This window comes from Anopheles marshallii, chromosome 3 (genome assembly GCF_943734725.1).
Source record: "Anopheles marshallii chromosome 3, idAnoMarsDA_429_01, whole genome shotgun sequence".
NCBI lineage: Eukaryota > Metazoa > Arthropoda > Insecta > Diptera > Culicidae > Anopheles > Anopheles marshallii.
In genome coordinates this window covers 79415617-79546989 of record NC_071327.1, presented here as the reverse complement: position 1 = coordinate 79546989, position 131373 = coordinate 79415617, and the positions used below count along the sequence as shown (strand labels likewise).

Below are 131373 nucleotides of genomic sequence, written 5' to 3'. Positions count from 1 at the left end.
TATTTCTTTGATTTTGCGTTTTTGTTAAAAGATTTGTATTTATTTCATTATACAGTATTACATGTTTTATGATTTTTCCCTTGAAATGAAATTCTTAAAACTTCGTATAAGAATTTGTTATGTTTCGAATTTATGTTAAAACATATCATCGATTTAAAACATATTTGTAATGATTTTTCTACACCGTTAAGCAAACGCTTTTCTGCTATACGTATCATTTGTTATTAAGATTTTTTAAATATACTTTTTTCAAGTATTTATCTAATACCAACCACAATACTTTTCCACCGACCGAACGTGCCTAAGAATGGCAATGGGCAACATTTTCAAGGTATTCCGGTCTGCGGGCGCGTTGAAGTCTCCCGATCGAACGCAACAAACTTATTCGGTTCGTAGCTTCGTAGCGGTAAAGAGTAAGTCGTTCTGCGCACATTTTTTTTCCTGTTTCTCGCGCTTCTCGCGATCTCCGTACCTTCACCCAGTGCCCAATGCCCTGTGCCGCGGACACTGTGTGTGTGTTCTTGTTTCAACAATTTTCTTCCCATCGAGTGAACGAACGGGGGCAGCTAGGTTTACGTTTATTTCTGCACGAGCTTTTATTTTGGAAGATTTTCAAATTAAGTTTCATTCGCCTGTTTTGTTGACTGTTTTGCGACCGCCCGCAGTGTTCGTCCTTCCTGTTGTTAGTTTAAGCGTTTGCCAGTGTTGTTCATATATTTTAAAGTGGCTTGTCTTTCATCGTGTTTAAAAATTCATTCCTAATTTCGTCACCCGCTGACACAGAGCGATTTGAGGTAAAACACAACTTCCCCAACATCTGGCATCGTGCAGCCAGAATAAATGTATGGGAATTTCCGTGCACGGTACGCAACGTTCCTTCGCAAGGTGTAGTCGATTGGATTGCGCGTGTTTGTTTGCCTTCAACCGTCCGGCTCGCTGACAAAGATCGTGTTCGAGATATCGCCGTTCTGTTCCCCGTCGTTGTGGTGTGTCGTCGACAGTGCGTGTATCTGGTCTCCGTGTTCATGCTCATGTGTGCGAGCGTTCGGTAGTGGCGGGACTGGGGCGATAAATTCTTCACGTTAGGTTTTTTTTTTCGGGGTGGCAATAACCCATTTTTCATAATTTAATATTTATTTTCCTCTTTTTCGTTCCTTCGTTTTTGGTTGAAAGGAAAGCAAAAGAAAACGGAAATGCAAGTGTAAGGTGTAGAAATGTGCGTGCAGTGAGAGGTGTTCCCCACACTCCGTTATCCTGTGCATGAGTGTTGTCCGTGGTGCAGCAGTGGTGCGTCCAATGAATGGTGCAAACAGATAAGAAGCAATCAAGCAGCAGACGAGTGTGTGCGTGTGTAGTTGGGCGTGTGTTTGGAACGTAAAAGGAGCCGCCTTTTGAGCGCTGTGTGAAGCGATAGTGCGAGCAGTCAGTAACAGGGCTGGAGGACACCCCGAAACAGGATTTCTTCGACTGTCCTCGAGAAACGGCCCCTTCGGGTGATCGTGCTCATCAAAGGAAACCGGCCGACAGCAGCAGCAGCAGCAAAAAGAGCAAGCAAACGCAAGAAAAGCGCGACGGTTCGGTCCACCATCGATCACCCGTTTGGTTTGGTGCGCACGGAGCGAACAAGCGTTGCATAACCTCGACAAAGTGGAAAGTAAGTATCTTGTAAGTTGTCCACTTACAAAGCCGACCAGATGGTTTTACTGGTTATCGCAACACGAAAGCTGCTGCTATGCGGGTTGCGTGTTTTCCTTTCAAAATGTATTATTCGCTTGCTTAAAATCTGTTGTTTCCTTCTTATTCCAAGTAATCCCTGCCGAATGTCCTTCAGAATAAAGAAAAGTCTAACAAAAAAGTGGTTTCTTTGCATGCGCATGACCAATATAAAACATTGTTAGCACATGAAGGAGTTTAATTCAACTCAATTTGTGCCGAATAAAACTTTATTCGCACATTAAATCCATGTGAAGCTGTTTTAAAACTTTGTCTAGTAAGACAATTTCCTAGGTAGGATCTAAAGGTCATTATTGATTATGGGCTATTAAAAGAGATGCTTAGCAACCAATAAGCTGGATTACCTGTGGATAAAAACACACACCATATAATAAGCCCAGTCTAAAATTAACTCCAAAGAGGCATTAGATTACGGATAAACCTGATATTTTAACAGTTTACCTTGGTCGGTGCCAATGCCTCTGTAAAGTTCGGCGTCACGATTGTTAATAATTCCAAACGCTTCTCGAAGCTCTTCCCGGACCAATGTGGACAGGCAGAGATGTTAATGTTGTGTGTGTGTGTTTTTTTTGCATACACACCAATCACGCTGTTTGAACGAACGATCGTTCGGGATGAGCGGGATGATAATTTGAGGATGATCTCAGTGGATGACCCGTAGTTGGCGCAGTTTGGCACGACCTTAAACATGACTACCAGCATGTGCTACCGTGGCGGGAGGGTTTCATGTGGTTTCCAGTGTCTATCCTTACCGTGCCAACCGTTCCGGAAGTGATCATTTATGGGGATGATTCGGATCTTTTTGACACAAGTCACGATGAAACCGTACATTTAACCTGTGATGATTAGTATTTCGGAATCGTCTCTCGAACAGGATGTTATGCGAAGCGTTGATAGCCATCGGATAATGGAAACTCCCTCCAGGAATCGGTGCGCAACTGACGTTTCTGCTATCCGTTTGTTCGTTGTACCTTTCGGCGCCCGGTAACCATAACGGCAATAGTGACGTTAGGCTGTGGGAGTTTTCTCAGCTATCACCGCTTTAAACAAATCTAGATCGGCACCCGGCATCACTTTCCTCGCTCTACTTAACCTTTTCCCCGTTAGGCTCGTTCCACGGCGTGGTGCGATCGGGTGGAAAACAGACACAAGGGATAAAAAAGGCACCGACATGTACCGGCAATGCATGTGTGTTCCGTAGAATATTAAGCGTTGTATCAAAGGAAGCAAACAAAGCAGATAAGCGAAATAAGAAAAAACGAGGTTATGCAATGGGGTATATTAAGTATAACTGTGCATGCTGAACGATGGTGTGCCCGATGCACAACGCGTGAACCGACCTTCTTGTACTCTATTCATGTGTTTTTTTTGTAGTTGTTGTTGGGTTGTTTTCGTTCCCATGAACTTTTCCCCCCGCGAATGGCTGAAACGTTCTATTGCTGAGCAGTTCCCTTCGCGAGGTGATGGAACACTTACACTGCCCTCGAATGGGCAAGGTCGAGGGGCAATCGTATAAAAATTGGCCACCATAAAGCCAGCACCAGGTGCGCATGGTGAAATAGCAAAGTCGTGAAGATCGTCCGCGTTGGGGTGTCGGTGTGTGCTAAATTTGCGTGCATGATTTAGTAATAAAAAGTAGCAGTTAAAAAAAAGGTTAATAGAAACACACCTCACGAAGCTTCATGGCGTAATTCTTTTGTGTCTTGTCTTACATGAGTCATATGATCTGATCGATCGGTTCAGAGAATCTGATTTATTCTGGTACGCACACTCATTTCTCGACTCAAGATCATCTTCTTCCTTGTGTGGTGTGGGAGAGCAAAAAATAAATCGATAAAAGTCCCACACAAAATCCAATCGTACGCAACACATGCCCTCCCCAAACATATCGTACGCGAAAGACGGCTTACTTACCCAGCAACGATCCCAAGTAAACTACACATCAACGTGACACATTACGTTTGCGACGATTAACCTTCAACTCTCATGGACTTCTCGCTCCCCTTCACGACCGACCGTGTGGCATGATGTCATCGATCGTTCTACAACCTAATACCTGGGACTAGGTTTTACCGAAGCACTCCATCTACGCGACGCCGTTGTGGAGGCGTACGAAGCTCACGTGCACCCACGCTACCCAAGCCTCAGCTGACTTCCGTCACGATGAGGTGCTTTGAAATCGCGACGTGGCCGTGCTGACGTGCTGACTCCACCGTCCAGGTCTGGTCTGTGACCTCTCGCCTTCTTCGCACGCCACATGTGTGCTTTTACGTTTCGTGCGTTTTTTTTTCGTGTAATCGTTTGCTGTGCGAGTAGGAGTAAGCAAACCCGAACGAAACAGATCATTCTCAAGAATACGAATGCTGGCTTGGTAGACGCACTTCAATTACTTCATTTGCGCGCCACGCTAGCGCGGGACGGGCAGGAGATGGAGATGATGTGTTGATTGCGTTAATTTCATTACAGTCGGAAACAAATCCTCCCTCCACAACCGTACCGTTCTGACCTCCCGCATGTACGCTCTTCGATATGTGAGGTGAGTTGCCTAGCACATGTGCTGGAAGTGGAATAAATTGCGAATGCCGGTGGTGTTCATTATGGTGGGTTCAGATGCCAGCAGGTAATTCGCAACAACTTGCAACGAACGTTGCGCTCCAGCAATGGAGTGAATGGGTGATGATTTGGTACACACGAAGAAAAGGTTTCTACTATTCGGCACCATAGACATAATGCACCCACCGACATTAGTTTTTGGCAATGAGAGTTGTTGCAAGTGGAGAGGAGATGTGTTTAGTATGTAATTTCTTCACAGAAAGGTTATTAAAGGGTTAAGTGTTTGACTTCAACTCATAAATGCATTGTTGAAATGAGGGAACACATTAAATATTGCAAAGAAGATCATGTGTTTCAAGTTATTTCAATTAAATTGTTGGGTCTTAATTCGAACCATTTTCTTGCGATGCTTTAGAGTTTGAAAAGATTTAAATTTTCACAATGGATTGAAAATATATTTGCACGTTGTTACGGTCGAACAATACAATGGTTTAGATTGGGGTTCGTCGCCTACCTGCATTCAAGTCTAGTGTATGCAAATATCCCATCTGCTGATGTGTTCTTCTATTACTCTTAGTGCTTGATCCGAATTTTAAGCGAAGTAACCTCGAAAAGTGATCAAACGTCACGATAAAAAAGAAACCAGCACACCAGCGCTTGGTTGAACCTGAATTTCTCAATCCATCTGAACCACACTGGGCAGTGCACACTGCTGCACCGTCCCGGGGAAATGGTTCGACCCCAAAATAATAACATCGCTAGAAAAGCGATTCAGCGTAGTGCGGAATACGAAGGGGAGCACAGAAAACAACAAGCACCCATACACCGATGCGTACAGGCCAACCCCTTGGACACGGAGTCAAGAATCCGTTACATCGGCGTACACCGAGGTCATTGAAAGCAAACGTACTTTTCGTGTGCTTTTCGTTCGCAAGCACGGTACGCACTAGATTGACCACCGCGTGTTTGTGTGCGTTTCGTTTGCGTGAAGGTAGCTTGAAAGGGTAGCCAGCACCGGATCGTCAGGGCAAATGGAAAATAAATTGAAATCCGATTTCCCAATCGAACGATGCTAGCAGCGTGCTGCGTAGTCAGTACCGCTAGGTTAGCATTGGAACGTCTCCCGCCTGCCACGGCTCACGTGAATGATTGGGAATGAAAGCTTTCACCCGCAGATGTGCGTATTAGACGGCGGTGGGTGAAAACATTCTTTCCAAACACCGAGAGACCTTGGGAATGCATCGTGCTAGAGCGATGCGTAGCATAAGGTGAGATAATACCGATTAACAACGTATTATGCTGGTGGAAGTTTATTGCACTCTTGCGGTATTCTTCATTCATAGGAAAAGGTTTTAAGTATTCTCAATTAGTGTGATTTGTTAGTCCAAAAAAAAAAAATGAGAAGAGTTGCAGGATAAAGTGATATTTCCAATAAAACAAATCGGACACAGAGAAGTTTTGCCTCACGCCGTTCCGAGATTCGATTACGTGAAAGAGATCACCCAGACATCAAACGAGGACAGAGCAATTTTCGAATCAATTCGATGCATCCTTCTCTCCCGCTCCTGTCGACCGATACGATCGGTGACTTTCGGCTCCGGATGACGATCGATCGAGGCTACGCTTCTTCAATGGAGCTCACGTTTCGCGGTTAATTATTGCTTCCTCTTCAAATCACAACCTCTCCCGCGTCGCTCATCGCTTTTACACCATTGATCATCGATAAAAAAAAAATGTTTTCAATCTTAAGCGTACCTTAACTGATCGAATCGGTCGATCGATCGCTCGATCGAGTCTCCATTCGTCCAGGAAGGTCGAACTTTACTTTACCGAGTCTATCGCGCTTTTTCTCCGACTGCATGTTGTCTTGCGTGTTAAGGAGGATAAACTAAAAATAGGTCAGTTCAAATTAAAGATAAACGAGAGTTAGAGAAAGAAAACAGAATCAGAAAGAGAGAGCCTCATTGGGGTTGAGGCTTTTGTCTATCGGTTAGGTACGACCTACAGGGTCGCCGTACGGGCGTTCGGTCACGACTAATCGGCGATCATGCGAGTACGGCCGCAAATCAGAAGGGAAATCCCTATCGTACAGTCAATTATTAATGGTACAGCGTGTGCGTCGGTCGGCTTAGAAGGGCCCTCTTCTTAAATGGTGCCCGAACGCTCATTAGACTAACCAACGGTGGCCCAGTTACTGGCGAATGGTTTGCTCCCCATTCCCGAACCATACCCGACGAGAGTGTTGCGAATGTTGTAAATTTAACAAATTATAGTTTTGTATTGCGACTGTTTCTGCCCACCGTGCCTTGCACGAGCTGCTAGAAGACGCAAGCGTACGTCTATCCACCGTCCACTGGGAATTGAAACCAGTAATTTATACGCTCCGCGGTTAGATCAGCAGCACGATCTGCGCATCGCATACGATTTTCGGCGTTAGTGGTTCAATCCGGGATTGAAATTGTAAAAATGCTTCAAACCACCAACATCCGGCCCAGTGTCGGAACGTTAGATTTGTAGGGCGCCGTGCGCGAATTTTTGCGGGATCACAACAATTTGGCAAATATTTAAATTTTTAATGAATCGCTTCGGCGTCCGGCTTTCCTCGGGTGTGTTTCTTGATGGGTTCGAAATGAGAGCAAAGGAAGCCGTTGAAAGTCAAAACAAAAAATCAATTAGAATAAAGGCCAAAGCAAATGCAGGAGTAGGCGAGGAGCAACATAATTATGGAGTTCTAATCGTGGATTAAATATTTTCTCTCCGCTTTACGGGTTTTGTCAAACTCGTCGGGCCGTTTGTCCATCACTATCAATCGGCTCGTGCTCGAAGCATTGTGAAGAACGATCGTTTCCCTCTATCTACCTGAGGGTGACACATTTCTTATCGCAAACCGGCACTCACCGGAGTCTTCGATGGGTCTAACGGGTTGCATATCAATTAATGGCGGGTGCTGCACACATTTTCGTCAGAATTCCTGCCCTATCGAGGAAACGGTTGGTACTAGCATTAAACGAGAATTCTATGCAAATGTCTCTTCCCGGAACACGGCACTATTCCTATGATGGGCTTGTGTGCTTGGGACTTGCTTTATGTTGGGGTGCTTTGGATGGTTGTCCATAATGTAGCTTTTTCGTAACAGTAAGATGAAGTTGTCGGCCATCTTTGGATTACAGCTACGAGGTAGTGTGCATGCCGATCGGCTTATTTAAAGTAATATTTATGGTTGGCGAAGGTTTGGAAGTGAATAATTTTATTGCAGCTATTTGTAAGGATTAACGAATGAACTAAATTGTAGCCCCGATTATATTCTGCTTCAATACCTTATGCTTGCATTAGATAGTTCTTCCTAACGTTTGAGCAATATTTATTTTATCCTGTGCACTATATCATGAAGTTTCTTTGCTCATAATTAGTCGAGGTGTTGAAAATTGCTCATATTTCTTGTTAATCATTGGTTTTATGCTATTGATGTTTTCCCAGTATTTTACTAACGAAGATATCATAGTACTTTACAATAGTTTTTTACAGGAAAATACCTCCCTTTTTCCTGCAAAATTACTTCAAAATTTTACATTTCCTAACAGTATACCACATCACCGTCATAATCTAGTTCTTCTAACCGTATATTGTTCTTCTTTCACTGTCTCCATTGATCTAGTTTTGTGATCAATTTTACGCACAACGGTAGTTTCTTGCTCTGACTAACGTCATCGCACCACATGACGATGTATGTCTCGCCTTAGAACCATGCAACAACATCAACAATTATCATGCCCATTTAACATACCTTCCAATTTCATTGTACTAAAGCTTTCTTACCAGTTTAAGCCCAAGATACAGTTAGAAAAGAGTCTTCTATCGCTTGACTTCTCGATTGTCTTGCCTTCTGTTTTTATTTCTGTATGAAAGAACGCACGCCACTGGCACGCGTCTGATTGTGTGTCCTATTAAAGGACTGTAAAGAATCGCAAATGAAAATGGAATGTTCACAAAGCCGCGTTCTATTTCTCGGTACTTTCAGTCCTGTTTGTATAGATATTAGCTCACTCCATATCTTCCACCGTCTGTGGTTACCACATTGAAATTGGCCGAACTTAACCCCTTCTCGTCGATCAAAGGGATTTTCCAATTCGTTACACTGTCTGTGTAGCCAAGCAGCCCGATCACAAGTAATGGTAATATGGTTTGGGGCTGGCTTGTTTTTTTTTACGTCTCTCCCGCACATTGCTGCTTTGTATCTGCAATTAACATACAATCACCGGATCAGTCCGCTGTGCCAGGAGGCTGTATCGTCTGTAGCCGATCGTCGGATTTTGTATATGTGTAGCGAGCAGTTTCGCTTCGCTAGCTGAGCAAGTTCTGTGGTTGGTGTGATATACAGCACAAAAGATTGCGGTAAGCGACAGTAACTTCTTTCTAAAGGTGGAAACCAAAGGAGTACTTCTTTCGAGTACTTGGGCGTAGTTATTTCTGAAGAGTCACCATCGAAACGGGAGAAGATTAGCTTAAAGGTTTAATAATCCTCTTTCTTCTTTTGCCTTGTTCAAATAACTGTCCGCATGTATACAAAAGCAACGTAACGGAATTAATTAGACCAAATTCTCACCATTATGAGACACGAGGCCGAGGAAGGCCTGATCTAGTGCTGCAATCTAGCCAAATTAGGTTGATTTTTTTAAAGTAAGATCTCTAGATCAGATCACTCGAAAGAAGAGAAGAAAAAGAGAAAAAGATTTCGTATATTTGATAACGGCACAACCTTTAATCACTGTTGAAGAAACTACGTCACAGGAAAAAGGTCACAGCGAATAGGTTTTCATTGCACTGTCTGTTGGTTTTTCTTTTATTGCTGCAAACCATACGGAGTACGCAGCTAGGGGTGGACACATTTCAGTTTTGTAAAGTCATCAAAACGGCGACCCACTTTTGGCGAGCACGATTCCGTTTCATTTTGACACCTCACCTTTCGGGCCGATTTGGGGAAGGGAACCGGCTGATCTGTTTCGAACAGGTTGGCGAGGTCATCTTGAAATCGCTGTACGTGGAAGGGACTCCAAAAACGAACCAAAAAAAAAAAAAAACCCCGACCCGGTCGTTTTTAACCTTATCCATTGTGAGGGTGTGTCAGTTGGGGTCTGTAATACTGGAGCTTACATGGTTCACGGTATCATTAAACGGGCTCCAGTTTTGGAAACTGCTTTCGATCCACACATTGTGTATTGCTCCATTACGCAACTAAAAAGGTGTCACGCGTTGAGTAAAGCCGCGCAAGAAAACGGTTTGCAAAGGAAAGGCAAATAAATGTCTGCAATCCGACAATCGGTGTTTGATCTGTGTTTGATGAAATCCTTTTTCGGGAGCAATTACAGGTGAGCAAATAATCGACAAACGCGTGCACATATGTATGAGAACACATGGCCGGCATCGGTTAAATTCGTTCGAAATTGAAGCAATTGAGCCGCTAGTAAAGTAATGGATCACCATCATAATCAACAAATCAGCATTTTGCTAAAATTTGCCCATTGAAAGTGATCAACATGATTAATGTATTGTGGGTTTGCGAACAGAATGAATGAGCTTCGCACCCTGTTCGATTGTCCGATGAGATCAGCAATTATGTCATCATTATCGTTATGCCAAAATACCTTCCTTCCGTACAATACGCTACCCAAATGGAAGCTGTTCACCTGGCAGGGTATGCACCAAAGCGTTAAGGTGTTTATATGTATCTTTTTTCCTCTTTCTATTGTTATTGCCAATCAGTGCTCACCTCATCGCAAGATTAGCACGCTGAAACCGGACGAACGGGACGTCACACACTTCATGGGGGATGAAATCATCTTTGCGACTGCTTTATGCGACGCATCCTATAGTGGCACAATTTAGTGGCGTCACTGGCAAAACGTGAATTGGTAATAAATAAAGCCAAGCGAAAAAAGCTATCATTATTTCCCTGCTTTGCGGACAGGGAGTTGGAGTTGGTGCTGAGGTAAGGAAAGAATGCTAATTGTAGAACACGTTGCCGGCAGCCGCTTTAGGCCATTGTACATTAATCAACTATTGCTGGTTGCGGCCTACCGATCGATTAATCCGGGAACGGGAAGAAGCAAAAAAAAACCACAACGGTCGCAAGTACTGTTAGTTGCTGCGACGATAGTTTCCGGAACAAGGGCTGCTTATGCATCGAACGGGTTGTAATTATGCAGTCGAGTGACTCTTGGCAACACCCGGCAAACCTGGGCCGACGGTTCGATGGTGATCAATCCATCAGCGTCAACGGTGCGACGGTGATGTCATAAATCTTGACACGAAAGGGGAGGAACGCACACACAAAAAACGAAGACATGCAGGGCCCTCCGGGGGTCTTCCCGGCGTTTGAAAAGCATTCGTCCGAATCTCATCAAAGACTCGGTTCTCGGATGGGTGGATTTGTTTGTCACGACTTCCTGGTTCTTTGTGTGTTTGATATTGTAGGCTTTAAAAAAACGATCTTGGAATTGCAAAACGGTATGATTATCGTTATTTGTTATTCAATTAATCATTTCATTTTTCTTTTATTCCCTTGAATCAGTTTGTTTCTTTTAAAATTCTTCAAAGCTTTGACTTAATTTTAATAAAAACGAGGCTTATCAGAACTTAATGACAGTTAATCCAATTAAGGAGATCCTCTCCCACCTGAAAGCGTAATGCATAGTGCCAACCCAAACAGAAGGCAAAACATTAAACATGTTGTGCGTGATATGGAGCGTCTTCTGTTCATTACTCCGACAAACTCCATAATCTTCAACCAGTGTAAAGGCCATCCAGCGAAGAGCAAACACAATGATCGCCTTAAGAAATAGTCTGTCTGTCGGTCGTCTTTCTTTGTCTCAGAAAAGCTGCACAGCACCAGTAAAACAACTCCAAAGCCACACGAAAGGCCACACACTCCCCAATCGTCCAAGTCAGGTTGACAGTGGCATTATTTTTAGCCACAACGCATGAGATCATGGCAGATGAAGATGAACACCTCTAGCCCTTCTCTCCCTCCTAATGGGTTTAGTGTGGTTGATCTTTAGTCTACAAAACTTTTGCACTTAAACGGGGCAATCTGTCCCGGGGCTCCGGGAAAACGGGGGTTCGTAGAGGTTTTTTTACCCCTTGCTTCCGAGCTCCGGCCTTCATGACAATTATAAAGCTTTAAAGCGTGCTCGGGTGTGCGCGCGCATACTTGGTGCCGATCCCGAAGCCAAATGCACCGCGATTATCTCATCTCGTGGCAAAATCACATCATAATTATGTTTAAAATTGACATTGAACGTAGCCGCTTTATAGGGCACGGGCAGTATTTCTGGCGGTGGCTCCCCGTCCGGCTGACGACGATGGATCAGAACCATTAAGCGCACTGGACGCCGTTGACTCTGGTCGCAGTTTCGCACGGCAATTTGGGAACGTGTTTGTGTTTAAGATAGGATTGTGCGCGGCTGTGCTTGTTTGGTGCGCTTCTATAAATAATGAACTTACTTTGCACTGTTCGCAGGGAGGGACAAATGTCAATAACGGACAATGGTCTACAGTAGCACAAGATAAAGTAAGATAGTTTTTGGTTGTTTTGAATAATGGCAAGAAAAAAAAAGTTGATCTTTGATTCGTTATTTGATGAAGTGTAAGCCGGTAAATGAGTTACGGTATTGCATATTGCGCTGTTGAATAACAGCTTAATTTACTTTTCGGTGTCTTCAAAGAGTTGAGATAACTGGAACCACTTTTACTAAAAATTTTAAGAATTGATGTCAACAAGTGTTGTGTTTTTCATAACTAACCTTCAAACAATCATCATGAGATGTAATGTTATTGTATTCTTCAAGAAACAACGATGTTAGGTCATATATTTAAACATCATCGTTGATTTATGTGTTTTGCCTCATTTTACAAACAAAGTTTAATCTTATTCATTTAAAAAAAAAATTATTCAAAGAAAACCATTTGAGGTGTGTTTAATTGTGTTGAGTAACGATTTCGAATCACCAAATCGGTTGATTAGCAGAAAAACCAATTCAATTAACGGAATTACAAGAAGTGGTTGATTTAATTTACGCTTCGGCAGATGAAAATAATACACAAAGCAAACAAGTTTGTCGCAATCGGAGAAAACAAGCTTCATTGCATAAGACATTCGACTCTGGAAAGAGAGAGAAACACAAAAATCAGTTAGTGGACATCATTCCCTCCCGCACGACGTACTTTCGTCTCCACAAATCTCATCCCCAATTGTGGTTCAAAATAGCAAAAAGTTGAGATGAAAAAAAGAAACAATAACGACCATCTACAGATAGTTTTCGATTTCCGAAAGGAAGCGGCGAAAATAGTCGGTGCCGTCATCCACGGATAGACAGGGTGTTTGAAACGAACCCGCCCGGAACCGCAAATAAAGCCCTCCCCGGCAACGTCGTCTAATCCAACGTTCCTTCCTCTCTCTGCCCCTCGCACCGTTCCAGTCATTAACTCCTTTCACTTTCACGCATTCGTAAATCTTTTGCACATCTCCTGGCAATGTGCGAGACACCACACCCATAAGCGATGCATTTAAAATGCAATTTCACAATGGGGTTTGTATGGTGGTGGTGCATTGAATCTGGTTGAAGACTTGCCGGTGTTTGGAACATGCCGTGGTGGAATTTACGAGCAAGAAAAACAGCGAGGTTTGAAAATTAATTTGTAAACGTACCATGACTAAGATGAACGCTCCCTTTCGAACCGAAGTCGCCCACACAGGGCTGCAAATATCCATTGCACAAACAACCTTTCACTCACAACTGCGACCACGGGGAGGTCATTCTTATTTATTAGGAATAAGCAGAAACCCAAAGCAGGCTAGTTAAAGGTGTGTCAAACGTATTTCTTCCGTTAATCACGACCACACCATCGATTACGCACACTTTAATCAATTCGTTACGAAAAGCAAAAATTATTAAGATGCATCATTACCAAAGGCGCATGTCATGAAGTCGCTTTGAAACAAAATCAAACCAGCTTAAACTCGCCTTGTTGTCGGATGGATATGGTATGGTTGCAAATCTTTCACACACCGTACCGAGCTCAGACTCGCTTAATCACCGGGTAAATGGTTGCTTGAGTAAAGTTTCCTTCATATGGGGCGAGGTCCGTACCGTCCATACCGAGCGTACCGAGGGCATGCACCCTAAGCTCACGGACCGTGGTGGAGCTCATTTTCATACAGCGCAGACACGCAATGGGAGCGCGAAAAAAGGAACAAAAACATGGAGGAAAAAAAGGAAAGACAAATCGTGCTTTATCCGTAGGTCCGTATGTGTGCAACTATTTCTGACCGCGATCATGTCCCACAGATCGTGCCCCACAGCATTTGGCCACAATCAAATGCGGCAACATAACACGACCTAGCGGAGTTTTGCGGACCGTTTAAGGTATAATATCGGCACGGTTTCGATAGGTTTGTTACGCTTATGTCTGTCCAGTTTGTTTAGTCCACGATCGTGTCCGATCGGGGTGGTATATCGTGGACTTTGTGTGCGCGAGGTCAAACTGAGCCTTAACCTGGAATGGAAAGATTGCGATGGTTGGGTGGACCATTTTATCAGATCGGAATGTTTTCCTTGCTGTCGGGTTGGTGGCTGTCGGGTGTTGGGGCCGCTTTGCACGTCAATGATTTATTGGGCGTATTAAGAACCGATGCAGGGATTGCTTTGTTCATACTTCATACGGATCATGATTTATGTCATGCCGTTCGTGGGTAATCTTTCCCTCCCTGCCGTTTGCTGTGCTGTTTGGCTTTTTTGTTGTTGTGCCGTTTGATGTTTTCAGCACAACCATAAATTGAGAAGAAATAATTTCATTCCATTTCATGCCCGCTGACTCGGGTGGCTTTCAAGCGCTTGTAGCGGCCAACAAGAATGAACATCCAGCGTATCTCCGGACTACCTTGAAGAAAGCTTATTATAAAGAGAACTTTTGCCGCGAACGGCAGAGAGAAAGCGGAAACACCTTGGACGAAGGAAAAACAGATTAAGTCACTTGGGTAATAAGTCTCCGAATGGAAAATGTGGTGCCGTTTTTCCCTGTGCCATCGTCACCTACATTCACTTCCTTCAAGCGCGTGCGCATAAATTGAACAGCTGTCTAATGGTACTTCCACGCGGATCGCAATGATCGAGTTGTTGTTTTGAGGGTGAAAGACGTAACCTTCTTTATTGCCTTTGTTTGTGTGCTTTGTTACGTCAACACGTGCCGGTGATTTTTCCACGTACACGCACGCAGATTCGCGATGGCGCGTTGGTGGAGATGAGTGCGCAAGCTGGGCGGATGGAAAACAAGGCAAAACCGAACACGACCAACCCGCTCACTGCGGTGAAAGCATAGTGGTGAAGGCTTCCTCCATTTGGTAGTGGGTGATGTGCTTTTGCATAAATTTCATCCGCGGGAGATGCTAGCGAAAAAGCAGAAAGGCAAGCAAATGTTGTTTACGAAATGTGGAAAAAAACGGAAACATAATGGAAAACAAACTGCGCTTCCACATGTTCCACACCTTATGGATGGAGCACCGTATGCCGATTATTCCTTTTCCTCATAGGTGGGCTCCGGGTACGGAGGCTGGGAAAATGGGCAACACCATCCAAAGTGGAAAGAAATGCGTTTCCTATTTCCTACTTCCGAATGTAGCACAAGCTGGCAGGGGTGCTGTTGACTGCCGGGTGCCGGTTCCGATTCCGAATCGAACCGGTTCCGTTCCGAATGTGCACCGGTTCGGTACGGGCGCAGCAAGAAAAACGTTATCCGCCTCTCGTCTTCGACGAAATCATTTCCGCCTCGTTGGTATGAACCGATGACAACACACATTTTCTTATGCGCGTTTTATCATGCGCAACACGAGTCGGCTTTCGCAATCATGACAACTTTGAATCGGTGAAATTTCCGATGATCTCATCGTGTGGCAAAGATGTCGTTTCGCAGCCACAAAACACACAGAGCGCAATGAAATGTGGCCACAAAAACCAGTTCCCGATGGATCGAAACGAATGAAATACGGCGATGGGATGATGTAGCAAAAGTTTCCCTCATTCCATCGCCATTTGTTGGTTTGTGCACCGAATTGATCGTTCTGCCTTAAAAAGCAATCAAATTTAGTCACATTCTGTAGCATCTGCTTAAAATCGAGATATTTTATATGCTTCTCACTTCGAAAACAGGTTCAAAAGGCAGATACCTTTTTTTCATTTGGTCGAGAAGGAAATTAAGAAGATCGATTCGAAAAACTTTCGATCGAGAGTCAAAAATTAAATGATTAACAAAAAAATGTTTAAGACGATTCCGCTGATGTTCCGTGCTGGAAATGTTTACATATTTATAAGGTTATTCCACATCTGAACACGATCGAAATTTGCTAGCTCTTGTTTAAAATAAGGAAATGATCGACTTTTTCTTTCCTTTCGGCAAATTTAATTCCATAGCACAATCCGGCTTTCTCTCGCTTCGCTTTCATTGCACTAACTTCATTTCCTATTAAATGCATTTCCTAAACACACTCACAGTTCAAACACTGTTTTTTGATTTATTTCTAATGTTGGATTCCTTGTTTTCTTTCCCTTTTTCTTCTTGCAGACACCTCAATGAAATCAACATGGAGAAACACTCGATAGTTAGCACGATACTATACATTTTGGTAAGTGAAAACTGGACCGATCGAATCGATTTGCTTCGAGGAAGCTGTTGCCGTTAAAGTGCCGTTGGCCCATATTTTGAAATTCATCAAACTTCACTCGTTGCATGCTGAGAGCAAGCGCTCATCTTTTATTACTCCCCTCAGTGACCATCTTTTGAGACGGAGTGTGTGTGTGTAATTTTAATTTCCTGTTGCGTGTCCAAACCGAATCGATCGTCTAGCTGGAACGTCAATTAAAGTCAAGCTCGACGGCCCTAGACGCCACCCATGGATGTCTCGGTAACAGTACACAACGGCGGTACAAAAGTTGTCCCGTTGCAAAGCGCGATCGAGATAAGCATCCGCAAAAGGGACGACTACGTACCGCAGCCAGTGGCTGGTCGCTTCCAATCACCCGGCCTGCAACGACCAGCCTTAACGCGAGCATTCGCATCGATGATAATGATCAATCCGTACGTCCACAGCCCGAGCCGGTTAATAGTTGGCAGTTGGGTACCCAATCAGGCGGCCGTTTGTCGGTAGCGGTGGTGATTGGGAACTCGTTTGCGACTCGGTGAAAGAGCAGTGGCACCCAACAGTGGCCGGTAAGGGTGGTCGTTTTGGCAAAACGAAGACCCCGCAGAAGCTGCACCGAACCCTCCTGCTATGTCTCAAGGCGATTCATCAAACCGTTGCATCACGAACGAAGCGAACCCAGAGCTGATCGTCACTTGTCAGAACTGTCGCAGGAGACTTCAATCTGGTTCGACTGGAATGCCGTTCAGCGAGGATGTTCCGGCACGCTTTCCAACGGTTCGTGGTGAATGTTGTTAGAATGCTGCTTCCTGCTTACTACGCAGAGCATGGTGACGTCTTGATATGTAAATAATACGGGCAAATATCCAACGCGTTCCAACGCGCAAGGGCAAGGCTACATCGCGTCGAGTTCAGTTTCTCGTAGGCGTCCCGCTACACATGAGCTCCCTCCATCCTCTGAGCACACAAATCGGCTGAGTCTGCCGCCCAAATGGTGATTACGTTGCAGAAACAGAATCCTACACCGTACAGTGCGGGAAGAATTCGGCAGTTCGAACGGGAGAACACACAAACACGCGTGGAGTAACCTGTTCGAAAGTAGGGCAACATGACGTTGTCATGGAGCGTGTGTTAATGGCCCCATGGGATGGATGTGATGGAAAGATTAAGCACTGCGCCGTGACGCGATGTCATGTGGTTGGTGGTTTTGGGCATCTTTCATTCCACGGACCGACACCGTTTGACAGAAGCATTTGACCGATGGTTTTGCAAAACAATCCGGAGCCCGCGATGTTTATCAACACGGCACGGAATGTTTGGTGAGTTTGGACGGGAGCTTGTCAGAAGATTGTGCTCAAGAATTCCAATCAGCTTGCCGGTGCCTTCTAGGGACCTGGAGTGTCTTAAAATTATCTCTTATCAGTATTCTGATTAGGGAACCAAGGTATTTATACTCCAAGCTATTAAGCTATCCGTTTCCACAAATTTATTCTGACAACCGGAATACCGGCGGAGAATCGGCCAACTTTAAATTGTGTTCTGTTTGCACCAACAAAGCTCAGGTTGCCAGCAAAAGATATCCTACTCAAAACTAAACCGAACTCAGTGCTGGCCTTCTTGATCGGAGTGCCGACAGTAATTGTATGCGCACGATGGGAAGTTTTCACCTGCCAGTCGAGCACGGCATGCGGTGTAATGAGTTCCCAGTGTTGCTCCCTTCCTCTCTCTCTGTCTTCTCGAGCGGAAGCGTTAGTGTCCGTCTGCATTAGCACTAGCACTTCATTTACTAGAATGAGTGCAGCAAACAGGGTGGTGATATCAAAGAGGCCATGGAATGGGGCGCCTCCCTGAAGGGACACTTTGTAGACGGGCGTGTGTGCAGGCAGATCAGGCCCGTTACCCACTCGGCGTGGTGGTAGCGTGGTGCGTGGCGTTGATGCAAATTGGCTACATTGTTACATTACGTAAGTGAACAGCTGGCCTTCGTCTGCCGCCTGTACATTGACGAGCAGGGTTGAGCTCATCGGGCTTGGCCCTATTGGGTGCTGCTTTTCATCATTTGCCCACGTGACTTCCCCAGTTGGCTATTGTTACTGTGCAGCAGAAGATGATCTTCAAGAATTGAGCGAAGCGAACATTTTCCTCCCATCTTTGACCACGGGTCTTCACCGCACACTAACACACACACACAACGCGAGCGTGCATATGCTTCTCCACCTCAATTGGCCATTGTCCAGCGAATGGGGGGAAGGTTGCAAAAATTTGATGAGTCATGTATGTGTTCATTATTCTAACTGTTCTCCGGCGTTGGAGCATTGCGTTCTTCGCAAGAGTAAGATTCGTCCAACAAGAGGCCGTGAGGATTCTCAACCGCCAACACGTCATATGCGTTGCAAGCACACCGGGAAGTGCAATTAGGAGATTGTCGTAATTTTTACCGTTTACGCCACAAACAATGATGGTGTTTGCAGGATGGCGCGGTCGAATGGACCTGTTGCAGGGCTTTTGAAACCGCCAAACCCCGTGTGACCTTTATCGGCGACGTCCGCGTGTGAAGAGGTCACTTATAATACGGTGCAAATGAAGATCGCGTGATCGCGTCTGGCTGTCGTGGGCTGTCGCTAGAACTCCAATTGGTGTATCGCTCCATACCAAAGAGCGTTCTCGGGTGCTGACGCATTCTGCACGAGACAATTGGGACCAGCGCTTCCAACAATTTATCTTTCCACAGTACCACTCCATCATTCTTGTTATTATTGTTATTATTTTAATTTACCTCATTCCCGAGCGAGAAGTCGTGATCGTTGCATTTGGGACGACGGTGCGTTCGATTTGGTCCGTACCGAGGAGTTGTACGTTGGTCCTGCAGAAAGACGGTGACCACGGCTCGGAACTCCACGCCCATCGATGGCTGACCCAGAACCTTGGGCGCATGTTGAGCGATGCGGGTGCAAAGAAGCGGTAGAAACCGTTAGCTGCAACCTTCTGTGGGTGGTGGGGACCTTTGCTTTGGTACTTTGACACATCGGAGTGAAAAACGCCACTCACATACGATAAGTTTCCCCCGATTGGTGCCTGTCGTCACGGCCTGCCTTTGTGTGGTTTTCTTTCCGAGCACATTTTGCTCAAAGTACACCCAACAAAGTTGAAGGCGCACAGCGATTACGTCCGGGTTTCGGTGCTATTTCTTGAGCACTGACTCACTTTGTGTCTATTTCTCGTCCACCCCGATAGGGGGAGGGATTGGAAACAGCGGTGTCCTGTTTCGCTGAAAACACGATGCCCTAGCACGGGCGTTAGCTGAACGACGTCGTGAACTTCAAGACCGATAAGTATCGCTTGTGTCTGGGTGCTCGTAGCACCCCCCAAAGGGGGAAGGGACCGTGCAGGCCTTAAGAACTCCGTAAAAGAGCACGACAAACCGCCCCGATGTTTGCCGTGTAGATTGCCGTGTGCACTGTCGGGCATGTCCAGAAAAGCTTACACTCCGGCGTCTTGTTGGACGATCGTCTGTTCGATCGGTTTTTTTGTTCGCTTGGTTGGTACCACGTTCACTTACGGTGGCGTGTGCCCTTTTCCTTCCAAGGCGTACGGCAAGACAAGAAGTTGTTTTTCTACTTTCGAAAACAAAAAAAAATGTATTACCACCCCACAACCAATAGAGCAGTAGCATTATTCTCGTTTAGTTGTTATGCTGGACGTTAGAGCGGTCTGCTCTGTTGGAGATGGACGACGAGCGTTAGCTGTGAGGTGTCTCATAATTTCCAAGACAACCTCCCAGCACAAATTAAATCTGTTGACAGCGAACTCCAACAAAAACTCAGGAAAAAACGCAAACGGCCCCTTCACCTCACGGGCGAACCATGCTGCGGACGGTAGGCAAATTTATAACCATATTCAAAATGGAAGAGGCTCGATCCCTGCCGTGCCGTTTCGGCGGGAGGCTTTCCCATCTTCCACGCTGAACGTGTCAAATGTGGAGAGAAAAATTTATGTCGCTGTACCCGCTGTCTTAACCAACGTTAGTATATCTTATCTTCACCTCGCACCTTAGCAACATTTGCTCGTGTCCGAGACCCCGGACCAGTTTGGGGGACGTTTCCACAGCACCCATTGTGGTGCGTGTTTTTTTTGCGCGCTCTTACGACAACATTTATCTATTTGCAATTTCTGCCACAATACACGTATCGTTTTGCTGCACTCCACTCTAACACAACCGTTTTACTTTCTTTCTCTCCACAGACAATAACAACTTTCACACATGGCGCGCAGATTCCATCCATGAAGCGTAAGTATGCTGTAATTGTTTGCAGAGGTCCGATTCGGAGAGGGTGATGAACATCAGCTGAAAGTTTGACTTTTAGTTTCTTGCTTCCTAAACAAAAAGTTTTTTTTAGTTTCTTGCTTCTGGGTTTGTAAAAGGAAGTCTGCCGAGTGTGCGTAGTACATGTGACAAATGCTTGTGATGTAATTGCATCCGAAGTGAACGAATCGGTGAAAATTGTCATCATTAAGTAACGTGTAAAGACGGGGACCAAACATTGAACTTTTTCTAAGAGCGTGTGGGTATGTGCATTTCACTGGACGGGAAGTAAATATTTTCCAACATACATACACAATCACTTAGCGTGAGAGCAGTTATCTGTGTTTTTTTATAGACGAAAATACCTTCTTTTTCTTTTGATGGTATGGAATGGAAACAGTTTGAAGGTGTTGCATCGTATAAGAACCGCCGCCCCATTAACAGCTGCAGAAATTGCAGTGTGGCTAAGCAGGCAAAAAAAAGGTGAGACTTTTCTCACTCTTTTCTCCACTTGACGGTGCCTATGAAAAGCATCCCAGCGCGCTGCACTACCGTTAGGAAACTCCCAAAACCGATTCCCGTTGCCGGTTCATCTCTGCGCAATTCACCTCAACCCACCTTTATAACATAAATCAATATTCTTTCCACTTTGGTGCTAAATGCTTTGCAGCGGCTTCATTCAAAATAGCTTCCACTTTTAACGATCCATTACACGAAGCCTTTGCCGGATCGGACTTCCCGGTTGGACCGGGAGTTGCCCTGTTAGCCGGATGCTAGAACTGAGGAAGAACTCGTGAAGAAGATTCTTCCTTTCCCCTCGGTGGCTTTGGGTGGGTACGAAGAATGGGCGGGCATTTCTTGTTGGGCAGTGGTTTGAGCCGCAATTGAGGTAATTTTTTCCGAAACCATAGACACTTTCCTAAGAGATGGGCCGGGATCGTTTAATGCGTACGCACAGCCAAACAGGGCTCAGGTGAAAGCGATTGCAAATTACTTACGGCGAGCATTTCCATTTAGCGTTCTAGGTAAGTGCGTGTCGTTACTGTGCGTCGGGGTGGATTTTCTTTTTTTTTGTTCGTGAGTGCATTTTCCACACAAAACATGGAGTGGATCATAATATACCTTGCTTTGCGGTCAATGGCAAAGGAAGATGCAGAGGCGCAAAAAAAAGCACAACAGAAACCACCGTTAGTCGCGCAGGTCGTAAAACGATCCGTGAGAAGTGAGGTTGTAAAACGGTTCAGTTTGAGGTGATTCTTGTAAAATATCGTAGCTTATCACATCATTGATTTATGCTTAACGAACGGAACTAAATCTTGTTCGTGAAGCTGTGGAGATACTTAGCCGTGGCATGTAAATTTATCCCTAGCGATGCGATTATGTCATGATTATCTCCATGCCGGAGATAATTCTTTTTTTTGCACATCCCCCCGTATGCAACCATACCTTCATATGCATACTCACTGACTACCTATGATCCTCCCGCAAGACCGCAATTATAGGCACCGGTGGAATGCAATCGTAATTGCAACAGAAACATTTTCACAAGATAGCACCATCCCGTAACGATGGGTCATTTCGTGTTTTTTTTTCTTCTTTTTTGCACAAAGCGCTAATTAAATGCGTAAATCTATCCAACTGGCAACCGTTGCGAAAGGTAAAAAAAACCAACAACACGACGAGAAATAATGATCAGATTCCGTTCTAGGCATGTGGAACTGCACTGTGCAGTGGGATCGTAAATCTGGCAGAAACCGACCTTTCTTACATGCTGGCAAATGCAGATACTTCTCCCTTTTTAGGTGTTATTCGTTCTAAAACAAACCTTGGCAAAATGGTCGTTTAATGAGGGAAGGAGTTCAGGAACAAGGAACTTCTATCGTGCCCAAGCCCAAGCTGCTCTGCTGGGTGAGCAACAGCACAGCCAAGTGTGAGATGAAAGTGAACAAACTGCTCACTTACACACACGTGCACGTGAGTGCCATTGGGTAAAGTAATTCAATATTCGTGTAGAACGTTCATTGAACTTTGCCCGAACCGGTCAACGACAGTGGCACAGTGGCGCGGACCCCGTGTGTGATATATCTCTCTTGTCTTTGGCCGTACAACCGTTTAAGGGGTGTATTATTAAACCCGGCTGCATGACGGCCAGCCGAGAATGTCCATGTGCAGAAGCTCACATACCATTCGGACCGTACGTTTTCTTCAATTCGTTCCACCATTGGGCTGTCCGTCCGTTTTGCGATCAAGACTTGTGGAGTGTTGGGGAACATAATCGCGTCGCCATCCTCCGATTGCTGGGGGATTTCGCTCGCACCATGAAAGAAGCTTTTCACCGGGCGTTCGATATTGAACGAACCCAGCCACCGTAGGGGTACAATAACAGCTTGGACATTAAAATAAATGGGAGCAATAAAGCCACAAACGATGCTCCGCTCATGGGACGCGCACGGCGAGAACAGGATAGCGAGAACCGAGCTGGTACGTTTGATGTGGCTGTGTTTGCTAGTGTTTTTTTTCGTAAGCGTGCCCGGAGAGAGCTCAGAATAATGAAATTCATCCGTGTCGCATTTCGAACTGACCAGTGCGAGCGTTGCGTTGTAAAAGACTTGCTTACAGGCGACGAACCCTTTGGTCGAAACGAAAGATTTGCTCGAAGCGACGAACCCCCCAATACACCATGTCGCCAATGTGGTCGATAGCTTCGGGCAAGATTAATGTCGTCACGAGCGCGTCATGAGCAGCTTACGTTCTCCGTGCTAATTCCCGCTTGGGGGCGGGAGGAATAACCGTGGGTTGACAGAAAGTTCAATGGCATGCCGGCGCACCCCAAAAGCAAACTGAGACCCATCTGTTTTTTCCCCATTCCAGGCTCGGCGACGATATTCACCAAGGAACCGACCGTGCGGATACAATGCCAATCGGGTTCGATGCTGATCACCATCAAGGATGCACCGGCCAACCTGAACGGACAGTTCAGCGGGATGGTGTATCCGAAGGGATTGGCAAAAAATTCGACCTGCCTTACCGAGTACCACGAGCAGGAAGGACCGCTACGATACAAGCTGCCACTGAAGAGCTGCAATACGATGCCGATCGAGACGGTAAGTGAAGAGAAGTGTGAAGAACCTTGCGGAACAAAAAGAACGAGTTCTTGTTCGGCTTCGGTGGGTGTAGATCATATTTGGAATAGAGTGTCTGCCTACACACGTTGACGGGTTGGAATAGGATTTTCGACGAGGCGTTGAGGTTCTAATCGAATGGAAAGAATGTACAGAAGGACCTTTCCCGCACCAGTCCGGACTTTTGCACTTTACCATACTAGCAGATTGACATCATAAGCCGATCTTGCTGACACGTCGTGTAGGTGGCTTGCGTCAAACAGTGGTCCCGGATATTAATGGCATTAGCGTCGATGGAGGTCACAGCAGGCGGTTTCGTTGTATGCGTGGTTAAATTTTATTCGCCAACCATGATAGATTGCACAACGCTTAGGGCTCGCATCCTATCGTCTCCAGCGGGACGTTTAAAGATGCGCGTGGTACGATGTCAATGCCAGTGTTGAATATGCAAATCGGCGCATCCATCACAGAATAAATGTGTCGCCGTGGAATGATAACAACACAGCCAGTCCACCCTTCGTGATGGAGATGATGATGATGATGATGCCCTTGAGTAGTATTTGGAATGGGATAAACGTGTCGTGGCCTGGTTGACTTATTGGAGGTGCGGTGTGGATAAAAAATACAAATAAACTTCCACACCATGACACGTTTTGCGGTTGTGGAGTGAAAATAGACACGGGAATACAGGCACAATGGAAACATGCGGCTATTCTTGGTTGACGATGGAACTGTATCAGGTTACAGACTGTACTGGGCACATTTTTCCCGATTGGCAAATGGTTTGATTTCTATTTTCTGCCCTTTTTAAATGGTGGAGGGAATGAAATGACAGCAGAACCGTGTTGTGGTAAGTGATCGGGAAACAAGTTTTACCACTGCATACCAGCACCATCATCGATTGCAGCTGGTTTTGATACTATTTCTTGTCGAGTATTGTGCTGAAGAATGTCACAGGTTTTAGGAAAAGATTTTTCTTCGTACTCACATACATATGTCGTCTAATGGAATGTTGTTGTGGCAAGCAACAAAAAGCACTCACAGCAAGCCTTTTAATGGTGTAAAGGTGTTATAATATTTCAGATGAATTTGATAGTCTTTACCACCATGCTGGGTTTGTGTTACACTAGAAAACAGTTCGTACAAATGCACTGAATCGTACGATAGCACTGTTTGCCTAATTCGTTATGAATCCATTCTAATGTGCTCGTGTTTTCATACATATGCGCATAGCTTCAAGTGGTAACAGGTGGTACATGCGGTACCGGTTTGCAATGCTCCACATAACCATCTATCCTCATCGGATGGGCCGTAGGTGTGTGCCTTACACACGGGTTACAGATCGTCTGCCATCCGTTTGTACTGTCGAAGCGGTGGATGCGTACGATTATACATGGAAAAGGCGGTTCCGAAGCGGTTAAAAATGGAAGTCAGCTGTTAGAACGGGATTTGCTTAAATCCGTGGCCCCGATATGCTTGCAACGGCATTAAAGTGACTGATTCAATCACAATACTCACAATAATAAATTCCAGTAAAGTGTGCTACTGCTTCGAGAACGTGGTGACATCAACAACATAGAACAGAGGTTCGTCGCTTGTTCTCCGTAGAGTCGTTTGAAGGCAGTACCCCAAAAAAAAAAATCATCCTACCAAAGTTCTTCCGCGTACGAGTGTGATCGAGTTTGAACCTACGTCAAAAAGGTACGTTTAAGGTATAATAGCACCTCGCGCGCTGGTTTTCATGTACACCGCCTCCATCGAAGCGTAGACGATCCGCGAGGTGCTTCACTTCCTGAGGAACGTAAACGAAAAAAAAAACAGAAACAACATTAATTGACAGTAGAAGGGAAAAAACGCACATCAAACACCCACTAGAGAAGACTTCCTGTTTCCTTAAAATAACCAGAGGGAATTCGATCCACACACACACACACATACCCCGTCCGCAAGTCATTGTGTTGTAAATCATCGATTGGTTTATTTTGGAGTTGTGAGTTGTGGGGCACCAAAATATTGGGGGGGAAAAAGAACCACACTTAGCGATCTTCGGTGGTGGCGATTTTTGGACGATCGTTAGAAGGATGTTTTAGTACGGTTTTATGGAATCTTTTTTTTATGAGGCAATTTAAACTACAAGGCCTGTTTTCTGCAACGAGACGATCGCTGATATATGACTCCATTTAGAGTGTTTGAAGCGAAATATGACTGAATGACGAAGTATTTCCTTATAAAGGTGCATTTTTTGTGCGCCATATCTTCTTTTATTTAACGATTTCTTTCTTTGGCACTATGTGTAATCGGTTTAAACGATCCAATGACGATCGCATCGGATGACATACGGTTAAGCATATGGCCACGAAGTACACGATCGCGTCATACGTACAAAAATACTGTGTACCTTGACGGAACCGCACTGTGTGTATTGCTCATTCTTGGGCCATTCGAGCTGCGTTGGTTGGTCCGATGATTTCCTTCATTAATTCTACGCGCGCACGCACCTTCACATCCTGATCGTCACTATCCAAGCTTACACTTCTGTTTCTTCTCTGCTACTGCGTTGGCATCGTTTTGGTGGTAGAGGCGTGTTGAAGTTTGAATCAATTTTGTTTAATTCATTTCTAAAAACTTAAAGCTGAGCCTCGATTTGTGGTGAGCTAGCAGGAAGCAAAGCAAAAGAAACAGAGAAGCAGGTCTGCACGCTACACGCTTTTTATATTCAATTCTACTGCATCTGTCAGAGATGATCTTTCGCTCATGGTATAGTCTTGTGTAATGATCTCAATGTCTTAGAACTTCCACGATAAAAACCTTAACACCTCATTTCCACCATAAAACAATGACGGAATACTACTTCGTACATTACAAAACACGCACCCCCACACCCTTACGTGGGGGTTCTTATTACATCTCAAGGAACGGACCGATCATCAGTTAACGATCGGCGGTTTGCAGCGTTGTTTGTGTAAACAGCTGGACCGTACCACCAGCAAGGTATGCATAATTCACGCACACCACACGCGAAAAGATGGTCAAAAATGCAAATGAGTCGCCGTTCAATGAGTGGATGGGCCGGTGCCATTTCCCGTTTCCCTTCATCCCGTGCCAAAACGTTGGATGCTGCCGTAGTTAAAATTAAAACGCTCTCGGTTGGTTTGTTGTGCGGTGCCAATGCCAATCGTCATCTTACCACCTTCTTACCCAGATGGTAATGAGTTTATCCTCGGAACGGTTCGCCGACCAGAAGATCTGATCAGCGCGAAGGGTGTTGTACGAGGCTTGGACGTTAAGCAAAACCCGTGTTGGTTGTTTCTTCTCTGTCCTTTCCTGTCGCTATTTTCCATTTGCTGTTCTCCGCCGTAACTTGCTCCACTCCAAAATAGGAAGCGAGTCGAGGTCCACAGCCGGATTTCATAACGCCTGTACAGCGGCGGCTACGCGAACGGGGTTGATCTGTGTGTTCGCTCCTAAAAGGCGCCACAGCGTAATCGTCCTCAAGGTTGTTCGGTTGGCGGCCGTTTCGAACGATTGTCGGTACGCACACATACGAAAGCACAAACGCGAACACAAAACCATGTGGGCCCGCGGCGCGTAAGGCCCAGATGACAATGGTGCACAAGGGTAGTTTTCGATTGTATGTACGCTCCCCATTTTCTGTTAAAAGAATAGCGAAAAAAAGTATGATAAAATAAGAATCTCAAGAAATGTTTTTTTAAGCCATGATTAATCCTCTCGATTCGACGAGCAAATGACCACCCGGACAACCTATTGAATGCCGTTCGCTCCACAGCAAGCTGTTTGTGACTGTATGTGCGACTATGGCCAGCCCCAGGTTGAACCTTTATTTAATCACCCGGTTGGTATTTTCGCATTTTGCGAACCAGTTTCACCCCGATGTTGCCATTTGGTGAGCGCGTCTTGGAGTGTGTATGCTTACCAGCAGCTGTCCAGACCTCATTGATTGAGGCTGACATTTCGAGCAGCGAACTCGATGCTCAAAAATGACATTCGTTCGAATTGGATCTCGGATTTCCTTCCTTCACTCTGCAGAAGTAGCGTAGCAACCAAAATGCTGCTGAATTAAATATGAACCACCACCCGAACATGGCACGACATGCCCGTTCGCTAGCCAAAAACAGCCCGGCGCACACGTAAATCATAAACTTGGTTGCGCAAGATGGATGTTCCGATTCGTTAACCGAGGCTGGAAAGTTTTGTTTTCCGATACGGCGCAAAATATGAATTGTTTATCGATTTCTTGAATCACCCGAAGGCATCTCACCGACCAGTTGGTACACCTTTCACCCCTTTCGGACATCCGGCGCTTTTTATATAAAGGGCGAAAACGAGGCGCGATTTTCGTTACGTCACCAAACCACCGATCGTGATGAGGATGAGATTGACGAACAATAAATCGATCGCGTTTATTAAATGTTTTCAAGAGGGTTGTTGCTTGCATTGTTTTGTGAAATTGAACCCGCTATGATATAAGCAATGGAAATAATTAGACGATCGAAAATGATCGTTGGTGAATTATTGGTACAAAGTTGGACTCGTTTCATTGGAAACCAAAGCTGCTAGAACTGGTTCCATTCTTCCCGTGGAGCTCTTCTGTTTTGGAATCATAAACAAAAGCTTTCAAAACCAAACATTCAACCTGCGAATGTACGAAATATTAGCATCATAGCGATCACAATATCGATGAAGATCAAATGAAATGCAAATTAAGATTGTTTCAATAAACGGTTCTTTAATTCTTCGATTAGTTCCACAGCAAAACTTATCATAATGCTCATAAAGTAAACGACCCATCGTCGTCCATTTCCAAATTTGTCCTCCGAAGAAAAAGGAACCCCAGAACAATACGTCCAAATTAATGCGAACTATTAACACATTCCCAAAAACTAACAAAATGGATAAAAGCAGCAAAACTAGAGCAACATTTTAACATAACTAACCAGTGCCAAAAGAAGTAGAGAGAGAGAAAAAGAAAGAAACTAAATCTAATTCTGCCTTTCATTTCGATCTCTCAATTCTTTGGCCGTGACAATCGCAACCTACATTGTTCTGGGTCGGTGTTTTTTTGGAAATGTGCTCGGGCACGAAATGAATGCATAATGCAATAATGTAATAACTTCAACTGTGAACCGCTGGGTGGGAAGCTTGTCGAGTGACTCAATTTAGAAGATATTTTCCTCCAAAACTCACCCTTGGAAGGTCTAGCCTAGACTGCGCCGTAGCTTATTCACAATTAATCACTCCATTCAGGGTTTCCTGCCGTTGGAACCCGTTGGAACGATTCATTCTATTTTGCGCGTTACGAGCACTTCAGCTGTGGGAATTTTCCTGTCATCGTTGATTATTTGTTGTTGCTGCTGTTGCTCTATAAAACGATGGGAGGAGAACGTTTGTTATTAACACCCATGATGTTTCCCAAAGCATACAAACCTTACAAGAATGGGATCACCGGCTGGGGTTTAATCTATTTTTTAGCGTTTTTGGCTAGCTGTCGCTAATAGTTCTACACCACATTTTTCACAACGGTTCGCGCGGTGCGGAGCAGTAGAAGAATGGAAGGTGATGCCAATTTTTTAAACCAAGATCTTTATCAAAAAACGAACGGTTCCAGGTCGGCTTGTGGCGAGGTTCGTCGCTTGCTACCGTTTGTTTTTTGTATTTTTTTTCTCTCGCTCTACTGCTTGATGGTTTCCCATCCGTCCCGATTCGCCTGGAATCGTTAAACGCTCGTAAGTGGGTCGGAAAATTGGTCTTATATGGCCGAGGATGGTTGTCGATTCCATTCTTCTCCTTTACCATTCCACAACCCCACCCTTCCCAACCCCGATCACCGTTAGATGGGCTTTAGTGTGGATCATTTTCCGCGATTTGGTTCGAAATTACTCCGGCTGAAGAAAATAAAGCAAGGAAGAAATGAATGGAAATGGGACACTATCCGCTCCCACTATTTTATCACGGTGTGGTTGATGTTAGTAAGGCCACAGCAGTAAAGAAATGGGGACATGGGTGCGCACCGTCGTTCCCGGGTCTTCCCGGGGAGATTTGCAATCGGATTCGTTACTTCCGCCTGTGTGAAACGAGGTTAGAAAAGAGGCCGAACATTAGCCCCCGAGGGGTGAACACAGGCTTTTGTGCCACAATGTTGCATGACAGTCGCGACTGGATACGGTACCGATTGTGGCAGTCAATGCGCACCGTACAGGGTTGGGATCGGAAAGCAAGATCGGGATAGATAATTGAAGAAAAATTACCATCCCCTGTTGGAGTAGGCGCATGGGCGGGAAATTTACTCGTGAAGTTAAGGCCGGTAACAGTAACAGCTGTTCCTTTTCGCGTTATGGCACGTCATAGGTCTCAAAGAATAAGATATAGTACACCCGGGACCGGCTTCTTACAATCGACCGAATGAAACTAAAAAAAGTCTGACCAAAAAATTCACACGAACGTTACATTTAATTCGCGTGTTTGTGAGCAGGAAATCGTTAACAGTGAATCCGCCGTTCGACTTGAACTAGAAGAAAAAAAACACACACTCAGATACAGGGAAGTTAAGCCGTTTATTCCCTCATCCCTTTGGAGCTCTCCGCAACGGGGCATGCAATCATTGGCCGGTGGCGGTACAACCCTGAGGGGGGCGAAGAAAGAAAGCTCGTTCTACGTAATGATTGGACGATCTTATTAATTTTTCAATTATCACTAGCATCAAAACAAACAATTTTATTATTATGTTCCGCTGTTGCGTTATGCGCTTATGCTACAACGACCTTTTGCCGCTCGTTCCGGCATTGCTCTGAGCTTGTGTAGAACGAGGGTAACGAGGGAAAGCAAATGAACGCAGCGATTAGATGCAGAAGAGGTATTTTTGTTGCTAGCTTAGTGTGTTTGGAAACAACTCAACATAACTGTAATGGTAATACAGGAAATATTGATCCCGAAATTGCGTAATTTATCATTGGGCCAAGGAATGTCTATGGAGCTGGGAGCTTATTTTCCTATTTCGCACGTTCCTCTCGAGAGCTTTATTGTGATTTGTAGAACGACGGTGATATTCTTGACATAAATCTCAAGAATTTCTTATCTTTACAACTTAAATATGAGCCTCATATAAATTGTAAGTCAGTTCTTCACCTTCAATGAACTCCAAGACAAAGGAAGAGCCCTTTTCTACATTGGGGTTCCTTTCGTACTGCTGTGGAACAGTCCGCATGTCACACGGAAATGACGGAAATGAAATGTTTAATGCTTTAGGGAATGGGCATAGCGTAAACAAGAAAAAGGGTCACACAACGGGAACGAGAAGTCGTCGTCGTTGTCTGAGCCGTCGTTTGGCCCATCGTCTTCCCGTTGCCCATTTTGGAAGCATTCGGGCCTACAGCGCACGTCACATCGCGGAAGTTCCGGTGAGCAGCAGCACGGTGAGGCTACACCAAGCGGATGGAAAGGCCGTAAACGGTCGGTAAAGATGGAACCGTGGGATGACGAGCGTGCTGTTGCGAGCCGCTGTCATGTTTTCGTCAATATTTATGAGCTCGAGGAACACGAATCTCTGAAGAGTGCGCTCTCTTAGGTCAGCCAAGTGGCTCGTGTATAGCCAGGCAATGTTCGAAGCTGGGAGTGAGTGCCCGGGGAAAATAATAAAAATCAACCCCGGCAACTAACGGTATCGGGACGGTGGTACGCCGCTGAGGAACTTGACCCAGTGCTAGGAGTGCAGGAAGCAGGAGGTTACGGTGTTGCAAAAAAAAAGAAGGAAAGAAATACAGACACCTCAGAGCTGGTCAGATATTGGAATGCGCACAAGATCACCGAAAACTTCCTGTGTTTGACTTACGCAACCGTGTAATTGTGATAATTGCGTGCTTTCGGCTTGGTCCCCGGACCCTCGTGACGACTCGCCCACTGTGAAGTGGGCATCCCGTTCCGATGTCTGAGAGCAGTCCTGCTTCACCACTGTGCCCTAGAAGTAAACCAACACACATTACCTTCTTAATGGGTTGCATAATTTGACTAAACGTTCCCATCGGCCCAGACAGCGGGACACTTCGCGGAGACCCAATCGTGCTCGATACAATCTGCTGTGTGAGCTCTTTGGGACAGGGTCGTCCGTCGGTGTGCCCCGATGTGAAGGACCTAAGGGCAAAAGAAATAACTGTAAACGGTAGGGGTTGTTGAAGATATGTGATACGTGTGTGCGCTTACTTGCTTTCTTGTCACCAAATGACCACCGGGGCACCGAAAAGCCGCAGCGGCTCAGCGGACAAACGACGGGAAGTCCAGGGAGGTATTTAACGGTGCAGTCGCCCCGTTTGGGGTTGGTTAAGTTTGGTGGAGATGGTGGTAGCAGTGGTGACCTCATTTTCTTAACAATGCATGTCCCACGAGTGCTCTGCTTCCAACGTTGCTCAACATAAGATTGTGCCGAGTTCTTGAATTCTCGTCAGACTCACACCCTAGTAACCCGGCAGCTATGGTAGATTGACTTCCGTCGTCATGAATACCTTTCACAGCCAGAGAGCAACATGGTTGCCATGGCACGATCAACGCGCCGATCGTTTCTAACAACCTCGTTTGCCGTCAGTAATCTGGAACAAATGGGGAACTTCCAGCGTAAAGTGGCACATATGCAGCCGCTCCCGGGACGGGAACACACACACACACACCAGCGCAATGTCAGCTCCGGGCTTTACACGGGAGTAGTGCATTCAAAGACGCTTTTCGATGTGGATCGATTTCGGGATATTGGAGCTGGGAAAATATTCTACAAATCGCACCGCTTAAACGAGGCCATGACCCAACAGCACGGAAAAGCGCCTCCGATATCGACCGAACTAACCTCAATTTTTCAACCATGCTCGGAGGCTTGCGGCAGTAGTTGTTAGAAGTTGATTCCCGGGAACGCTAGTGTACTTTCTACCAGCGGTTTGTCTTAGCTCGCGATCGTTCCACGGGTGTGCGTTTGAGTACGTTTAGTTTCTTTTGCTTTGCGTTGGCCTAGAAGGCTGTGTAAAGCCCTCCCGGTCGGTCGTCCCGAAAGAGGGTCAGCATGGTGTGTGTAACGGTTGTTTTTTCGCGCGGCTTTCTTCCCAGCCGAAGTAACCATGGTGACCACCACCAGGAGAAAGTAGCAATCCATTTCACACTGGCCAAAATCGTCGATGGTGACCTTGAATCACCAATTTCATCCATCAACGGCTCGTATACGTACCACTTCATATCGGACTAATCGGATATTCCGAGGTGCCTCGCATGTCCAATGCTGATAGATGATCTATCACTCGACCGAAAAGGAACGGAAGTGTTGAATCACCGCTCGTTTACGGATGGCTAGATCAATCGGATCGAAACCATTCGTTCGCTGTTTTTTTTTTTGGTGAATGGCTCCTGCACGCGGAGGAGTCGGCAGTTTTGCGCCTTTTGTGGATCATGCAAACTGGCATTGGACGCACGACCTAGCGTGTCGATTATCAAACATGGACTGGAGGGTTGGTGGAGGCAAACTTTCTCTGGTAATGGTTGGCTGAGTCCCCGGGGTCTAGCGATTGCGTTACGGGGAAGCCAAGATTGAATAATGTCCAAACCTGAATGCTTCCGAAACGGAAAGCACTGTAATCACGGAAAGTGCATGCATATTGATACCGCTGTTAAGGTGGATGCTTTCGTGATATTGGGTAACAATTTGCACCAAGATGCATGCCCGTGTAAAGTCGATTGTTGCTCTCATCCGCCTAATGTCGATAAACTTATAACACAATCACATCTGGGCCGATAATCAGGTTTGTTGCTGTAAATAAGCAGCAATTGAAACCGTCAAAGCGTTGTACATTAATTTTGCTGTCATAATAGTGGGCAGTGGAGTATAAATCTAGTGCTTTTTGTTTGAAGGATTAAGTACGTTATTAATTTTGAAGTTATTGATTTATTGGCTTGTTTGGTTCGCCAAAGTTTCCACATTGCACATTCAGTTTCTATGACATGGTGGGTAGCTTGGCAAAATGGCACCACAGTATTGCTTCCGCGCGAGGAATGTCAGCCGGGGTGTTTCTAATGTCTCATCCAAACGTACCCCAGCCGCGCTTATCGCATGAATGGACACAATTAAAAAGTGATTTAGTAGATGCACGCGTGGCACACCGAAGAACGAAATGAAACAATACAATTTGGCGGCCTCTCGATACGAGCCGAGCTGAGAGCCTTGGGGGTTTTCATGATGATGATGACTTAGGTTCGGTTGCGTGGGACCGGGACGGGTCTCGTCGGCAGCACGGAAGTCACCTATCAGATAATTATTACTGAAAGTTCGTCTTCTTCTATGCCTCAGTTTGGTGGAGTAACGTAATGCGCCGTAGGCTGGAAAGGCCAAGGTGAGGAGGAACGAGATGAGCTTGAGAACTCTGTGTACTGCTCGAAACGGTAAAGCAGGGTTTAATCTGCTGTAAGAGTTCCCGCCATCTGACATCCGGAAGTCGTGTACTGTTCTCTCCATTGTTCTGTCAACCGGTAGAGGACTTTTTGATTGGATAGCGAATACATTTCTCCCTGGACATGTATCATGTACCTAAGGCACAATCTATTAATGTTTTCAGTGTGCTGGAATTCCGCTACCTCAAATTTGATTCCGAGCCGTCCAACTTTCATCAACTCTTCTCCCCAGGTCCCAAGTGTGCTTGACCGGGCGTAACGGCTCTACGGTGGTCTCTCCGAATATCTTTCCCATTGCGTCGATACCTTCCCGCCGAAGAGACAACGTAACCGTAACGTGATCAAATCTTGTCCGTATCTGCCAGTGCTGCTGACCGGCCGTACCCAATGCTTCGAATCTGGAGCCAATGAGTCATCAGATTTGTAAATTAATTTCGCCGAACGTGATTTCTCACACCTGAAACACCTCCCTGCGGCCCAGGGCAGTGGTTGGTTTGATCGAATTTCTTCAGTCGGCTAAGCAAAATAGAAAAAATACATACACCTTACCCAGAAACGGTGTGGTATCACTTAAGTTTGGCGCTGAACATCGGAACCCAAGTTCCAGCAGATTGGCGGCAAGGCGATGGGCGATGAAAAATTGACTTTAAACGTTTTGGGGAGATGAAACATTTTGTTCTTCACGGAAAGGCGAGCACCAGAGGTAGTATCTAATTGAAAACGAATCAAAAGAACCGTTTATAAGCCGATCGAGAGCACACACGGTTGTGCAGTAGGCAGAGACGAAGGTGAAAGAATAGAACCGAAAGGTGTTGGATCTGGAGCTGAATTCGTTCACATGGTGGTCAAGCTGTCATTCTGGCAGGTTGCAGAAATTTGGAGCCGAATCGTTTCATGTGACTGACTGAGGGTACAGTTAGACCAGAAGGTTGTGGTTAGGAACACTGGAATATTTAAATACGGAGTCTTGCAGGTCATGAACTCGATCGTACCAGAGCAGACGAAGTTGATTGCTAACTGTGCAGTTAGTTGATTGTAGGGTGGAATTATCATGGAATGTTATGTATGAAGAGATTCTATCTCCTCGAAATGGTTCCAAAATTTCCCAAAACATCGCCTACTTCGAATCTTAAGCCAGTGGTTAAGTATCGTAATCATGCTACCGCACAGTAGGAGAAAATTGCAGTTGCTTCGCAATTCCTTCTCTTGCGTTAAATGTTTTGGAGGAAATAGCGACGGGATGGCGCTGGGAGAAGGTTCATTAAAACAAAACCCAAACACCCTCCTTAAGCCCGAGCTTGGGTGGAACATGGCAAGGTGATTTGTTTTCGAAGCCATCGGTTTTTTTTTTTTGCATCTTTCACATCGGACTTTGAAGCGGGCGCACTTTCCGCAATAGTGCTAATTAAAGTGTTGCTCACGACTCACCCGAGCCTAGGTTGCGCGAGTGGCGCTTGGAGGTGCTTGATTAAGATTCCACGGTAGGAGAATGAAGAATTTCCACCCCAAAAGGTTCGATCACGGCCCGGAATAGAATGGTGGAGACGAAGGAAAGGTGAATACCTTCATTACCGAATTACAGTAGCTCATTACGGCGGTCTATAAGTGTGCAGTGCCTTTTCGATTATACCTACTGTCGGACAACTACCTTGCCACGGTCCTACGGTCATTGGAGTACTCCACGGGAGTTATGTTTCGATCGCAATTGAACACCGAGCTCGACCCTTTAACGACTACACTAGATTGCAATGCTATTACTAGATTACATTGCGGGTTTTCACTTTTTCGCACTCACTCTCTCGCACACACACAGGATGACGGTGGTATCGAGTTCTTCAACACGATCGTTCTGCAGCCTCATCTCAAGCTGGTCACTGATCTGGGGCGGGGCTATCACGTACGCTGTCGGTACAAGAGCCGTGAGGCGGCCTTGAAGAACGTCTCGTTTCGCCACAAACCGTCCGCGGACAGCCGACCGCTGGCACTGACCAGTGCTGAAGGGGCCGGAACCGATCGACGGGAGCATGGTCGCTCGATGGACAGCAGCAGCAGCAGCAGCAGCAAGGACGATCAGGCAGTAATGGAGGACGAGCAGGAAGTAAAACCGATGCCTGGCTGTCATATGAAGATTTTCACCGGCGAGAAGCTGGCGGAGAACGTGAAAATAGGCGATCCGCTTACGCTGGTGATCAACATCGATAAGCAGGAAGAGTACGGGCTGCATGTCACCGATTGTTTGGTGCGTGATGGCCTCGGCTGGGGCGAGCAGAAGCTGATCAACGACGAGGGTTGTCCGCTGGACAGCGAAATTCTCGGCCCGTTCGAGTACACTGCGGACCGGAGCAAAGCAACGGTCACGTTCCCAGCGCACAAGTTCCCTTACACGTCGTCGGTGTACTACCAATGCAATGTGAAACTGTGCGCACTGAAGGATCCGGACTGTCATAAGGTGAGGATCAGCGTGATAAAATGGCCATGTGCGAGAACTTTGCCCTAATGTTCCGTTTTTGTTTTGCAGACACCGACCTGCTCCAACAAGAATCGGCGTACCAAGCGCCAGACAGATGAGGAAGGGCAACCGGCCACGATCGAAGTCTTCTCCGGACTTCATGTCAACGAGAACGCTGAAGTGCTCAGTGATGATGCCGATTCGGTGTTCAAGGAGAAGGTAAGAAACGCAGCGAATGCAGGGTGTGTTTCGGAACTCCTTACTAATGACGAATTCCATTTCCTTGCCATTTCAGACACCGGACGATGCCATCTGTGTGTCCCAGCGTAGTTTCGCCGTTGCCATAGCCATTGCCGGTCTCTGTCTGATGCTGGCGGTCGTCCTCGCCGTGATGTGCATCGTTGCCCGTCGCAGCAGCAAGTCCGTGTCCAACTCAGGCAGCTCCATCTACAGTGGCCCCTACACAAACACCGCCTTCTCGCATAGCAGCTAATCCTTTCCCGACTCGAAGTAAAACGGGGCGGACACCATTACCGGGTATCCGGCTTCGTGTTCACCATCACTGTGATGCCTTTTGGATGTTGTAGCGGCAGTGTTTTTCTTCCGACGAACGAACGCTACCTTCGAACGACGTGCGAGACAATTCTTGCACGGAACATAACCTAACCTTTAGTAAAAGGTACACACAATTCACGACACGTCAATGCGCGTTATAGCTTTAGGAGACGAAATGCGGGGCGGCACTAGCGAGTTAGGGTAGAACAATTAGACTTACACGAAATGAACAGTAGTAGTAAGGTATTACCGAAGCAATCTCCACACGGGACCGCGTTCAGTTCAAAAGATTGCTTTGCTAATATCGCAGAGATCATGGGTTTGCGGGGACGAGCAGTCAAAGATTCGTCCCGGCAGGGGTCTCTGGAAAGCACAACTAACTCCTCGTTTTACTAGAATACTTAGTGCAGAATGCTAGGCATGTATGGAGCAATCCTTCATTTGTTACTTCGTAGCACGAATCGATCGGTGATCTCTTGCGCGATCGAACTCCTAAACATTTCGCTTACAATATCGCTCACTTTCCGGATCTAAGTCAGGTGATGGGTACCGCTGATAGACTTGTCTAGTTTAATATTTACTCTCCTCGCCCTTCTAATTTAATCTCTGTAACTGATACGTCCACCAGTCCTTTCACATCACTTTCTAATTGTTGTAACAGGAAGATGAAGAGCGAGCGAAGCAAGCGCACAATTGCAATATGATTGAAACATTTCAGTACTCCCCGCGTTCCCAGTGTCCGACGTAGTGTCCACCATAATGTCATCACGGACGGTTGGTGGCCGTACAAATGCCTTCCGCTCAAACTGCCAACTTTGAAATGCACTGTAAAAAGTATCGCTAATTTTAATACTTTTATATTTATTTAATCGTACCCAATGTGTTTGTTTCCACCCCGAATCCTGTTCCTGATCCTGTAGAAATGTTCTCTCGTATTGCGGTTGTGTCGTGCATAGCGTAAGAGAAGGTGTTGGCAATGCCCAATACTAAATCAATCCATTACTAGGAAGCTGGGGTCGTTGCAGTTAGGGAAGTTTATAATTTTATACACATTTAGCTAAATGAAACCGTAGAATGGAATTCATTTAACGTAACTGCGGCGAACGAATCCCGTATCGAACGTACTGAAACGAACTAGTAAGCACAAGGGTTAGATGATAGAACTAAAATAAAATGTGAATATAACAAACGAAAAACAATGAGACGATTTTTACGTGTCATGGAAAGAAAAGATGAGTTTTTGGATGAACGTTGTTTTTGGTAATTTGGGTGTGGCTTTTATCATACTAGGGTTAAATATTTAAAATATCATTGAAATGACGGTGCATTGAAACGGTCGGTTCAAAATAGATTCGAATGTTCGAAAATGTTTGTTCGATGTTGGAACCATCAAGTTCGAAAGCTAAAATCCGAAATTCGAACGTCAATTTCGAATCACTTCGGCTGTCGTTCGGGAAACGTCTACAGTGATTTGCAACACGGTAGAAACATATTTTTTCTGTCCTGGAATTCAGGTGGTGTTTTTGCATTACAGCGATGAAAAGTATTGGGAATAAATAAAATTATTCGTTGTCGCTGTTTGTCAAGCCTGTTGTGGTTCTTTATTGTTAAGATTTTCCCGTAAATAAAGAAATGGATACGCTAGGGCATTTTTCAGTCCGCCACTGTATGTAGTTTTCTGTCCTGCTCTCTGGCTCTCTCGCTCTACTGCCAACTGTCAAAGTTCTTTTCATTCCGAGACCGCGTGTTTTGTCGGTGTCGGGTAGTGCGTAGCTGAATTTTTCCATTATTTGTGAAAAATTACAGCCACAAACTCATCAAAATGAGTCTGTACAACTTCAAAAAGATCATGGTGGTGCCGCCCGCCAAGGTACGTACGCAGTCGAAGTGTTTCGGATGTGAAAAAGGCCTTTGTTTACGTGGTGCCGTACCGGGGTCCTGTGTTTCCTAGTGGTGGAATGCTTATCATATCGTTGTCCTTTTTGATGCGGTGTTTGTTTTAGGCCTTCATCGATATTATGCTATCGAAGACCCAGCGGAAGACGCCAACCGTTGTACACAAGCACTACAAAATCAGCCGCATCCGTGCGTTCTACATGCGCAAGGTGAAGTACACACAGCAGAACTTCCACGACCGGCTGACCCAAATCATCCAGGACTTTCCGAAGCTGGACGATGTGCATCCGTTCTATGCGGATTTGATGAATGTACTGTACGACAAGGATCACTACAAGCTTGCACTGGGACAGCTAAACACGGCTAGACATCTGATTGATACGTAAGTACCAGGGAACGATGTTTGGGTTTGCTGCAATGTGGTGAAATTGAGTTCTCTTTGTCATTTTGCAGCGTTGCAAAGGATTACGTGCGTCTGTTGAAGTTCGGTGATTCGTTGTATCGATGCAAACAACTCAAGAAGGCCGCTTTGGGTCGAATGGCCACGATCATGAAGCGTCAGGCATCGAACTTGACGTACCTGGAGGAAGTTCGGCAGCATCTATCCCGTTTGCCGTCGATCGATCCGTACACGCGTACCATCATTGTGTGTGGGTTCCCGAACGTTGGCAAATCCAGTTTCCTGAACAAGGTGACGCGGGCTGATGTGGATGTACAGCCGTACGCTTTCACCACGAAAAGCTTGTACGTGGGTCACATGGACTACAAGTATCTGCGCTGGCAAGTGATCGATACGCCCGGTATCCTTGATCATCCGCTGGAGGAACGGAACGTGATTGAGATGCAAGCCATTACGGCGATGGCACATCTGCGCGCCTGCATCATGTACGTGATGGACGTGTCGGAACAGTGCGGACATTCGATCGAAGAGCAGGCTAAACTGTTCGACAGTATCAAGCCGTTGTTCGCCAACAAACCGCTCGTGCTGGTACTGAACAAGACGGACGTGCTGAAGTTCAGTGAGCTGGCGCCAGAAAAGCAGCAGGTCATTGAAACTCTGTCGGAGGATCGGGAGGTGATTCCCATTCTGGAGATGTCCACTGCCACAGAGGAGGGCGTGATGGAGGTGAAGTTGGAAGCGTGCGAGCGGCTTCTCGGGTACCGTGTGGATCAGAAGCTTAAGACGAAGAAGCTGGACGGTATATTGAACCGACTGCACGTGGCCATGCCGGAAAAGCGTGACGAAAAGGAGCGTCCCGCTTTCATTCCGGAGGCTGTACTTGCAGCGCGGGCCGCCAACGCGGAAAAGATTGCCAAACGGCAGCGCAAGCTGGAGAAGGAAATCGAACAGGAGATGGGCGACGAGTACACGCTGGATCTGAAGAAGAACTACACCACCATACCGGAGGAGGAGCGTTACGACGTCATACCGGAGTTCCTGAACGGAGTCAACATTGCGGACTACATCGATGCGGACATCTTCGAGAAGCTGGAGGAGCTCGAACGCGAGGAAGGTTTGCGGATGGATTCTGGCTTCTACGAACCACCACCGCTCAACCTGGACGAAACGTTGCTCGAAATTCGCGAGATGGCTAAACAGATCCGGCTGCGACGCTTCCAGCTCAAGGATAGCCGCAAGCTGGCGCAGAAGAGCGGTCGTCCGATTATGCCCCGACACAAACAGTCGATGGTACGCTCGCGCAAAGCGGACGATCTGCGACAGACGATGGAAAATCTCGGTCTCGACATGTCTGGCACGGAGAAAACGAACTTTGCCAAGAGCCAGGTCAGCATCAAGCGCAGCGTTATACCGGCGATTGGGGGACCGAAAACACCGAAGAAGGATCATGAATCGCGTGCGATCTGCAAGGCGACCGGGCTGCCAATCAAACGGAAAACGCCACGCAACGAGCTGGGCATCAAAAATGTTATGGTAAGTATGAGCTGATTGCCGTGAGGAAGGCGTTTTGAAGGTAACAAATCTTTTCATCGTCACATTATTCTGTTACAGCTTAAAGCGAAGGCGAAGGTCATGGCGAAACACGACATTGCGAAGCGTGTTACGAAGATGTCCCGCAAGGGTGAAGCCGATCGACATATACCGGATCTTAAGCCGAAACATCTGTTCGCTGGCAAGCGAGGCACTGGCAAAACCGACCGTCGTTAGTTTATGCGTTCGTGGGGCATTGCTCACGGAACATTTTCAGTTTTTCGTTCGTCACCCGTGCGAGGATTGTTTTTTTCAAAAAGATAAAAATATATACACCATTAATTTACCACGCACTTTCACAAACTAGATTTCAGTCGGGGAAGGGATTTTGCAAGGCGAAAGAATTTAGTCCGACACATTGCAAAGCCATTCTTCGTGCTTTAAAGATGCAAACTTTGATTTGTCAGTGAGTCATTCAGTTAGTAAGGCTTAGAGGAGCACAACGAGTCCTTTGGTTTAGTCAAGTAAAGTAAAATCTGTCGAGAGATTGGAGTTTTTACCTGCAAGTTCCCTGTAGGCATATTGAAAATGACGATCAACCTAACCATGTAACTGAGTCGTTCAAGGGACATTTTTTACCCAGTGAAAGGCGAAGAAGAGCATAGCCAGTTTTTTTTTGGCTTAGTCAAAAGTCTATGTCTAATCCAAGTCGTGGGATGATTTATTAAATGTTGCTTCTGTAACAGATCAAATCCCAATAAAGCAAAAGCTGCTATGCTCCTTCAAAAAGCATCAAAATTTGGTACACGTTCAAGAAAGGTGGAAATTAAAATCATTTATAGGACCAACCAGGATAGTCATTGAACCGGAAACATGTCCAAACAGTGCCAAACGGAACAAATTCCCCCCTCGTAACGGATTTCGCAAACATTGGCCTTCGGGTCATCGGAACCGAAAACGAACGGTTGGTGCTCATGGTTCAACAATTCACAATTTCCTGCTCAGCTACGTATCTTCGATCCTTTCGTACGTGACATGGAATGGCTGTGACCGGAATGTGGTCGGCTTTTAATTGCACGCATCGTGGGCTGCATCTGTTGCAATCCGGAAACACGGCACTGTCCACTGTTTGCCAACCGAGCCCGCCCGGAAAGGAACATCATCATAAATAATGGACGATTTTTGTGGGCATTCCCCGATGCACACGGAATTCGCGTGTACGCCGAAGGATTGGCAACTGGTCGGGATGGTTTATTAATTTGACCAGCCCGCACTCCGCACGCGTAATGGAAAACTGATTGACTTGACCCAGGCCGGAGTGTTCGGTTCGGTGGGCATTTGCCGTACACGCACGCACACACACATGCACACATTTGCATGCGAGGTTCGAGCCGAGGGTTTGGTCCGGTCCCATCGGGCCCCAATGCGAGGCGTGTTAAAGACCCCACTGGGAAGACAGTCACGTGGTACGTGCCCGGTAGCACTGGCAGGTTGAAAATAAGAGAGGGGGGAAATTCGCTTTGGTTTTAAGCCGATATGGATGTGTCCTGTTTCGCACGGTGTGCGAATCATCCTTCCACCAGAGAATTGACGCTCGGCTCCAGGTTGAGGCACCACTGTGCACCGTTGGACCCATTCGACCGATCCCAAGCATCCGTTGCGTTGGGGCTTCACTGTGCAAATGGCATAAATGATGAAGCGGGCCTGCATTTCTGCGATCGTACAGTGCCGTGTGTGGCTGTGCGTATTTGCAATTAATTAGAGTATTAATTAAATTTATCTCACATAATAACATTTATTATACCGGTTTTTTGGCGTGCAAAAGGAAAGTTTGAATTATTTTATCGTTGTTGTTTTCTTGTTCTGGCTCCCGCTTTATTTCACTGCAGCGCTTGGAGCAGATACAGAACCCGTGCTTCACGGGCATCAGGGCAAGAAGTGTGTGTCTGAAGCGAGCCACGAATCGAGTGCTATTTGACGTATGGTAATTGATAAATTATACCATCAAATAGCGGCACAAGTGCAGCCACCAACCTATTGTGTGCCACCACGCTTTCGATCCAGTTTGTTTATCATTTATTGAAGTTCTTTACGGTGTGTGATGTTTGTTTTTGTTCGGTTTTCTGTTACTTTATTTATACGCACCGTGCTGCAATCATTTGGCACGCACCGAAATTCCACTTATCAGTGCGTGCCTTGACACCGGAGCCTCCAGAAATGGTGTCTTTTGTTTCATGCTAATGGAATCTTCCATGCACTGGCCGGGTGGTAATAAATTACGATAAAAAAATACAAAGCGACGGTAATTACTCCCCTCAGGACGCAGAGCAGGCGGCAGTAATGCAGTATGCGTGTGCATAACGATGCATTGTGTTGTAGACAACAAATTGTAGAACCGTAAATACATTGTGCAATTTAAATTTCACACCGAATGTTGATAACAAGCTGGTGGGTCTATTTGGCAACGACTTTTTAACCGCCAATAAATAATGAAATTTTAATTACAAACAGAATTTAGATTAGCAAACGCCGCGCCAAACATGAAGCATTTCACGGCTCTGAAGGCTAAGATCAAAGTGGAAAAAGTGCATCCGCCAAACATGCCCCGATGGCATTTGGTTTTTGGGGGCGAGTTCTGAAAACAATGTTATCGATTGTTTTCACAGCCATTGTCCTTTATTTTTATGAAAATTTAATTGATTAAATACCTGTGAGGTGTAAAACAAAGAACGTCGAGAAACCGGATCAACTCTTCAAACAGCGCTGATTTATGGTGTTAATGTCTGGTGGAGTTGGTATTGGAACAGTGTACCTCAATGACTGACGGAATAGGCCCCTGGCCGTGCCTATTCTGTGGCTTTTAATTGCGGATAAACATGTCCCACCGTGACAACAATATCCAATGGTGTTCCTGTTTGTTTGGCGCTGCATTAGCGGGGAGAACTATGTATGCAAATTGGAACATCCATTAAACGCCGTACAATAGATGTTGGGGGATAAAATTCTATTCAACTTGTTATGCTTGTTGGTTTCCATGTTTAATTTCAATTAACACCTTTTTTATCAATCGCAATAGAAAAGTGTTTTTAATGTTTCTGTTAGCGTATGGATTGATTTAATTATTGTTCGTTAATAAAACACATCGGTAAGATTTACGCGGAAATTATAATTAGCATAGTGATTGGAAGTAGTGATTTATTTACGAAAAAAAGAAACATCAAAAATAACGCTTTATAATATTTTTTTTATAATGTTCAGCCTTTCTGGTTTTTCTGGATTTATCAACACCTTCACTCCATCTAAAAACATGTAGAGCGCTCTTCTTCAGGTTCTTCTGTTCGTGAGGATGGTCTAAATGGCATTCTAATTGCATGAACCAAAGTCCGCAGAAATCTTACTCACAGCACAACAGTTAAGGCACTATGGCATTCTGGCAAAGCCTCCATTATTCTACTTTCTCAAGTACGGAAACCCAAAATTCTTCTGAAAATGTTTCTGTTTATCGCAAGATTTTCGCCATTTTTTTTAAAAAATCCTTATTCTCAGAGGAATTTGCGAGTTCTGGGACTCCAAATGTTTTGAATACTTGTTGCCACAAGCAGTAGAGGATCAAGCTACTTAGAAGTCCTTAGAACGGAGTTGGGGCCTCTTAGGGCTTGGTAGTCGGGGCAGGTTCTATAGGTATTTCTGGTCCCCAGGACGCCGTGCTGCTCGAGGCCTCCTCTGACCAGGTAGTTTGCGTAGTGATATTACGAATGGAGAAGATTCCTCTGCTAGTAATAGAGTAATTGTTATTACAAAACCATCGGTAAAGTGGATTTACCTCTGATGAAAATCTTACTTGCATACTCATTAGGCAAACATTTAAACTTTTATCCAAAAAGCCTGCTCCCCTTTTCAATTTCCTTAGGGTTCGGCAGGAATCACAAACTGCCAGCATGACAAGAAGTGTTAATGGTGCATCTTTATACCTTTTTACTACTCGGTGTCTCATTAAAACTCTGCACCGTACCAAACCGCACCACACACACGCATACACGCGACTCTTTCTTCTCGTCGGTAAGGTATCATAAACTGCTTCAGCCATTCCCAGCCCGTTAGCTAATGTTGATCGAGCGGCAAAAGGATCTAAAAGGATTACGCTACAATCAAACGGCACGGCCCTAGTACGGTGCGAAGCATCAAGCAATCAAACTCATTAAAACATGCATTACCATTAAAGCCACTCCGGTACCAGTCCGGATCTTCTCCCGCTTCGATTGTGTTTGCTTGCGGCACATTGTGTGGAAAGTGATTTGACGAAATCTTTGAAAGACGTATAATCCAATTTAGTTTGTCACATTTCATTTGTTGGGTTCGGGACAAAGCGAGTCAAACAGTGTGCAACAGGGATGCTTTTTTGCTGTGAATTTCAGCTTGATGGTTGAGCTCAAGAAAACTCATTTCCATATGGTGTTAGGATTGGGGACAGGGATTAAATACACGAAGGTATTTGCCGCTTCCGTACCGATTGGTGAAACATTGTGTGTGAATTTAAGTACGGACCTTAGCACTTGAGTACTTGCTACTTCAGATTCATGGCATGCAAAGAATTCGCTGCAGAACCTATCCAAAGCGATATATTGCCGTTGGTTCGTGTGCGAGATCAATTTCAGTGCGGACGAAACAGAATCCCACGGCACAAAACCTGGCACGAACTCACGTTATGGCCAATAAAGAAGTTTGATTGTTTCACACAAAACCTGAGTTTCGTGTCGGATCAAACCTTACCTACAGTTACGCATTGCCTATTTCGAAGCATCACACCGTACGACGTTGGAGTTTTTCGATGCCTCGATGACGTTGTTTCGCGGGCATTGCGAAGTGCGAATCTCGATGAGGTTAATAGGATCAATTAGAGCCGAAGTCAAAGTCTACCGTCTGCGGTCCGGAGGGCTGAAACGATGGAAACAAATAGTGATATGGGATAGAAAATCGATCGGAACGAGCCACTAAGACGACATGCAGCGTTCGCGAAACGAACGGGAGAAACGTGACTTTGCTGTAGTTCGGTTGTTTCGCTGTTTGATGCGCTGGAACCCAAAACCATGTTTGACCTTGTTTCAACACGAAACGTAGAACGTAGTTTCGAGATCAATTTTTTTATGTCCGTTGGCAAAAGGTAAGGATCAAAAGGCAGCGCTCGATGTAGGAAGGAAGGGATGTTCGATGGTTTCAGGTGAATGTGTGATCGCTCACCATCTGCTGCCGGACATTGGCAACGTGTGAAATGATTTTTCATTAGGCAAACAGATGAGATATCTGATATGCACCGCTTAGGGAAATTCTTTTGTGTGAGCATATGAACTTTTTGATTTCATCCCCATTGGTCGTGGAACAGCTACGTTTGATTTTTATTACGAATAGACAGATATATGCTCTCAAAGCTAGCGACAGATGGTACAAAATCGCAGGAAAATTACAGTTTTCAGTGGGTTTGATTGATAAGGTTTAACAGAAATAAAGGAGTCACAAGATGTACAAATCTTAATATATCAGATAAAGAAGAGAATGTTATTTCGCTACCAGATTTAGATTTAGATGTCTTAAAGTATATTCTTGTCTTAAGAGTACTGGAATTTTTGACCAGTTTCCAAACGCAATATTCACGAACAAACGGTTAAGTGGAGGTAAATTTTTCTTTCAAACTTCCAATTTGACTTCGATTTAAGATAATAAGATCACCTTAATGTATAGAAAACCGATCTTGAAATTCTAATAATATCCCTAGCGAATTACTAAAATCTTCGTAGAACTACATGCCCTGCAGAGCAACGGGGAGGCTCGACAGGCAATGCAATGTTTTGATTTGCTCAATAACATCTCATCTTCGCTAACCAATTCTTCATGATCACACACTGTGCTCCACCATAGACGGGGTTTGTTCTCTCCTCCCTCCGCCCGATTGGTATTGATCAAAAACAAAACAAAACAATTTAAATTCAGCTACCAGGCGCCAAAACCCAATGGTTTGGTGTACGGTCGATGATGCGACCGGATACACCGGTGGTAGACCACGATCGATCAGCAGCCCATCGATCCTCGGTCTCATAACAATCGATGTGTGTGATTGAGCTTGAGCGATTGGCATTGACATTGACACTGCCCGAACGATTCGCATTGCGAAGCCATCGAAAGATAGGACTGTTTATTGTCGATGTTGCCCTTCGAAATCAATCACGGTCCCTGCAAGTGACTAATCGATCGAATGGCGAGCGGCGGACAGCGAGCGGCGGAGCGGACGGAGTGAATTTGCATTCGCACGACTGTGGCGAGAGCGGTTGATAGCTATGGCGCCTGCATGTTTGGCCGGGTTGCGAAATTGTTTGGCAAACAATTTTTCGGAATGATACCGGCCAACACACGGACACAAACTCACAGACGCGTAGGATGTGGATTGACGCAATAGAGTTGTTTCATTGGCCTGCGATTTGGCCTGCCTGCCTGCCTGATGGAATATGAATGGATGGGAGGGAGTGTCTGTTTCCTTTTTTATTTAAAATCATCATCTCTCCGAACTACGTAGTAGTGTACACTCTAGTGGACCTTGGAGTTTGTAGATGAACCACTGCGTTTCCAGCGCTGAATGGAATGATTAATGGAGCAAGCATAAAAGTAGATCGCATCATTTGCGCAGCGATACTGTTAGTGTATGTGTGCGTTTTAAGGATGCCATTTCGTACTAGGAGTGGAGAGTGATAAACAGGTTTTTTTTTTACTCATAAATATAAATTCCTCACTCAGAAGTTCTACATGTTATAAAAAATTAAAATATTAAAGCGACTTTGAATAAACTACTCATACAAGGACAGAAAACCTCTGCAGCACTGTACGAATTACTTTAAACGATTATTTATTATTGAATTTATGATTCTTGAGCACGGAATAACGTGAATTTGGTGCAATTTATTTTTTGCAATTTTTTGTTCCGTTATCATTGTTTTATTATTAGATTATAGTTGACTTATATAGGGGATTATTTAATAATATTGAAAAATTGAACTTTTTGAACACGTCTTTTTAAACAGTTTTTGTTTCAATTAACGTCGGGCCATTCGACGGACGAAACACTCCGCACGAATATTGAAACTAAAAAAAAAGAATCTGATCTTCAACCACAAACGAGCCCTATTCGATACGAATGAAAATCACCAATCATCAAGCTCCGTTTTTTTTAAATACACCAACCTCTTTGTGGTTAAATGAAAACGGCATTTAATTTCACTATAATCAACTTATGTGAAGCAACCCCGCGACATGGAATATAATTCACTTCACTCAAGAGACGTTCAATGCCCAAGCGTCGTCATTCGTTTAATTGCGTTATGCGTTTCTGCCAATAGTTCACCGAAAAGGTGAACCATTTTAAACCGCCACAACTATTAGCTCGACAGAGGGCCAACCAACGGAATATGGCGCACTATTCCGGGGGAAACGTTTGCCACCATTTTGTCACTCCTTTCCCAGGTGCAAACTCATTTCCAAATTTGTTCCATCGCTCGGACATACGAGCTGAAAATGCTTTTCTGGCTATTGCGTAATTTCACGCTATTGCTGGGAAATGAAAATTCCTCCCGCACGCATATTATCCCGCAAATGAGGCAGGCCCCCGTATTTACGGGTATCGGATAATGTATCCAATTTCATCGCAAAATGCTTCCATTGGACATCGAACCGAACATATAAGGGACGCGAATAGCGGACGATAAAATACTTTTAATTAAACAATATCTAGAGCAGCGTCGGGGGGTGGTGGCGGCGAAACCGTTTGCGTACAAATTGAAACCATCCAAATAAGTCTCCAGTGGAAAAGGTTCGCATAATTTGTGAGTATGTGTTTGCCCGGTGTAGCTTGTGGCTGTGTGTGGGGCAGACGCGGTGCCTAGAAAGCTAACCGACAGCCGGCTGGCCAGCGGAATTTGGTTAGGTCTGTATCGCGGGAATTATGCGGGCTGACTGTCGGACCGGACCAATTTCGACCCACTTCCGGAATGTTCCGTGGTCACGTGCTTGGCCTCAAAAACAAAGCAACAAAAAAAAGGGAACCATCCGAAATGCGACCACCTACCACCATAAATTGCGCTAACATTTCGCGCACGGCTTTTAAATGGTTTTGAGTTATTTACGAGCGTTTTATAGCAACGCACGGTTTAACGCGCGCCGTCATGTGTGATGGTGCGGGTTTTGGAGGTATAAGCGAGGAGGCGGCGGTTCGTGGGAAGGTTAGGGAAAAAGTAAGTAGCTACCTTCTGTTTGGTATTAATCGAGATTTCTATGCAGCGATGTGGAAATATCCGTTGTGATAGTGGTGCATTAATGCGTAATGGATGCATTCGCGGTGCTTGGGACCGGTTGTTTTGGATAGGTGTGCTGCTGATCGTGGCTAATGTTGGAATTTCCCGATCAGCAATCTCGCTGCACTACTGCCAGAACATTTGGCGTGAAGTGTTGAAGCGTGAAATGGACAAGTGGATGCAGTGTCGGACGCGATTGCCTATTCGAAGTTTCATGCCAACATCCTGTTGGTGTAATCAACCAAATTGCGCCCAGACCTGTGCGGGAAGAAGGTTGGACGAGTTAGTCTGCATCACGTGATTTGTTGATTGAAAGCATAGGTGAAGGTCGGAGCTGATAAGATGTGATGTGAGCAGACTAATGGAACTGATTAGCAGTGTTGTTGTTATGCAAAAATGGAAAGCATTGTGAGTAAATCTAATCATGTTTAAGATATAGTTATGAAAATTAGGACGAGTTTTATGTAAAATTCATATTATAAGAAAAGACACACCAAAAACTTAAAGTACTATAACTAGCTAAACAAAATCAGACGAGTCAGAATTGCAAAAAGTGTACAATTGATTGAGCAATAGCTTTACTCTCCCTTCAATAAATAGTGTTTAAAGAAAATAAACGAAACAACATGCCAATACCAACTGAACCCTTCGTTTGTTTACTGTCAGTTTAAAAGTAAAGAATGAAGCTCATCAAAACTTGCCGCAAATCAGTGGAAACCCCGGGGTGAAAGAAGCAACACGGAGGTGAAATTTTCCACCCCCAGCCAGTCCAAGTTTGTTGTTGTTTACTTTTGAAATCAATTCTGAAACAAGTCGTGGACACTTTAGTGGTGCAGTTGGCGCACAAAACGGAAGAAAAAGACATAGAGTTTTAGTCTATAATTCAAACGACGCAACACTGCAGTCATTGGTTTGTCACGTTGCATTGGGAAAATGGAAACAGTTTCTTCCGATGACGCAGAACTTTGACCGTTTTTGCAAAGTTCAGTGATGTTTCGCTGTTGGCAGTTTGAGTTAGATAAGCATAGCAACGTGAGCAAGACTGTTTGTGGAGCAGTAAGATCTTGAGCGCTTGTTTTGTGTTATTTTTTTTAAATATTAAACTGCATGGAAAGCATAAATTAAGGGATATTCAGAAATTTTAGTGCACATTCAGAAATAGGTCGTTTATAATACAACTTGATCTCTTGGGTCCATTTTCAAATGGACCAGTTTGTGGGAATTTTGTTAGTTACCTACGAAGAGATAGTTTTGATGAAGCCTGATTTGTATTAGACAGAACCTCGAAGCGCAAGACTAGGGAAACTGCACATATTTTGAAGAATATCAACTCGTTCAAATATAGAGATGTATTTATCTATTACGTGTTAATTTAGTACATCATCTTATTTAATGAAATCCTTGTGAAATATCAAATATCTCCAACTTTAAATATTCATGTTTAATTATCAACATTATTTTCATCCTCGCTACAATATCTATTGAATAGAAATTAGTTGAACGAAAAAGATTTCTTGGTGGGGCTGTTTCAAAGGGCAAGAAATTCTGATCCCTCTTGTGACGCTGATCACTTCAAACTACACTTCCCTTGCCAATTCACTCCCTATTCCACCACCATTACTGGTGGGAAAATAAATAGAGCAAATTAATTTTGATTAATTCATTGCCCCGGAAAGTGGACACAAGGATCATCACACAGGATGACGTTAAGTAAGAACAAGCGAGACACAGTCCTTGAAAGCACCCGAGACAGCAACGCAAAAAAACGCACTAACACAAGTGTCACAACTTTCCTCGGGCAAGGACGCAAGAGAAACTTGGAAAATTAAATAAGCAATGCGATTGTCCGATGACAGGTTCACGGTTCGCGAAGATCCTTTGCTTTGCCTGCTTTGGGACCACGATTTACGCCACTTCCTACTGAGGTTAGTATTTTCGCTTCCGAAACCACACGATTACCACGTGTTTGCCTCTGGAGCATCGAAGCCGTGCTGTTTTGTGTTCGTTTTTGGGTCACTTTGGTCCCGGCACACGACGGATGATTCGTCGCATTTTCGGCACAACTTCCGGTCCTGGTCCGGCCACGGTTGCTGGCTCGCTGTAGACTCCCCGCCCATTACTTCATCCGTGCAGCGAAGTTAGATGAGACGAACTTTTATGCTTCAATCAACAAACTTTTGACGACTTTTCCTCCCGTATCCCAAAAACTTGCCCACCCTCTTCGGTGCCGTGGTCGCAAACTGTTATTTCCGATTTTTTCCATCGCTGATTCGTTCATTCTGATTCATCACAATCACGACACGAGATGGCCATCCGATATGTGGGCAGGGTCTTGGACGCGAGCAGGGAAGGATAAAAAAACGCAGGGAATTCCCTACAAAAATAACAAAACAAAGATAAAATTGTTCCCAGTGCGACAATGGACAGCTTCTGGTCGACTAAATTCCGCGCTATGATATGAGCGAGGAACAAGAAAAAAAGACAGGACGCAGGAGAATGTACGAGAAATAGCAAAAATAAGATCTACAAACTTTACCGTCTGCTTTCGGTAGCTTATGGCAGGAGAATTGGGGAACGCATACGGATGCGGAAGGAAGTTTTTGATTTTCACAGCAAAACTTCCTTCTCATTTCCCGCAGAAACTTTAAATCCGAGCAAAAACCAACCAGCAGTTGGTTGTGAGACTTTTGCTGGAATTCACTTCGCTAGTGTAGCAATCGCAATGGATGGAACGAAGGAACGTCATAAATCTTTAAAAAGATCACTGGATCGGGTAACGGCTGGTTTGAATAATGATAGCGTTGGTGGTTATTTATATTAAACGTAATATTAGCACGAATTATGCCAGTTTCTGCTGGGCAACGGATTTCACACTTTGGCGGTGAGAATATAACAAACCGAGTTGGTGATTCAAATCTATTACTCTCAAAAAATCCTAGGATATAATTATGGTGTTTTTTTTTCAGGAGAGTCCTTAAGAAACGAATATAAAGAACAGAACTTTCCTGTATACTTTTGTCCCGAAAGCAGTAGGATTATTTTAATTCTTTCCTTCGCCGCCTCAATGAAGACAAAAAAAAAAAGGTTCATCCCTTCGCGAACCGCTCAATAGCTGAATGCCAGCTATTTTCGGCAGGCCCGGCAATAACTTAGCCGGGAAGATCAGCGTTCATACTAACCGAACCAGTACGGCATTACATTTTTACAAATGGCACATAAATTATTACGATTCTCTTTGAGCTTTGGGTTTTGTTACATTCTTACTTGCAATCGTTACAAGGGATGAGCGCGCCATGGCAAGAGCGCTACCATCTGTGTTAACATTTTAAAAGCAGCATAATGTAAAATAATCTCTCAGATGTTAACATAAGGCTGCTTTATTTTCCTCTAAATGTTACAGTATCAATTGTTTAACTGAGATAGTAATCTAAAGAGTTTACAAGAACAAGAATTTAACTATTAAATATGTATATTTTTTTACATACCTAATGCAAAACATCATGAGCATAATTTTATATCACACACCGTACGGGTGGTTAATTTTTTTATAAGCGCCAAATCAACTGGATCACGTGACGGTGCCGGTTTTAACGCTTCCGGGAACATTTTAATTGAAATGTCATTCCAATAAACCAAAGCTCATCCAACCGTTGAGTCAAATGTGAGGGGAGCGACACGTTTTTTTTGTGTAAATTTTGTCTAAACGAAGCTTTCCCTGCTATCATACACTGTTTTTCTTTAATAGTGTGTGTTAGACCCTCTGGTGTGGAAATCCAGCATCTAGTTTCTGGAGACATTTTCTCAACAAATCCGGATGGAAAATGGAAATGTTTTTTTTTCTCTGTTTCACTCACAAAGACACTGCTTAGAGGTAAAGCTCGGTTCAAAGCTCAACTGAATGCGAACTCGCCAATTTTAAACGGTTTGCCACCCGGGTTTTGAAGAGCCCGATGCGAACGGATAGCTCATCGAAATTCAATAAATTTCCCATTTCATACATCCTTCCGGCTTGTTCCGGCAAACGGTACGCAACGGTACCGGTGGCTAAAGAATCGAAGGGCTCATCACGATCCGATTGGAGAGATTACGTCCAAAATTGGCCTCGACTGCTACATGACAGTGTGTAAGAACGCGTGCAGGCGCTTCTCGGTTCACGTGTACGTTTGCGGGGCTTTGCAGCATTTTCATTGCCATATCACTCACGGGGCCACACTTCCGGGCCGGAGTGCCACTGCCATTGCTGTTGGCGTCATCATAAATCATGTGCGTTTTATCGTCTTGGGCTGGAGCAGGACTTTGCGAAAGCGTTCGGGTCGGTAAGCAGCAGCGGCAGTAGCAGACAAACAAACCTCCGGTGGGAATTTGGGCAAAAGGAATCGGGAAGGTTTAGGCTATTCCTAGCCCGGATTCGGGGGGGGGGGGGGGGAGTTGCGTGAAACAGGGATGGAAGGGAGGTGAAAATGGATCCCAGAACGATATGAAAACGTGGCAGAAACTACGCCTTCTGACGGGCGCTATAGTGCTAGTTGCCACTACTAGCGATCTAGCCCTTGTCGACCGAGGAACCTTGTGTGTATCCGTTGCTGTGGCACTAGGTGTAGCCCAAATATAGAAAAAAAAACAGCCTGTCATCTCGAAGGAGTTCCGTTTATCGAGCTTTCGAGTGAAAGGCTTCGTTAGGAGCCAGATTGAAATTCATAAATTCAACCCAACCGAAAGGAACGACGATTGTGAACGCCCGTGACTTGGAGAGAACAATTCAAGAACTCTTCACTTGTCTACACCACACGTTTCACCCCCCCTATCATTGCCGCACATTTCAGTGTGGGAGCACATTTCACAAACAAGCTAGTAAGGATCGTTTTCGTGCGATAGTGCATATATTTCATCGAACCACCGAAAAACATCCATACCTTACGCCGCGCGTTACGCTAGCAACGAGTGAAGTGAATTTTGATATTTGACTCGCTGCCGAAACATAGAGCATCTTCCGTTCCTTTGCTTGGGGACGGTCGGAAAGAAAAATATGCTTTAGGATGCATAAAATTGTGCGCATATTTCTTTACGCATCATTGAACGTTTTCCGCTGAGATGGGCTTCATGATGTGTGTTAGCTTTAGTCGAGGCCGAGACGAAGACGATGAGGACGATGGGGGAAAAAGGACAATCGTTAAACGTTCGTTTCTGCTGCTTTTGCTGCTGGCGATGAACAAACAGAATCCGTGCTCTTGGTCACATATTTGTTTTTTGGGCGGGATGGTAGATATATTTCTCATTCGGATGATATGATGGAAATTTGAGACGGTAAAGGAAGAAAACAACGGCACACACACACACACACACACGTTGTGGTATCATTTGGCGCGTACTTCTGTAAGTAATTGGCTATTGTTGTACGATACGTACGCGATGCTTGAAATTGAAACTTCGTTTTGATGTTTCCGATGAACGGCGGGAGAACATCACGGGAGTGATTGAACATTTTTGGTGAATCTTAAGCAGGCAATAAATTAGGTATATTAATTTGAATACGTTTTGCTGTTGCGAAGAACAGTTTGAATTGCTCTGTGTCTAAAATCCCTAGAAGCTAAATATGCACACTTGTCTAGGTACAAACAAACACTTATTTAACAATAGAACTGTCAAGCATTTTTGTTCATTTTTTTAAAATTATAATATATACAATTGTAATAATAATAATCATAATAATTTAAGTATTTAATTATATTAGACTCAAAGATAACGGACTAATAATAATTAAAGAAACATTGTAACATAGAATAATCAATTATAGAACATGTAAACTATTTAGAATATTGGTTATGCTCTTTACTGAAGTAAGGTATAATATTTTAGTTCATTTAAAAGATAAGCAAACACAAATATTGCGGTATATCCCTCTTTAAATCGCTCTAAAAACACTCACATGCTGAAAATTGTGCACAATTCGTCGGTACATTCGTCGAATTTCCCTTCGTCCAGCGCATTGCGCCTGTTGGGAATTACATTATTGTATGCAAACAATGTCAACATTCTGTATACTCAAACGCATCGTTAGCTGATTTTGCCTATCCATAATCGAATGTAAATACCGCGTTCGAATGGCCCGCTAGCCATCAAACAACGTTCGGACGCATATTCGCTCATCCATCCGTTATTATGTGCACTGTTTAACGCATGGAAAAGCATAAACTCGTATGCCAAAAACAAATCCTCCACGATGGGAGAAAATTATGTTCAACGAACATGGAGCGTTAACCGAATCTCGATTGCTGTTAAATTGTAGTTTTAATGGGATTAGTGGCGTGCGGCTGGGCTGTACCAAGCCCGCAGAGGGAAAAAATAAAGAACGAGAGCTTAGAATAGTTTAATCTCTTACCGGAAATTAAGTATCAAGCTGTCGGGTCCCAAATGCCCACGGATTGGGCCGGGTTGATTGAATATTTACGGATTAACTATCCCAATTAACATCCAGCGGAAGTGCAAAATCACTGCCGCTATCCTATAAACTGCTTCCCACACCCAGGAAAAACGATGAAATGATGAAAATGGCAAACTCGTACAAAGTCGCAAAAAAAAGGAATATGAAAGGATCCCTCCGGGTAACTATTTATAATATTTGTTGGCATTTTTCTTTCACTTACCTGGATGAAAATACTTTCCCGTGGGATTCCGAATAATCCTCGTTGAGTAGCACTCAGCGCGGTATGGCACGGGATTAGACGGGGCAGGAAGCGATACGTGGGGTTGCGCTTCTAGCAGAGATTTTAACCTTGACCGGTTCGGGACGGAATCGGTGACAGGGTGACCGATAAAAAGGGACAGAATGAACAGCCGGTTAAAATCACGTGAACCATCTCCACATAAACCCTAAATATCGTATTCTAATCAGTTTGGTCCCAAAAATAACTGCACACATTTGATTGGCCCGTCCTAAACGGGGGTTGGGAACGGAGAGCGAAGACCGAAAGCATTGGTAAAGCTAAACCTAAACCCCAAAAAGACAGCATAAAATGCAGGAATAGAAGGTTCCCGTGGTCCGTTTGTAACATTTGCAAAAAAGATGATACTGCTCGGGCGTCCTTTTCGAAAGGGACAGTGTTTAGCGAAAGTGCGAATGTGAAGTTCACCGGGAATCATGCCTTCCCCCAACTCCAAACGACCGGTTTTCGACAGAGATCGATAAACGGAAATCCGCATGGCTGTGTCGCTGTCCTGATTCGTGAGGAGGCTACTTCCCAACCAGCAAGGACCACACTAACAAGCGAAATGGACGCCTGGTAACAGAACTTCACTTCACCCATCCGATTCCTTGCGGAGCTTACCACCGTGGCACCGTGGTTCGAATGACCAGGTTTCCGGACACTTTCCGGGGCGGCAAGGATACAGAATTGAATAATTTGATTTGAACCACCGAGCGAGAAGTGAAAACTCTCCAACAGTCAACATCTGGGGACTCCCGGGTGTCAGCGTGGATCGGGACCGAGTTTTTCGGTGCACAATCCGACGAGACGGTCCTGAGACGAATTCTACGGGCACATAGTAAGTAACGACGCGATGTAACGTTGGGTTCTCGTTCGTTTCGATTCGATTTGATTTCCCACCGTTCGGAACCATCGTTTGCCCCGCGTGTGTGTGTGTATATGGGTGGCCGTTGTACCAAACCCTTTCGGATGGTATAAAATATGCTGATGATAATACAGAAGATTTCCCAGGATGGTTTTTTCCCCCCAGCATTCGTTCGATTCACCCTACGAAAAACCAAAGTTAATGGTCAACTGCTGGCTGTTTGGATAGGGTAGTAGAGATGCCACTTTTCGCTTAAGTAATGGGGCTCAGTCTAATTCTCCCAGGCGGAAACCTCGCCTTCCATTGGGTGGGATGGTGGGATGGTAAGAAAAAAGGATTGAAGAGTTTTAAATTAATCCCAGCCAGAGATAAAAGCTCACAAGTGAAGAAGGCTACGGAAGCGTCTATCGGTTAGGAAGGTTGAGTCGTTTTGGGAAGCTGGGAAAATTGTATTTATATTGATCGTTTGAGTTTAACTCGATTCCAGCTCTCCAAGGTGGTTGTTTGTAGTGTGACCTAAATGATGTTTTTCTTCTTTATCGGCACAACAACCTCAACAGGTCTAGGTCTGCCATTTCTGGCTTTCCTTAACTTTGTTTGTATGCTGTATAGTTAGTCCAGGGCATGGGGAATTAGTCCGGATGGGATTTTGTGCCGGTCCTATCGTGTGAAAATCGGCACCTCTACCAATACACCACCGGGCTGCCCCGTAATGATAAACGCCCCTAAATGAGGTTAACCTTATATAAACATTTCCTTACCGTTTTTGTGAAATAAAATAGAAGGCCTTCATTCTTACTTGTTTTTGCTCTACTCAATCCAGACTGTAAGACAATGTAACATGCATCAATAATAGCTCTTTGCAAGTAATAAGCCACCAAAGTTGTTGATACTCCAAAAACACGGAACAAAGTTCGCAGCTTATCGTACATGGCAACTTTTTCTGCTGCACAGCCCAAATCATTGTACAGTGTAGGAAGATGGATGGGAAAAACGATGAGAAAGAAAGAAATCGAGTTTTTTTTGTTCGTACCCAACACAAGAATACAATTTTGGAGGAATTTTGCATACGGTGTTTAGCAGGTGTACCGACAGTCAAATGATTTGTCTCATTACACGTCTTTTTAAAGATGTTTCTTCTAAACAGTGACAAGCTTTAAATTCTCAGTTCAACTATATTTAGATAAAGCTGTTTATTTAGTGCAGAAATGTTGGTTATGATTTGATTTGACACAATACAATGTCATGGCTTCCTAACGTATATTAAATAATATTTTAGGAAATTGTTTTGTAACCTTATCTCAGTTGAGAACTCTTAATCGTGTTTAAGTACCTTTTGCGATTATATTCATGACAACAGGCAAAAAGTTCTCCTAGACCTTGTCTATAGTTGATACGCAAGGATACAGTACACGTGGAGCAGAAACGCGAACATCAAAGCATGACACACCTCAGTACGCAGCATCGCTTCCATCGTACCTGCCGTTTCTTAATCGCAACCATGCCACACACAAACACTTGCCCGGTAGGCAATAAAAAGGTGGAAAAACTTTTTCGCCAACCCAGCTTTGATGCAAAATTGATCCACCCAGTAATAGCAGCCTTACTTTGCACCACCGTCGAGGCACCGTTCGAAGTGGTGAAGCGCCAGAATGAAGGTATAAAGATAATACGCGGAAAGCAGGCAAGGAAAAAAAAGCTCTCACCCAGCACGGGCACGGGCCACACCAGCTTTGCCTAGGCGATAGTAATAAAAATAATCGTAAAATCAAAAATCGATAATCGACTGAAAATCATCCACCTTCCCCAAGAAAATGAGATGAAGTAGATAAATGTAACCAACCGGAGCGTTGTGGGAAATGTTGGTTGGCGAGGATTATTGTTCTGCTTGGCAAAGATGGAATGGAAATGCAATGGTTGGTCGGAACGGAACTAAATGGAGGAAAAATTATCTATGAACCACTCAAACCACACCGTGGAATGGAACTACAACAAAACTGAAGATGGTAGTGGGTTTGGGGGTTTTTGTGCTACCACAAAGTGGAAGCACTAAAGGAACTAGCTGCTTTCGCTATGAAATGGCTAAAAAAAAACAGCAGACAGAATGAATGAGAAAAAAAGGTCGCTTGGCTTGGAACTCTTTTGTGAAATTTTTGGCAACATTTGGGCTAATCAAGCGGAAAATGTTACTGCCAAATTACTCGAACCAGCCAAACAAGTCCATCGTTGTTTGGTTTGCCGATCGTTTGGTTTTGTCATGAGTTTGTGAGATTTGTTATTGCCCTTAAATCAGGGTACTCATCGCATCATTGTTTTTTCCATTATTAGAAAAAGTGTCAAAATGAGATTTAAAAACAGAGTTTCTAATTTTTATAATAAGGTGGTTGTCCAATAAGCTGTTTAATAGTTAAGGTAGATGAACCAATCATGCCTGTTACTTTAATTGTAGCAAAAGTGGTCATTAAGAAGCGTTTTCGATTTTAAAGAGGTGAGACATTTTTAGCGTCAAATGTTCATATTATTACAAAATTGTAAAATTATCAGATCTTACATAACTTCCAGTGAATTTTGGGTTCACATTTGGATAACGTATCCCAATCAACTTTTGTCACTTCAGGTTTGCATTAAATATATATCCAAATTGTTATGGTGTTGTATTTTACTCGTTTTGCTCACACCATAATCAAATAAAATCTGTTCATGAGCCAAAAACTTCCATCCTACTCAGAATGAAAAGTGAAACCACTTCCATTAAACTGATGGCCAAGTGAAAACATTGCTTTTGCCACCATTCCTAAAGATAGATGCGTTCGGTTTCGGTTTCCACACGGCTCGTGCGATCCTCGTAGCACAGTATCATCGCACACATATCTACAGTTGAATGTTTTTTATTTGCTTTTTGCCGCACAGTACAAGATTGTAAAAAGGGTCGGTTCTTCGATCTTTTTTTGGGGGGTTTTGTTCAAACTCTCGAACTTTTACTTTGCTACACTTTTTCCTTACAAGATAGTAGCGTATTGTTGGCGATGCGACTACCATTCACAGGGCGATGTAATAAAATTATCGCTAATGATTTTCTTTCGGCTTTGTTTTACATTATTTTTATTGCAACGCTTTTTTGTACAGCATTTCGCTCGAATGTCAGTAAATCTACCAACTGTAGAAAAGCGTCCGCAGGATAAGCTTCCTCAAAGCTTAGGAGCAAGATTGAGGGGAAAGCGAGATAAATGTAACCACAGTAATAGTACGTTGGAGAATGCATTTTAACATTTTAAATCAAAGAAAAACTTCACTTAACGGCCCAGCAATACAGTAAACGGGGCACAAACATGAGATTGGTTTTAATTGGTACCGTTCTTTACCGCTGCTTGAACTCCGGCACGGGGTTAAAACGTCTAGCAAAAGCTCCAGCAGAACATAATCTTGGTTAATTGAAAAACGTATAGGAAAAAATGCGCAAATAAATGTGCCGTGCCCGAAAAAAAAAACCCCCGAGATGAGGGAACGCTTGTACGTGGCACAAGCCATATGTTCCTTAAGCAAACATGCTCAGCTCAGTCAACCAGTGATGTGCAATGCAGCTACTGCGGCAGCAGAGTGCATCTAGCGTGCAGTAGTCCAAAGTGTGCTCAGCCACCACTTTCGTGGCAGTAATTTCGTGCGGCGTTAGGCTGCTTTCGCTTCAGAGTCGGGGATCGGGAACCAGTGGTAAAGAGAGGAACAGGCAGAACCAAACATTACCCACCATCCATTAGCTTACTGCACAATTTAAAAAGCTGCACCACTGCTGCATTCCACGGCAGAAAAAGCATAAAGCTACGAGGAAAAAACAGCATCACAAGAGGAGCAGTCCAGAGACAAGGCTTTAATGAGAGTTATTTCTCTTATGTGGGAGGCTCTACCGATCTACCGGACAGCTGGAGTCGGGCCGGGTGGAACCAAACAAATTATGCTTATGCAAATTGAAGCATTTTTGCGGTGCTCACTTAATCCCCGAGAAACGTTTGATATAATTTATTTATGCTCGAGCTCCGGTACGAGGGTGAACTGTGATGGGGCAACGATGGATTTCATTCGCAACAATTAAATAATGCGATAACGATTGCAAACAATTGTCACTGTGGGGGGTGCATTCCTCGCGCAGGTGGTAACGGTTCTTGCGGACCGAGAGGCTTATGTTGTTTCAGAGCCGTTTAAATAGTGTTTAACACTGGCAATATAAAATATCCACTCATATTAGTGCACCATGTGCACGACAGCTGCATGCGAAGGGGTGTTTAGATCGCTTCTAATGCCGCTTAAATTATGCGACCTAACGCACTGTGGACAGCACCTAAACACGACTGCCAGAGTGTAATAAAGTCAACAAGCGAAACAATAATTACGCTTCACAGCGCCCAAATCTGCTGGATGACGCACGAACGCACTCTGCGCCCGGCGCACCGTGTAGTTTATTAAAAGTAATTTTTGTGCCGGAAGCAATGGAACCAATGTGTGGCCAGGAAACGTGGAGGAGCGGTGCAAATAATATTGTAAAAATCTATTACACTTTCGAGTGCATGCGAAACGATGAGTTGGTGCCGCCGTTCCGGTTGGGGTTTGGGGTGTGAATGCATTTATCAACACGGTACGCTGGCAGGGAATTTATGAATGCAACATCATTTATTTACACACGATTACGGGTGCAGCGGCCACCGTTTCCGCAACCAGACCGTGTTCCGGCAAACCCGCCCGGGTGTGACAAAGTCTCATTTCCCGTGTGTGAGGTATGGGGCATGAGAACTTACGAATGGGTTTAATGACGGTTCGGGGATGACTAATGGTCTACGGTGGTGGTTTATCGCAATCGAAACATAAGAAAGCATGGTTTAGTGTTGCAGCTGCTGCCTGCATCCTGTGGATGGTATGTGTTTTACATTGTAATAAGCGTGGATTGAAGGTGGAAAGTGCTTTCGCAGGACGAAAGGTTCATGTGTTTCCCTAACTCGATAGTCCTAAAATAGGTTACAATCTAGTATTGTAAGGGGAATTACACACTTAGAAGCTCGAATAACATTGTTTTGTTGGGTTTACATTGTGAGTATTGTTACGAAATCACCCCTTTTTCGCCGAGGATTCTTTAAGAAAGTATCCAAAATTCACAATCAAGAGTCAAGTAAAGTTTATAATTTTCATGATTTATTTAATTAGGGCAAATTGACTTTCAGTGATACAAACAGATTTAGTTTTGAGTTAAATGTGGTTAAACATTTAAGACATGAGTTTTCAAGGAGGGATAAAAATGATTTTTTCAGCTTCTGTTTGGATTAGTGACTTAGTAGATAATTAAGCAAGACCAACACATCTTTTTGATGAATCACAGTTGTTGTATTAAATATTAATTGTTGTAATCAATCTTCCACAGACAGAACCCGAACTAGTACAAAAAAGTCAATATTTACTTTATCCTTAACTGACGTTTAAAATCTAAGAGTTCACGTATAGTTACTATCAAACGAACTTCGCTTATAAAAAGAGCTTAAGTTTGAAAATGCAATAAAAATTCTCTTAACGAGCTGCTAACTAGCGCACCGTTCATTTGTCCATTATTTGCTTAAACTAACCCCATTGCAGAAGGGTTTTTCCAGCGCTACCCTCTGGTAGTGCTGCTTCCAAATCGCCCATTACCACCCAGATGCACCTACTGCAGCTGCATCAAATTGTACACAAAAAAGAACCACCGTTTCTCCCTCTCCCTCTCGCACGTTCTCTCATCCATCACGCTAATGACTTCACGTACCGGCGAAATGCTCATCAGCACCTCATTTTATAGCCAAACCCCACCATAACAGTGTGGCCAACAGTAACAAACCGGTTAAACCTTTAGCTTTTGCTGCACGTTTGTAGGTTCACCCTTCCTTGGTTGTGGGGGTGCAGAATGTTAGATTACGCGAGAAAGATAATGTGGCACCGGTGTGTTTGTGTGACTGTTTGCATTGTACGAGTGAAAGCGAAACAGTGCGCCAGTACGAATGTTAGGCTAAACATCATGGTAATGTTTTCGAAAAACCGCTCGTCCGCTTGGGTTGCGCTACAAGCGGCTACTAGCGAGACACTGCGTCGTGCGAAGTAAACCACAAAGCCCGGCCGGTTGGAAAGGGAATACGGTGCAGATGGTGGTCCGACGGTTGGGATGGGTGTCATTCAATTTAACTCATCCCGAGCAAACGTGGAGCGGACGGGGTGCATGGACACATGGAGCGGAATGAATCTTAAATATGGTTAAATGAACAAAAAGGCAACAAAAAAGTAGAAGCAAAGAGCAACACCATAAAGTCTATATAAAAGCAATTGATTACTCATCGCCACCAGTCAGTTGCTTGCTGCCGACGACAGCCTTTACGTTGAACTCGAACCGAACTGCTTGTTTTGTCGGGGAGTCGAACCGATCATCGAACCGAATTGTCACGTTGTCGCCGTAGGTTAATGTTTGGTTGGCCCTGAAACTACGCGCGTGGGTAACAACCACCGAACAAATATTGTGTCACATTGTGTGATGGTGAAGTGGTCTAAAACACACAAACAAACGAATCTTGCACTGGATGTTTTAAAGCTTATCCGAGCTGCTGTTGCGTGGAAACGGTGCCAAAGTTGACCTTTCGAAGGGAGACAGAATAAGTGGAGTAAATTTAAGAACAAAAAAACGATGAAAGTGACATCCCTTTGGCAAACAAAGAGCAAAAAAAAAACATAGTGTCACTCGGCCGAGTAGGTAGTGCAACTTTGTGCAAACATTTTCGGTGACTGGCCGTGTTCTAAAGCGCACATTTCGAACACCCTTCTTGACGTTCAACCAAGTGTACCGAACACACAAGCATCGTTATATCGCGCGAACAACACACTGCAGCTCGTGGTACAACCATCTGCGGTCGTTATAGCAAACGGCTAGCCTTTGTGCTGTACTATTATTTAACCCAGAGGCTCATCTTTTTTTTGTGTCCATCCATTTTATATCACTCTTAGTCTCTCTCTCTCTCTCTTTCCATCTCTTTCCGTTCTGAAGCTAGTAGTACCAGAGCACTGACGGTGTGCTTCCTCGTCGTTTGACATTATCGAGCGCTTGTATCTGTTGAAGTGCTAGATCTAAGTGATCCAACCGCGCGCTGCCTACGTGCTGTTAAACATTGTTAGCATAGCTATCTCTGCGGCCCGTGGTGTACGCGTCTCCGAACAATCTCTTCACTTCCTTCGCGTGCACTTCTGTGTAGGTCATAAGCGAAACACACTCACTAAAAAGCAGGCGATATCCCCTCCAGCTATCAGTGGAAATATGAATTCCAACGCCGTCGCACTGCTGCTGTTCGTGGCACTGGCCGTCTGCATCGGTGACAGTGCCGAAATTCCACCGCTACCGGTACAGGACGAACCAACGACCGGTGGCGCATCGTCAGCGGAAGCTCAAGAATGTAAGTTCGTGCAGTGCGTGATTATTAATTTCTTCCTCTGCCGGTGTTGCGTTAGCGTCCCCCGGTGGGGCATGGAATCCGGTAACCTTCCTTTTCGGTGCAGGCACTTTGGGGTTTTGGGGCTAGTGTGGTTTTATTTCATGTCTTGAACGAAGAGTTACGAGTAGCTTGCATGTCCTTGGTTGGCCGGTGTACGATGTGAGGCTGTATTGTGTGGACGAAGAGGCAACTGGACGCGTTATTATCGCCGGTGGCCATGGTGCGCGATACATTACTGTATGCGCCTGGACCTGTAGAAACCGATGTGCTGAGCTGTGAAATGCTCGGCAGTGAGTTATTGGAATTAAAGTTGCGATGACCTTTCGTACTATGAAACTATTCACGCTTAACCTGAACATGTTTGCTGTTGAAACACCAAGATTAATGGTATCGGTTTTTACATAAAAGTATGATTTTCACAAACATATGTTGTCAACATCAAACAAGCATCAACATCTGGCCAATAGATAATCTTGAAAATACATTGCCAAATTGCCAATTGTTACACCACAGCTTAATAGAACTTCAAGTAGCTATACTCCATCAATAATTACATTATGATCTACTGTCCCTATCCCTGTCATTGATACTACAATAAATATTTTCCAAAAAGCTTCCTAAAACTTCCAGAGACCTAACACAGGCTGTTTTATATGGTGTGATCGCGAATTGCACTTTATTGAGGAATCGCAAGTGAATGCATAACGTAGATATCGTAGTAGTACTGATTATATCTCGGTGTGCAATTTTGAGATCTTGCTTGATATCTAGTATTCGGTTACTGCTAGTAAATAAATTAGTTAACTATTTTTAAAATTGTTCCTGAATTTCCTCACAATGGTGCTTTAAAATGTGCATGGAACAGAGAAGCTACGGTAAAATTACACAATTCAACCAACCACAAACCTCCACTGTTCATCTTGCAGGCGATTGCCTTCAACTTTCGTAACTAGCCGGATTCTTAGTACAATCAGTACCAACTCTGTATAATAAACCATAATTGCCTTGACCCTTACCTGGGAACCCCCCTTGGTCCACTCAGTTCTAACCCTGAGGCAACTTCAGTCAATACCCGATGCTGACCGCATCGCATCGTCTATCACGAGCCCGGAGGGAATGCATCAATTTGGCAGCAAATTTGCCTGCAATATTCAATAATCACCGTCGTCTACCGGGTACCGAAGACCGCAGCATCCAATTTCGGTGCTAATCTTTCAGCCCGATCGGTACGCTACAGAAGAAAGGTGAAACTCAACACCTCCTTCCACGGGCTTACCGCAGCAAGGTGACCGTGGGGAAAGGGACCGTGCGCAAATGAAGCTTAATTTGAACGCTGGGAGCAAGCATCGCGCGGACACGGCCAACCGGTGAGGCAGGAAACGATTTTGCAGAAATTTTCCTGTTAGAATTTCCAACCCCCACCCGGGGGCGACACCGGCTGCAAAATGGCACGGGAAGCAAGGTCGCTCTCATTGCGGCGTCCGGTGAAGATGCGAGCACTTCAGTGCTCAGGACGGCTCCGGCGAGTAAGTTTTCCGTGTGCTTTCGGAAATGTCCGTTTCGGTCGGTTGGGAGTTGCAATTGCGGATAGTCTCTTGTTCGGATGCGGCAGGAACAAGGACATTAATTGCATTAATTGCTCGCGGTGGATTCATTTGGGTGCGAGCAGAAAGGACTCGGACATTTGGTGCTGAATTGGAAGCTTAGTGCAAAAAATGGCGCAACGTACTTTCCAGTCCGGGGAGGCCGAAAGATAGGCTTAGCCATAGGCTTGCAGCATCATAACAAAGGTCACAAGCATAAAAGCATTTAAAATTTAGCCCGAAAACTACCACAATGGGGGAACCATTTATTTCTTTGAGGTTTTCTTTTTTGGGCCGTACTACAAAGACTTGTAGCGCTTTGCAAAAGGCCAAATGGATTGTCACAGTCATAATCCTTAAAAAAATCCTCGCTTTGCCAGCGTTGACACATTTTGTGGGGTTTTTTTTGGCGCTACTATTTCGCTAAATGCGTTTGTTTGGTGGAATTTCTCGGCGTTCTAGTTGCTCATTCGAGCGCAAAAACGGCTCCACGACCCAACAGCTGCCACAGGGGGACACACGATACGTGGCAATTAAGGAAACACGAAACGTTGGCCGACCGAGATCCGGACGATTTTTGGACACGGTTGGTACATTTTCTTCACCCACTTTCACATCGCCATGGGCTTTTGCTGGTGCGTTCTTTGGCAAATTTCCTCCCGATACACGGACGACGGACGAAGTTCGACCGCCCCAAAATGGACACACATACACACACCGTTCGAACCGTTTGCTTCCTCATCTGCAACCAGCAATTTAAATAACTTTCACCGAAAACTAATGCGCTTTGGAGCAACCATCTCGCAAAGGCGAAGAAGGAGTTTCCGTGTAATGCCGTTCCGCCATGTCTCCAACGCCTGAGGAAGGGAGCTAAATGGAAGGTAAAAGTTGGCCACGGAATTTCCCATCGTGGCGGACACAGGAGAGCAATTTGTTGGAAGCCGAAACATGGAAATCGCTTGGCAAAAGTTTTGGTTCCGAGTACGGGTACCCGGGATGATACATTAAAAGCAGCTGCTTTTGATGCGATGCAGGCCTGATGACGAGTCACCGGCCGAATGGGACGATGGAACCCGACCAAATCGGAAGGAAAGTTTCGTCATCAGCTTTCGTGGGGTCTCGCTTCCGCACCGTGCCTAACTGTTGCGCAAAAGCCGCCGAAGGTAATGATGCAACCGTTGGATTGGGAAAGATTTTAATGAGCTACAGCGACATACTTTGGGGCCGGGTAGAAGATTCACCAGTTCCGGTGGCCAGACTTGGTAGTTGAATGTTGCGAACGGTGGTACTGGTACAGGTGCCGGGAAGGTAAGATGCCGAAAGTTGTCTTTTCAATTTGCATGAAAAGTTGTTTTTTTTTTTAGTTTTAGTTTTGTTTGGATTCTAAAGTTGGAGGACATATTCTGATATGGATCTAGTACGTGGAAGGTGCAAGTGGTGAAGAGGTTAAAAGAAGACTACCAGACTTATGATTATGACAAGTTTGGACGATTATTTTCCGTTGTCTGAATGTCTGTAATAACGCTGATGAGGATGCGGAGATGTTTTGAGGCTTCCTTAAAACTTCTTTAAATTGCATGTGTAACGCACAATAATTGGTAGTATGTACTAGTTTGGATAGACATCTCAAACGTTGAAGTCAAATGGTTCGTTTTTAAAGAACGAATCAATGCACTAGGTGAATGGACCTTGAATTAGTCGATCTTCATGCAGATAGGCACAAGTTAAGACTTAAGCCGATTAGTGCACATGTCTCCAATCATGAGTAGCAATCATTTACGTACTGATGTTAGTCTTTAGAGTACGAAACCCATAACAAGGAACTTAATGCGAGTTTCTATCGATATCGTACCGACAGGAATATGACGTTTCATGGTTGGCAGCAAAACTTGAACATGAAGCAAAATGAACTAAACTTTTGCTCATAAATATCCTAGACGAGCCCCGCGTCAGCTTGTGTCATCTCAAGTAAACATGGGGCAAACATTTTTGCCCCGTTTCCCTTTACACCTCCCCGGAAAGTAGCGGTCCTCTTTTTTGAGTTGGAAAAACAGGATTTTGTTGACTTGTTTCGTTTTCAGCCCAGTTCAACCGTAGGCAATGGAGTGGAATCCGTACCGTGGCAGGGCGACAACAAAATTACTAGCAAAAAGGGCCAGCAACATTTCGCTGGCAAAAAGCTCATAAATCATTCAGTCGACCAGCCGTTTGCTGACGAGCGTCAGCATTCGCCCCGGTGTGTAATATCGGTGTGCCTGCATTCGATGGACAAGCGAAATCTTTTGCAATGTTGAAAAATTACGCGGAAGAGAATAAAAAGATGCAAACAATAAAACAAAAAACATAAACCAAACTCCCTGGTAAGTCAATCTCTCGATGGGTTTGGCTTTTTTTGCACTCCTAAGAAAGCAAACTTTTCTACGTAGTTGGTCTGTTTTCTGAACTGGTTTATTGGTGGGAAATGCTATTGAACATTCATCGTAGTTCGTATGCAGTTGCTTTGCAAAATGGAGAAAGGTCGTTTTGCGTTTGCAGGCGGTAAAAGTTTTAAGTGATTTGGAGTTGCTGATTTGTAAAACGGTCATAAATCACTCGCTCGATCGTAATGAGTTGTGAAGAATAACGTCCTTTACGTACACAATAAACAACGCTTTTGGGTTTCTTTTCATAGAATAAAAGCTGCAAATGATACTTTGAACCGTAGAAGTTGTACAATTTTAGAGTTTTTATTACATTTTACATAAATTCTTCAATGTCTTCAATACATTCCTAGCAGCGTTAGAATAATCTTTCGATATCATTAAAAGCTTCCATCCCATGTAATCCCATGTAGCAACGATGGTCGATGTAGCTTTATACGCACTGCCTAACTGCCAACTGTTAGCAACCATTGATTGATCGCAATAGTCCGTCCGGGCGAAACGAAAAAGGCAAAGAAATGGGGAAAATAGATCCGGCATTGTGGGCACTTTTCGGTAGATTGGATTTCTGTCCGAAAGTCTTCAGTTCCGTCCGTCACCAGATTATCTGCCAAAGGGCTTTCACGCAACTGCTGAATGAATCAGGGCGTATGGAGTCTCTGATTAGAACGGGCACTGCGTCCCTTCCCATTAGCAGTTTATCTTCCTGCTCCTTTGTGCTGCCTCGCTATAGAACCATTGACCGCCCAAACACCGGATGTGGAAGTAACACGGAAGTAGCGGCACGTGGCTGGCATATAGACATGCGTGCGGTGCTGTATCGTCCGGGCGTATCCGGACTGTCTCCTGCGGGGACACGGTACACCAGCCGAGCTCGACGATGATTGATTATAATATCGTGTTTATTTTGAGCGGCGACTCATTCACGCCATTGTGTGATCGATTTAGTGACAAAATCATGGAATCGTGCCGGGTGAGAACTCTCACTCAAACTCCAAACCCGCCAAGCTGAGGGTTGTTGAGGGTGCCCGGGGTGTTTAGCGGTTCCTTGGAGTGAGGTGTTTGGTAAACATCCATTCAGTAAAGCCGAAGGTTTGACCTTAGCGTCCGTGTAGTTTGGCCGATAGAGTCGTTCTACCGATCGTTCGCGGTTGGTGTATGCGAGCGTGTAGTTTATTTACCCTATGATTTATTTGGTTCAATTTCATTCAATCGGGCTTCGGGTATCGGATGTCAGAGACAAGAAAATAAAGCTGTTCATCAAAATAAACGTGAATGAAAGGTGACGTTTAAGGTTCTGTAAGCGTTCTTTGGGGTGGATACAACTCTTTACTGAAGAGTGGTGAGATTTGAGTAATAACCCATCGGGATGGGGATCAACAAGCATCTTACGGTTACTTTGCAAATAGTAGGCATTGCAACAAAGATCGATGGAAAACCTTTGCAAGTTGCTTTTCCAAAAGTGATAAATCGCATTCGGGGTATGTAAAACCGAATGGCGATTTAAGAAACAAACGAAATATCAGCAGAAATTTATTCCCAGCTTATATTAAGTCCATAGATGTACTTATTCAGCTATGTTTTTATTAACTCTATATAAAATTTATTGAAAAATAATATGTTTGAAACAATGTGAAAAACAAACATGGGAAATAAATTATCATAATTCATTTCAGTCATCATTAGGCGTTTTTACCGAAAGATTTGATGTAAATAATCACCGTCAAAACATGAATCAGGAAAAGGTTATTGCAGCGTTTCATCACCACTAAAACATAACTTTTCTCACTGCTGACATCGTAACCCAACCTGGAATGGTCAACGGTTAGCACCATTGAATGTACCCTTTAATCACCTGCAATTACGCTTAAGTTTGAATGCAAAACGAACAAGCGGAAGCATATTTTTAATGTGCGCTTGAAATGCAACCAATGAAACGAGCGGGACGCTTTCTCGGTTCACTTTCAACTCACCAAAGAGTTGGAATGTTTTTTTTTATTTTCTTATTGAAATAGTTGTCCGCTCATTTGCACTTCTCATTCCACTCGAATCAGCTTTTTTGCTTAATTTTAGCGATGCACTTGAATGGGGCCGGTAGGTTTTTGCATTCAAAATTTCTTTCCGTAAACGAGGGATGGTGCATAAAAAAATGAAGCTTTAAATATATTTCACTATGACCCGCAAACAAACATGCAGAAAAGAAAGATGAATGCGGTTACAAAAACCGCTTCCGACAAGCAAAAACAAATTGCTCGAGAAGCACCAGAAGGGAGCAAACGCAAAGGTTAACAACAATTCACCGCTGATTGGATCGTTGCGGGTTTTGGCCTCGTTTGTCGATTGACTATGAATGGATGGTTTGTTTTTGTTTTGGGAGTAATTGTTAACGAATTGTTTGCCAGGCGAATGACATGAAATACAAAACTACCTCTGTTCAAGCTATTTGTTTTTACCGAAAGGATCAAGATAAAGCATGCACTTAAAGCATTCACCCTGTTCGCCTTCACTATGTAATTACTACACGTTTGTTGAAAGCCCATAGCAGCTGTAGATGGTGTAGTTCCGTGCAACATGTCGTCTAATTCCATTGGGAGCGCTCGCACAGTGAAAACAGCAACATTATTTTCCAATTATCGTCAAATCGAGTTCTTGTTCAATCACACCCTTCACACAACGCGCACCGGAACTGTATTGATACCACCCGGACCACACTAGCTCTGGTGAGACTAGTTTGAATGCAGTTCTGGTACAAATCGGTTCCGACAGCAACGTAATTACGAGCGTGTAACGTTTACCGTGCCCCAGCATAAGAAGTCTGGGCCACCCAGCAGGCAAGGCTTAGACGGCTGTAGAAACAGAACGATGATGATGATGATGATGGGCAAGAGTGTGAATGACTAATGGTTGCTCGTTGGGGGTTGTTTGATTGAATATCTATTTATCATAACGAAGGGTGGCTTTTGTTGGCTTTCTTGTTTGACACTCTGCTCTGTTAGGGGAACATTGGAACGGTAAGGCGCGGAGTCCCCATCCGCAAAGCGGGATGTTTGCCGGGGGTTAATGAATTTGGCTTATTTTTTGTGTGTGTATGTGTGTTTGTTTGGCCGGCGCTCCGTCACTATCTGTCCTTCGCATACAGTTTCTTTATTGCCGTGTCATTACAGCATGGATTGCTTTGTTTAATAATAAATTACGACCGGGCGGGCTGAACTTTGATGGAATATTTATCGCAGGCGTAACGTATTGATAACTTCCCGGTTGGATAGACGATTGTGTGCTGTTTTTTTTTCTTTTATATCCAGTTCCAATCCACGAATCCATTGAAAGCGGGAGAATGTGTGTCAATATTGATCTGCGTTCGACAGGATGTTAATGATGGTAAGATCCGTTTTACATCATTCATGCTGGAACCGCGATGCATCAGTTCGGTGCGGATTATATACTCTACCAGATCAAGGGCAGTCGACCGTTTAATGCTTGGTAGAGTGTAAATGCTCTTCTATTATGCGTTGTAAATACAATTGAACTCTCATGTATTAATAATACTGGCTCAATATAGTGGTAGATATCACTATATTAGAAACAATTTTAATACTACAAGATTAACTTACCCAACTCGTAGGAGAGGTGGATTTTTTAGGGGTTTTTGATGAAAATTCAGGATTTTTAAGATGATGATAGAAAAGTAACTACTGTACTACCATCTCTTCATCAAATTCAAGGCGGATTTATGACGCACTCAGGTTGTTTGGGATCCTGGGCATACTTACTACATTTGTGAGAATAACTTGTGTCCAAGGCCAATGTTACATGGCAGTGGATGGATAAGTTTCGAGGATCTTTGCCAGCACTAAGAATTCGTGCCACAGCGATGGATTTGCTAGTTTAATCTTCACATAACGCTGGAGAGGGGCATCAACAGCTCCGAGGCTGAAATTTTGAGGAAATATTGCACTTTCTATAAGACAATCCAAATCCTGGCATATCCATAAGACATAGACATAATTGGATCACGAATCTCCATCAAGCGTCATCATCAGAACACCGGTTGGGAATCTATAGTACCTATATAGCTGCAATACTCGATCACGCCTCTCAGAGAGTGAAGCGCTTACGTGGCTTAGAGGGTGCGTTCGGGAGAAAGATGTTTAAGAGGATTTCAGGAATTTTAGGATGAAATAAGGCTGACTATGATCGGATGAGTTGGCTTTGCCATTAAATTGATACCGAACGATCCAACCCGGAAAGCTTTCTTATGCCACACGGACACAGGAGGCGTTGTAGGAAATTGAGATGAAGTGACGGTGAAAGGCCAGGTTAATGGATGGGTTAACGACGGCGCTCTTTTACATTACATCACACGAAGTTATAGGCTTTGCAGTAGTGGGATCTCCTCGGTTATTTCGCTTGTATATTAAGAACCACTATTGATCAGCGCATCAATAGCGCATAAATGTGCCTGTTCGAAGAATGAATAGCATCCTACATCCTGCCGGCAAGCAAAGGCTATGCGTTCGGTACGGATCGAACCCATCGACGATTACCCTTTCAAAAGGAAGAATCCAAATAAAATATATGCGTGTGCGCTTTTCCACCCACGGCATCACGACCCCGTAATCAACCGGGATAGATCCCGGGTATGTAGATCAGCATGGAAATATTTTTCCCATCGATGTTACGGTACCGCGCGTATCCAATCGGTGCAAATGAAAATGAATGAAAATTGTTATCAAAGCGTGCGGGTGAATTATTTTTATTATGATGTTATTAATGTTAATGGCACTAGCGCGGACATGGTGTGTGCACGTTTGGCTGATAATTCGCATTCGCTCAGGATGCTGCCATGGACCGTCCAATCGTTTCTAATCGTTCCCGTCTTCTGTGGGGCAACTGAGTCGATGCGAGCATGGTCTTCTTCCGGCCCACCCGGTGGTGTGTGCAGAAATCACAAAAGCACCTCAGCACCTGTGCACTATCATCATCATCGTCGCCATCGTCATCAACGCCAGCGTTGTTGGTCGTGGCATTGCTGCCGACGTGGGCAAGTAACGCGAACGGATGCGCTTGCTCGTTTGCCACTTTCTCGAGGGAACACCGGAAATAGTCGCTAACGTGTGATTTCTTCTGTTGCTTTTTCTACGCTGCACACGTCGAACGTGTTCGCCCGAAAGCATTCCCAAAGCCCATCGGAAGGCTTCCGGTTCCGGCAACTATCCACACCGTGGACAGTGCTTGAGGCTGTGTTTTTTTAGGTGCTCAGCTGGTGGCACATCGTGTCCTACTGTCTTACTGGTGGGCCTGATTACGGATGCGACCGGTTTGGTGGCCACCAGCTGTTACCGATTTTCACCTTCAATTCCTCCCGCTATTGGCCCTACTGACCGTACCGGAAACAGGTGAATGAAGGGTAAATACAGTAGGACCAAAGTTTACTCTTTCCATTTAACGTTCATTTTGGTGATTTTTTTATTATTTTGTTCGCCTCTGGTACGATTTTTACCCATCCTTTTTGCATGGATGGTTTCGAGCGTGTGACGCCGTTCACGCTGAGATGAGTTGTTTCCGGTTTTGATAGAACTCACATACGTGCGGAAATAAACTCACAAACAAACACACACATATATACGTCCCAAGTGTGTTCCATTTCAAATATGTCGAAATGGTGAAAATTCGTTTAGGTAGTTTGGTTCGTTTTATTTTTTTTATTTTGCTGTTTCGCTCGAATTTTGTCTGGTAGAGAAGGAAATGAAAATGCAGTTAAAGGAACGGAACGGCACAAACAAATAAAATTGCTTTTTTACGAGCGAATAATGTTTTGACCATTTAGCGCACAAGTGAACGAACTGGACATCACGAATGTTCCATGCTGGATGGAACAAGCAAAAAAAAATGTAAGTGAAAAATGAGAGTGTCGCAGTCGTATGGGAAAATTGTTAGAATTGTTCAACGTGAAAGAGAGTTTCACCGTCAATTGCAACAAATAAATAGAATCGAGCTCTAGCTTTTTTTTAACAATAGGCTTACATTTTTCAAGGAATTCTACTGACATTTTAACTAAGATGTTTTCTCATTTCACTGTCATTGATTGACATTGAGTTAGTTAAGTAACATTTAATGCAACTTTAATACATACGCAGTTCTAAAGCTTAAAAAGATGTTTTGTGTTTTAAAATTGAATAACTTATCGCAAAATTATAATAATCAAATGTTTATTTGAAGAACTGCTAAAAAATATCCATTAAAGAAGCAATGGTACCGATTTATGTGTTGAAGTTATCAGTACTCGTTGAAATGGAATTTCTTGACCCTACACTTTAGTTCCATTCGTACCACCCACGTGGAACTGTCACTTTAGAGCTGTCATGATGGACCATTCCAATTTGTATGCCCAAAAATCGTTACCACGGACCACAATGTGTCTTTCACACGGGTTTCATGATTCGATTCAAACAACCCTTATTCACAGCTGGTTCTGTATTCATCCTCAAACCTTCTATTTACCAGGTTTCACAGTTCGTTAGCGTTTGTGACGCTACCATACTGAAACACATTCTTTCCTGCAGTGAAAATGTGTTTGTGTGTGTGTGTGTGTGATTGTGTGGTAGAGTATTCAGCTTCAAAAGCGACCATTTTGTAATGGTTATGGCAGAAAGTGAATGGTTACAATCATTCCTTACACCAACCGCTTTGTTCTACCTGGCACTGATTGGGTGTGTGTGTGTGAGTCGTGGATAGACCGTTCATTTTTTCTCCTTTTTTTTTGCTGCACGCATCTTTTACCGCTTTGCGAGGCTTTCCGAGTCGTTACAGTTGGGACACATTTATCGTTTCGCCACTGCCGTTCCAGTTGTGATCCGTTTTGGCTTTGCACACTAATGAGCAGTGCGCCGAAAATGCTGGTGCACTTAGCCAGCAGGTGTGTTCGGGCAATGCCAGCTCTGCCGAACGATGCAATTACATACAGAGTGCACCATTTTGGGGTTTTAGCATTTCGTACGCGTCCTCCTTTTTTTTTACTTCTGCCTGCTTATCCGTTGGATGAAACAGAAACCGGGGAACGGTGCAGGAGCAATCGAATGTAACCGAAGCGTGTCCGGTGATTGAACCGTTTCTGCCGCTTCGATGGAGACGCATGGTTGCTCACACACGCTCCAGGCAGCCCTACACCAAGGGTGGTTCGTTGTGCACCGTGCCAAATGTTACTGGAGCGAAGCGGAGTGAATTAGATGCGGTTCAATTAGCACCAGTCAAGGATGCGTGTCGGGGCGATGGTATGTGGGACAGAGGCGAACGATGGCCGATGTTGTCGCAGCCATCGTGTCTCTAATTTATCTAATCTCACGATGTACGGCTGGAAAACGTCAAAACCAATACATCCTGCCAGAAATCTATCACCAGCATCGGGTCATTTTGGGAACATTCGGATAACCGGCATGGATTTGATGGGTGGACACATGTTCACATGTCGCCACCAAATGCTTGATGATGGGTCCTGTTGGTCATGTTTCCACGGGTTGTGTCCGGAAAATGTGGCACCAAACCAATGCGGTCCTGCGTGTTCGTTTCGACGATAGCAATGTAGTGCACGAGCGATTCCATTTATGTTTTTCAGTGTTTAGGTGAAATTGGTAATCGTTCGTGGAAGGTAACGCACTGGAATTGATATCACGAGGACGTGGTTTGCATTGATTGTTACGGATTTGTAGAGTTAAATGATAGAAGCGAATCGGCAAACTGGATAGGAATTAGTTTTTATCACCTCGAAACATTAGATAACCTAGTAATGCTTTCGTTTTACTTTAAATTGTTTCCAATTCTGCAGCATATATGGGTGTCAAGCTGTACAAAATGGAGCGACCCTGTGCGATGCTGGGCGGTATGTGCGTGCAGACTAGTGAGTGCAACTCCAGGCCAGCAAAAGAAGGACTCTGCCCGGAAAATGGTCATCTGGGCGTTGATTGTTGCTATGAAGGTGAACAGCTAGATTTGAAAAAGGATGGTGAAATATCAGCTGATTCTACATTGTGTTTTTTGTTTTCCACTTCCAGTGAAACCAGCGAAAAATCTCACCTGTCACGAGTACCGTGGAGCGTGTATGGATCGATGTGCCGAAGGATTGCAGCGCCCATCAGTCGATTGTACCGATGGACAAAAGTGCTGTGTTTTGGTTGCTTAACTCTTGCCCTGGATTAATGTTTCGATTGCTGAAAATCCACCATCAAGAAGAATAGTATGTCAAAGCCAAGAGAAGGATGCCTAGAACGTAAAGCATTAATTGTTCATTTCCAATGGTGTCGAACAGAGCAAATCGATACATTGTATCTCACCTAAGGTTAGAGCATCGCATCGGTTAGAGATAAAACATATCAAAAGAAGCTATTTAAAAGGATATAAAATTAATGCATAAACCAAATCGAGTTTGCCTTTTTTGAATTGTTGAAGTTGTTTTAAGATAAGTGCGACGTTTTATGATTTTTCTATTTAAGTTTAAACAGTTTTTATTATTATGTTGATGCACATTACTTTTAAAAATTAAACTTCTACACTAAACATTAGATGGAGCAGTAAGTTTTGGTACAAATATCATATACTGATGACGATCCACCCACAGAAGCATCAGTTTCTCAATTCAATTCCAACCCATAATTAAACCGGTTAGAAGTTCCATTGCCGATTGGCATCCTCCGATTCCCGTACCGGTAGGCGGGATGTATATCGACAAGGCCAAGCTGACACTAATTGAAGTCGAAACAAGATTTCAACATTTCGATCCGATGCTCTACTCCGTCGGGAAAGTCGCAAACTAAGGCAAAACTAAGCACGAAAGCATGCACGGGATGAAAGAATCTAGCCAGGCTCAGGGAGCAGAAAGTTGAAAAGTGGTAGTATAACAGTGAAACATCGTTTCTGGCACTGTTCCTGAGGCCTGCGGCCTGGTTGGCAGCTAGATTAGGATTATGGTGTACGTTTATGCTGAGATAATGGGAAATTGTGTGTCTGGATGGCGTCTGAAACGGTACGGGCTGTACGAAAACTATCGAAGGAAACGAGCAACACAGCACACGAAGGAAGCCACTAAATGTACCTGACTTTCGTATTTGGTTTTGTTGTACGGTGGCGAGGCTTAACTTCGTATACATCGGCTGCTGAACGGGCTGGAATACTCAACCCAAAGTACGAAAGTTTAGTGGCCAAGAAGTTCGAACAATCTCCACCAAACAAATGGCATCGATTTCGTGTCTTCCGCATCCGCATTACTTCCTTGTTTCTGCACCCTTAGACACACTTAGACACTCAGATCTGCTGTCGTTCCGTTTGGCTATCGATTGTCCGGAAGTCCGGAGATGGAAACCGCAGGGACACAAACAGGGAACAGGACCGGACGAAAATTCAAATGTCGAATATATGTGCGTACGCTGTTCGATATTCCGATTACTCCACCGGGCACCGAAAGGTTGCGGTGGGCCTTTGTCTTGGCGCCCACGTGCAAAGCATTCAGCTTTTATGAATAAATTAATATTGTGGTTTTTCGATTACGGTATTAGGGTGGGCGGTTCGTTTGAAGACGTTTCGGGTCCGGGGATACGAATCGATGCTGTTAGCTAAGAATAGAGCTCACTGGAGGTTTTCCGGTAGAAGCCATCACCAGAAGCAGAAGTAGCAGCAGTAGTTCATTGATTATTGTTGAACATTCGCTCACCGAAACAAGTGTTTGCGTTCGGTCTATTACGCGAGTAATGTAAGCTTATTGCATTGTTACAGGCGTAGGTTCTGAGGTTTCCCGACAGTATTGAAATTAATTTAAGAAGTTTTCTTTATTGACAAATTTCCAACCAACAACGAAATAAGTTTGCCTCAGGAACGAAGAGAAATATGCTACAAACCGAGAATATTAAAGCTCGTACGATAGTTTCTACGATTACTTCAATCCCAGTGAAAGGAATAAATGAGGATCGTTCATCATAATTGCCAAAGCAACAGAAACCACTGCCAGATGGCTCGGGAAACGTAAAATCAATTAAAACTCTTCGGACGAACAAACGCTTCAGGGTGTATCTGTAACAGAGTTTCTACCATCCGTACCAGAGCTATTTGATTGATTTCGCTTGTTCAAAGCATAATTGTTCGGGCAAATAATTTATCATTGAAAATTCATTAAAAAGTGGCATAAAGGGAAAACCGATCCGAAGCGTTGAGTTGGGGAGGGCCCATTTGCCGGAAACGATCATTCACTGTGATGACGACAACTAGGTTAGGGCTTCTCACTCCACTGTGCTGGGAGTTAATTTTGATTTCCCAACAAATCAAAATGGCTCTAGGTGGTGGTAGAAATGGGAGAAAAATTACACCCATTTATCAATGCTTCAGCTGCACTAGAAACAATCCTGTTTTACGTCATCCTCTCGAAAGTGTCCGGTTGTGAGTTCTATCACCAGTAAAAACTACCCTTACAAGGCTGCTCCTTCACCCCGGCCTGGTGGACAGAAGTATACCAGTGAAGGCAATGGTACGACTTTGCAGTTATGGTTTTGTAACGTTGACCGCAAAATCAGTTCCAGTGGTACATGCGCTCCGCAGCCGCATGTTGCATATCCCTGTTCTAAGTGGTAAATTAGTTTAAAATTGTCCTATCGATTCGGATTGCAATTTAAAATGGTCGTCACCCAAAAGTGGTTCCGGCTTTTGTTGTGCAAAGCCTGTGACATTAGGCGTCAGTTACATTTGCACCTGAATGTGTGGAGGTGTGGCGATCGTGTAACATTACACAGCTGAAAATTGATAACTGGTCAGCCACAAATGTAGCAGGCCAACCACCGATTAATCACCTGATGTAATTGAAAGAAATTATATAACATCCATTTAGCAGGATGAAATCACATCCACTGCTATGACAAAGCGCATAATATTGTATAAATAATGTAATACTCGCTGAATGTTGTAGGTAAAAGGTAAAAATGTTTACAATTCGGTATACTTATACTAAAGGAACTAGTTCAGCTTGATAAGTAAAGTAAAGTAACGGTAGACATTAATAAAACTTTTGTAATAAAACCATTTGCAATGCCCATTTCCCTTACCACTGTGCATTCTTGGTGGTGTTGCTTAATTATTTATAACCGGCAGCAAATGCACCTGCCAATGTAGGTCGTGCTATTTCCCAAAACTAATTCATTTTCAAACATAATGCTCGAACCGGCAAAGGAAAAACTGCATACCTGCCCCAAAACCGGTGTTGCGGAACAGTGCTTCCTCCATTTTCTCTTCCGGTTCCGGTCGAACGGGACAGCCGGAACTGCAGGTGGCTGTTACTGTTCCACACAACCCCAGAAATCGAACCTTCCGAATCCTTCCGAGCACACTAATGCATTTGAGCGAAATTTATTGCTTGCTTCCATTACGTTTGATGGGTGGAAATGGTGAACCCCCCTCAACCTGTTTACAGGTAAGCCAACACACATACAAAAACGCTGGTGATATATCACACATTTATTGGTGGAGTTCTGCCGATTGCAACAAGGTTGAGGTCCTGATCGACGCCACCGTTGAAGTTTGTTTCGGCGAAACACGTCGGACAAATCAACCACCAACCACTGTGCCGGTTCGGCAGGGTTCGCGTATTGCCGTGATTGGAAGTAATGCGGTAGTAAATATCGGGCTAGGGCAGTAGGGGACGTTTTTCGAACTCCGCATACTGACGAAACCAGATGGTCCCACCATGAAGGTAGGCGAGAAATGGTAAAAATCACGTACTTTCGAATTCGATACACGTATTCCAGTATTGGCGCATGATTGAAGCAAACGTGTGGTTAAAAGCCGTGGAGTAGCAGCAGCTGTAGTTCATGGAGTGGGTGACAGGTTGATGGTGGAAGGTGTTCAATTTATTGCAACTACCAGCATTAAAATTTGTCACTACGATCAATTTATTTTGGGGGATTCTTTCTTCCAGAATTTCCTATAATTTTTTCGACCTAGTGACAAAACTGAGGTATTCTGCCGACTTTATGTTTGTGTTTGAATGTCTATATTATTATTCTATCATTCACTGGTTATTGGAATCAAAACATTGCAGATAACGAATAAGAATAGTTATGGCTTAGAGTAGGTTTGCTACTTCGTTAGATACTGAGTTATTCTTCTGGTGATTATTGATATATGTATTCACATCTCAAAGAAATCCATTTACAAGAATTGTTGTGAAAGAATTAGAAATTTGTTATCTTTACACGTATCGTTAAACGTATTGTGATATATTGAGAATATAATTTAAAACGAACTGGGACCTAGGACGTGACCTATCTTCATCGCGAAAGGCTTAAGTCAAGTGACGAAGAAGGATCGATGAATTTAATTAACCAACATTACATTGCTTTGTTTGGCAGTGTCTCCTTCATGGCTGCTAAGTGCTCCAACACAGTGAGAGAATTTCCATACAAAAAAGTCTGCCCCTGTAGAAAAAAAAAAACAAAGGGCATACACTAAAGATCACAAGATTTAAAAAATAATACAAAACCTTTTCTTGAGGGATGAAGATTTAAGGACCTTCATCAATTTGCGACTGTATTAGGGAAGGTTTTTGAATCTTTTCGTAACTGTGCGTGTAAGGCTACTTTGCAAGGCCAGATCACAAGCGAGAAAATGAAAGGAAAGCAGAAAAAATGGCTGGTTTTGCACTGGTTAGCTGGAGAAGATTTTAAAAAGTCACAAAACATCACCACCTTACCCACCCCAGCCGACCTTCGGCGAAGGGAAGCTTTTCTGGTTCGATTATTTTGGATTTCCCGCTCGTGTCCACCTTTTGCCGTAAACTTCTGGTTTCATGGGCCCAGAATGTATCGATTCGTGTTTGAGGGTTGCATTTTTGTTGGCTCCTTTGGCACCAGTGGCAGAAAAAAATGGAGAGGAGTGAAAAACGCCACGCAAAAGACGATATTACTGTGCACGGTGTGGAAGGATCTGGAGCATAGTATGATTTTGAAAGCATTTATTTTTTTTCTCTCTGTACATTACTCCTCTTAGGCAGAGATTTAAAGGCCGGATGAGCCCACCACCAGTGGATTCCCTTCCACGCTGTAGGCTCTCGGTTCCTGTCTCTATCGGTCTCTTTCACTCTCACTCATGAAATGGTTTTTCATCGAGCAAAATCGCTCAAAACCGATAACCGTTTGCTGTTGACTTGAAGTGCCCTTAACGAAAATGCTGGCACGTGAAATCTTCACACGGTTCGTGATTTCGGTACACACCGGTGTACCATCGTTCGGGGATGGTTCCCACTTCAGCAGGCGCTACGCTGGAGTGTGTTCCGGTTTTGCGAACGAGCCCGGCATTTTGTTCCCCTATATCGATGCAAATTTTAATAGAAACGATCGGACGTGATTTAAATTTAGTTTTCCTTCGACTTTGGGTAGTAGAAGTAACGAATCCCAGGCAGTACGTTTGGATGAGGGGGCAGCTCGTGGAGACACACAGATATAGAATATTAATTATAACATTTTCCAGTAGCAAGAACGCGGGCGTGTCTCCCCGAGAGTTCATGCATAGAATCAGTTCGATTTGCATTCGATCTGGAAAGGTTTCGGTATCCGGGACAAACGGCCATCGGTTCGTATGCAAATGGAAATTCAATCAAATGGATAACTTTTACCGATATCAAACTGGGCGAAGGATGAATGCTAGCGTGGGCATCCTGGCGACGGTGGGGCTGCGGTGGGTGAGTAGTTCTTTTCAAAACTAAACCATCACCATCATCATCAACGTGCCGTACTTGTGAAGGGGATACCGGAATTGGATAATAACAGAAGTTGTGCCACTCGTTTATCATATGGCAAGGGCAACCTCTCACGGGGTTGTGCGAGTGGAGGAGCAGAATGTCTTGGGGGGATGTTCACAATGACACAGAGTGGTTTCGGATGGGGCACACCTGGGCTCAGCTTCGTTACAGGAATACATTATTTAAGTGAATAGGACTAAGTGCCTTCGATTGTGCTGGTAAGTACATTGAAATAGTTGATTGTGTATTTATCAGCAAAGGCAACAGCCTAGGGAAAATGTCAATAGCAGACGTTTTCAAGAAATACAAATATACTCCTATAAATGAAGATTATTATAAACTAGTATTTATCATATAGAAGCTTTGTTAATGCGTTTAAAAGTTGCGTTGAAAACTTTAATTGGAACCTAAAATTCCACAACGGTGCACGAGTTTAGAATGATAACTTTTAAAATGTTTTAACCAAACACCACTTGGCAGCAGTAAACAAAACCGGAACAAAATTTTCTGTCGACAAAATGTTGCAGTGAAATCCCCAGACCATAGCTATGCGCATCATTAAAGGTTGCCACAAACTGGTGTGGCCATCTTTTGTTGGAATGAATTTTTGTGGCAGCAGCCTTCCCGATTACAACGCTCAAGTGCTAGTTACCAACATAGGCAAAAGTAAACGAACCATCGCCCTTGAAAAACTTGTGCTTACTAACCTCGAATGATGCGCTAGATATCGTAGCAGCTGGTCCGTCACGATCGAGGACGGTTTTCCTGCTATTTCAGCTTCAGCCTGCAGGAGCGGGCCCAATTACAACGATGTGATGTGTCGAAATAGGGCAAAAGTTTTCCGAGTTGGCATTTCATTAAAAAAATTCACACATACATACTCGCAGTTCCGAATTTCCCTGGAAAGAAATCTAGCGAAAATAAGCAAATGTGAAGAGCGAGAGAAGAAAATATATATATAAAAGGTAATCAAAACATCCAGCAGTGGTGGGGTGCACAATTTCGGTCACTGTGTGTACGTAATGAAAGTTATTTTAATTAAAGTTATTTCTGTATGCCGACGCTCTTCACGCACCGGCACAAACTGTTGTGTCTTTGCGGTCGGCTGGCCTTGCCTGGCCCATTAACCGGAGAAGCCTACCGAATGTTGTGCGGGAAAAAGCAAAAGTGTAGCAAACTGAACCAACTTTACCCTGCTCGGTCCGGCTGGTGGTCGATTTTGTTGCCTCCCTGGTGCGGCCGTCGATAGAATGTGTGTTTCGAGTGTGTTTTTATGGCTTCCTGGCCCAAAAATTGCGTGATTCTGTAAGAGATGAGCAGAATGAGCGGTAACGGTTGGTGCTTTCGATTGATCATGTCCTGGTGTGTTGATTTTTCGGGAGCCAATCAAAAGGCGCTTCTGTTTTTCTGCCTTCCATCATTCATAAGGGAAGCGGAAGATAATGAACGAGCTGTGATTGGTGTAGCGTGACAGAGAAAGCAGAACAATTAGTAAAATTGAACAGAACTCTTAACCTTCATTAAATTTATTATTGGATTTTTTTATAATGGAGTGTATTAAATCCTTTTTGATAACTTTGTGTAGATATTAGTATCTTTTAGCTGCGTTACAAAAACCAACACAATTACGAAGAGTATAAATAATGTACGTTATTTTTTTCAATGAGCACACATTTAGAAATAAAAACACAAATAACTGTAGTGCATCTACTAACAAGAGCCATTCGATACAACAAGGTTGACATGTTTGTGTAGCACTTACAATAACATTGTTACTCTGCGGCACAGAATCGACCGTTTAAACCCGTAAGAATGCAATTAGTGCAATGTGCCAGGCGCAGAAAAACGTTTCGCATTTAAGTGCCTGAAGGTATGTGCAACAATTCATTCATGTTTACAGTGGCTGACGAACGAACGACACGGAATGAGTAGAAAAAGTAGTTGAATTCGAAAATTTTAGTTAAACTTTATTCAGTTTTTACTCACAAGACTAGTTTTCTAACGAAAACCATCATATCAGTGATCAACCATATCAGTGAGTAATAAAAGTTGAGTTAAAAGTGCTCTGGGTTCATTGAGCAATCCATCAGATCAAATGGCTTTACGTGCATAGTCACTCGATCTGAACAGACAGAATTCGCGGAGTCTCGATACAAATCGACCAAGGACGAGCCGAACCGTAAAAAGAAAAACACATTACGTGCAGCCTACCCTATTGTTCTGGGTAGCAAACACACAAACACTCCGGCAGCCAGTTTGTGCGTCACAAAAGCATGAATCACGTCTCATGCACAAAAGAGTCGGAATGATCGTTTCGAACGTACAACCGGACGAGTCTAAACTTTAACGAATGGGGCATCCGATAAAAGGACGCAAGTGGATGCAAAAATATTTTGAAATCATACACCCACACGACCTCCCGATTCCACCCACCGTTGCGGTCAGGTGGGATTTGGTATGTCTGCTGTATCTGGTGAAGACATATCCCATGCGGATCCGTTTGCTCTTTATCTTCCACCGGCGGAGTTTGCCATCGATGGAAAGCCGGTACTCACTCTGACACTCTGGCCACGTTGGTTGTTCTCACGTCGACCAAACTTTACGACTTGCCAGTCACGGATGCATGAATTTGCCCAGGGTCGTCCTGGGGGAATGTGGATCGCCGATGTGTTTTTTTTTGTGTGTCCCCCGTTAACTGACAGTCGGGACCATCCTCTTGAGCCTGGTGAAATGAAAACAGCTCACCGAAAAAAAAACCGGAAAACCCCCGCAGTGGCAGGCCAGTAAGGGAGTGAAAGCATGATTACAAATTGAAAATGGCTTACTTTGTGCGAAGATTGTTTTGAGTTGAAATTTAATCAAAGCAGGTCAAGCCAAAGTTTATGGTTTAATGTGTGTTCACCACAAGAAGAACATAACACACTCGGTCCGGATGGCAAATGGTTCGGGTCTTGTCTTGGCCTTTTTGTTCTGCTGTGCAACGGTACACAAGCGGAACGGTTTTATTGGCAAGACGAAACGAAAAACCATCTGCACACCGTTGTCATCTGTTTCAATTAGCAAGCTGTAAATTTGGAACACCAAAACCCCACACACATACACTTTTACTACTTTTTCGAGTAAAAAACTCGCAAAAGTGCTTGTTCTTTCCGAGACATTTTCATTTTTAAATAGTTGCTGCTTCATTCTGCTCAAGATAATAAAACAGTTCCAGCTGGTTCCGGTAACTTCTGTTTGTAGAGTTTTTCGGCAGCATCCGTGTTTTTGTCCGTGCAGCTTGTATAAGTGAAACGCTCTTCTACAAGTTTTAGCCAGAAACGGAAGAGCTTAAAAGAAAACTCTATGCATTCGTAGATCGTTTCGTGCTAGCTAAGCGATGGAACTTTTACTGCTATAAAACACACATACAAACACAATGCTAGCTTTCTCATGCTACCAGTCAAAACTACAAGCGCAACGGAAACCACGAAACTAACGAAAAGATATGCCTTCTGGCTGAAATGGTTGTCTAATTTCGTGTGCTGTCAGTGAACATGGAAAGCGAACCAAAGCGAAGAGGCCGAGACCGAAAATAGCTGTAGCCCGGAAGTTCTTCAGGATGCACTTTGCAAGACGATTGGGGTGGGGCCTGAGCGGTTTTCCCCTTTACGTAGTTCGCAAACAGCCCAAAGGCAAGTGTTCTTGCTAGCCAGGGGTTTAATTTTGTATCGGTTTTCTGGCTGATGTTTTGTTAATCTAGCTGTGCATAATCTACCAAGGAAGTGAAAATGCATCGTGCAACAAGAGAAAAAATTGTCTTTGATTCTATACAAGCACCGTACATAAATAACTCGTAAGAAAACTTGTTGACAAACCACAAAATCAGCTTCAATGTTAGACGACAATATTAGCGATATCAAAATGGCGTGTGCGTGTTGCTCAGGAAGCAAAACCGCAAAGCTCTAACCAGCCTTCAGTCAGCACCCTCGCCGTAATTACGCTTTCTCAAAGTTGTGAGAAAATCATCACCAGGCAATTCATTTCAATGTACATTTATTTTAATTTGCCTGCTAGTGAAAGGAGGAAGAAAATGCACAGTGCCTTCTCCCGCTGTCACCGGCCATACTGCAATGGATGGGAACTACTCCCGGGACAAGAAAGTCGGGTAAACTTGTAAACTCATGAAAGTTTGTAGAAACTAGTGCGAATAAGGAAAAAACACAGTTGATGCAACATATACAACAACAAAAAAAGCAGGGGAAATGAACAAGAGAATGAACTCAGCGAAAGAAACAAAAAAAAAACACACATTGAAGAGCGAAAACGGAAAAGGAAAGAGGAAAACAACACTAAACTTTTTGCTGGCACTGTGTACCGATGAAAGTTCGGATAATGAAAAAAATGTAAACTAAATCACAATAAAACAGCAAAAAACTGAATAAAAAAGCGAATGGAAAAAATTAACAAACCCAGAAGTGGTAACTACCCGTAACTGTGCAACCCAGAAGAGGCGGAGATTGGGCGATTGGGACAAGGAAAGTTTTGCAATGTTTTTTTGTTGTGGCTATTGGTGGTATTGTTGCTGCTGCTTCCTTTTTTCGTCTGCAAAGGCGCAGGCAACTTTGCCTCGCCTTGGGTGCAAAAGGGCAATGCAGGGTTTGTACAAAAACAAAGAAATAATAATAAAGAATCACACTGCAAAACAACTAGCAGCACTATCCCTCCGGAGGTGGCCATTTTGAGTGGAACAAGTGATGTGCATGTGCGTTTGTGTGTATCTATGAGTGTGTTGGAGCATAAATTTGCATCCTATTTCGGTATCGCTTGTGGGTGACATAGAGGGAAATGGTGCAAACAATGCGGATCTTGATAGGGACCATGAAGTAGTTGTTCGTATGAAATTGCCATCGTGTATTCATGCGATTCTCGCCTCCCCGAAATAGAGGGCTCAGCAAAGTGACAGACTATTAAGATTGCACTCGGAAGATACGAGGTGCGGCAGTGAATGGCTCGGTCTGTGAGCCTGCTCATTGTGAAGACTTGCCCGTATTGTTCGATTAACAGGTACTGGTTGGAGGATGTGCGTGTTTTTTTCTGCTTCAACACTGCCAAATAGGCAATTAATGCCTTCGCTTCGTAATAGAATTCTGGCAAAACTTTTCACCCACACGGAGAGTTTTAATGCGATGCATAACTTCCGTCCCGGAAGAATGCACACGCTGCACCGATCTGATGTGTTGTGGTGTAGCATATTGGGCTTTGGAGCACACGCCAGATCGCAAGTAGATTTGATCCGATGCACTGACGCTGTTGAAAATGCCGAAACACTGCACGACACGTACCGGAAAGAGAAATTTTCGGCGAACGTAAAGGTAACCGAGATAACGTATGCAGAGCTGTGGTGGATACTCTATCGGAATGAATGGAACATGGCGGTTGCAGAAACTTGCTGGTGCTACGTGCAGCAAGAAATAATGGAGAACTGCTTAGATAAAGTTTAAATGGTGCTAGTCGGAGCGGTACTAGCAGCAGCTATAAAGGGGGTAGGTTTTTATACATAGATGAGCAGTGCTTAAATATGCATGAAAATAGGTTAGTTAGTGAAAACCCACATTTTAGGAGATTTCATCATTGCTGATAATCCTGCTGCATCCCTGCTCTAGAAGTGCCACAAAAGGCAGGCATTTGAAAAGAACAATTTATTGCTGTATTTTTTGTGAAGAGTCATCGATATGCTTATTTAGAGAAGCTGTGAGTGGATTATCCCTGATAGATATTCAATAGATAGCATCTAATGTTCAAAATTAAAATTATGGCTAACGTTTTATTCCCTGGAACATTACTTTGAATTTGAGTGAAATTTTCCTAACACTGCTAACCTTCAATGGTATAGACCTTTTCTTCCGACATATTTTCTTTATTCTTTATGCTAATAAAATCTTTGTTCGGAATCTTCTGGTACTCATTGAATCATTAGAGTTTTATAAATCCATGGTCATAATTCATTTAAAAAAACGAGACAGCTTAAGGGATTTGAGAATTCTTGGAAATTCATTAATCTTCATAGCAGGGGTTTCTTCTGATTAGCCAGTTGTTGTGTCATTTAAGGCTCCCTGGTTGTATTTTTTCGTTCCAGCTAATTTTACTTGTTGCTCAACCTCACACATGCACCGTTTTTAAGGATTCATCTCGATAAGATGAAGAATAAGTTCATTAGGATTAACACCGACTGACGGATACCGGTTAAAATGAAGTTAAGCTTCTCGAATGTTTGTGAGGAAAATAAAATCCCAAAGCAAGGTATGCCATTGCCATTGGTTCAAGCAAACCGGGTCGCACGTTTAATAATGTTCCACCGCACGGTTAACAACGTTGCTACAGCAAACATGCGGGCCGTGTTAGAATCTGCGTAGGAAGCGCTTGCGTATGCTACATTCACTTGGGATGGAGGTTTTTTTCTTCTTGCACGCCTGAAGTACTTCAAAGCACTCCCCGGTAAGCCACCGGTGTCGTGTGAAAGCACTGAGAAAATGGGCAGCTTAAGTAGGAAAAGAAGCAAAAACAAACACACACACTCGCAAAATGTCAAAAAAGTTCGATCAACTTGCCGATGTGCGGTACATGCTTGCTTTAAGCATTCGGTTGCTGAAGATGAGCAAATAGAATTGAGGGAAGCACCGTGTTGTGTATATTAAATGATGCTTATTATTGTCGCGGTACTGAAACTTTATGCAGTCAGTATTCATTTAAAAGCGTGTTATAGCCACAACCAAACCGTTTGTGCGGGTGTTTTGGAAAGGGTGCAAGGATACAATCCTTCCCAACTTGGATGAGGTCGTATACTAAGCCATCCTTAAGGAGGGGCTTCACATCAGATGGCTACTGTTGGTATTTGTGTGTGCGTGCAAGATAAAGTGAGGAAGAAATTGAAAGCAAAAAGCGAAAAATAAACCTCGATTGAAAGAAAGAGGTTTCGGCGTCGAGTTAATTTGAATACAAAGTACGGAAGTGTTGCCAAAAGTTTCGGAGCAAAGCAACACGGGACCCAACCCAGTGACGTTAATTTGTTATGTGTTTCCTTCCGTTTATCCTAATTTTGTGCGGAAGCGCGTTAAGTTTATGCACTCGTTGCTGTAGAGCCGCTGTTGCTTCATCTGTACATGCCAACAGCACCGGATGGTTGTGGAAATAATTAAGATTACAACCTACCGATGGAAAGGCAAATGGATGCAATCTTCTGTCTGCTCTGCTCCAAGGCTTACTACTCGCTAATAATGTCGATTGGTTCGGAGTCAATGTGCGCTGCTTAAGGGTAGAAATAAGAATTAATGATTCCTAACGAGCTACTTCCTTTAAAGAAGCATTTGGGGTTTGGGGGTTTAGCTGGAAGCCAAATACTGTCTAATGGATATTGAATGGGAGGGTTTTGTGCTTGATTAAAATCTATTGAAAGATGCTGCGGAACAGGTGAGTGATGTGAAAGGTTTTCCATTACATTGAGAGGCCTGACCAAGCAGTTTTGATTCATTCTTGTAGTCACGAACAAAGGCATCCCTATTGAAAGAGTCGTGTTTAAGCCATGCGTAGCTTTAAGCCAATATGAAATAGCATAATATTATGATTATTATGTTACATTTATTAAACTAACACTGGTCCTAAAATACAATCGCTCATTCCCCAGTCAGTGATCTCGCATTTCATTCACTAGGAATCACAATTGCGTCCCATTTACATTGGAAAATATGGCTTAACTTATTGTACATAAAACTGCTTCCCCAGAAACGGCGCGATGCTGTTGCTTCCGAGCACACGCGTCGAACAAGTAAACAATCGCGCTGCAATCGGATGGGTGGCCTACGCATGGTTCACATTTTCTTCACCCACCAAGGCATGACTGTACGGGTGTTTGTAAGTACGAACCAGGGGGTCACCGACGGGTGGCGGTAATTAAATGCCGTAAAACGTCTCATTAGCAGGAGAGTATGGGCGTTATGTGTGCAATGGCGTAATTTAACATTTTTGTTTTTTTGCTTTTCTTTTGTTCTGCTTTACTTTGCTGCTTGTGCATGTACATCATGAAACGCTTTTGTTTTTGCTTGAATGCATCCTACGCATATTTGCAGCCGTTCGCGTAACCTTGAAACGGTGGCTGGCGTGGGTTGCACGAAGCATGGTGGAAGATGAAAAAAATTTGAACGGTTTTCTATTTCAAGCGATGAACTTTTCAACATTTTTTATGGAATGTACATAAAACTTACCACTGATTTTTTGAGTTATGCATGAAAATACGCAGATGGTATGGGGATTGTTTTCTTTGTTTTTGTAAATTTCTGTACCATTTGTCGCTTCATCTTGCGCACGAGTTAATTAGTGAAGATCTTACGTCATGCAAATATCTTCAGTACCATAGACAACATAAGAAGTCCTTATTTGCGAAAGCATGTGGTGTATGTTCTTTGGCATATGTCAGTTCTACACCTCTCTATAACTCCCAACTCCAATGCCACGCCATTTGGAAAGGTAAGACGGTCAACAGTTGGAGTTTCTAGTTGGATCTGCCGGTTATTCATGAACTCATGGGATGAATTCAATTTTGTGTTAAAAATATTTGGTAGGCTGTTGTACTCGAGAAAATACAGAACCTTACAAGAGTATTGTTTCTTCATGAAACTCTCTAAACAGAAAACAATATCGAAACGAAAAAAAAAGTATATTGTCTCACGATTAAGGACACAAACATGAGAAGTGGATTTTAAAGAAGTTTTCAGGAAGTGTCCTTTTTCATGAGGACGTGATGACATTGTTTGATTACCGGACGAACTCTCCAGCTTATCTTCAGCGTCATCAGCAAGCAATTGGCACACGAAGACCGGGGACGGGTTTTTTCTATCGATGACGAGGGTTCGCTGGAGATAAGCCTTGTTTTAAGCTGACCTCGTCCCTATCGATTAGAATGGTGGACATTTCCGGCTAGGACTAAGATGATTGTTTGGACTCGTTTCCGTGACGTGTGTTTCTTGGCTCCATTTTCCCAAGTTTCCCGGGTGTATAGAACACAAAAGGTGTGAAGATACCTTTGTTGAAGCATCTTCTTGGAAAACGATGAACGATGGCTAATTCATCATAAATGTAAACGCAACTTTAACCAAGGCTAGCTTGAGAAATGGTGTAACATCCGTTAAAACTTTCGATTCCACTCTCTCTGGAGTGCTTTGTGTGTGTGTGTGTGCTTCATTTTTTCATTTACATTTGTCCGGAAGGAGCAGAATGTGCCATCAAATGAAAAGCCGAGTGCTATTCAATCTAGTCTCCGGAGCGGAGGACAAAATCCTTGACCCGTAGTACGGCAGAAAACGCAAGAAGCAAACACCAAAAAGGTGAACTAGCAAACACCGCCGGCATCCGACGGCACAGCGTCTGTGTGCATGTGTGTGTTTCTGTGCTGTGAGTATTTTTCACTCTCCATTCCGGTTCCCGGTTCCATCCTCGGTCGCTAATCCTTCCGGCTATTTTTGAGTGATATTTTGTCTTTTGATGCGTACCGGTTCTCATTTTCTGCTACTGCACTGTTATTTCTTTTCGCCGGAAGACTCGTGCCCTTGTACGTGGATGTGTATGTGTGTGTGTACGGTTTCACATTTTCATCTTTCTTGCTCGATTCCTCGGGAGCCCACTTGTTCTGTCTGTGCTTGGACGTCAGTTTTGCCTTTGTCAAAGATAAACACGTACACGCTGCTCGCCCTCTCCACCAGAGCACACGTCAGGTGAGGTGGCCTTGGTGTGCATGCGCTATGTATGGGTGGGTCTAACGGTAGAAGAAAAAGGAGCTTTCACGGGGTAAAGAGTGCTTCTTCATGGTGGAGCCTGACGCTGCTTGGCGAATGATGAAGCGAGGATCATTTGTTTTGGCTCATATTTGAACAACGTTCCCCAGCGTACCCGGGGACCTTGATTTCTCCGGCCACCTTGCCACCGGCCCAGCAGACGTGTCAGCGTGTGTGATGGACTTAGTCATGTTATCCTTTCGGCTTTCCCGTGCCGTCCGCTGTTTGTGCCCAGTGCCTACGGGAAGGACCGGAACCGGTGTATGTTTATTTGTACAGCCGGAGCTTGTCCGTAATTGGCATCGTGCAGTCGTGTCGCTTCGGTTTGCAAGTTGTCAGTACATTTTTTACCGGATATTCGTCCCACACATCTGTGTGCAATCCAGTCGCTATGATGGAAGGTAGTATTATGATTACATGCTTTGACAAGAACTTACGAACGGAACATAAATTTGGTGCTTCGGCTACGGTTCTCGGTACGTGCGGGGGATGCTATTGTTTCCGGCTAATGAATGGCTAATTTAGTTAAGGGTTTACAGGACATGTGTCTAATCAGTTTTCGGGACACGAATAATGCTTCAAGCGAGAAGTAGAAAGGGCCTGGAATATTCACATCCCACCTTCAGATCAATCAAAATAATTACTCGAATCCTTCATTTTAACACACACAAAGTAATAAAGAAACACAAACGAAAGGGATTTTATGGAAAGGAAAAGTGATATTCTTAAGTAAATTTGATATCCTTCCCTCGTGGATTCAAGCTTAATTCCTAATTTAAATACATCACTTCCCCCTTAAAACAGTGGCTTAAGCGTATTTGTACAAGCTTTGCTTACTTCGTGGGTCAAGTTGCACTTTCCCGGCAGAAGAAGGACGCTTCGAAAAAGCACTGCATCGCCATGAATAATGTTGCCCGTTTTGTTGGAAACGGGAAACCGAGACGTGTCCGGGCGGGTTTTTTGTTGGCCAAGCGTGTGATGGATGAAGTCTATGCGGTCTGTGGGATGGAACGATGATAAGGATTTTGATTTAGTGAGATTAGTAATACACCCGGCGTGGGCTAGTTATGTAGCTGCCTTCTGCTGATCCGCTAAAGCTGATTGGATTGCACTTTACGGGTTAGTGGGCACGGTTGCTTTGAGTTGCCTATTTGATGATTAGAAAGCGGTTTGGCTTCGGCTCCGTGTGATGGTGAAGATATTTACACGTTACATTTCGCTGCTCCAAAATAAACTATTAGGCAGAGAAAGAGTGCGAGCAAATTGCACTGTCAATCAATGTGCTGGAACTTCAGCATATAACTTCCATGGTCTAAAGTGTATCATTTATCTCAGTTACAAACTCCCTTGAAAGTGTCACAGGTTCCACAGGCTCGATAAACTGTACGGCAATCTCTCAGCCGAAATGACCTACATCAAACATTTAACCAAACCGCACACATACACAAACTTGTTTGCACTAAATCCCCCTGTAAAAGCAAACTCAAATGGCAACATCACCTCAAGTGTCCAGCCCTGATACACGCCGGGTGCAGGTTTTCGATCGGTTCGGATAATTCGCAATGCCTCCCGGGAGCTTCCACCCAGGTGGATTGTCAATGCACGCAAACGGCAAACATCCATTACCTGGTGCTGATGTTTACTTTTCAGTTCGACTGCATTATTTATGTAAATGCTGGCATCCCAGGGCATGCAGAATATCCTTTCTGGAAAGGGTTGGCTCTAGGTGAATGTGTGGAGTGTGGTTGAATGTTGGTTTGTTTCCGGCAGAACATCACCAGGGATTGTTGGACACAGTGAACCCGAACAGACAGGTGAGTATCGGGCGTGTTCCTGGACGGCCCGCTGTCTCTGTTCGTGATCCATCATCATTCAACCGAACGGGCAATCATTGCGCTATCTTTCGGATATCTGATTCTGGGCAGCGATAGAAGAAGGCTTCATTGCCATCCGAAAACCGTACAAGTGAACGGTGTTGGCCACTTTGCTTAGATTAGCAAATGAATTGTGTGGCTGTGTTTATTCCCGTCCCGAAATAGGCAGGATTTGGGCGAAAGGATTTTTGGTGTTGGAACTGTTGAAAACAACAAACACACATACAAGGAGAAACTCCAGTAGGGCACAAGCAATGGAGATCTTACTGGATGTAGCAGACGTATGATGGATGATGATACCCGAGACCTGCATGACGTACGATTATAATGGAACGAGTCTATCGGTTTTCGGGTCCCCTCCAGCACAGTTGAATGCATGGGCCAAAATTTAACATCGTTCCACAGCGTGTTTGGCTGAAGGATGCAATGGTGGACCGGTTTACGTACATGGGAAGTGATTGAATTATAGCAAAAACCCATCCTATTCGGTGTCGTCCAACGGATGGATAGTTTGCCGCACTTTTGTGGCAGGCATCGGTGGTGTAGATGGCACTGCTGTTATACTTATATATGATGCCATTGTCGAAAATCTCATCTTCCATTTAACTCCAGCAGTGCCGAACGCTGCATTGTGGCTGGTGGGAGATGGAGATGAAATGCAAATTTGTCTCCATGTTGCGTTTGCCCCGAGATATTCCAGCCGCTTGTAGCAGGTCATTGGATATGTTGTCGTTTGCTATTTGTACGATCGGATGGTGTTCTGAGCACTACATTTTTAGATCATGTTCACACACTCACATCCGCACATTCGCCCACACACAGTTATTCATTAGTACGTTTTGCATAGTAAATATTAGCCTGCAAATCCCAACACCCACAGACACAGGGCGTATCTTGCCACATTTGTTTACATTTTCTTCACCTAAATTAAATGCGAATCGTTGGATGCTGTGGAAGCAAATGTCTTGCATTGCATTTGTGTACACTGATATGACGTAAGCAAATGTCACTCGGTCTAGAGCGTACGATATGAGTGGCACTTTCCTGCTAGAAACCTTCCGGGATGGAAAGCAATCCGGAGAAACGATTGCACTCTAGAACAGGATCCGTTGGACAGAATCCTTAAACACTATCCACTACTGAAAAGGTTCGTACAGTGGCTCAAACGTAACTTCGGACAGCTAGCTATTGAATGCAATGGTTATTCCAGTTTGTTAGCGTTATGCTTATGTTATATGTTAACGCATTATTAAAATGTCATCAAATCAAGAATTGGGATCGAAACAATGACCAGTCTGATTGTCTCTAAGATATTAGAAGATTCGGCCCGATTGCGACCAAAAATCAAAATTTTATGAATGCCAAATACTAGAACTCAACCAAAAATTCACAAAAAGAGGAACCATGGCTCTTTTCCTCAATGGCTGGTTTTGTATGTGGACTGCTGTTCGCATAATTTTAAAATGCTCTACTGTGGTGCTTTAAACATCTGGTTGTCTGTTTTAGCCTTAAAGTCCATAGCTGCAAACTGGATGCATTCTGGGAATTAAAATAACTCGTTTAACTAATTAAAATAAACCTTACTTCCAACTCTTTTTGTATTCCTATCGTAACTCTGGGAAAGAAAGGGTAGGTACACAGATGGGGACGATGCCTTCGATGCACTTTACCCATCAAGAGTGCAAAATATATTTGCCAGCATTTCTTCGCCAAGAGCGCTATGGGTGCACAATCTACAGACTCATCAGCATCCGCTCACCTCACAAGTGGCTCTTGTCTGTCCGAACTCTTCGTACCGCTTTAACCCGTTCTTGAGTGAGTGCCTTAAGTTTCACATTCTTATCAACTTATCAAGACTCCATAAACGGATACAACACACCAAATCCTCACCCCACTGCTCCTCGTGTGCGATAGCAGAATGCACGAGAATTCTGCTGATGTAAACTTTTCGTACCATTTTTCATGCAACACCATCCAACACCAGCCAGAATGGGAACGAGCTGGAAAGTACCACTCTTAGCAGTAGCTTTAGGTTACCATGCACCGAACCACCCAATGGAAAGCCGCACGCGCACCCTGAAGCACCAAACTAGTTGCCAGTTGATGATGATATAATTTACGTGAAATCATCCTTGACGTCCGGTTTACGGAGAAAAGAATTAATTCCGAAGCCTTTCGTCTGAGACTTTGGACCGCTTCTACGAACAGGCTTCCGGCAGAGGCAGGCTTTGGTTACTTTAGCACACCTCTGATTTTGCTCCGGTAACTATTTCGAAAGATACTCTTAAAGGTGTTTCCATCTCTTCCATCCAATCAACAGTAGTTGCACCGACACGATCTCGACCGAAGGTTGCCATTTTCCTTTGCGCCAACAAAAACCAACTGCATGGTAGCGAAGCAGCACGATTAATAAAGCTGTTGATAGCATTAATTTTCCGGATGAAGCAATTTAATTTTCCCGAAAGTGTTATGTTTTGTTTCATTATCGGTACTTCGGTGCCAGCACTATTCGTCTTGCACGTAATGGTCCGTTGTTGGATGGCACGAATCGGACGAGTTCGGGTTGGAAAGATGTTCGACGTTCGTCCACACGTTCGAACCTCTGCTTCGCAGCAACGACGATGATAGTCCATTTAAGCGTTTGATGTCTTGCAGTATTTCTGTTGCTCACGTTCTATTATCATTACAATGCGCTCTCTCGGGCAGCTTTCGGTGTGCTTTTGTGATTCACTTCAGTAACTGGCGCGTTATCTAACGACTGGATCGATGCCCCCCTCCACACCCGCGATTGTCCTTAAATGGTGTTCGTTTTCTTACCGTTCCACTGCTTTGTACAAAAGAATCGAAATCGTATTTCTTGCTGTGATGTGCACCAGACTAGGACGGTAGGGCAGCTTCTCGCTTTCCGGTTACACCAGCAGCACCCAAATCATCGTCTAATGCGGTCCGGTATTCATGTAACTCGAAACATTCGGCTTGGTCGGTGTAAGGAAGCGGAGTGAAAAAAGGGTGACGGCATTGTCGCTTTGAAGATTGAGATAGTCCCGTACGCCACAATGGACAGGGAAGATCCGGGAACAACTGACCTGAAAAAAGAGATGTTTTCAATAAAACAAATAATATTTTGGTGTGAATGACCAAAACAGATAAAAGTTCTCGATAAATGTAAACGAATACACTTTTTTTGTAAACATTATAAGGAAAATTAGTATCGATCTAATTTTTTTTTATTACATTACCCAATCTTCGTCCATTTCAGGCTCACGTTACAAAAAAACTACAGTTTCACAGCTTTTGAACGATCCTTGTTGATGGATTCCATCGGTAATGAACCAAATCCAATAGAAAACGTTGATGTCTTTAGGAGTTAAAAATATTGAAACGATTTGTTTTCCCCGCCAGTTGGCAAATAGCAAGTCTCCTTTCCCTCCCAAATGCTCCACCCGCACCCACGTCTTCTTTTCACGCAACGAGAGTAAAACGAACCACCGTCGTGATATAAAGTTTAGTTTTATCTACCACATTTTCCACCACATTGACCGAACGCGGGCGCTGCCTCGGTTTGGCCCACTTCCTTTCGATACGCGGTGCCCCATTGTCGTCGTCCGGTGCTTTCCCGATATTATTCATCATTTTGTCAGCTTCCATTTGCATCACCCGCGAGCCACTTGCAAGGTTATTTCCCGGAAGAGACAGCGCACAAAACAGCAGCAACAAAAAAAAGAAGGAAACTGATAGTACCAGTAAGGAAATGCGTTACAAATGCTTGTAGCTGTCGCATTGTTTCTTGCCTGTGCCGGTACGAGCGGAAGCAATACGCGCCAACGAAGCCATTATCATATATCCGAGGCTTTAATGTTTCCGTGTCCTTCGTTCCGGCAGTACATCTTTGGGCCGTCATCTGTAATCTTGAAGGATCCGTTTACGCGACGGAATCGATGGTTTTGCAGTGGGACGCAAAAAAACAAAGCCGGACGGAGGAGGTGTAGGATGGAAGGAAGCATTACTTTTCTGGTGGTTGGTGTGTGGTTGGGGCAATATGGGGAACTGAACGCAATGGAACGATGTAATGTTACAACGGCCCTCATCCACGCTCCCTACCCATCATTCCGCACCAAAAACACAAAAAACACGGGAAAATAAACCCGAGTCGGCCAAGCGTGTTCTTGGGCAAGGTTCTCATTTCATGGTCAGAACCACCAAGAACGCTGTGCAAGTAGTAATGGAAACCGTATTTTTGTGCGATATGAACCTGATACTGCACATAAACCACCGTCGCCTCGTGTATGCCTGCTATTCCATTGGAGAACATTTTCCCGTTTTTGATGAGCTGTTCCCGGGCCGAGCGTGTTGGAATGGTGGCAGTGGTGTTGTTTTATTGCGTGTGTGTGTGTGTGTGTGTGTGTTTGTGTGCTTCCGAGAGATCGATTTGTTTTCTCTGATGGCAACGGTATTATGTGCTTTACTATTGTTTGTCCGCTGTTTGCTGCTGTTATATCATACGCCAATCATCATTCCGCTACAATCTTTCGCATCACTCATCGTATGCAGCGGTACGGCAAAATGGACGGCGCGAACAGCTACTGGCAATGTAACCTCATTCTGAAAGCTCTTAAAAATTATCGATGAAGTGATGGGAAAATATTTATTGTGCGCTTGTTGTGCGAAGGAAATGCACACCATTTTTGGTGCGGTAAAAGCTAACAAGGCCATCGAAATGACGGTAAGAAACATGTTGATCTTTGCTGGCGCAATGTTAGATTACGGGTATAAAAGATACCTCAATTATTGCACCAATCCAAACACTGATTGTTCATAAGACGAATGTTACCTTTTTAATAAGGAAACAGTACACTGATCTTGGTTAGGATAGTTAGTTATACCAATGGACGGTTCAGGTTACCAGTAACGACGATGCTTAAAAGTAACATTAAAATAATGAAACAGTTATACATTAAAGACACTTTGCATTACCTCTTGAAACGCGTAGTTTATAGTAAATGTTCCAAAATGCTGGGAAAAAACAAAAACAAAAAAAAAACCGGTTCTTCTTCTGTACAAAATCACATACTACATAAATTGCCACAAGACAGTTGTAAAACAATGCAATGAAAAGAACGATATTACATTGCCAAGGGACATCAGCACAAACAAAAACGCCATCTTCCGACGTATAACTGCGTTTTACTGGGACGAAGGAAACGTCCATTCTATTGAAGCAGCGCATGGCTGGGACCTTTTTCGGGCACATTCGTTACGGTTGTGCATCAGGTTTGATCAGGACCCAGCACGATAAACGGTTGCCGCTTGACGTCACAAAGGCCAACGGCGGGCATGTGCATGTGCGACAACAGATGGAATCGACTTCGGGTCTGGTGTGAATTGCTTCTGCATGGTAGGGGCTGATGCAGCCCTGGCGTAATGTAGGTTAATGAGTGCTTGTACACATTGGCCATTTCCTTCCAATTCATCCGGCTCGGCCTGTTTCATTACGTTGCTTGGTATCTTCCAGCAGGGGCCTTAGTGTTGCTGTTTACGGTACGATTGCGTCGTAACACAAATTTCCCGCCATTGCACGAGATGGATGGATGAATGGGAGGTTAGAGTTTTTTTTGTCTTTATCTCAAAGACTCATCATCATCTCTAGGATGGCCATGCTCACACAGGAATGTTTGTCCTGCTTGGTTTCTTCCCAAGTTTATCCCCCCCGATCCAACACAAATTGTCCTTTCGGTGAAGAGATTTTGTGTTTCCACACTCACTTGGTTTCCTTTGGCAATGTTCCCTGAATGTTCAGTGTGTTTTTTCCCCGAACATCGTTCTGTGAATGTGTGTGAGTTTGGGATTGTGTTTATGTCTTAGGCCTCAAAGTTTAGCAGATGACGGTGCAGGAGCGAACAGTCGTCCGGGGGTCTTTTTGGTTTGTGTTCTGATTGCTTTGACGAGTTTTTAGGATCGGCCTTCAAATCGGCAGCCATTGTGTTGCGTTAGCCATTTTTCATATTCTCGATTGCTTTAATCTTTCCCTTCCTTCCTGACCTGGACCCGGTCGACACATCGGGGTGAGGTTTGGTGGGGAAAAACTAGAAACGATGTTTTGTGCCCCAAGAAAATCAAAAGGACGAGCAAATGCAATAAGACAAAGTATCGTCCCTTTCTGGGTACGGTAGGCGGGCAAGGAAGCGTGACGCTGAAGCTTCCTCGGTACAAAAGCGTACCACATAATCTTTTTGTTTTGCTCCCGCCTTCCCAACGCCACCGTACCGTCAATTCCACCGGGCGTCTCCATCGGTAGCCCGTCCGGTACCGGGCGCCTCCATCCGTTGTCCGCCCGGTACCGGGCGTCTCCATCGACCTTTTTGCAGGAATCGTCTGATTTAACGCAATGATTCAAGAAGGATCAGGAAAAGATTTTCCATCACAATACGAGCTAGATTACGGGTGGCGGAAAACGCTGCAGGCAGATAATAATGGATAGGAAGCAATTGGACAAGAATATAGTGTTCACCGAGCTTAAATCGTTCAAATCATGCGAACGCACAAAATACTCGTTTTGAGAATGATTTCTAACCATTTAAGGAGTAATGTACGGTAGAAAGCGAACGATCGGAGAGGAAAATTTGAGTTATGTGCGAGTACGGCTATTAAAAAAAAATACATTTTCCACAAATAACTCGATAATTGTTTGGCCAAGTTCGATGCTTTAGGAACTTTTTAACATAAACTACAAACATTGAACAGTGAAACACCTTAATGGGAAAGTTTGAGCGTTCTCCAATCCATCCTGCTTGTTTCGTTTGATGTTCCGTACACTTTTACCCATCGATACCCTGCCTTGATGACGGTGCTATAAATAGACTCATTTGAATCTTGCCCATGTTGGTATTAGTCAGCATTGCAGCGGTGGCCGGAGGCTCCAAAAGCGGAAGATACCTTAATCTCTTAATCTCTCCATTCTTTCCCCTTGGGCGTCTGCTCGAATAGCCACTTGATACTATGCCAATAACTTTTCTGCATTTCGATTCCCATCGATTGGCAAAAAGGCATTCAAACTTGGCTTCTCATCCTCTGAGGCTCTGCGACAGTTTGATTATTCCTTTTGTACTTGTGTGCTTGTGTGTGTGTGTTAGTGTGTAAAGCTTCCGCTTTACTGCTCCAAAAATTAGAGCTTGTCAATCAAAACCGATGCTATCTAAAGTGCTTCGTTCACTGCGGGTTCCGAGACGATGCGTTCGAGGAGGGACAATACTCAATAAGGTACTAGGGAGTGGTAGTACTAGGGGGTGTTAATTCGGTAAGCCAATGGACGTCGAACGGAAGGCTGGCTCTCCCATGGGAAGAAAAGCGAGTTTGTTACGTTGTTCGCAGTGTCAGATGAACGAATTTGGGAAAAGTTTACGGTTTTGCGGCGGTGGTTTACCACATTGGCCCAACGGTAGGCTTTGGGCGTTTAAAATCCGGTTTTATAGGGACATGGCTCATTTTAAGGGAAAAGTTTTTTTAACGGCATTCGAGAGTGCAATGCGGGTGTTGAAGGTAGGTCGCTCGTTGTTAACATTAAAGCGGATTTTGACCATTTTGCATTTTCAGAAAAAAATATTACAAAAATTTTAACCAGCTATTCCGAGTTAAATCCGAAATATTTGGTTTCGATGAGATAGAAAATAAAAATATACTGAGTGAAAAAAAATAATGCAATTTATGTTTAAAAGTTTGCTAGAAGTGGACTCGGTTTCTCGTGAAACAATGAACAATACCTGCAATCGAGAAAGGAATACATGGTACCACTAAGAATACATTCAATGCATATGGTTTATGTTTATGTTCATACACTTCCTTCGTAACCGTAACGAAAACAGCATAAACCGAAGAAAACAACTCGGTCGGAACAACACTTTTCTTTCGCAGCACTTCCAACCTAGTCTCGCGTCTGACTAAGTAATCTATATCGAAAGGACTCTGTAACATACTGCTCGCATAGCACAACACACATTGCCCCAACGCAGATGGTTAAAGTGGCACGGGGAAATGTAAAATAAACAGATTGTAAAAGCTTTTAAGCGAACGCAAAGCGTTACCAAATGATGGGAAGCAAAAGTATCGCTCAAGCATTCGGGTAGTAGAATTTAATGAGAATAGAGTTCTGCGACATACCGGGCTGGGGCTGTCAACACGACCGTGCGAGCCCTCCGTGACGTGCCATCCATTTTGCCGGCGGCAACACGACGATGTTCAAACGGAAAGGTTAGGGACATACATTCTTCGAGTGATATGTCACGAGCGCGAAGCAAAACTCAACCGGTAGGGTTGATAAGCGAGATCCAGTCCGTTCCAGTCTGCCACATATCGCCACCGTCTTGCACGGGTCTGCACCCCCCACAAGTTGTTTAAACCGACTCGCTGCCCTGATGTCCCGGCAATAAATACCACACTGCCAGTATCCGACAACACACGACCGTACCGTATCTCGTGATGGATAGACTGATGGTCTCAGCAGCAGCCAGCAGTCGGGTGGATTTTGTGGAACTAGGGAAGAACGAGCAGATTAGAAATTATTTTCACGCTATTTATAATCTTATAAATATTTATACGCGTACAGATAAATTACAGCTAGGAGACGGAATGGCTGCGGGATCCGTTCGGGCCATCGATCGTACGTTTCGGTCGTGTGCGATCCGCGGGTGAAATGGCGCGGAAACAGCAACCGTAACGCATAGCAAACCGTCGAGGTGCTAGTGCAAATAGCACTAGCAGCTCTGTGCCAGGGAGCACGTGTGATAGTTGAACGAAACTAATTCATTGAGAGACTTCGAGTTGCTCATTTCAAACTTGAAACTGCTTATAAATTTTAGGGACAAATCTAATGCAAACGGACCTCGCGTTGCGGTATGTATCGAGTTTTTATGTGGCCAAAATAATATATGTTTTTCGATTTACTATTTTGTTTACTGTTTTATTTGATGATTTTTATACACGTAAAATAAAAACATACCTTTAGTAAGGTGGTCTTAAATTAAATGAAACAATTTTTTAACATGTAATTATAATATGGACGTTAGTAAATAATAACGATTCTTGATCTAATAAGAGATCGTATTCACCTCACTGCTGTCGGAAATGCCTCAACGGTACATACACATAGTTGAACGGTTTGTTTAGACCCAGGCCTTATGTGTCATAAACATACACCGACGCACGCAATTGGCTCCGGTTGCCAAACAATGTCATGATCGTTCATCTTTGCCCGCGCATAGAACCGTTTCCGAGTAGTTTTCACACTGCAGACATACACGCAGACTGTGTACAATATTAATCATAGGCGGAAAATGAGTTAAGATGTTTCTCGAAGCAATAGATCCACAATCCATCAGACTTCGTTTTCTGAAGGTCACAGTGTTTAGAAGATTTAACTTACCCATATTGAAGGACGGACGGTGCAAACTAGTTCAATATCCGGCTTTGACGTAGAATTATTATTAATAATAATTTTCACTTGCCCACGATCGTACGAGGAGCGGTGTTTATGGGAGTTGCTGTCTAGCTGCTTCCGCTGACGCTGTGCTCAACTTCGCGTCAGCCCTTTTATTGCACCGAGCACCGAGATGTCTGGTGATGGTGGCGATTCAATACGCGTTCAGGCGCGTTTATTATTTATCCGCTCGTTCCTCAAACAGCCGGCGGGGTTGATGCGTGGATGGAAGGGCAATGGCAAATCTGTAGCAATCTGGTTTGTTCCCTGGGTTAGTTCGCCACCCGTGCACGGGTGTAGCGAGATTGTTTACTGAGGGATTTACAGCTAAAGCGCATCAATCATACACCGTCCGCAGGATATTGAAGTGAAAAATGAAGAATGGATGGTGTTATTAAAAAATATATATCTGGGTCGAAGGTATTTACGGTTCGCTCCAGTCTTTTGTTTTCAGCAAAGGAAGTTCTTTCGGGATCTAAAGCAGAGTGAGATAAAGTAGTGTGTATGGTTTGGTATCCTTTATGCGTAATATTGTTAAAACCCACTGATATGGCATCAATTGTGCGCGTATTTGCTGACTACACATTTTTTAGCACCTGTTGCCCAAAAACAATCGTTAAAAAATCGTTCCCCCCGGCTCATTTCACCCGGGGCCGCACAGCCTCACATTTGTACTGTCCGTACTCGGCCCTTATTTTTAACATTCCTTTAGGGGGTGCTGAAGGTTCCAAGTCTGCAAGAGCTCCGTAACAATGTGCCGTAAAATTCACATTTGATAACACCGCAGCGTCTCCGCAAAGAACTCCACCGTTACTTGGCATCCTCGCTAACGCATATAATGAATTTATTAAGCAGTAATTTTTCCCCCGGAGCTTGCTACTGCTGTGAATAAAACATTAAATAAGATGAGATGCCACGCGTAGGGTCGACTTACTAAACCGTAATTTTGCCTTCCCTCGGATCAGCGAGCGTTACGGTGCACCAATGCGCACCTTTTTTGTTTTCGCTTTTACTGCTGCACAAATAATGTACTGCGCGTGTGAAGGTGTTTTTTTTCAATACGGTTCTTCCTCTTAAAAAGAGCATCAGGAGCAAACCTCCAGTCCTCTTGCGTATGTGTGCGTCTTCTACGTTGCCTCACATGTTTCATGTTCATGCTCCCCATGACAGGATGGTTGTCTTCAGTGCTATAAGGACACCATGTTATGGGTGTTAATTGAATTACTCCTTAACTTCATTTCCATTTGCGCAAAACCCAGGCCTTCATTTGCCTGCTCATGCGAAACGTCACAGTGTGTGTTTGCATACGATTGTGTGAAGGCACTGAAAAAAAACCGTGAAATGAAAAAGCTTTTGAAGAGACAAGAGTAGCCTTTTTATTTTTAACCATCTACTAATTGACATACTGTATTCGCGTTGGGTTTTGTAACGGGGGTGGAAAATCAGGAAAATCTTGTTAATAACAACGAGAAGCACGAGAATGTCATTGGTGGAGGATAGCAAAGCAAGAATGGCCGAAGGTTAAAACGGGCACAACAGTAATTTTAACCAATGCCATATCGCTCATAAAACAAGTGTAACAGTAATGACTGTAATTTATGGTTAAAATGGGTGCAAAATTTATGGATATAATGATACACTGTGCAGAGAAACAGCTGAGCTTTTGCATGGGAACTGAAAAATAAAATGATTTTCCATAGAGTCACATTTAAATAAACGAAGCTCTGCTCATTAAAACCGTGAAGCTATACACAGCAACTTTAAGCATTTACATTAACTTCTTTGGAAACAACGAAAACAACACACTTTAAGCGTGTTTGCTCTCAATTACTACTTGTACCCATCGGATCGAGTGTCGTGTCTGTTAAGCTTGCAAACTTTTCCCATTCCCAGCCAAGGAGCTCGTTAAGCGTCACATTTCTCTCTAGTCATGCTTTAAACGGTGCCTTCGCTCACTTGCTCAAAGTTGGCTTGCTGAAGTTTATTTTTATGTCGCATCATAAGGGAGCAGTTTTGATCCAACATGTACCCACTTTTTCCTCCGATATCACCCTACCTCCGCACACGTTAACGATGACAGCCCGGCAAGCCCGCCCCTTTAATCGCACTTTGAAGATTAATTAATTTATCTATGATTGATCGTACACTCCCGGCCGGTCGTAACAGTAAACGATCTCCCGTCGCTCCTTTTGTCACGTTCGGATTTAGCCAGGCAATTGTTTTTGTAATTTTTTTTTCTAGGGGGGTCTGTGTATTATGTAGCTTGTGAATTTACAGGAAGTTTAACCGAAAAACCATTCATGACGTTATGTCACCATAAATCCCATGACGTTGATTGCATGAATAATTTATTCACCCTGTGCCCATAAATATTTCTCGGGACAATCATAATTTTCTCGACCTTCAGGCTTTCAGGTGGCTGCCGATGTACCAGGGACGATGAAAGCGCAGCATAACCGTATCAATAAATATCCCGCCCCGGTTCGTTGACTGGCGTGTGGTTGGGAGGATTTTTTTCCTTTTCGATCTAAAATTGAAACTGTTAAATAATAAAACATGCTAAATGGCACGGTATTTGTCTATCGTTGTTTGTTGCAGTCAGTATGTGGTACCATGGAATGTTGGCATGGGATGGCATTGTTTTGCAGGGACACATTTCAATGTACACACGTATCTACGCACATACAAATGTCATGATGTTGGAAATGGGCATTTTTTAAGAATATTTTAGTGACAGGCGACTACCACAGTAGGGCCTAACGTCTAACCCAAACTTTCGGATGAATATTGCCTATAAGACCCCCAGTGCATTATTTATTGTATGTATACACTTATCTGAAATATGTGAATTATTGATGAAATTAGAGGTTTTTAAAGTATGTTTAATTCCAACAAAAATAATTAATCTTCAAATGCATCGCTATGCGGAGATGGATTTATCATTCTGCTACGAAAGAAAATGCCAACTTAATGTTTCATTGATTAGCGGAACCATTTATGCGTATGTTGGGTGAGATATTATTAACCACAACCGCAAACCTGCTCGCTACATTTACAATACCTTTCATCCCTAATTGAGCAATCTCTTAGCATAGATTGAAGTATCATCAAAGCAAAAGTGGTTGTAGAAATGAAAGAACCACATAAAAACCTTGAATGATGTTATGCATCTTGCTTTTGCTACATATATAATCACTTATGAAACGAGCCAACTAACCTAGCAAGATAAAAAAAAAACAAGAGTAGGGAGACGGCCATGTTCAATCAATAATTGTTCCTCATCAAAGAACGTTTTCTAGCACGCCTTTGTACAATGTTGGCACGTTGACGGGGCAGTTGTATCCATTTCACTAGCGCTCCAGGTGCAGATGATCGGTTTTGAACCTTTGCAAAACATGAAGGCGCATCGGGTGCGAGAAAGTCATCCATGAAACGGCATCAGAATGCACGTGCACCATTGTGCTGTACCGGTCATGTTTCGGCACGTGCTGTTGAGACGACGGCAGAAGCGAAGAAAAATCATGTCCAGCCCATCATTTATTGTTCGCTGGCGAGCAGGCGACACTCACCCGCGCCTGACCTTGCCCGATCGCACAAAGCACACAATTATTTCTGTCCCAGTTCTCACCGTGCTGTCAGTGCCAGGTGCGTACACACGTATGGCTGACTGGAACGAATGAGATTGGAGCACAATGTTCCATTCGAAGTTGCAGCTCATGCTCATATCTTGGCGATTCCGATTCTCGTTTATCACGAACCCTTCAAGATGGGTTTGTGACGGTGGGGTAGCGATACGATTCGTCGACAGCTTCAATGGGTAACAATCGATGTGACACTTAACTTGCCAGCTGCCATTTCGGCACCGCACAGCAGTTGCATTGCGCCATTGTTTCTGCGTTTCGATAGCAACAATATCGATAGCGCTTCATGAACAGACGGCTTACTGCAGTAGCCAGACGGTCAGGATTAGTACGACATATCTCGAGCTCGTGCCATTGTGAAAAGGCGACAGAAAGCATTACTTGACACAATCGAAAACGGGAAAGTTCTGGGCGAAAGATGTCGATATCTTTTGTCCAGTTAGTGATTTTCACATTTACAAAGATGTTGCCAAGGCGATGCTGGTGGTAGATAGAGGGTGGCGTAGGAAATTTGACCGTATTCCTTTGTGAAGACGAGCACACGCTGTGCATCCTGTGCACAATATTCTATCTGATTTTGACAGTACAAAAGTGACAATCATCAAATTATACTTTATTGACTTTAAAGGTATCTGGGACCCACTGTTAACGGTGTGAATTATTTATCATTTCTTTGTTTTTAAAAATCAGTCTCGCGTTTCTTGTTGATTTGTTGTTGGCTTAAAGAAATACACTTTCGTGATGGAACGAAATAAATCACAAACAAACCCCCACGATGCGAACAATTCATTCTGGAATCTTAGATTTTTTTTTCGAGGTTCGTCTTAGCGCTTCTAGCACCAATTTTCTCCCTGTGATTGGTGCAACAAGCAACTAAGTGTGGAAGAGAACCGCTAGCAACAGAATACGCTGATGGAGCAATTGTAGCTAGAATTGCTTTATCTCAACCGTGAAGCTAGTTCGTTTCGATTGTTCCGTTTCCGAGTTCTGGGAACTTGTTTCATTTCAGTCGCGAATATCCCGAAAATTGCACTACAAGTCGGTGATGAAGAATCCCGTAGCATTGGGACACTTCTTTGTATTAGTTGCTCCATGCGCTACTATTCACTCTGGGATGCTTTCGTTCGATCGCTTCACTAGCGCAAACAATGTTGCTATCGTTCGGGAAAGAAATCCCGATTTATCTTCGACAGATGAGTTAAGCGCCGATACAGTATTATTCTTTCCGACAATAAAACCGAACAAATTAAAGCGTGAAATGAGGATTTCCTTTCACCGGGAAGGAAGAAGAATCTATGAAAAGGTTCCTTCTAACGAGGGTTAAATCCGCAGTAAACAAATAAAAGGAAGCTCAGCGAAGAAAATACGGTCTTTAAAGTCGTGTGTTCCTTGGTTCGGGCGTCGTGGAGGTAGATCGCGTTATGCTGCGTCACGGCGTGTGAAAGGTGATCGATGCTTCCCGAAAAGCTCGAGGACAGGCCAATAAAATATCCATCAAAATTATAATAATCCTTCACCTCGTTCGATGGCACCTGACTGGCACCGTTTGAAGGATGGTTGAAGATGGCCCCGTTGATGGGTATGTTTATCTTTTTCTTTTTGTGTGGCATCGCTAGAGTGTCCTTTTTTTAGTACAAAGAAGAGCGTTCCACAGCGTTCGTGCCACGCATTGAAACGCGCTTGATTTATCACGATGGTAGTAGCAGAAGAGCAGCGATAGATAACAAAAAAGGGAATATAAATGCTGGAAAGGCTAACCCACCGTGCAGGCGGACGACCGTCCTGCCGTATTGGGCAGGATTTGAAGAAAAGGACCCGTGAAATAGCTTACCCAAAACGCACACACAAAATCGCGGGCTGCAAGTCACTGTTGGGGAGTGAAGGTACCCAAGGATCATGTGATGACCTCACTTTGATGAGATTTCGCTGAAGAAAATGCGCGACACGATATCGTGTTTATGTTGCAGATGTCCCATTCACTCAAACTCGGTTCATATACTCAAACACAGAAGGCTGCAGGGTTTATTCAATCCGGGCTCTTCATTACGCATCCTAAACCTTTTGACCATTGAGATGATGCCATCCGCACGAGTATTGGTGACTCCGCTTCAGCTTGAAAAGGTGACCAAAATAACGCATGTTTCGTTACCCGTAACGGTAGGAAAGCATAAAATTCTTATCACATCACAGCTAAGAAACTGTGAGACATTTTTGGGAAGGCTTTAGCGAACGCGGGCTCTCGATAGGTTCGTACACAGGATATAGACGCAGGAACACCTAAAAGTGCTACGTTCATCCATCAATTTCAAAAGCTGACGCTTGTCGGATGATATTAAAAATAAGAAAAGCTTCATTCTGGAACGTGAAAGAGAAGAAGCGGACGGAGAACGACGGGTAGAAAATGAGACCACACACGGAGAATCCCGGACATTTCGGTGCAATTTAATTCCGGTACCGGTGCCGAAAATATCAATCAGCCAACACGACACGTGGCGCGGGAAGTCGTTCCACTCGACACAAGGAATGTGTCGATTCCTGTCGTTCGCGGGAAGTGCTCATCTATGCGTGTGTGTGTATTGTTGTTGGTTTATCCGTTGCCGAGATTTCTGCCGCACATGCACACAATTCTTGCGGAGGGAGGAAATAAAAGGAAGGGAAGGAGGGTGGTACGAATATTTCGAGCACCATAAAACGGCCTAAACGTGACCCATATGCTAGTGCGGTGGTATGATAAAATGCTGCAGAAGGCATCCTTCCTTTGGTGGACTTTTGGACTAAAGATATTTCCTATTGGCTATAAAAGATGAAATGAATGGGATCAAAGTAGATTCTATTATTGACACTTTTGTATATAACGACAACCGTTGCTAGGGGTGTCGTACAGGATTTGATTACCATGAAGTGCTCGTCCCAGTCCGGGTGCTATAGATCAATGTAGAGCATTAATGAAGTTAAGGCATGCTTAAATCACTTTAAGAAAATTAAATGAACATCAATTATCACTTCTCACCTGCTGTGGGTCACAAATAAATTTAAACATGATGGGGAGGAGCTTGTGCAATTATAAAAATGTATCATAAAACTACAAGATTATTTAGATTTGATTAATAGAAAAAATCGATATTTGTAAAACCATGAACTTATGCCAACAATGTAACAATGGACGGCAAAAGATTTGTCGACACATTGGATAACATGGAAAATGATAAGGCTAAATGATAAAAAGAAAGAAAATAGTTCGCTCAGTAAATATTGACTCTTAAAAGTTATTACGAAATACTTAAGCCAGCCCTTTGCAGGATAACGAAGCTTTAAAACAACATTTTTCCATGTTTGAACGTGGTTCGAAGTATGAGAATTTGAAAACTTTTAGAAACGACTATTTCTTCAATGTTACACAGGCAGGATCTGTTAGAGTTTCCCCAATCCAACCCGAAACTCTGACACCGTGCAGCAGAATAATAGTTTCGGAAGTAATTCGACTTTGGCTGTTTGACGCTGGGCAGATAAATGAATTGGTGCTTGGGTGATGCGCTGCGGTAGGGTAGAAATCGATACGCTCTTTACATTTATTAACCCACAATCGAACCCATTCTGTTGCAAGCGGAACCTGGTTCCGGTTCTTCCGGGGAAGCTACAACCACTAGCCCTTGCCATGAAAGGTTCGACACGAATAGTCGAATGTTCTCGCCGAAACCGATGGATAAACTTTCGCAAGTATGCCGCTTCAAGTTTGGTTAGGCATGCAAAGAGCCTATTGCTTTAAAATATTCGACCCGTTGCTGCTTCTTGTTAGCACACGTCGTAGCTGGTTGTGGTGGTGGTTTATTTAATTTACTATCGGTTTGATTTTATAGGAAAAGTTTTGCAAAATGGAACCCACTTGAAAGAAGGCATATGGAATCGAACGTAGCGCATATACATACACACTCAAGCAAACATTATTTCTTCCTGTGAAATACAACGGTTGGGAAAGGAAAACAAAACCCGAAGACATTACAATGCACGATCATATTTTGCACTCAAGCTGGAAATGGAAAGTTTTACTTGTTCAGCTTGTTCGCTCATCGATAAATAGAACCTTGAAGAACGTTCGCGGACAAACAGTGAGATGGAATTTGAGTAAATAAAAATCAAATTCACTCGCTCCCACCAACCATAACAACTCTATTACGTTCGTCGGCATTATGGCGTCCTTCCAAACTGGTGCGATATGTTTTAAAACGCGCCCCGCACACCGTCGATCAGTGGAGTTTGTCCGGAGACGACGAAACGAGTAAAACCGAAAGCTACCATACATCGGGCGGGGTTTCTTTCTGTACGTTTTGTTCTCTACCCAGCTCTACCTTTATGTCGTTTGTTCGTGGCCCTTTTTTGACAACGCGCAAACCGACATCATGTCTCGTACGATGTACCCGTGAGATATTCTCCGGTACGATGCCAGCAGGACCTAACTTTCACTTAACAAGGTCGGGAACGGGCAAATGAAGAAATGAATAAGTAATAAAAATTTGATTGAAGGCGAAAGTTCAATTTCGTCAGACGGCTTTTTTCCGGGACGATCGGTTCGCGTGGCCGCTGGAGTACACGGTTCGGGCAACGATGGTGCGATAAAGATGAAAAGTAAATATTTCGTTATCCGTTACATCGGAAGATAGTGGATGCGAGGCAAATAAGGAAGCTTATATGCCACGGAGGTTTGTCGCTTAAATGAGATGTAAATCAATTTTACAAACCATGTAATAATGAAATTTTGATTTAATTTTGGAAATAGAACGTGTTTTAATAGTTTTGGAGAACTATTCGAATCATTCGAAAATTTAAATCATGTAGTCAACTACTCCAGAGTGTAATAATTCTGTAACAGATTAGTGATGTTAAGACCATCATCGTTAGTCATCTTATTTTGAAATAAAATTTTATAACTGGAATGTGAATCATAACTTGCATCCTAGTTTTAATATTAAATCCAAATTGTTCTAATACATAAAATCTAAATGTGTGTTTTTTTAAATAAAAACAAAATTTTTTACCCAGCTATTTGTTTTACATTTTATAATTAAGGTTTTTAAGATTAAGCCTGCAAGACAAAATGAGATGTTTGTTGGGCGACATTACTCAAAATTTTGACATACTTACTGCGATCTTTGTCAACATTTCCGTTATTCCCCCCAAGCGGAATTATCACTCAACGACACCTCCATCAGCTACTTTTTTTTGCAGTATACGATTCAACTCTTGGCTATAGTTTTCGCACTCTTGTATAAATTCGTTCCGCTTCTCTACATCTCTCTTTCTCATCCTTTTTTCCCACTTTCGCTTTCTTCAGTTCAAACCCCGGAAGCTCGCTCGTTAGATAAATTCGTTATGCGAAAGATACAGATTTATAATTCAAACATTGTACAAGTCATCCTCACAAACGGGACCCCACGTACGTATCTGCGCGTGTAGATCAAATCTAATTTTTCTCCTTCCAAATGCTACTGCCTTTGCTCGTGTGCTGTGCTGCCACTTGTGTAAAATAAACAAACATTTCTTCAGACATCCACTCAAAGACACACACACACACACACGAGTGCGTGAAATGCTTTTTGTTTCTCGTTAAAGCAAGCTCACACAACCGGTCGCTGCGCTTATCACTTGGTTTCGGTCCCTTATGCCAACCGCTCTCCAGACTCCAAGTTTTCCCGGTCGTTAATCTTCAAAATGCTTCCTGCCCTGTGCGCTGTACACGTATGGTGGCACACGCACACACAGCTACGCAGCAATGTGCAAAAGAATTGAAGCAGCCAGCGTTGATGTCGGCACGGTTTGGGGTTAAGATGGGGCCGGATATTTTGGGGGAAATCCTTACAAAGTTGACGCACCGCTCGAGTGCACTGGAAGAAAGGAACGATGGGTTTGTATAAGGTCGGCAGGAAGGGGGCAGTTACCCCGTGGGAAGGAAACGACGTTACGAACATATTCTGTTCCTCATCAGCATAGCTTACACAAAACGGGTATTCCACACGCCAACACGATGGAGGTGAAGAGAATTCATCCTTGCTTTCCTTTCATCCACTCCTCATACTCCCTAAAACCGGAGGGAATTGAGAATAACATATTTCCCACCTTGACACCGGTGGCACCATGACTTAGACAGGCCCGGTCTCGACTTACCACCCACTAAGCGTCTACATTAGCGAGAACGGGACAAAAGGAAAGGAAGCTCCAGCATGGGAAGAGTTTTTCGACTTCGATTGGATTTACATGGCCAACCCCCCCAGTTCCGATATCGTTTTCCCTTTCAGAAGTCGAAATAAAAAGAAGTTACTTTATGCTCCGGGGACAAAACCCTGCCCTGGTGCAGCCGAGTGAAGAAGGTCACGGAGAATGTTTGTTCCGAGTTCCCAGGTACGAAAGGGATTGTAGAATGTAGTTGAGGAGTCGTCGCATACATCATGAAATGGTTTGTGGCCGGGTTAGTTTTTCCCCCCATCTTTTTCATCGACCCAAACAATACCACTTGACCGATAATTTTCCACCCGGACGGCCCGGAACAGAAAGAACAAAACGAATATGTGAGGAAAAGAAACATGGCGCAGCAAACGTAGTTTATGTTGCCGCAGGAAGGAAGCGAATCTGTTTGACCGTCCGGACAACTATGCTGGTGGTAATAAATGGAAAAGGAAACGTTTTTAAAAGAACGAGTGTGTGTGTGTGTATGCTGGACTGCCTCGCAGTAAGCCCTTTTGTGCAGAGCTATAACGCATAGTGACAGTTGGTCCGGGTGGGCTCCAGGTGCTTGAAAGTGTGTGCTGGAAAAGAAAATATTCACCCCATCAGCAGTCATGCCGGGAGAAAAAAGAAACGATGCATCATGTAACTGGCCCATTGGGTAGTAGGTTGCATTTTTACTTCGCCTCACAGATCTCACAACTCCGCATCATTCTGCATCATCATTTAATGAAGTTCAACCTTCGGAGTGCATTGAAGCAGGACCGGGCTGATGCTCCTTGCTGGCACACACCGTTGAGCGCACTTCTCAACCAGAACACATGATGCATTCGTGTTCGTTTCCATTAGAACAAACAGCATTGTGCGGACTATTTGCAATCGTCGGCCAAGACACTGCTCCGGAGCCATCGCCGGCTCAGCGTGCATCGTTTTGCTCGTGGAAGAAGCGGTGCACAGAATGGAAATAGTAAGTGCAGCCAGCACAAACAAACTCGGACAAATGCGCTCAAGGACTGGCGTTAGCGTGCGTTATCCTCCCCGGGCTGAGCTCAAGCGTTGCAAGCTGTTACACATTAGCAGAGCGCATCTTGTAGCGAACTGCCAGGACACTGCACACCCTGGTAGCACAGTGCATCGGGTAAATATTTAACCTTCTGGCAAACGATAAGCGGCTGGAGTTACTCCGTCCTCATAAAAGCCAACTGGCAGCGAAGATTGATGGCGGTAGATTTAAGGTGTAACCGAGACTCCGGTGACTTTGGTTGCTGTACACACATTTTTCTTCGCTTCTTCATAGAAACCGTTTCCCTCGGTGGACGTACGGTGGTTCTTACAAGTGCAAGCAATTAAATCGTTAAACCTTAAAACACTCGTCCCATGAACAATTCAAACCCTCACTGGGAGAAGCATCCATTCATATGGAAGCTCCCGAACGTCAGAGCGGACGTTCCATTCAACCGTTCCAGCAACATTGTTGCTCGAGAAAAATCACTTCTACCCCACTGCTAGACGTTTTGATTCCCCTGGGTGGAAACATTTTTGCACCTTCATTTTGAGGAAATATGTGAGGCATTTGGTGTGCGCCGCTTTTTTTTAATTCAACACGATCAACTCGTAAGCGCATGGCATGGATGGCACAGTGCTACCATTGTGTGTCCTCGTACCGGCAAACATATCCCCAACCGAGCCCGTGCATGATGATGGCGTGTTGTTTTAATTTTCCACGCGCACGAAAGCATTTCCATGTCAAACACGCGGACACGCTGCTAGCGTTGCGGAACTGGGTGTTAAATTTTCATCTTCATTTTCCAGCGCGAAGCACTCGGCATGATTGAAAGCGGCGTTGTTCTACATTGATGTTTCGATGGGTGTGGGGAAAGTGGTCACCGGGAAAACACACAACACGGAAGTGAGAATATGACAATTGATGACTATTTTCACACGCAGACGTTGGAATAGGTACAGGACAGTTGGGACATCTGTTCCCGGTTAGCATCCTGCTGTGAAGTGCATAGGAAGTGGTCAGCATGCTCGATGCCTTACGGAATTGATAACCCTCGGAACCCGGCGTACCACCGAACTATTCGAAACATTCCCTTTATTGCCATGGCTCCACTCCTGGTTCCATTGCACATCCACTTAAGTCCATTTATCACCGTGAAAGGCGAAATTCCTAGTCAAAGTTTACAAATTCCTCACATTGCTCTAGCGTGCACATTGGTCGGCAAGGTGAAAGCGGAACAGTCACGCAGTACACCGCACGGAAGTACTTGTCCAATGCTTGAGCTTTTCACGGTGTACTGTAAACCGGCCACTAGATAGCCGAGGTAAGTTCGTGAGGTAGCGCTACGCGTCTTGCGGGTGCAAAATTGTTGGTTTCTCAAACGCTCAATCTCATCTCAAATGACACCCGATTAGGGCGAACTCGGTACGGCCCTCGGTATGGCACGGTGGTCATTCTCCGGGAATGGTTGGTATCGTTGGAAAATTATCGTAATATAGTACTGCTGCTGCTTCACTTTCCACCGATAAGAACTGTTATTATGCCCAGTGAATGAGACAATTTATGGACACTTTATGGCGGTGCGGCACCACAGCTTCCGACCGTTGGAATGGACGGAACAGCTAGGTGAGTGAACTGCGAACAACCGGGCATGCAGAAGGTAATCGGACAGCAGCAATTTGTGTGCGGCAGCCTCGGACGGAGCGAATAAATCACATGTGCATGCGACTGGTGGTGGTTGACCGGCATTTCGAGGTTACCCGAAAGATGGAATCCGTTTGCATAATTTGAAACTAATGGAGACGCCCAGTGGTTGGTAGATTGAATGGCTGGATGATGATCTTTTGATTTATCTGCCGCTTGAAGGTGTCCATTGGCGGACAAAACAACATTACCCATAGTTCCTATTTGTTTATAGGCAAGCAAGTTCATGGATAAATGGTTATAAATTTGTTAGTCTGACCCGTAGGGAATCTGTCTTGGATTGGAACAATGAAATGTTTGCCTTTTTTTTAATTTCTATTCACATCTACTGGGAGGGATCTAGAGATGTATTGGCAATGATCTTCACGCAACAGCACTGTTGTAATGTCTTATACGGATCAATCCTCCGTACGCAGGAGTGATTATAAAATTAAATAGAATATAAAAGTAAATAAAGTTAAAGAAAATCATAAATTGCAGGCCTAGAGCTCTTATTATTGCCTTGGCTTCTACATCTTCAATGAACTGCTTATTGGTATGTTTATGGCAGTGAGTGAGCATCGAGTGAGGTTGACAATTTTGTAAGTATTTCCTCCTACCTTATCCCGAGCATACTCGGCTAATGATTTAATATAATTTATAATGACTCGAACCATAACCATTCTTACCAATTAAAATTAATACTTTTAAAGGGTTTTATTTTGGTTTTGCTAGTTATTTTTTATTTTTAATGTCAACACCTAACACGTTGATGGATGAGTTGAAATTCTTAATTACCCACTGACGTCTATGCGAAGGGTGATCCTATTGTTGTGAAAAGTTGTTTTCATCGAACAGAAAGGGATCAACCGAAAGAATGCTGTTGTGACTTATAACATTAATCGTGAGCAATTGTTTGCATCTTCTACCCAACCGCAATGAACACATCCATCTCTCGTGCGTTACAATGTTTTTGTAGCGCAAAAAATAAACCATACAAGGCAATGCTGGCACCGAGCTCTTACTATTCGGGCAGACAATTTAGCCTTCCAAACCAACCGTACTGCCAAAGATTTGCAATCGACCCTTGCCAGATGACGACCACCACCAGTGGTGGTATCTCGTAGCAACAGTTTCCACCGTGTGCGATTTGCCCGCTTCATCATTCAGCCGATCAGCAGCTAAGGTTGAGATAATCATTACCACAACCATTGCCATCATCAACATCGTCATCACTGTCATGGCATTCGGTCGTCTTCAACGTTACGTGCCCCTCCCCCCTTTCCGACCGTGTTGGTTCCTCTCCGTCTCTTGTGCAGAACCGCGTCGTAATCCCCGTTATCGAGTTGATTTGCTGTCGGCAGAAATGGCATTCGAGGGTATTCCGCTCCGAGAGCGCACATACCGAGCCAAGCGGTTGTTCGTGACGATTAATACAAGAATCCCGGATTTTTCATTTCTCATCTCACGCACACCAGCGAACGGACGTGAACGGGCCGAGCTCGCGGGGATGACGATGATGGTGGCTGATGATGAGCCAAAGATCTCGCGAACCATGCTTGTTCGATGGTGATGGTCGGAGAGTGCCACAGTAACGGGCAAGTAAAACCGACGTAGTAAAATACGCATCCGTAGTACATTTCAGCTTCCCGTTCGCGAGAGAACGAATGAGAACGAGGTGTATGATGGAAGGATCTGAATGAGAAGAAGTGTAGTTTTTGGCCTTCCTTTTTAAATTTTGTGTGCATTACAGCAGCAGAAACTCCGAACCAAAGTAAACGCGTCAACTGGTGAGCTGGCGTTGAAGAGCGAGATCCAATGTGCTGAGAGCAGGAGCGAGATGCAGCAGCAACAATCTCACTTCTTCCCAGCACCACCAGCTGCTATTCGCATGGGTATGTTACTTCTTGTGGTTTCCCTTGGCGTCCGCTTCGCGAGTCAAGCATTTGGGGAAACAAATCCCAAGGTCTCCACAATACCTGACAAGCAGGTAGCAGGGAGAGGGAGGAAGAGATGAGAAGAAAAGGCACACACATACACAGAAACACATTCCGTTCCGAGAGCGGGAATAAATCACATCAGCAGATGACGAACACACGGGCGCACGTAGCTGTGGAGTGGAGAACATTTTCCTTTCAAACTCACCATTGTGAGAACTCACTTTTGTGCTCACGAACCTACCATGAGAAAGAGCAAAAGGAGAGTAAGTGTGGGACCTAGGAGGATTATTGTAATGATACCAAAAGCAGCATACTCCATCTCAGTAATGATGAGTTACGTTTGCCAGCGCATGTCGTCGGTAAAATGAAAGCAAATGAGTGCCTGAAATAGTGAAACATTAAGGTTTTTGGGACCGCAATGGGTTTCATGCTCCCATAGTGCGAGTGCCATTCGAGCTTCTCGTCGGTGGTTTGATTATTCGTTGCCACTACAAGAGATTGGGTTCGGGTTTCGGCTGGGAAATGGAGGAGGTGTTTTGCCTTTGAATATGGGTAGACCAAGACGTACAATGTGATTGTTTAAAACAGGGGCGTTGAAAAGTTCTTGGAGAATCCATGGACAACTATATTGTATTTGTAAACATAGTGAATAAATTAGTTATTTTAATATTAGACTGAGAGTTAATTTGAATTTCCGCTGGTTTTGCAATTTAACTATAATTTAGTATAAATTAAACACAATAATACGAAATATACATATATACGGCCCGACAGGTCTTCGGATAAATAGAAACAAAATTATATTTCAGCACAACCTTTTTTAAAAAGATGATTTAAATTAATATGCCTATTTTTGTACAATTTCACCAACGATTCCAACAAATTGATGTCGCATTACTTTGTCCCACAACGTTATCAATCAGCTTTTCCGAGCATCGGTATTCGAGCATGGTGTGCGACATATGGCGACTGGTTCTAGTCATCGCGAACGCATGGTTTCTCACTTCATCGTGCTGGGGCGACCTGTTGGTATCGCTGTATGCGTGTCACACGAAACCACTAAACCGTGGAGAGAGCGCGCGAGAGAGAGAAGCACCATAAGAGCACGCAAGCATCTTGAGTGAGCGGGGGGTTTTCCCTGTTTTTCCCGTGATTTTCCCATTTCGCTTGTAACCCGCTCGCGTGCGTATTGGTGCTGACGAGCGAAATGAGCGTACGAGAGTGGCCGAGAGCAGCCGTGCAACGAACCGTCGCCTGTGTGCGTACAGTAATGGTAGCGGATGAGATCTAGCGTTCGTTTGAAGGTGTGGGTTGAAACCGTTTGCGAGGAGGAGCGCCCAAGAGAAGGGGGCCGCGGAAGCGGGAAGAAATTTTTCCTACGCTTTGGCGAGCGAATTTTTCCACCGTTCGCATCAGTTGGATCAAATTTATGCACCCGTTCGGTATCATCCCGCAAGAGCGCGACCGTCCGCCGTAGAAACCGTACCGCCTTGTCGCCTTGGGCTAAGTGAAACGGTCAGTTGAGTGGGGAAAGGGGGAAGGAGGGAAGGGAAGACGGGGTTGTAAAATCTCACGTCCACTTCCACTACACCCGCTGCATGCTGGGGTACTTGTGTTGTCTGGCCTAGACTTGTGTGAGGTGCGTGTATTCATTCTGCAATCCTGTGTGTGATGATGATCGGATTGCTTCAATATCAGCTTTCTGCCAAGTGTAGCATAACCCCGCGGTTCCAGATTGTGCACGAACGGTGAAGATATACTCCGGGGAATAGAAGAAAAAATTTGGAAATGCAAGACGTGAAGTGCGTACGAGTGGCGTGCGAATGTTCACAGGTGCCCTTTGGCTGACCTAACCGGGAGGGCGCAACAGAAAGATTGGCAAGAACAGCACAACAGCGTGAGCAATATGGAAAAAACGCAAGAAAATTCCCTCAGCGTTCGATGCGAAAAGTAACCGGAGTTTGCTGGCAACTTTAGAAGCGAAATAAAAGGATATTCTTGCAGGTGGCCATGTACGATATGATGGCACCAGAAGCACAGAGCAAAAAACCCCTGCACTCACATACGCACGTACGCACACATACATAAACCAGCGCACGAAAGATAACACACTCGAGTACAGTGCGACCTGGAAAAATACGCACACGCCATGCAAAAGCTTGCTGGCTTCGGCTTTCGGTTTGAAGTAAAAGCGAAAGCGTCGTGCGAGAGTGAAACCAAACCCGGGCGCCAGTAGTGGTGACTCTTACAAGTTGCCCGTGATGCGAGTGCAGCTTCCGTACGAGCCTGGCACGGTTGGCTCACACACCTGTTTCCCCGGTTTGATTGTCGGGATTTGCAAAAAAAAACCTCACTCCGTAACCGCCAGCTGTGACATTTTCGTCCGTGTCGCTTTGGTAGATTTTCGCTGAAATTTTAAACTCCACACGTGTGTTTGTGTAAGTGTGTTGCAGAGTGTATTTTCCACTGTAGTTTCCACAATACCCGCGCAAGAGATTCCATTTCAGTGAGCGTCTAACGGTGGTCGTGGCTGCCGTTTCCACCCCTTCCATCGTTGGTGCGTGCTGCCTGCTTGCCAAAATGGAGCTGACCAAAAATACGCAAAGAATGTGAAGAATTCATCGCTGCCGAAGGAGGAAAAAACCCCATTGTCCTGACGCCGGACCTTCTGCTGCTACATAAATTATCTCATTTTGTCTCGGCCTCGAGACGCGCCGTCGGTCTACGCGGGCAGGTTGGCAAAAGGCGGTGCGGTGTGGCCTCCCGGGAGCGTGCGGGTATGGCAGCCCATGGGCGCATGGAGTAGGCATTTTTCCTCCCTTCAACATCCCCATGCCTTTTACGAACCGACGAAAACGAAAGATGAATTGTGTTCGTGTGTTGTAAGAGCAAGAAAGAGCGAACGGAACAGTGAGAGGAAAAGTGAAAAGTTGAGAGTGTACGTGTGTGTATGTGTGTTTGAGTGTTGGAAAGAGAGTTGGATCCTTTTCTTACTACCCAATCCCCACAAGTTCCCCCCCCCCCTGAAACGAATCCGTATTGCGAAAAAGAAGGAAGTCGGAGTCGGTTGTTTGCCATCGGTCAGATAAATAGGAAACGGAACCAAACGGCGAGAGACTACGACGCCGTCCACGAGACATTCGCCACATTCCGCGCGGAGGTCCTGTTTTTTACTGTCGCCATTAGACGCCCGTTGGCTGGCGTCATACATCACGCATCACCTTCTACGGATGCTCGACAGGATGGTGCACACTTGTAATCTGTCAAAATAGTCATCGTTCATGTCGTACGGTGCCAGTCACGATGTTGTTGTATGTTTAGGCAAAAGAAATTTTATACTGAAAGATGTGTTTTATTTTGAATTAATGTTTGAAGTTATTATTTTTGAAATTATAAAACAAGCGCAAAGCACACAAACTGCAAAGGCGTCAGTTTTCCCGAAGGGAAGCAACCGTATCCTAATTACTTCATCGCTCCTGACTTGCTCGGGAAAAAGCGAAAACGCAGCAAATTAATTGAAGCGAGGGTAGTGCGCGGGCTGTAAGCCCCTAACCCAAGCCACCTCGGCTGTATGGAAATGAACCAATCCCACCACCCAACGCTCGGACCCGGACAAGCGGATGTGCGAAAGCAGCGTACGCTACGGTGGGTCCCGTCCTTGGCTAGAGACGGCGCCATCGACCCCTTTGCACCGAGGAAGAAAAGTGGTAGTGACCGATTGTGTTAAATGGTGGCTTTTCCTTCGACACGTTGGCTACGGTGAAATTCATCCTTCGCAGTAGTGCGTGCTGCGTTTGTATGTGTGTGTGTGAGTGTGTAAGTAACTGGTACTCATGAAGGACGTGTAAACGCCCGGTAAAAGGAAGACCAGTAGAAAGAAGAAAAACACGTAATCGTTGTGTGAATATGGTTCGAATGGAAGGACGTTACGTACCAATACAACCAGATCGACCCAATGCCATGAGTTCATGAAAACAGGTTAAAGCTATTAGTCGAAGCAGGAAACCTGCTCCAAACAGGGGGCAAAGGATAAAACACAACAACAGTAAAAATACTCCGCTGAATGTGACAAGCGAGGCACGTTGGAGCAACGAAGAAAGACCTCCAACGAGAGCGGCGAAAGCTGGAAAGCAAACGAAAGAAATGAATACGCCAAGAAGGCACAACGGTGGCAAAAAATCACAGAAAAAACAACACGCACTAATACACAAAGGTGGTAGAAATAATAATTGCTATTGATCCACAAGTGGGAAATGAAAACAAAAATGAGAGAAAGGAAAATCCTTTCGCAAAAGTAAATCAGATCACAAACCTACGTTGTGGTGACCACTTAGGCGGGGGAAAAGCTTCTTACTATTGTCGTGTAACGTGCATAACAAATAACGCACATTTGTGCTACTGTGATGATGAAAATACCCGACGAAGAACCCCAACAAGTAGTGGAATCGTGAAGAAAGAGAAGAAAAGTTTTAATCCTTTGTCTTTACCATTTTCCCCATTTTCTTTCTCTATTGCTTCTTCAGGTCAGCGTGTGGGAAACTGGGAAAACTCCACTCGGTAGTGTGATACGTGTGTGCGTGTGTGTGCTTGTGTGTATGTGTGCTCCATGTGTGTGAGTGTGGTTCCCAAAAACGAGTGAGTTGGTGCGTACAGTGCGCGAATAATTGTGTGAATATTGTTTGGCCCACGGTTTGGTGGTTCGGTGTGCTGTAATGGCACTACTTCTAACTTCCCCCACAGTTGTAGTGGCCCGTTGGGAGTGAAATACACTCACACACGCACATGCACAATTGCACTACAAACGGTGCAGTGAAGTTGAGGTCTAATTGTAGTGGAGCGCGTTATACGCGGAGGAGTGGAAAGTGTGGAAAAACTGCAATCTACAGCAGTCACACCGAGGCGTACGTGGAGTGAGTTGTTGATTGTGCGTCATTTGTTTCCCTAACGGTTCTCAACTTTGGTGAAGAACCGGGAACACAAAGTCTCGGCGAGAGGAAGGTGAGTAATGGAAACAACCCTTAGGGTGTAAGGTACTAATGCTTGTTAAACATTTGCGTTAAATTAATGCTTAAGGTTTATAATTTTCATCAAGTTTTGTGGATGAAAAGCGTTTTTCTTCACTGAAAACAATCGCACCTCGTAACACTGATATGCTCGAGCGATGATGGTGAAGTGTTGGTGCGCATTGGTTACTGTCCGATCGAGCGCCTACGGATGTAAGCGTACATGCGTGCGTGTGACGCGATCGTATCATCGCCATTGAATCGAGCGAAAAGGAGTGAAACAAAAACCCGTCGACCGACTGTTTTCCGTCTGCTGCAGTACCAGCAGTGGGGTGCGTGATGTTAAAAATAAGAATAAATCTAATCACCTTCCACCACCACCGTTGGGACACGGCCGGTCGGCCCCAAAAATGGCATTTATCCCTTTCGATTAACGAGCACCGGTCCACGAGCAACCGTCGAACGAGGGTCGAACGGATCGTTTCATATGCTCTGCCTGCTAGGTTGACCTCCGGTCGATTTCATTCGCTTTATGTTATGTTTTTCGTTCGCTACCCTGTGTGCCCGTGGGGGTATGTGCTGACTATCATGCTCTCATGCTAACGAGAACGAAAATGGGAGCTATAATCGTCAGACCGATTAACAGAATCGTATTTTAAGAGACGCACCATTTGGATGGGGTTCTTAGTTTCGTTTGACCGAGAAAATTATTTTATCCCCCGCGTAGCTAAGGGTTGATTAGCCAACCTGAGCAGCTCAAAGCGTGTGTTCCTTTGGGGATTGGTTTAAAATCAAATTCAATGTCAATGTCGGATTACTTTACGTTCGTCGTACCATTTTTAGTATTAATTATTTTGATCAAAATATTACTTGCATCGTGTCTTCGGTACAATACTATCCCGTATCGAGGTAGCAACTGCAGAGGTTTTTTTTGTAACAAAACACTCGGAAGTTACGGTCACTTCCCGGGAGGTAGTGATAATAATAAATTAATGCCACATTTTACGATGCGATTAACCTGGCTTGGTATGCAATTAATTTTTCGCCACTGTTGTTACTTTCGGAAGTTCATGTTTTACGATCGAACCGAAGGAATGCGATGCTGTATCATCTCGCGTACTAAAACTGGCTGATGATTCTGACACTGGGTTAAACGTGGTTGGCAAATGGTGGCTATCCGCGTTTTGAGTGGCCGTTTGGAACGGGGGTTGGGTATTAATTGGAAGCAATCATTGCTGTAAGAAGCATTAAAAATGGCCAGTGAAGATTTCTCTACTTCTGTAAACCAATTAAGGAAGAAATAAAATTACATTGGCAAAAGTGTCCGCTGATGCAAAACAATAAAGAGGAAAATGGTGCATATTTTAATTCAAACACTATTTTATATTGGCAAAATGGAAAAGAAGAAACATTGGCACGATGTGGACTTATAGGAACATTAAAATTAACATTTAATTGATAAATGTAAGCACAAATATTACAGTCAGTAACTATTCGCCCATTATCATTATCAAAAGTACATGCAAATAGCATAATTGTATTATTGCATTGTATGTACTACCAGATTTCCAATCAGAGGTTTCAAAGATTACCAGTCAGATTTTTTTCTCTCTTTGGCAAGAAATTTTAAAATCCAGAGCAACACAAATTATTGTCTATCTGAGGTTCTTCCGAGTGAAAAGTGTGTTCCGTAAATAAAATTCAATGATGGAACGTCTTTTAACATGTTCACAAAACAAATATATCATATCGGATCTGACAACTTTATCTCGTACAGTAGCCAGTTTGAAATCAGTTATTGTTAAACGCTCACAAATTACTTAATACCTCAACGATTAACTTCTGTTATTGAAACAAAATAAGATATTGAGTGCCTACGCGACATGTGAAGTTATGATGTAGCTGCAAAGAAAACAGGAATGAAATATGTTCTTTTTTGCTCATATATTTTATTCCGCCCTTGGTGAATGGAAACCTTGAATGAATCATTCAAATGATTCACAAATCAACCAAACGCAACACACAATGCTAATTGCTGCCAAATTTTTGCGATGCATCTCAATCGTGAACGCTTACGGTTTGGCTGCCGGCAGCAAGTCCAACATCCAACACCTGGTCCTTAAACGTCAAACAGTCGGTACGGTCTGTTTGGCTCCGTAGGAAAAACGAATGGCAAAATAAATGCCCATACACCGCACGCCTAATCGGCCCCTTAATAGATACATCTTGTGGCAGATTGTTGGCAACCGTTCTGGGTGGTGATTTCAATTCAATGCCCCACGCAGGTTGCGCCTGTTCCCTACCATCTCGCCAAGCGTTTCCCAGCGGTTGGAAAAACAACTTCACCCACCGAAACCAACAACCGAACCGATTTGCCAATAAATACGCCGGCCCTGCTCGGTATCGATGCCAAGAAAAGGCAAGCTTGTGGTGGCAAAATCGGTACCAAAAACCCAAACCAACCAACAATCATTACGAGGTTTTTGAGGGGGTAAGTAGAGGGAAGGACGGTTTTGGGGAAGGTGAGCGAACGAGAACCGAGCCAACCAACCCAGATGATCCGATGCAACCTGTTGTGTTGTCATAATCCATGACTTAATAATGAACGGCCGCATCCCGGAAACGATTTCAGGTCGGATGCCGTACGGGGTTCTTCTGGTGAAAATTGTCGCTGCTTCCATAAGGGGTATAAAGGTGGAGAAGAAAAGCTCAAATAAAAAAGCACCCCTGGCTTCACTGCCAGCGTATCTGTGTTCCATCTCGTGCACCTTTGCCACGTCACGAGAGAGTGATTAAGCATACTGGAGCAGCTTTTTACGACAAATTCGTTGATCATTGTGGCGACATGCTTCCCATACCGCCAGGTCGCATCTCGGCTGATACATGATTGTGTTGCTTGCGATGGGCGGCACCAGTTTGGCTCGGTGCCCTCGGGATGAAACCGCTCGTTTTAGAGTATATAGTTGTGTATGTGTGATTGTGTCCAGGGAATTTGTGCTCGGTACTGGAAGCTGTGGGTATACGATCGCACTGCTTTTGTGGCCCACTGTTGCGGTACAGATATCGAAGGCCTTTTGCCACACAACTCACATGAGGCTTTCGGGGTGTGACAATGTTGAAGCAACACACGAACATTGTGTGCAACGAGTGGTTGATGGTTTTTGCTTTGGAGATGAGCTTGTAGGACCAATATTCAACAGCTGTGTCATGGATGAGGTATTTTATTTCTAGCAATTTAGATTATTATTATTGGATGATGTTTATTTTAAAACTCATCTTATTTAATTTGTTTCATATTTTTAAATTCCAATATGGTTGACACAAGGCCTAATTTTAAAATATCTTATGATGCAAAAGTACCTAATGTGTAAAACCGGCTTTTTAATAGTTAGAAATTTTCGTGCATCCTTAAATAAAATATAACCTCATTTTATTCCTCCAATATAAACGACTTCTTCTATATTTCCATCTCATGCACAACAGTCTAAAGGAAAGATCAGGCGCCTCCATCCGATTACGTAGCGATTAGCATTATGACACCAGCATAACTGCCACCTGTAATTACGGCACCTATACAACCATTAGCAGTGAACGTCTTTAAAAATGCCAACCAGTACAATCATTCGGATGGTTTCCCACAACAACAAAAAAGTCTCGCACTGGTACAAAATGAAGGCAAATAACACGTCGCCACTTATTTGCGCATTGTCACACCAGCGAGTGTCTGTGTGTTCTTGTTCCCTCTGTCTTCTTCGTTCGGTCGGCGGGTTTTCCACTTCCCGGTTCTGACACATCTCCCGCTGCGGTGTAGGAGCTAAAGACCGGTTGTACCCTGGTTGGGCGGATGGGAAGATGCGGTGCGGCCTGCGTTTCCAATATTTATACAACAGTTTGGTTATTTCTCCGCGGGATTCCAACCATGGGTTTTTTTTTCTTTATGTGTTTCACTCACCGGCAAGCGGTAAGCAAATTCGGCACCAGCAGCAAAGAACGGCTGCTGACGCCGTACTTTCTCTCGGCTTTGGCCGCGGTTGAGAAGTTTGTTTCATTTATCTTGCCTGATGGATGAACAGACACAAAAGTCCCGCGGCCACTCGGGGCGTATTTTCCCAAATCGGTTCGAGATTTCCCCGGGGGCAGCTTAGGCAGGGCATACGGGCAGTACGTGGCGGGTGGCTGACCGTGTACACCACCGAGCAAATATTATGTTTTCACCCCTTTCTGGTCGGGCCATCTTGTGCAATGCTGTGAATGTTCTGCACCCATCGTTAACCTACCACCATGCTATGCCACCAGACACCGGTAGATGATGTTAAAAATAAAAACCCCTTCTGTTCAATTTCGATTCTGCCAAACAATTATCACGCAAGTTTCCACCCGCTTTTGCGCCTTTTTGCGTTATCATGTGCGTTTAGGTTCCCTCGCACATACACAGACACACGCAAACATTTGCTTGCTAGCTTCATCCCAACCTCCCCAATTTTATTACGAAGCCGATTTTTATGAAGTCTTTATTTACGTTACTATTTAATGGTTTGCTGGCATTTGCCGTATGCTTTTCTTTTTCGCCTTTCCACACATTCAGCCCGGTTTTTTTTTTCTGGTGGGTTTAAGAATTTTACAAATGTTTCCACCCGCACGCGGTACGACTGTTCACGATGTGTGCATTATTGCTTTGTGTTTTGGACGGTGAGTGAGACAGGAAAGACACACAGCATTCGTGGCTCTTGAACTCCCGAACTACAGCTACAGACGTGTTGAAAACCCGCACACACACACACACACACACACACTAAAAACACATCGAAGCGAATATAATCGGCCTTAAACGACGATGTGTCTTCGATTCACTTTTTTCTGTTGCTCCACCTTCGGTCCGAAGATGACGTCGTATCGGTATGCATTGTGGTTTGTGTTTCGGGGTTGTTAGCAGAGAAAATAAACAATATGCCAACGACATCTACTCCGAGACACCTGGTGGTGGTGGTGTCGTAGTGAAATGTCACTGTCCCGGTGGGTGTGGTAGAAGACGCTAGAAGACGTGCATTGCAGCGTAAAGTACGCAAAGTGTTAAATACGTCAGATGTCAATTATTGCTCACTAGGTGTGTCATCGACGCACATTAGAAGCAAGCAGAAGAAGTAATCGTGGGAATGACATAGAAAAAAGAAGTGGTTGTACAGTCCGTAGCATAACTATAAGGCTGCTAGTTTCTGCTGCTCTACGAAGTTACCAACATGCAACAACTACAGTTTTGCATATTTGTACATATTCTACACATTACGAACTACCTATAATGCAGTCCCGGAGCCTGGTATTTGCAGGCTAGGGATCATTAGGCACAAAAAAATACTTGTTTACAATCTCTTTTATACATCAGTAGAATTGTGTTAACAGGATTGTTATTGAAAAAAACAAGAAATTGAATTCTTTATTCATCGACATAACGTAATTCAACTTATCGAAAACAAAACAATTTCTTTCGAAATTTGTAACAGATTACGAAAATATGACATTAATACATTCGAAATTTGTGTCATGCAAGATTAAAAGTTTGTTGGAATTATTTTTAATACACTGTTGAGCCAAACTTAAAATACTTGGAAATCTTCTGATTGATAATTAAGTTAACTCGAAGCTTCAACTTTACAACTACGCAGTAAACTATTATCCCTAATGCAAACAGTTATAATTATCGGAAATTATCCTACCACTACCACTACCACTACCACTACCACTACCACTTTTCCTACCTACCACTGCTTATGAAGATTCTCTATTCGAAGCACCTTTTGTTTCATATGATTTCCATTGTTTCTCGAATAGGACATCGTAACAAATAGAGTGTATTTATGTTGCTGTGTAGTCGATAGGCTATTAAAGACATTTACCGTAAATCACGCACCGCAGGATAAATTATTGATGGCGTTAAAAGTACTTAAAAGGAGCTTTTCTGCTCCCCTCGCAAACGATTTTGCGTAATCCTTACCACCGCTGCCCACTCTACCCGTCCTGCAAGCACCCGATTTCGACGTCGATAAAATCGAAACCCCGTACGTGTCACGGTGTAATGGTACATCGTTCCAATGGTGCCGTGTGTTACCTAGCCACCTTATTTTGGGTACGAATAATTCTAACGTAACGCTCATCGATCATTCTCGCGCAGTTTGGTTGGAGGAGACTTGAGGGCAAGGCTCGGCCGAACGTGATTTTTATCCAAACTGGGCGAAAATCGACACCATTGACCTGACGCTAGATATTGAACTGACAATCATGTTTTCAAGCCATCGCTTGGTTCTGCACGGTGAGGTTTGACTTTTCAACCATCATTGTTCTGATTGGGTGGAAAATTGTGCTGTGTCTCTCGGGTGGCTAGTTCAGCTATTTCCTTCATGAAGAAATGGTTGATGATGCACTTTCTATTCGCAGTGTAGGAACATCATCCCTCCAATGACACTTGTATCGTGCTTTTGGAGAGAATCAATGTTCGATCCAAGTTCATGCATCAAGAATATGGTGTGTTTATGCTCCAAATATAGTGGGATCCTGCTACCACCTACTGCACTTCTTCATATGGGCGACGTAAACCATCTTCACTCATGCACACACACGCATCAGACACGCAGATCGGCAAATCGGTTGCGTTCTATGAATATGAGCGTTAGTCAGCGTGTTTTGTCACTGTCGGTTGGGCGATTTGCCGCCCGTTATGTTGCGTGTGAGAGGCCGTTCCCACCACCCGGGGCCCATCATCCACAACAACTCTGCCCGTGTCAGGTGTCAGTCAACGGCAGTCAATTTACATTGAACCCAAATTTATCGTCAAAACATTCGGCTCGATGACGCGGCACACGGTCGCCGTGATTGTGGTCGATGATCGAGATGCTTTCCGCACGACCCAGCAGCACGTCTGCATCCGATTTCCACATCCTGCGTCCCCGAGTGTTGTTAGTTACGTACCAAGAATAGAACGTAATAGGGGATGGTGGCCTTCGGATCGAAACCGGGGTGGAAATTGGATGAACATTGGAAGCCCAAATTCTCGTGCGAATTTGTGCTACTAAGTAAATAGGTGATCGTTTTGCAGGGTAGAGAATGGTCTTCCCAGGACGAGCTAAACCGTTTGAGCGGAAATGAAAAATAGGCTATCGTAACTGGGTGTTTTTTTGTTATTCTAAGAAGGTTTAAGCTTTTAAAAGGACATCTTTGCAAAGGAAATTGTATTCTGGTCATGTTGCTTAAGTTAGTGTTTACGGAATTGACTTCAAGAGCAATATTTAGACTCGTCTTTCATCTTAGCGTTTTCATTTATTTTGTCGATGTAAAATATAATCTTATTCTTCACGTAAAGCCTTAAACGTTTTATGTTTGTGGGTAGTTTGGTTGTGGCTTGACTTACTGCAGTAGAATTGGCTCCTTAACGTTGGTCTTCTGTGTTTCTTTTTTCATAACAAAGCTAGATTAAGACAACAATCAAACCTTACATCGGCAGATACGTTGTGCATTCAGTTTGAGACTTATTTATAAGTTTGTTTAGTTTCCTTTATTTTAATTTTTCTTAAAACCAAGTGTTACAATATTTACTTCAAGTCTATAAAAATTATGAAGCGTTTCTATTTCAATACAGCTCAGGAAATAACTCATTTCAAGTTTATCGTTACCAGTCCTTTGCCGGCCTTTTTCGATTTTTAATTTAGCGCTGTTCTGACAAAACCTTTCTGACCTTTGATATGCGTCAGCAATGCCAGTCGAAGAGCAATACAAGGAATTGAATTTTGATAGCGCATTCCACCCATTTTACATTGCTCTGTATCCGGTAAAATGGAATGAAGTTATTTCGTTTGCCCTCACGAATACAAAACTTTTTATCGAATTATGATTCGGTTGACTATTTTTTCCCCCAAAATCCAAAAAGCATCCAGAATCGAAAGAATCAGACAGTGAAACAGTGAGGAAAAAAGGCACAAATTCATCTAACAAAGTAAATAAAAAAAACACAATCGTGCACTGAAACTGGCAACGGGCACAAACGCCAGAACACCGGCGAAGCAAATAAAATCGCTGGTTCATTGCACTAGCGCGTAGAGCAGCATGAAAGCCATTTGTTACCTTTTTCCAATCGGATTCGAGTTTTGCGCTTTTCCGCCGGTGCTTTTCCTCACAACGGATCCCGTATCACGCTGTCTACCCACTTCCAATGAGTGGGCACCGTTTGTCACGCGACAAAAAAATGAAATACCTTTCGAAAAAAGCGTCCCCTCCAGCAATGGAACTGGGGAACTAACATGCCCTTGCTCCACCCACTTGCCCCATACCCCTCAGGGGACGGAAATTGATTTTCGAGGATTATCCTTTTCGAGGGGCGAACTTCCGCAATCGCGCATAAGTTTGTGCCGTTTCCAGCGCTCTTCAATTCCATTATCGTTTGGCTTAGCGTTGACATCGGGCGTGTTTTGGGATGGGAGTTGTTTTTTTGTTTGCTTTTCTGCATTTGTTTTAGCGCTTTCCTGTGAACACCGAGGAAAGGGCGGGAAACTGTTTGAAGCGGGACGTGTTTGGGGTAGCAATTTTATATGTTTGATGGATATCGGGTGGAATGGTTTTTTTTTTGTTTGCTTGGTTTTCGTTCTTGCGATTGATCCGGATTTTACAATAGTTTTCCGATGGTGGTGAATACAAATCACCAAACCAAACCATCTGCATCTGCATGTACGGGTGAGGATTATTGGTATGTTGACAATGGCATCCCTGGATGCTACGACAAGCCACAGCTTTTGCAAGTGAACAAACATCAAAAGTTACACATAAAGTGGAAATAAAAATGGACATTTACTGGTTACATGTGGTTGGTGTGGTAGTGATAAGAGGATAAATTGGATAATTCACTGCGACACATGTAAAATGCTGTTATTTGTATGC

General features: G+C 44.1%; 3 protein-coding genes across 3 annotated transcripts; all 3 read left to right on the top strand.

The window, feature by feature from the left end:
* Positions 1-15919: 15919 nt before the first annotated feature.
* On the top strand, positions 15920-36777 carry LOC128711309 (uncharacterized). The gene is made up of 6 exons (XM_053806176.1): positions 15920-15961; positions 20219-20264; positions 23151-23383; positions 35649-36284; positions 36354-36503; positions 36580-36777. The coding sequence occupies exons 1-6, from the start codon at positions 15920-15922 to the stop codon at positions 36775-36777; spliced, it is 1305 nt and encodes a 434-aa protein (XP_053662151.1).
* A 1884-nt stretch (positions 36778-38661) lies between these two features.
* Positions 38662-40902, top strand: LOC128711185 (nucleolar GTP-binding protein 1). The gene is made up of 4 exons (XM_053806049.1): positions 38662-38709; positions 38843-39117; positions 39189-40668; positions 40747-40902. The coding sequence occupies exons 1-4, from the start codon at positions 38662-38664 to the stop codon at positions 40900-40902; spliced, it is 1959 nt and encodes a 652-aa protein (XP_053662024.1).
* A 22974-nt stretch (positions 40903-63876) lies between these two features.
* On the top strand, positions 63877-76230 carry LOC128713208 (U-scoloptoxin(19)-Sm1a). Its single transcript, XM_053808068.1, has 3 exons — positions 63877-64012; positions 75877-76026; positions 76103-76230. The coding sequence occupies exons 1-3, from the start codon at positions 63877-63879 to the stop codon at positions 76228-76230; spliced, it is 414 nt and encodes a 137-aa protein (XP_053664043.1).
* The last annotated feature ends 55143 nt before the right edge of the window (positions 76231-131373 follow it).

Coding starts and splice junctions, on each gene's coding strand:
- LOC128711309 (XM_053806176.1), top strand. CDS start 15,920: ATGGAGAAACACTCGATAGTTAGCACGATACTATACATTTTG. Junction 20,265..23,150: donor GCAGATTCCATCCATGAAGC/GTAAGTATGCTG, acceptor TCCCCATTCCAG/GCTCGGCGACGATATTCACC. Junction 36,504..36,579: donor ATTCGGTGTTCAAGGAGAAG/GTAAGAAACGCA, acceptor TTGCCATTTCAG/ACACCGGACGATGCCATCTG.
- LOC128711185 (XM_053806049.1), top strand. CDS start 38,662: ATGAGTCTGTACAACTTCAAAAAGATCATGGTGGTGCCGCCCGCCAAG. Junction 38,710..38,842: donor TGGTGGTGCCGCCCGCCAAG/GTACGTACGCAG, acceptor TGTTTGTTTTAG/GCCTTCATCGATATTATGCT. Junction 40,669..40,746: donor TGGGCATCAAAAATGTTATG/GTAAGTATGAGC, acceptor ATTCTGTTACAG/CTTAAAGCGAAGGCGAAGGT.
- LOC128713208 (XM_053808068.1), top strand. CDS start 63,877: ATGAATTCCAACGCCGTCGCACTGCTGCTGTTCGTGGCACTGGCCGTC. Junction 64,013..75,876: donor GTCAGCGGAAGCTCAAGAAT/GTAAGTTCGTGC, acceptor CCAATTCTGCAG/CATATATGGGTGTCAAGCTG. Junction 76,027..76,102: donor CGTTGATTGTTGCTATGAAG/GTGAACAGCTAG, acceptor TTCCACTTCCAG/TGAAACCAGCGAAAAATCTC.